The 144,179-nt window shown below is 38.9% G+C and overlaps 1 protein-coding gene across 1 annotated transcript; it reads left to right on the plus strand.

Annotated features, from left to right (window-relative positions):
* The first annotated feature begins 44,389 nt into the window (after positions 1–44,389).
* On the plus strand, positions 44,390–97,883 carry Ptchd1 (patched domain containing 1). Its single transcript, XM_046430586.2, has 3 exons — positions 44,390–44,776; positions 80,609–81,269; positions 93,363–97,883. Exons 1-3 carry the CDS (start codon positions 44,426–44,428, stop codon positions 95,015–95,017), a joined length of 2,667 nt encoding a protein of 888 aa, XP_046286542.1. The 5' UTR covers positions 44,390–44,425; the 3' UTR covers positions 95,018–97,883.
* Positions 97,884–144,179: the final 46,296 nt, after the last annotated feature.

Here is a 144,179-nt window from a genome sequence, read left to right on the forward strand (position 1 = left end):
GGTGAGGGTACGATAATATCCAGTTATCATTTAATTTAATATCTATTTTCTAAAGCTTTTTTTAAATTAATGAAACTCTCCAAAGTCTTTATCTTGGGAAGATCCTTTTTATATTTAAAAATACCTCCTTGGGATTCATAAGATCAAATGAATTCACTCTTCTACATGACCACTTTTCAAATATTTCTTTAACAAATTGTATATTCTGCCCTCGTGTCTTCCAAAAGAATCAGTAGAAATATGTGTAGAATTTCAGATTTTCAGTCTTTCCTACATTGACTTCTTTTCTCATCCATTTCTTTCTGTATTTCATGTGTGGCATTTGTAAAATTGTATTTTCCCAATTTTCTTGGACTACCACATCCCTATATTCTAATTATATACAGTAATATGAATTATAATGTATTTTTTGTGTGGTGCTGGGGATTGAACTCAGGGCCTTGTGCATATGAGGCAAGCACTCTACCAACTCAGCTATATCTCCAGCCCAATAATGTATTTTATTTATAAAATTTTACCAAAACAAAAGTATTAATTATCTCAAACAAAAAATAATAATCTGCAATGTTGTTTAAAATACACTTACCACATTTCTGCAGTTTCTTTTTCTTCCTAAAAAAAACCTTTGTTTCTTTTTCACATTGAATATGCCAATTTGCTGGCCCAGTGGCATCAGTCTCTGGTTTGAAATCCATAGCCTGAAAAATATTTCAAATAAAGGAGAATCATAGAAAAATGGGAGGGTTATATTTGGGAGTTATGATTCCTTTCTGGTTTGTGTTTATTTAATTTTTGCAATTTTTTTCCAATGAGTATCTAATTCATTTTCTATGTAGAAAAAAAAACTAAATAATTAAACAAGAAACACTTCTTTTAGTCACCTAGCTTTTGGCACCTCATTGTATCCAAGGACTGGTTTTGTTTCATTTGGTCTTAACAGTATCTTGTTCCCAACTTCATTTGAAAAGGAGTGATGTAGCAAAATGCACTATGTCAAGTAGAATCCTTCCTCCTCCTCCAAAGATGACTGTTTAGAAATGAACATCTTTTTGAGACACCTGTTTCCTTTCAACAGGGTTGACAGATAAAGTTTGATTGAGAGAAATGCCAATCATGTCATGAGGCAGATGGATTAACTTTTCTAATGTTTCTTTCCTGACAGTAAGTCTCAAGTTTTACTTCTATGCTTAGGCAAAATATTTTTAGAAATATTATTTGTTCAATAGAGATGATGCATTTTACTACTTCTTAGAGCAAACTACTGATCCCTATCACCATGGCATTAGGTAGGCCTCACAAATCATCCAGGCATCTGCCCTCAGCCTCAAATAAATCACTGACAGAGCAGTAAAGAAAAGGGAAATGCCAATCAGAACTAGAGAGTCAATAGGAAAAGACTTTGTAGTATCTCCATTTATGACATTTCCTTAAAGACATTAGTTATTCTAATTTCTTCTACAATTACTCTTGAGTACTTTAAAATTCATTTTACCATACTGTAAATTTTCCCAGCAGGTATTTTTTAATTTGAACATTCTATATGGATGTATGCTAAATCTAGGGTAGATTTTAAAAAAAACAGATCAAGAAATGATAAAGAAAATGTATACATTTTACATGATTACTGTTTTAATTTTAAAGTTATTTTCTTAAAAAATAATTAGTTCTCCAAACCCAAAATTCTTACCCACTTGTCTACATTTATTTTATTATCAGGGAGTTCTTAAAACACAGATGAACTCCCTTCATCCTCCTTAGGGTTATCTCACAACTGCTAGAAGCTTCCTTGCTAAGCAAAGCATGTTTCTCTTCTTTCTCTCCTACCTTTTTCCACAAGGTTTTCCTCCCCTGAGACCCAGGGAATACCACATTTCTGGGTCTTTTCTTATGACAAAAGAACAAAATAGGAAGCAATGCTGGCCTCCAAGCCTAGGACCTGTGATTATGTAGTCATGCAAAATTGGGCCAGTTTCTACAGTGCTCTCTATTCCTAATCATGGAGATTTTGGGCTTCCCATACTGCTATCTTACATTGAAAAAAGTTTGGCTTTAGAAAATGTATAGGTGAAATCTGATTTTAATAATTTCATTTAAAAACAGTCCTTTCCATTTATATGATCCCCCACAGAATTCCACATTTTATTTCCAGCCACAAAAAGAAAGGCTGAAATGCCAAAAGAAAGTGAAAACAATTAAATTTATTCGCAAAGCAGGAAAGAAATAAACTTCTGATTAGTAAAGGGAAATTCCTATCACAGTGGGATGTTAGCTACAGTAGAATAAACTGCTATAGTAAATACGGCCTCCTAATACATAATGGCTCAAAGAATAAAATTTTATTACTTGCTCACATTATAGTCCAAAGTGCATTTCCTGGTCAGTGGGTGACTCTTCCTCCAAGTGGCAATTGAGGGATTCAGACTCCATTCCTTTGTGGCTCTGGCATCCTCAGAGACTTGAAGTTGTCTGCATTCAGCTGACAAAGAAAGAGAATGATGGAACAGCCTTCGGGAGGAAGTGACACGTAGCTTCCACTCACACTGCATTGGTGATAACTAGTCACACAACCACACTTAACTGCAAGAGAGGCTGACAGCTGTGTGCCCTAAAAGAGAAGTAAAAAGATTTGTAGGTAGTCAGAAACTTCTGCTATATAAGTGGTGTGTACCTGTATTCATTTCCAAATCCATGACATTTTTGCTCAATACTTGGAGAAACATGTTTGATTTGACAAAACATTGGATGGATGCTACGAGTCAGGAAGTTAAATCATTGTGGAATTTTATTATATTATTTCTATTTTATATATTAGTTATCATTTTATATAATTTTATATATTTTATTAACATTAAGATAGTATAAAACAGTCTTTCCTATTTTAAAATTATAATATCAAATTTGATTCAACATCTTCCTCTGAGCCAGGCTGACTCAGAGGCTGCAGAGGCCCAGAATGGGAGTCAGATCAAGATGAAAGGGGTATTATCTCACACACTGCCCTCTTCTCCATCCAAACTCCTCCAGTAGGGAGGGAGAAAAAGATTCTTCATGCCTTCCCTCTGCTTTGTTGGTTATGATTACGGTTCCCTTAAGTGGTGGTGGTGATCCTGGTGAGGTCACTATTCCTTCTGTTGGTATCACCATTATTATGTCTAACTGCTCTGGGTTCCCTTTATGACACAGGAATTAAAATGCTGGCTCTCTCAGAAGAGAGAACATACTGCTTCTTCTTCAGATGACCACAAGGGAGGTTCTCCCCTGAATAGCACCCTACACAGGGAGATCCAGCTGAAATTCACCTCTTTCTCATGCCTCCTCAGCACCACCTACCCTTTGGAGAATTGCTGATAAGACTCCCTTGCTAAGCCATCAGCCCTCTTGGTGGGGGTTAAAAATGAGCATTTCAGCTCTAGCCACCTTCTGTGCATACACCCAGACACAGGAGACTCTTGCATCCTCACCATGCCAAAGGGTGGAAAGGCATACTGCATCTGACACACTGCCCCTTAGATTATCATACAAAAGATAATCTTGCTCCATGATTGTGGGCAAGAGGGGATTGTGTCAGTTGTGCTACCCTCATTCTTGTAGAAAGGAGGAGAAAAGTTGAATGGCCCCGGAGGGGGAAAAGGATGAAATGGGTGTCACCTCACCAGACTTTAACTTCTACAAAAATGGCTTTTTAATTCCATAGCCATAGTTAACTTGATGAAGGGGAAAGCAGACAAATTAGGGAAGGGTGTTTGTACCTGATCTGCTGAAATGGTGCCTTTGAGACTGTTCTAAGACTAACAATACTCTGAACTTAGAAAAGAGAACCTCAGAGTAGAGGAAAGGGATTGAGGAGAGGGGGGAGGGATGGGAAAAGGGTAGAATGGTGGAATGAAACTAACCAAACTATCACATACATATATGAATATATCACAGTGAATTTGCCTTTATGTATATCTATAATGCACTAATTTAAAAAAGAAACTATAAATAATTAGAAGAAAGACCAGTAGAATGGAGGAAAGGGAATAGGGGAGGAAGTAGGGGAAGAAAAGGGGAAGTAGGGGAAGTACGGGGACTAAACTGGAGTAAATTATATTACATGTTTGTATAATTATGAGAAAATGAACCCCAATATTATGTATGACTATAAGGCACTAATAAATAAAATTAACACACAAAAAAACTTGGTAACTCTTGTTATCAGATATGAGTTCTACTCAAATTTTCAGGAAAAAAGCCTACCTTGCACTTCACATCATGATTCTAAAATGATTTCTTTGTCAACTGAAGCTTCGACATTTTGGAGCGCTGAACTTGATTTCTGGCTGCCTAATATGTGGGATATTTCCAAGGGCACAATAGCAGTCCCCTTATCAAAAATACAGCTATTCTTTACAGATGGTTCCTGCCATCCCATCCAGAAAAAAAAATTGTGGATGTTTGGTTATATAGCCCTACAAAAATCAGAACTTTGAGCACTTTTCCTCTGGATTTTTAAATCCAAGGTAAATAAAGAAGCAGCTATGTATAATCCATGAGGCACATACTTATAAATACTATGGAATTGAGCAAATTATCAGTAAGAAAATAATTTCTGTATATAATTTGATTATGAGCCCTCCTTCCCCCCAGTCTCTTGTGAAGCAAATTGTTTCTTCAAAATATATACTAAATCAAAGGCAGATCAATATAGAAAGGCAGCAGGGAGTGGGGGAATGCTGGGGATTAATATTGGCCAACTTTCATTGTATTGTATGTATGTATGAATATATAACAACAAATCCCATCATTATATGCAACCATGATGCACCAATAAAAATATGAAAAGAGGAAAAGTAAATATGTTTTAATATTTTGTTTCAGAACAAAATCTAGAAAATGCCAAAATAGGTCCAAAATAAATATATAAAATACCTATTAATATATAGGCATTATATACATTATATATATACACACACACATTATTACAGTATATATATATATATATATATATATATATATATACACACACACACACACACACACATACCTCTGTTGCTTTCACTGTACTATATACATGGGCATATACATTGCCTATATATTAGCAATAATTCTTTAAGTGATAGAATTTTATAGTTTTTAATTTTCCTTTGTACCATTCTGTTTTACAAGTCTCTACAATTAATATATATTAATAATATGAATGATGACATTTATTAATTATTACATCTGCCAATCACTATGATAAATTTGTATACATATATCTGAAAACAGAACAAGAAGGTAGGAACTATGATTAGCTTCATTTTATAGATGAGAAGACCAAAAACTGGAAGTTTGTTCATTGCACAGCTGGAAACACAGAACAGCTAACAGGTGGTAAAGCCACCTTATGAGCCTATATTTACATTCTTTCTACTATACCATGTGACACAACTTACATGGAAGAACCTTAGCTATACCATAGATAGGAAGTGGCTCAGTCATTATCAACATGTTCAGGAGTTTCACTCTCATGAGATTTAAAATGGTGTTCTCCATTTGAAGGCAGAATAGGAAACAGGAAAAGGGAATGAAGATGAGATGCCTGAAAAGATGCCTTTGATCCCCCTACAAAGCACTTTTAAAATAGTGTAGAATGAAAGGTGAAGAACAATTTGGGTAAACTCAAGACTAATTCACAGCTATGGAGAGAAAGCCAACAATTCAGAAAAAAAAAAAAAACAACTCATTTACTCAGAAGTCCAACTTGCAGCAACCTCAGCCAGTTGTAACCCAGGTCACCCAAAAATTAGTTTAAAGGACTTTTCAGCAGCACAGATGCTCCATAAAGCTATGAATTTAATCATATGAGTGAGAGAGAGAGAGAGAGAGAGAGAGAGAGAAATACCCCCTATCCTCACTAGCCTCTTCCAAATCACCCAAATCACCATGCTTGTGAAAAATAGCAGCGGATTAGACACAGCAACACACTGAGAGTGAAAAAAGTCTATCGGGGTGAGGAATAAAAGACTAACAGAGCAGGCAAAATAATTACTCAAGCAGAACTGTTGAGCAAGTGGTAGATTCAGCAAAAGGGCTAAGTCCCCCATGTTTCAATAGCCCTTAAAGACATCACTGTGTGGCAGCACAGTAGAGAAACATCAGAACAAGAAAAGATAGTAGAAGTCACCAGAGGTCGCTTAGTGTCCTCCTTATTTCACAATTGAGTTGATGAAAGGACAAAACTATGGCTGCTCATAATTACAATTCTGAGTCATTAAGCTGAAGTACTGATGATATCAAATACTATACTTCAAAAGGGTACAAAAACATAAAAAATAAACGTAATAGCATTTATACACACAAACCTTCATCTTCTGAAGAATGGTCTTTTGTGAAATATCTTGTTCTCTGATGAGGTCAGATACATGAGTCACTATGGTAAAACCTGGTAATAATTATACTAAAGAACATTTAGCTTTTTCAAAGTCTACTGTCTTTCATCCTCACAGTTCCTATAAAATTGCCAGGACACTTAGTTGGTGAAATTAGTTTCACTTTACAGTGATGTCTCTTAAGGTTGGCAGAGCCACTGTTAAAACCTCCTAATGCACAACTCTGGGCATTTTCTTCTATGTTGCACTTACCTGATCACTTCTTTTGAGGGAGTTAATACTAGGAAGTGAAATGGATACCTAACAATAGCAGGCTATGCAATGCCATTTATGCATTCATTCTTTCAACAAATATTCATTAAAAATCTGAATCACTTATTGCTCCCAAAATACTGCAAAAAAAGGTACATAATTTTAAGCAACTGCCATTTTATTCTCACAGGTCTGTGTTGAACAAGGGTCAGTTGATTTAGGATAAGATCAAATGAGCAACTCTGCTGATCTCAGTTGAGGTAGGATGATCTGTTCCAGTGTGGCTGTGATGGTTTAACTCTGGTTCACAATGCTCTCATCCTCCTCCTAGGACTAGAAGATGTGTCCAGTCATGTACCTCTCATGAAAATAGCAGAAGCATCAGAGGACAAGTTCCACTTTCTAGTGCTTTCTAAGGTTGATCTGTCTTTGAAGCCTTTGGTCTACTAATATTCCACTAGCTGAAGCAAGTCACATAGATAAACACAAATCCATGAGGTAGAAACATAGATTCTGCCTCTTTAATGGGACAAACTTCAGAGTCAGATGGCAAAGGATGTTGTTAAAGGAGTGAAGAATTGTGCCCATGAATGCAATCTATAACACCTACCAGCTACTATTCCAGGCACTGAAAAAACAGTGCCAATCATGACAGAAATTGACCTCTTAGAGCTTACAGTCAAAAACTGGTGATTAAACATCCACCCATATGAATTCCACTTCAGCTTGCAATAAAAATTTAGCAATGAAGGTAAATCTGCTATCCCCATGATATTTTGCATTTCTGAAAAGAATACATGCTTTGAGGGATTGTCTATCCTTTTGAATCTCTTCACACTATTTCCCTTCTATTTCCATGTATTATTAGCAAGATGATCTTATATGACATAGTAGTCATCCAAGTGAATAATCTTGTTTTATTTAGAGAACCAATGGAATAGCACTTCACTGCTCTTCTGGCTATGTGTCAGTGTGAGAAATAGCAAGTAGGATGGAAAGACCCTAAACTTAAGAAGGAAAGATCTGCATTCCATGGCTCTACCCCTTACAAGAATCTGATAACAATCCTATTTGCATCATAGGAATTGTTACTTAATTCAAAAGCATTTACTGAGAGCCATCTATGTACCAGGATCAGATTGGGTTTTCCCATCTAATGACTCATCTAATACTCATAATAATCTTGTGAGTAAAACTACTACATGATTTATCCCATATTTAACAAATGGTTATTAAAGCACTAATTATATGCCATGTGCTGGGCCTGCCAGATGAGAAATACATATTTCTGGCCCTCCAGAAGCTCACATTCTATTATGAGAGACAGCCTGGTAAACAATACAATTAAAATATAATGAGGTAAGTGCCTTTATAGGAGACAGTATACTTTAAAATGTTATGCAAATATAAGGTATTATAATTAAGCATAGCTGTAGGTCTCAAAGACCTCATCCTGCTTTCAGAAGTGCCTAATTTATCTACAAGGAAATCTGTGGTGCTGAGACAATTTGAAGCGGATGGAGGAATACCCTGAATCCAAAACCATATGCCATCACGGTTTCAAATTTCTGAGAAAATATGATTAAAAGTGGGGGGGGGGGGATAAGATGATGCTTGCAAGCCCAGCAGATAGTGACAATCCTGGAGGATTTGAGAAAAACTAAAAAAAATATACAGGGAATAAGAAAAGAGAAGTAAAAAATTTGAAAACCCACAAGATTGAGGGGACCCATGGCATAAACTTAAAAAATAAAAGTAGAACACAGAATAACCTTCTGCAGGAGTTGGTTCTAACTTCCTTGATAGAAAATCAATGTCTATGAATTCTAGGCAAATAAGAATTTGTTTATCAGCTCTGGAACTTAATAAATAATTGTTTAAACAAACAAAAAATCTAAATCTTTATCCTTCCTCCTACAAACTTTTCCCTTCCTCCACTGTCTTTGCTTCCCAAAATAGTTCCTAAAGTAAAACATGCTAATTCCAGGAAGGTACATAGCAATATCAGTTGCCAGATCAGTTTATGTCATCAAAAACTTTCACTGACAGGGGGGATCCAACATGGCGGCGAGAGGGGAGGCAGCGCTTTCAGTACCTCCTCAACAACGGGGTCAGAGAGACGCATGGATATGCTTAGATTCGACCTGCTGATAAACTCCTAGCAAAATTCCACTAAAGAGAGATCGGCCGGGAATCGGTAGGATTTTTGGAGGTGACAGTCTGCGCTACACGAGTGAATCTCCGCCATGCAGCGCAGAGGTCCAGACCTGCCAGCCGCTGCCCGCGCCACTCGGCGACTGTCGGCTGCCTGCACGCAGCCCCCGCATCAGGGCGGATAGCCTCCGAGGCGCAGCGCAGCAGGAGCGGTGCAGGGACTCTAGGAAGAGGTCTCTCGCCAAGCCTTCATGAAATAGCGAACCGGGAGCTGAAACCAACCATTGACAGACCAGTCCCACCCCTCCCTTCGGACACTCTGGCAAGGAGCCTGGGGCCCGCCATAGCAGAGTGGTGACATCACCAGAGTTCCGCCGACAGAATTCCTTCCCAGCGGAATCCACATTAGCAGGTGTGTGACTCCCACCCCCTCCAGATACAAGCAGCCAGGAAACCACCGGGGGCGTGTCTGTAGGGAAGCAGAGGGGACTCCAGATCCCCACCTCCCCTTAACACCAGCGGCGACACCCAAGATCTTAGCCGCCAGTTTCTGGGGGCGTGCCCACCAAAGGGGTCCGGAAAAATTAAACTGTTGGTTCCCAGATCACCCCACCACAGCACTGGGGCTTAGATGAATGACAGAGAGGGTGTTCATCGTTCGGGATATAGGACACGCGGTGGGGCTGCAAGTGTAATCAGATCCTTGGGGAACCGCCTCTGGTGAACAGGACCTGGCTGGCTGGCTGGGAGGAGGAACAGGGGGAGGGGCCAGATAAGTGAAAGGGCTCTGGACTAACAGGATTGAGAGACTCCCAGGAGCCACCGTACAGGGATTTCTGTCAGCACATAGAGGGCAGAAGCTCGGCTCAGAGGGCACAGCTCTGCCTATTGGAAGAGAAGAAAATGGGATTCAGCCATAGAACAGGGAATGCCAGCATGGCAGAGATCTGATGTCACTGGAGAGCGGCCGAGGAGAGAACTTCATCCGTGCCAGCGGCGACGGAAACAGTTGGTCCCCTGGTAGGGAGGGTGAGTCACAGATACCCGAGTCTCTCTCGCTTTGTCGTCGAGCCAGAGGGGAGGAGCGGGGCCGCCGCCTGCGCCCGCAAGGTAGGCAGACCTGCGACCAACCTGCAGATGAGGCCCAGCGGTCTGCGGGCGTGGTAGGAGGGGCAGGGCAGAGCCGCCGCCCGCGCAGGCAAGGTAAGCAGACCTGCGACAGACCGGCGGATCAGGCCCAGGGGCCTGCCAGTGTGGTACACACTTCACCCCAACTGGAGTAGGGGCAGAGCAGAGCCTTCGCCGGTGCCCAGATCAGGCCCAGCGGCCCGCCTGTGTGGTGGTCAAGTGACCCCAATTGGAGTGGGGGCGGAGTGGAACTGACACCCGTGCCCGCAAGGTGGGCAGACCGGCGACCAACCTGCATATCAGGCCTAGCGGTCCCCGGGCGTGGTAGGAGGGGCAGGACAGAGCCTTCGCCCCCACCTGCAAGGTAGGCAGACCTGCGACAGAACGGCGGATCAGGCCCAGGGGTCCGCGGGCGTGGTAGACACCTCACACCAATTGGAGGAGGGGCAGAGCAGAGCCCCCACCCCCACCTGCAAGGGAGACTTTTCAACTATACAAGAGCAATATAAATATATAGGAGGGGAAAAATTTCAAAAACACAACAGTTTCACCAAGAAGAAAGAAACACAAGCAGTATGAAAAGACAAGGAAAGAAAGGACTACAAGCAATGCAGGTCAACTCAACTTTAGAAGAGGTAACAGCTGCAGCAGATGGAATGTCAGATAAAGAATTCAGGATATACATGCTTCAGATGATCTGGAGTATCAAGGAAGACATTAGACAGCAAAATCAGACAATGAAACATCACTTCAACAAGGAATTACACAAACAAATGCAGGAAGCAAAGGATCAACTATACAGGGAAATAGAGGTTATAAAAAACAAACAAACAGAAATCCTAGAAATGCAGGAAGCAATAAACCAACTTAAAAACTCAATTGAGAGTACTACCAGCAGAGTAGAACACTTAGAAGATAGAACATCAGACAATGAAGACAAAGTATTTCAACTGGAAAAGAACATAGACACCTCAGCAAGACTGTTAAGAAACCATGAGCAGAACATCCAAGAAATATGGGATAACATTAAGAGACCAAACTTAAGAGTCATTGGGATACAGGAAGGTATAGAACTCCATACCAAAGGAATGAGCAATTTATTCAATGAAATAATACGAGAAAACTTCCCAGACTTGAAGAATGAGACAGAATCCCAAATTCTAGAAGCCTACAGGATGCCGAATGTGCAAAATCATAAGAGATCCACACCTAGACACATTATAATGAAGATGCCCAACATACAGAATAAGGAGAGAATTTTAAAAGCTACAAGAGAAAGGAAGCAGATTACATTTAGGGGTAAGCCAATCAGGATAACAGCTGATCTTTCAACACAGACTCTGAAAGCTAGAAGATCCTGGAATAACATATTTCAAACACTGAAAGAAAATGGGTTCCAACCAAGAATTGTGTATCCAGCGAAATTAAGCTTCAGGATGGAAGATGAAATTAAAACCTTCCACGACAAACAAAAGTTAAAAGAATATGCAGCTAGAAAACCATCTCTTCAAAACATCCTTGGCAAAACATTACAGGAAGAGGAAATGGAAAATAACAATGAAAACCAACAGTGGGAGGTAGGACAGTAAAGGTGGGGGGGAATAATCAAAGAGGAAAACAAACAATGTTTAGTAACATAAATAAACAAATATGGCTGGAACAACAACCCATATCTCAATAATAACCCTAAATGTTAATGGCTTAAACTCACCAATTAAGAGACACAGGCTAGTAGACTGGATCTCAAAACAAGACCCAACAATATGCTGCCTACAGGAGACGCATTTGATAGGAAAAGACATACATAGGCTGAAGGTGAAAGGTTGGGAAAAATCATATCACTCATATGGACTTCGGAAACAAGCAGGAGTGTCCATACTCATATCAAATAAAATAGATTTCAAGCCAAAGTTAATCAAAAGGGATAAAGAGGGACACTACATACTGCTCAAGGGAACCATACACCAACAAGACATAACAATCATAAATATATATGCCCCAAACAATGGTGCAGCTATGTTCATCAAACAAACTCTTCTCAAGTTCAAGAGTCTAATAGACCACAATACAATAATCATGGGAGACTTCAACACACCTCTCTCGCCACTGGACAGATCTTCCAAACAAAAGTTGAATAAGGAAACTATAGAACTCAATAACACAATTAATAACCTAGACTTAATTGACATATATAGAATATACCACCCAACATCAAGCAGTTACACTTTTTTCTCAGCAGCACATGGATCCTTCTCAAAAATAGATCATATATTATGTCACAGGGCAACTCTTAGACAATATAAATGAGTAGAGATAATACCATGCATCCTATCTGATCATAATGGAATGAAACTGAAAATCAACGATAAAAGAAGGAAGGAAAAATCATGCATCACTTGGAGAATGAACAATAGGTTACTGAATGATCAATGGGTTATAGAAGACATCAAGGAGGAAATTAAAAAATTCTTAGAGATTAATGAAAACACAGACACAACATATCGGAATCTGTGGGACACATTGAAAGCAGTTCTAAGAGGAAAATTCATTGCTTGGAGTTTATTCCTTAAAAAAAGAAAAAACCAACAAATAAATGATCTCATACTTCATCTCAAAATCCTAGAAAAAGAAGAGCAAAACAACAGCAAAAGAAGTAGAAGGCAAGAAATAATTAAAATCAGAGCTGAAATTAATGAAATCGAAACAAAAGAAACAATTGAAAAAATTGACAAAACTAAAAGTTGGTTCTTTGAAAAAATAAACAAAATCGACAGACCCTTAGCCATGCTAGCGAAGAGAAGAAGAGAGAGAACTCAAATTACTAGCATACGGGATGAAAAAGGCAATATCACAACAGACACTTCAGAAATACAGAAGATAATCAAAAATTATTTTGAATCCTTATACTCCAATAAATTAGAAGATAGTGAAGGCATAGATAAATTTCTTAAGTCATATGATCTGCCCAGATTGAGTCAGGAGGATATAGACAACCTAAACAGACCAATATCAATCGAGGAAATAGAAGAAACCATCAAAAGACTACCAACTAAGAAAGCCCAGGACCGGATGGGTATACAGCACAGTTTGACAAAACCTTTAAAGAGGAACTAACACCTCTGAAGTAACTTTTCAAGCTACTTCGGGAAATAGAAAAAGAGGGAGAACTTCCAAATTCATTCTACGAGGCCAACATCACCCTGATACCTAAACCAGACAAAGACACTTCAAAGAAAGAAAACTTCAGACCAATATCTCTAATGAACCTAGATGCAAAAATCCTCAATAAAATTCTGGCGAATCGGATACAAAAACATATCAAAAAAATTGTGCACCATGATCAAGTAGGATTCATCCCTGGGATGCAAGGCTGGTTCAATATACGGAAATCAATAAATGTTATTCACCACATCAATAGACTTAAAAATAAGAACCATATGATCATCTCGATAGATGCGGAAAAAGCATTCGACAAAGTACAGCATCCCTTTATGTTCAAAACTCTAGAAAAACTAGGGATAACAGGAACATACCTCAATATTGTAAAAGCAATCTATGCTAAGCCTCAGGCTAGCATCATTCTGAATGGAGAAAAATTGAAGGCATTCCCTCTAAAATCTGGAACAAGACAGGGATGCCCTCTTTCACCACTTCTGTTCAACATAGTTCTCGAAACACTGGCCAGAGCAATTAGACAGACGAAAGAAATTAAAGGCATAAAAATAGGAAAAGAAGAACTTAAATTATCACTATTTGCAGATGATATGATTCTATACCTAGCAGACCCAAAAGGCTCTACAAAGAAACTATTAGAGCTAATAAATGAATTCAGCAAAGTGGCAGGATATAAAATCAACACGCATAAATCAAAGGCATTCCTGTATATCAGCGACAAATCCTCTGAAATGGAAATGAGGACAACCACACCATTCACAATATCTTCAAAAAAAATAAAATACTTGGGAATCAACCTAACAAAAGAGGTGAAAGACTTATACAATGAAAACTGCAGAATCCTAAAGAGAGAAATAGAAGAAGATCTTAGAAGATGGAAAAATATACCCTGTTCATGGATAGGCAGAACTAACATCATCAAAATGGCAATATTACCAAAAGTTCTCTATAGGTTTAATGCAATGCCAATCAAAATCCCAATGGCATTTCTTGTAGAAATAGAGAAAGCAATCATGAAATTCATATGGAAAAATAAAAGACCCAGAATAGCAAAAACAATGCTAAGCAGGAAGTGTGAATCAGGCGGTATAGCGAAACCAGACTTCAAACTATACTACAGAGCAATAGTAACAAAAACAGCATGGTACTGGTACCAAAACAGGCGGGTGGACCAATGGTACAGAATAGAGGACACAGAAACCAATCCACAAAACTACAACTACCTTATATTTGATAAAGGGGCTAAAAGCATGCAATGGAGGAAGGATAGCATCTTCAACAAATGGTGCTGGGAAAACTGGAAATCCATATGCAACAAAATGAAACTGAATCCCTTTCTCTCGCCATGCACAAAAGTGAATTCAAAATGGATCAAGGAGCTTGATATCAAATCAGAGACACGCCGTCTGATAGAAGAAAAAGTTGGCTACGATCTACATACTGTGTGGTCGGGCTCCAAATTCCTCAATAGAGCACCCCTAGCACAAAAGTTAATAACTAGAATCAACAAATGGGACTTACTCAAACTAAAAAGTTTTTTCTCAGCTAAAGAAACAATAAGAGAGGTAAATAGAGAGCCTACATCCTGGGAACAAATCTTTACTCCTCACACTTCAGATAGAGCCCTAATATCCAGAGTATACAAAGAACTCCAAAAATTAGACAATAAGATAACAAACAACCCAATCAACAAATGGGCCAAGGACCTGAACAGACACTTCTCAGAGGAGGACATACAATCAATCAACAAGTACATGAAGAAATGCTCACCATCTCTAGCAGTCAGAGAAATGCAAATCAAAACCACCCTAAGATACCATCTCACTCCAGTAAGATTGGCAGCCATTATGAAGTCAAACAACAACAAGTGCTGGCGAGGATGTAGGGAAAAGGGTACACTTGTACATTGCTGGTGGGACTGCAAATTGGTGCAGCCAATTTGGAAAGCAGTATGGAGATTTCTTGGAAAGCTGGGAATGGAGCCACCATTTGACCCAGCTATTCCCCTTCTTGGTCTATTCCCTAAAGACCTAAAAAGAGCATGCTACAGGGACACTGCTACATCGATGTTCATAGCAGCACAATTCACAATAGCAAGACTGTGGAACCAACTCAGATGCCCTTCAATAGACGAATGGATAAAAAAAATGTGGCATTTATACACAATGGAGTATTACTCTGCATTAAAAAATGACAAAATCATAGAATTTGCAGGGAAATGGATGGCACTAGAGCAGATTATGCTAAGTGAAGCTAGCCAATCCCTAAAAAACAAATGCCAAATGTCTTCTTTGATATAAGTAGAGTAACTAAGAACAGAGTAGGGACGAAGAGCATGAGAAGAAGATTAACATTAAACAGAGATGAGAGGTGGGAGGGAAAGGGAGAGAGAAGGGAAATTGCATGGAAATGGAAGGAGACCCTCAGGGTTATACACAAGAACATACAAGAGGAAAGGAGAGGAAAGGGAAAAATAATACAAGGGGGAGAAATGAAGGTCAGTAGAGGGGGTAGAGAGAGAAGAGGGGAGGGGGGGATAGTAGAGGATAGGAAAGGTAGCAGAACACGACAGTCACTAGTATGGCAATATGTAAATCAATGGATGTGTAATTGATGTGATTCTGCAATCTGTATATGGGCTAAAAATGGGAGTTCATAACCCACTTGAAGCAAAGTGTGAAAGATGATATATCAAGAACTATGTAATGTTTTGAACAACCAACAATAAAAAAAATAAAAAATAAACTTTCACTGACAAATATAATATGTTTTTAATAAAAACACATAGCCTCAGACATAAAAGGAGTTATTTATCATAAATTTAAAACCCCTATAAGCCCAATCACTGACAGTTAGAGATGTTAGGGTATCAGTGCCGCAATCTCAGTACTGCTTTCATTTAAATGACTTTGCCAAAGTTATGAAACCTTCCTAATTCCATGAAAAATGTGTGCCTCTAACAATACCATGTATAATTAAGCATATATTGCTGTGCAGTTGGAAAATTCCATTGTTATCTGCATCAGCCTCTGTATCAATTTGCATACATGGATCAAAGGGAATCTTTCAGCTCGCTGGTTCATTTAAAAGTGAACCAGGAGGGTTTTAAGACCTTATTAAATCCCCCAAATTAATCAGAATAAGGATGTTTTTACTTGTAAACAGTAAAATGTTTTATAAGGGATTGTGGGGGAGATGCATTCATCTATTTCCTGAGTTTAACTTTTCTGAAGTGTTCACTTTCACTCTTTGTCTCTCTCAAGCCTTAATATTCTTAAAATCTCATTCAAATTAATGACATATTTTAAAGTCAAATGAAAATTATATTATTCCATTCAATTCAACTTTCAAGGCTTCAGCGGGACCTCCAGAAGTGCAGGAGTAGAGAAAATATTGCTGACAAGAAGTAGCAACTAAAGTCCTCTCATCTGCATTTTGTTCAACATCCTCCCCCATCAGGGGTCCAAGCAAGGGACCCACCATGCCTAGTAGTGGTGTAAAGCAGAAGCCAGGGTAAAGGACAGACTCCCTGCCCTAGGGGATAGAGGACTATTGCAATGGTCTTTTTCTTATTGTCACTCAGCTCCAGGTCCTCCCTTTACAGTCTGCCCTATGATCCTAAAATTGGAGCTCTGCAAACTATCATTCTATAATTCCCTTGCTAGCTGACTTCCTGTAAGTACTACCAGTAGAAGACTGAACATGGAGGATCTTCTAGAGAATATCAGAACATAGCTGGAGGGGACAAGGGACTCCTACTTCTTTTCTAGTGTCTGTCAATATCTTCCTTATAAGGAAGCCCCACCTCACACACTAAGAGGTGCCAGCAGCAGTTTAAGGACCTGTGCTCCCTAACTCCCTGGGTTATGCCATCTGGGTTATCAGAGCACACACTGGATCACCCCCCTCATTGGCTCAAGCACCAACAGAGGGGCAAAAACCCAAGATCCTGGGTTCTAAAACACTATTTCTTCCCTCTTGGTCTCCCAGCCCAGTACTGGTAATTGCTTCCTGCAATTGTTGTTCATCTCTGACTTTCCTCAGTTTTCCCTTATGTTCTTTAGCCTTCCTATATTAAATCCCTTCCATTAAACTCCTAGTGTAGTTTCTCTTTTCTCAATTAAATTCTGACTGATATATTCACCAAAGCAGTGATTGTCAATGAAGGAAGGCAGTAGATTTTTTCCATTACTGGTAAGAGATTGGAAAAAGGATCAATATGTTATTTTTAGAAGCCAAAGAGGTGATTCTGATAATATTGCAATTCTCCACCATTATTCTTTCTTATCCTTCAACTGTAATTTGGCCTCCAAGCCATCTTCTGAAGGCATACTCTGTACTTCTAAGGGTGGCTCTAGTGGAAGAGATACACGGAGTCTGAAAAAAAATCTCTTTGTCCATTAACCCCTCAGGTAAATGCATCTATTGCACATGTGTCGACAGTGGTGATTTGTAATGATGCTAGATGAGATATGACCATATTCCCTCATCATTCTTTTGAAAGGCTGCCTGCACCTGCCACTCAAGGGAGGCAACATACAAGATATTAACCCTCACAGAATTAGAGGCCACAAATGTAGTCATACCTATACTCTGGCATGAGTAAACAATTAACCCCACAGAGGAGATAAATATCCAGAACTTTGGCCCATGGCTCAGGAAGAGATTTCCAGTCTTGCTATTTAACAACACCATCAGTTACTGTACTTTAGAAAATAGGATGGCACACCTTCTACCCCAACATAAATCATAAACCAGAAATGAATTCAAGTTAAGAAAAAAAGTAATTTAGAAAACTGGAAACTCTTTCATATTAGTTTTCACACATGAATGCCATAATTATGTTGTTATATCTGTAGGGTATCTTTATTTCTCTAGTGTGTTGGTTGTGTTGTATTTTGATTAAATATTAACCAATGAGTACTTCAAGAAATGTAGGAAGATGATTCCCTAAGTAAATAACTTTAGTTTAAAAAAATCACTTCTAAAAATTATTAATGCAATGAATTGAGGTGAGCACTTGAAAACTAAGCTAAGGCAGATGTTGACTGTAGCATTTAGCTCCCTTTCAGAGTGTCACTGAGCCTCTCATGCCCAGAGCTAATATGACCGCCAGAAAATGAAACCAGTTTTTGTCTCAGTGATTTAGAGGCAGTGGGCGGGGGGAGTTGGGAATAAATGCTAATATTGGTTTTCAGTCAAACCCAAAGCAAAATACAAACCAGTCAAAGTAAATATTGTTTTTCTTACACTTTTTGTTGACATTTGTGTGGCAAGATAAGGCCATACCATGATAAATAATTTTTTGAGTTAACAACCCCTGCTTTACTTTACCTTTTAGTGGAGGAAAAACACATAAAATCATATAAAGGAAATGGAGCATAAGACAAATGTTTCACAGTGGTTCCCTTTTATTTACCAATTCCTCAGGCTAGCTTTCTGGCTCCTCTTAAATTCTACTTTCTTCCATCCCAGCTAGCCTCCATCACATATAGCACACATACCCTTCATACATCTAAAGTTCTGAAACTTCCTGTTTGCTCTATTATTTAGCACTATTCTTCTCAACTCTTCTTTATTATATGCCTTTCAAGTAGGGTTGGTATCATAGACCCTAATTGATAGGGCAACTTGCATTTAATATAGCAGCTCTTCAGTTGTATCAAAGAGGCAGAAAAGCTATTTTTTGTAAACTTGTTTGTTTTGTTTACTTTTTGCAGTAATGATCAAATTCAGGGCTTCATGCATATTAGACAAGCACTCTGCCACTGAACTACAACTCCAACCCAGATTTATCCATTTATATCTATTCACATTTCCCTCAATTATGGGAGGGTTGTATACAAATTACATAAATGTAATGATGAACACTTTTCTGACAATTATTTAGTGATGTCTCTACTAAGTAAAGTTTGCTCTATATGCAAACTGGTGTGTTATACCAGCCAACACTAGACACTTTTTTATTCTATTCATATAAACCTGTAGGATTTTGTAGCAGGTTTAGCAAGTGTCACAGACTTATCTACTTATTTGTACTTGAAGATATGCATATGTCCTGGACATTATATATGTACTATACATCTGTCTGAATTATCATTTATTTGAACTATAAGCTTCCAACAAAGTATCAACCTTTTTTGGCCCCTCTTAGTGTTGTGGCATACACATACACATACACACACACACACACACACACACACACACACACACGCGTCTTTGGTAGAACAGATGTTATTGGTGCTCTGCTTATATGCTCTTGCCACTCATTATTCTCTTACACTCCCATGGCTTTCCAAGAAAGCCTCTGTGGCTCTCTCTAGACACAGAAGCATGTTTTGTGCACACATGGAGCATGTTAGAAGGACCAGGAGTTAACACCTCTCCCCTAGTGGCTATCAAACGATGAAAGAGGGAAGTAGGTGGATATATACCCAGATTCCTCACTCCGTATGTGAGACATAAGGACTCCTTATGAGGCAACTGGTAGACAGTCTTGCAGAAGTCTATGACAGGACTGAGAGTCAGTCACCAACAAAAGCAACCCTATCATTAAAATGCCTGTATTAGCTTCCTTCTCTTCGTTGTCTCACCTCCTGCCTCCCCTCCCAGAACTTCTGGAATCACCTCCCAAATAAACAACTGGGCCTGTATCTTGTCTCAACATTGGCTTATGAGGACCCATCCCAAAACCACACAACAAATGTTTCCAATAATGTGCATGAGTTTTTCTTCCCTACAAACTAGAACTGTGAAAGGTCTCATATTTGGGAATGAAGGAATAAAAATGACCTCAGAGTTTTGTCAAAATACACAACCAATTCCTCCATTGGAAGTGTAGGCAGGAATTAAGATCTATTTATTATATTACTACTAATAAAAATGCACTTTTTATCCACAGGCCAGTGAATCATTTTGATAAGGAAACATCTTGACTAAATCAGAGATGGGGCCACCCCTACCCCCAACACAGACAAATGCTCCCAGCTCCCCAATCCAAGTAACAATTAATATCCAGGAATTTCCACTGAAGCAGAGGAGCCTCTCAGAAGTAACAGTCCAAGATTCCAACTTTTTCTCTGTGGGATTCAATATTATTAAAGCCACTGAGTGGTCCGGACCAAAGCCAGATAACAGGAAAGTACAATAAGGCCATGAGGTGGCAGAGAGTGCCCACTTGACTAGATTTAACAGTGTGTAGTCAGCTTTTCATTGCTGTGACAAAATGGCTGAGAAAATCAACTTAAACAAGGAAGGATTTATTTTGACTCATGGTTTCAGAGATTTTTAGTCCATGGTCATCTGGCTCCATTGCTATGGGCCTAGGTTGAGGTAGAATATCATGGTGGTGGGAGGATATGGAGCAGAGCTACTCACTTCATGGTGGCCAGGAAACAGAGAGAGATACAGGAAGGGACCAGGGATAAGATATATCCTTACAGGTCATATCCCCAGTGACATATAGCCTCCAACAAAAGTCCCACTTCTGAACACTGCTGCATTAAATACCAAACCTTCAACAATGAGCCTCTGGGAGAATTTCCAAATCCAAATTATAATAAGCATCCAGAACCCAGCTTAGAAGAGGAGTTATTTGAAGTCCTCTAGGAGGCTGAAATTAGAATCTGTCTCAATCCTGATAGTCTTATACTAAGGGAACAAATACCCTGTATTATGCTGAAATATTATATGCTGAGCTAAGCACTGAGGACTCAGTGGTGAACAAAACAGACCTCTCTCAGCCTTTATGTAACTTACAGTAGAATGCAGAAGACAGATATTAAAAATAGGCAAATGGAGCGATGACAAGGGAATCTACACAATATCTAGATTCAGAAGTTTTCAGAACAAAGGGGATGTAAAACGGGAAGGCTAGAAAATAATACACGTGTGAAGGCAGGGCATGTGGGATTTTCAAGGAACATAAAAAGCCAATGTGACTAAGGTCAGAAAGGGGAGTGAGAGAGGAACTTAGAATATTGTCAGACACAAAAGTGTGCATTAAACATTAATTATTGAGGAACACTTTAGAAAAGCCTTCACTTGCTCAAATGAAAACTCTAGCTTGAGAGCCTCCAATATTTTTCTAGAAATGCTATGGTTTTCTTGATGCTCATTGATTAAATTAAAACTGACCACTAATTTAACAGGCATTCTCAAACTTAGAAAATCCTGGGAGTTTTCAAAAATACTGATTCTTGGATACCTCCTCTCAGACCAATTAAATCAGAAGTCCTGGGGCTGGGGCTGGGGCTCAACAGTAGAGCGCTCACCTAACATGTGCAAGGTGCTGGGTTTGAGTCTCAGCAACACATAAAAATAAAGGTTAAAAAAAACATCAGAAGTCCTAGGAGATGGCCTGGGCCTGAGTATTTTTTAAAGCTTCTCAGTGCTCTTTTGTGTGAACAGCTTTGAGAAGCAGGGCATATTTCAAAATGATTTACTTCATTAGTGAACTGCTAGCCAGTCTGTCACCATGTCAGGCCCTAAATGGGATACAAGAGACGTAAAATGAAATTGAAGTCCAGACAAGGTTACTGACCTGACTCTGGACTAGGCACTTGAATTCATTGTGTTATTCAGTCAAGAAAGTAAAAACAAACCTTTTATAAGATAATTCTTTCTGTCCCATTTCAGAGAAGTAAGGTGCCAGATAACACAAGTTATACCCAAGGACCCACGCACTAGCCTTGTATGTTCCAAACCCTACCCTCTGTTTATTCCTATACTGCTTTCTAAGAAAGAGGTACAGAACTGTACCTGAAAACCCAAAAAGGAAATTAGAAACTGAGAAGATGGTATAATTGAGAAAGGACACAAGGAGAAAGTAACAAAGGATACAGACAGACTTCACATAATTCACCATTTTCCCCATGGACATAGTGACCAGGCATGGCAAACGTCTAGGAAGTTTCACTCTAAAACCTCTCCCTATGTTATTATGAAGTCATCCCTGATAACCTCCCATCTCTCATACCCCATATCTAATTCATCAATAAGTCCTATTATATGTTTTTTAAAAATATCTGTAGAATCTGGTTACTTTGCTCTACCTGCACAGTTATAATCCTTGTCTTATGGATTAAATATATGTGTGTAGGGCAGGCCTAAGATGGCTATAGTTAGGCTCCCTCACTGAGACTTCCAATCAGCTATATTTTTAATGTAGTTAAGGTCATAAACATCCTGATTCAGCATATAAACTCCAGATCATAAACATCAGCTTGGCACTGCACCTTCCTTGTTTAAAAGAAGGTTTTGCTTTTAAAAAAAGGCCTATGGAAAGACTCAGAGGGCTGGTGGGTGGAGGCTCTTCCCACCTCCTAATAATAATACTATCCCAATTGCACCTTGCATCTTCTTTTACCTACAGGATCCCAAGTCTGTTTCCCAGGGTTTGAACCCCTACAAGACAAAGTGTTTCCCCAAAAGTTCATATATTGAAGCTCTAACCTCCAAGGTGATAGTATGAGGAGGTAGGGCTTTGGGGAAGTAATTAGGTTTTGTGAGGTCATGCAAGTGGGGACCCTATCATGAGAAACAGACTCCAGATCTCACTGTCTTTGCCAAGTGAAGAAACAGTGAGAAGGAAGCCAGGAAATGAATTTTTGGTACACTGATCTTAGAACCAGAATTGTGGGAAGTAAATCTATGCTATTTAAGCACCAGTCTATGGCATGTAGTTATGTTACCCCAAGATGACTAAGACATAGAGTCCAAGTTGCCACAACTCCCCACTGGAATAACCTTTGTCTCCTTTCTCCCTTGCCCCTAGACAGTCTGTCCTCACATAGCAAAGTAACTATTGGAAACAGCAATCAGAACATGTTGGTCAAGTAGACTACACTTCTTCATAGCCTCCAACAACTTCCCATTTCAACCAGACCAAAATCCTCACCCCTGATTGTAGCTTCTAAGGCCCTTTGAGCTCTGGGTCCACCTATACTTCCAGCTTCATTGCCTTCCATGGTCCCTTTTCTACATGCTGGCCTTGTCCTGTCCCTCACCATCTGTTGCCAAATTACAGCATTCCTACACTCCAGTCCTTCTACCTGGAATGCTTTTACCCAGATTTTTTTATGGTAAACTGCTTCTCATTTAGCTCTCAACTCCAACTTCACCTCCTCATAGAGGCCTTGTCTAACCATCATAGCTAAGAGAGACCCCAATCTCCACATTGCAGGTCATGAGGCAGGCATTTGGTAATTATTTGCTTACTGGTGGGCATGCTTTTTAAAAAACATAACTGCATCTGTGACCAAAAGCATTGTGATTCTTTAGTAGGAAATTCTATTCATCAACACTGGTTGACAGGCTCTTCAGCCTTGAACTCATTGCTAGTTTTCACTTCTCTGCTTGCAAAATGAGAATAATGATTAATATTATTCTTGAAGTGATCTTCTCACTGAGGGCTCGATATAGGTTAGTAATTAAACTCCCACCGCCATATTTAGAGAGAGAGAGGACCCAGAACCAAATCCTTTCCTTGCACCTTTTCCTTTACATTTAATGTTGGCTTTTCATTTGCATTTAGCACATTCAAGAAGGCGGCAAATAAACATTACTCCATGACACCTTGTGAACACTCATCAGTTCCTGACAGGGCAGGAAGGCTAGGAGTAAACTGTCACAAAAAATTCTCACAGGCTCAGACCAAACTCTAGGTCCATTAATCTCCTGCAAGATAACTAAATGCACTGCCAATAAAAAATTAACACAACTTCCAGACTTGGCATTATCTAAGAATCCAAACAGTCCCAAAAAATAGAGTGTAATTTCTACTTCAGATCCTTCATGAAAGCTTGGATATTGCTTGGACCACTGACAGAGCTGACCCCATGATTAGTGCCGGGTCTTCTGCCTGACCTCCCTAATTGAAGCATTAGCATGCCATGATGCAGTCCTCTCTTTTTCTACTCTTTGGCAAAGATTTATGGGTAGAATCCAGGGGATCTGCAATTTGGATGGGGAAATTTTACCTTTTTGTTTTCTCTAACCTCTGACTGAAACTTGGCATTTCCTTCAATTCAATATAGATGACAAACTGCAGCAGTACTAGGCAGGGCCTATGACTTCATCACCAGTAAAATTCACTGTTCCCTTCATATCACATTTCAATTGTTACAGATATCTCAAAAACCTATTAACACTCATCACTACTTCAAAATTACAGCATTTATTAGATCTGTCACTAGATCTTGTTATTTTAATGTTAATAAAGAAACACCTGTATTACTCTATCACAAACATGGTTTTTATAAATAAATGTTAATAGTGGTATTTTAATATAATTGACTTCCTTTGTTAATCCTATGTATTTTATGAATCTCAAAACATTTTCTGGGACCACAGATGTATATCTGCAGTAAAGTACTTGCCTAGAATGTGTGAAGCCCTGAGTTCAATCACCAATACCACCAAAGAAAAATCCAAGGGCTATAGTTTTAGCGCAGAGGAAGAGTGCTTGCTTAGTATGTGCAAGGTCCTAGGCACAATACGTATTAATGAAAAAAATATTCTCAGAGGGAATTCATAGACTTCACTAGACTTACAAAACTGTCCATGGCAGCAGAAAGATTCAGAATGCCTTCCCTAGCTCTTGCCTTAGGTCACAAATTAAAGTGGCAGAATCTTCTCACTGTTACATCAGAGAATCAGAGAATTTTTAAACCTAGGCAACTTTACAAAGCAGGTAAGATTTATATTACCTGTCTCCACACAATGCCCCACTCTGCCCTGTGTCACTGCCCCTAGAAGCGTTCCACTCTGTCCTGTGTCACTGCCCTTATCAGTATTGCTCAACCATTGTGGGTCAATGCTACCCTCCAACAAGCATTCATACCCATCTTTAACCTCTATGAAATACAATGTAACTTCAACACTGTGATTAAAAACTACTCAGAGGGCCATGCCCAGTGTACATGCCTGTGATCTCAGCTACTCACCAAGGCAGGAGAATTGCTAGTTACAGGCCAGTTGGGCAACTTAGCAAGACCCTGTCTCAAAATAAAAGGGCTGGATGTAGTATGGTGCCCCTGGGCTCAATTCCCAATACAAAAAGAAAAGAAAAGTACCAAAATACTCAGTAGGGCAAAACACTTCTTTCAACTCTCATTTGTCAACTTTACCTGAAATTCTGATTCTCTGATCTTACCAGCAACCATAACTAAGAATTACCTCTGTGACAGGACAGCTGAAATCACCCTTGATCTTGGCCACCCCAGGTATTTACCTGACTAATCACCCTGTTCCTACAAGAATCTCTGGCTTGATCAGATTGGTTTCTCCCATTCCTGGCCTGGGAGGTAAAAAAAAAAAAGAAGGTCTCACTTGTATGGTGTGAGCATCTCTTTTATTTCTGAGATGACAAGGGTGAGGTTTCTATAAAAAAAAATAGATTACCAAGATAGGCAGAAACCATATAGAAATGCAGAAGTGCAGAATCAAGCTTGTCTTAAGAGAACAGATTTCTCACAGAAAGATAAGAGAGAGAGAGAGAGAGAGAGAGAGAGAGAGAGAGAGAGAGAGAGAGAGAGAGAGAGAGGGGGGGGAGGTGGAGAGAGAGAGAACAGATTTCTTTCCCCAGAGTGATTCCTGTCTGGATTCACACTGACTGGTCTGACACTGATCATTGGGCACTCAAGCCCCTGTTATTTGCCTCATCTCTGACTGACTGGGATGTGAGATTTGGCAACTTCAAATCCTACCCAGAGGGAGATCATGGCTGGCACAGCTGCTGGCCTGGCAGGAGTCTAAACCCTGCCAATGTCAGCTCCCTGAATTCTCTCCAGGTGTGAGCAGAATGAGAAGTGAAGGGGCGAACAACCAAATTCAAGAGAAAAACAAATTCTGAAGGGCGGGGAGAAGATATGGATCCAGGTGAGGGGATATAGAAGGCATGATAGTAGAGAGGAGCTACCCCTAACACTCATAAAATGAGTATTATGTGGGACCCTGCCAAGTGGCCTTCTCTTTGGTTCCCCCTTGAGGCTCTTCCTGGTACTGCACCTAGTCTCCAGTCCAGACTTCCAAGTAACCCTAGCCAGCCTACAAAAGTAAATACAGCAGACACACAGAGGTGGACACTCTAGCTCCTTCCTGGTCCTCCCAACATTCATTTACCACTTCTGCCTATATTCAGAAAGACTGAAAATCTAATCTCTTTCCAAACCTCTCCTAATTTTAGGAGTGTCCATGTGCTATAAGTTTGGTCATTAAGAAATGAAAGGAAATTGGCTTGGGTGATTCTGCAAAAAATATTGCTTTCCTTACAAAAGGAATAGATGTAACCTCCCCCCTTCTTCATGTCATAAATGTCAACCTGATGTCTGGAATAGTGATGGTCATATTTTCACCATAAAGCATGATGGAAAAGGCTAAGAGAATGCCAAAATGCCAGTTCTGGCATTGCTGAGCCAGTGAACAAATACCCCAGTGGCCAACTCTAGACTAGGAAGATACAGGAAAAAAATATTTTTTTGTTAAATCCACTTAGTTGGGTTTCATTACTTGCAGACAAAACATTCTTAACTTATACATTAGAGTAACCTCTCCTCTCCCTTCTAGTATCTCTCAATCAACTCAAAATAACTATACTACTCTGTTCCCACACTCATATTCTGTGAGTTCCATCCTTCCCCTAGCAAGCATTTGGTCCACACATATACTGATATCTAAAGTGACACCCTTTGGATAGCAGCACTAGCTGTGTTCAGATTCAATGGCAAGCCATTCTCATGTGATTAATGATATCTAGCTCTGATTATACTGGATCTTGGGTTTGTCTCACCACCTCAAATCCCAACAGAAAATTCCCATTATGTGCAGGTGAAAGTGGCAAGTACATACAGTTTTTTAATTTTTTTAGTTGTAGATTGATATAATGTCTTTATTTTATTTATTTATTTTTTATGTGGTGCTGAGGATCAAACCCAGTGCTTCACATGTGCTAGGCAAGCACTCTACCACTGAACCACAACCCCAGCCCTATGTACAGTTTTTGATACCAACTTTCACAGCTTATCTGAAACCCACACCTCCATAAAGTGTCCCCTCATTGCCCACTGTGAAGTGATTTCTTCCTCCTTCTTAGAATGCCACTTATGCCAGAACTACTGCTAGCTATGAACACTTCTGGAACTGTTTTGCATTGTTCTTAGGTGTATTCCACCTCTAAAAAGCCTCCCAGACTGTCTCAATCTGAGTTTGATGCCCCTAATACTAGCTTTTTAAATGCCCTGTGCTTCCCTCCAGTGAAGTCCTCACCATAATATTGCCATCTGCTATCAACTTCTCTACATCTTCCAATGAACCTTCTTGAGAGAGTGATGATGTCTTACTTATCACATTAAGTCAGTTCTCAAATTGGGCCTGGTACATATTTGTTGCTTAATAAATATTTGTTGGTGAATGAAGACTGTTATCTCCCCATCAATAAATCAAATTCCTTGAGAACAGGATTCTCATCTTTTGCCTCCCCCAAATGATACACACAGTGCTCTTATAATGAATATTTGGTCAGTGATTTCTATATGGAGAAAATCATGTTTTACTACAATAACTTCTACTCAAAAATATTTCAATGAGCATTATTTTTTAAAACTGTTTTAGTTGTAGACATACATAATACCTTTATTTTTATTTATTTATTTTTATGTGATGCTGAGGATTGAACCCAGTGCCTCACACGTGCTAGGCAAGTGCTCTACCACTGAGCCCCAGCCCCAGCCCCAAGGAGCATTATTTTATAGGCACATATATAAACATTTAATCCTGAAATATGCATGCATAAACACATATAACATTTAGTTACAGGGTATCAAATGGAAACTTGGTCTGGCAATTTTTTCCCACCAAACTGCCCAGTGACTTGATTCAACCCTCCAATTGTTCCTGCAACATACAGACATATTCTCTATTATTTTCCTACTAAAATCTTTCAACAAAAACATAAACAATTAGTTCCAGGCAAGGTGATGCACACCTATAATCCCAGCAACTTGGAAGGCTGAGGCAGGAGGATTGTAAGTTCAAGACCAGCCTCACCAACTTGGCAAGGCCTTAAGAAACTTAGTGAGATGCTATCTCAAAATAAAAAATAAAAAGGTCTGGGGATGTAGCTAAGTGGTAAAGCACCCCTGGGTTCAATCTCTAATACAAGAAAAATCATCAGCAATTAAAAAGAGCCACTTCTGAAGAAACTGTCAAATTAAACATAGCAAGATGACAAGTTCTCATCACAAGAGAAAGATGTCTTCTAAGGCCAGTTGAACACTGATATGAATATCCTGTGACATTACTCGCAACAAGTCTATAGCCCAACAGAACATTGCTAGCAGTGATGTTCTTATGAGAAAGCCTTGCAAAAAAGCATAATCCATCTTGCTGTTAACAGCAAAAGTTGACCACTTGGACATGATGGTTCTAACCTAGGTGTTGAGTATATTTCAAAGAATGGCCTCAGTCCCTTTTCTTCCAAGTGGGAAAGTAATCCTCCCAAATCCAAATAGAAAGTCATGTAAGAGTGAGGATGGAAAATGGCTGGAGAGGGGGACACAGTACATATGCTGGGCAACTAGGGCACATGCTTCATTCAAGAATAAGGGAAGACTGAAATTCCAAGGGGGTTGAAATACCTCTTATGGGAGATAGGGAAAGAAAGAAAAGAAAATACCCATGGATTTCCTAACACAAAACTTCAAGCTTAATGGTAAACATAAAACAGCCAGTAAGACCATTTTTACATTATAATCTTTAAGCTTAGAGGAGACCTAAAACACCTTCAAAAATGTGAGTTTTACCAAAGCTCAAGTTTCTCTTGGACCCCAAACTGTAAAGCATCTTTTAACCCCAGCCTTTTGAAATGTAGAGAGGTAGCATCAGAAGGGAATTAAGTGACAAATAAAGATTTTATGGTCCTTACATCTAGTTAACTGCAGATATATGAAAAATTAGATCAGTCTTTCCACTTTGCCCTTATTGTCACCCCAAAACATCCAATCGAAAGTGACTTTTGCCACAGCTCACAGAGACTTCTGGGCCACTATGGAGTAGTATTGATTTCTTATCAGATTTCAGATTTGATTTTGTGCCCCTAAAATCCATATGTTGAAATTTTAACCCCCTGTATCTCAGAATATGACCTTATTTGAAAATTGGGTCATCACAGATATAATTAGTTAAAATTAGGTCAATCTTGGGTAGAGTGGGCTTTAATCCAATATGACTCGTGTCCTTGTAAAAAGAGGAATTTGGATAAGGACATCAAGGGAGAGATCAGGGTGATACACCTATAAGCCAATGAAAACCAAATTGCCAGAAAATCACCAGAAGCTAAGCAAGAGTCATGGAACTTGAAGCCCTGAGAATGACCAACCCTGTCTACACCTCAATCTCAGCTTTCTAGCCTCCAGAACTGTGACACAATGAATTACCTTGTTCAAGCTGTCTAGTTTGGGCATTTTGTTATGGTATCCTTAGGTTATTAATTACACCAAATTAATAGCCAAGACCTCTGGTGTTTAAATTTGTAAGCACTACCTTACAAATTTACTTACTATCTTACCATCACTAATGAATTACTGCTGCCTCAGTTTTCAGAGTTTCTTCTGTAAGTTGCCTTCTGCTTCCGGACCCTTCTTATGTATTTACTTCCATTGCACAGTTAAGAAAATCTGTGTTTACTAATTTCTAAGATGGGACTGATGCAAAGCCATCTGTTAAATGGGAAATATTCCTGTATATATGAAGTAGTCAACAAATATGGTTCCAATTAATGACTTTAAGAATTACTCTTTAAATATTGACTTGGACTGAGCCCATATGATGTCAAAATAAACAATTTGCATGTGAATATGTCAAACAATTAACTGTTTTGTCTACATAATGCCAAATAATATGGTTGATTGTTGTTCTATTACCAGATTGACTGAACTGACCACTATTTTGGCATCATAAAACATAGTGTAAGTTCCTTTATGAACTCCAGGAGAGCAAGCAAGAGAAATGAAAAGGTCTTGCTTTTCTTTAAACTCTCAGGGACTATTAATAATGAAATATTACAGTTGAGGAAATGTTTCATTTAGAAAGTATCACTTAATAATATTAGTTAATAGTCCTTCCTGTGGGATTTTGTCACTACTTTATTTCACCTTTACTGTTCTATAGGGAAGTTCATTACTGCAGCTCAGGTGATACTAACTGCTTTAAAAAGATCAAAGTGTTATTGCTCCAGATGAGGCATACTAAACATTAGGCATATCAGGCTGATAATAAATAGGGAGATCAAGAAGTGGGGGAAGTATAATAAACACATATGTTCTCATTTTCCTCTTTTCCTCATTCTCTAATTTTCCTCACCATCCCACTGGCCAGAGTGGTGGAGATTGGATGGAGAGATATAGAGCAAGACAAAAAGGAGGAAGCTGAGGAGAGTAGTTAGAACTAGAGAAGGGGAATAACATGAATTGGATGTGTTAGCTTTATGATGCTATAATGAAATGTCTCAGATAATTAACCTATAAAGACAAAAGGTTTGTTTTGGCTCACAGTATTAAAGTTTCCAGTCCAAAATCAAATAGATCCTAGTCAATATGCTACATAGTAATGTCAGGTGTGCACGGCAGAGCAAACTGATCTCCTCATGGCCAGGAAGCAAAAGAGAGTAAGGAAGAGACTAGGGTCCCATAGTCCTCTTCAGTGGCATATTCCCAATGGCCTTAAGACCTCCCAATAGGCTCTACCTCCTAAAGGTTCCAACACCTTCTAGTAGTGCTACTCTGGGACCAAGCCTTTACTCACGGACCTTTGTAGGTTATTCAACATCTAAACTATAGCATTGGGGAAGCTTCCAGGTGGGTCCAAACCAGGCACTGGCTTTATGGATACCATCAAAACTGTAAATAACAATTGTCATATTATGTCTTTGTGGCCTTATTATAATTCTGAGTCTTCCTCCTCCTTTCTTTGTGCTTCTGGGTATAAAATGAGAGTTTATCATGATGGTCCCCATATTCCATCTTCATGATGGTTCCCATATTCCACCTTTGCTGTCTCATGACCTAAAATAATCCCTCTGAATCAGAGGTTTTGTTTGGAGTATCATAGCAAGATGTGGACACCATGATCTGAAATTCAGGATCCCCAAGCAAAGATTCTTCCACAAATAAGAAAGTAATAAATTGGTACAATTCAATGCATTTTCTAGATAATTTCACTGATACTTATTATGATTTTATGAGATTTTTCAAATAATATTTTAAGATACTAAAAAATTAAACTAGAAACAAGAATTTAAAAGATAAATCAGCAATGAGATTGCAATGCTTTTTGTGAAACTAACATCTAGTAACAAGTTTAGAAAAACACTAGCATATATAATGATTAAAAACACATCAGCAGAGCCGGGGGCACAAGCCTATAATCCCAGACACTCAGGAGGATTATGAGTTTTAAAGCCAGCCTCAGCAACTTAGTGAGGTCCCAAGCAATTTAGCAATGCCTTGTATCAAAATAAAGAATAAAAAGGTCTGGGGAGGTGACTCAGTGGTTAAGTGTCCCTAGATTCAATCCCTAGTACCAAAAAAAATTTATGTAGAAACAAACAACAACATAAAAAACAAAAGATTGTTGGTGGAACTGTAAAATGGTTCAGGCACTTTGGAAAATGGTTTGGAAATTCCTCAAAATATTAAGCATAGAGTTACCATATATGACCCAGCAATTCCTCTCCTAGATATATACCCCCCAAAATGAAAACGTATTTCTGCACAAAAACTGGTGCAGAAATATTCACTAGCAGCACTATTTGTAAGAGGAATAGAAACACTTCATTAAAATTATCTCATATTTACAGTGCTCCCACACAGATGTCAATGAAATGGTGTCTAATAGTATAAAATGTTGGTCTTTTTTCTTCAGTGTGATTGCCAACTGTGTAAATTAAGGCAAGCACAAATGTGTGTATGTGTGTGTGTGTGTGTGTGTGTGTGTGTTTCCTAATAGAAGTATAAGTTTCCATCGGAGGATGAGGACCTTATGTATATAGGGTATACTCTTTGGTCACTTTCAGGAAAGGGTTCTAGCAAATGATTAAAAGGGAAATTCTGAAGTATGCATTAGAAAGATGAAGAGAATTAAGGTAAGTCAAAGAGAGAAGGTTTTCCTAAGAACCTCATGCATGAAAGTCATACATTTGTTCCTCCTCCCCTTCCCTTTGTACTCCTCCTCTGTATTTATCTCATATTCTTCTCCAAATGAAGTCATTGTGTCTAAGCAGCTGGCCCTATGATCTAATTCAATTCCCTTGAGAGCAAGGACATTTATTAATCCACATGAATCTACACATTTGACCTACTGTAAGTAGTAGTGTAGCCTCCATCTTGTGGGCTCCTCCAGGTCAAAAAGACACTCTGTTCAGCTTTAATGATCAAACCATTCCATTCAGGCCCCATTTGTTGTAGTTTAGAGCTTAACTGTGTGTTAAGCTCTAAACCCAGTAATACTTCTAGGGTTGTATATGGTTTGGCATGATACTCGATCTTCAGAAGGTACAATATAGTAGTTTAGCTCCAATTTGCAATCATTTGACTCCTGCAAATTCTACATCCCTAAAAATGCATCAAGTCTTCCCTTTATCTCCATCCCAATGGTCCCTACCTTGCTTCCAACTCTAATCCCTTTTGTCATAATTATTGTGACCTCCTAACTGGTCTCTTTGCTTTTAATCCTGTTCTTCACCAGATTTGTGGCACCACATTTGTAAAGCATAAATAAACCCAGCCATAAATTCCCCTGTGTAAAGCCCTGAAATGTCTCCCTATCACCTTTAAAACAAATACCTCATTTTTTATCTAAGCTTATAAATTCCTTTTTTTTTTTTTAATTTAGAGACAGGGTCTCACTGAGTTGCCTAGTGCCTCACTTTTTGCTGAGGCTGGCTTTGAACTCATGAGCCTCCTGCCTCAGCCTCTGGAGCCACTGGGATTACAGGAATGTGTCACCATGCCCAATATAAATTCCTTTTAAATTGCATTCCTGACTATTTTTTCCAAGCAACTGCCTATCCATTCTGAACTATTTGGAGTTTTCAAAACAAAGCTAAATTCTCCATCCCAACCTTATAATTTCAGATGTTATTACCTCTGCCTAGAATATTCTTCCCCTCCATAGTGAGTTGGCTAATTCTTTTTTAAACAGCTTTACTGTGGTATAATTAACATATCAATAAATTCACAAGTTTGACTAACTACTAACCTTTGAGATTCTATTTGGATGTCATCTCCTGTTTTGAGTTGGGTTCCCCCAAGGACAGATACCAAAGCAAAGGGATGAATTCAAGTATTTGGAGGGAGAAGGAGATTCCCAGAAAGCAGAGTAAGAGAGTGCAAAAGAGAGAAAAGCCAATAAAGGGTGTATTCTTGAGCATGAGTGTGTGTTAGTTCTGTGTTCCACTCTGCCGGGAATTCTTTGAAAGTCTGTGGGAAATGCATCTCTTAGCTATCCCACAGAGAGGCAAAGAAGCCTGAGTATTTATCTATTTTCCTTATCCCTCATTAATTGAGAGTCACTCCTAGGGGTGTTAGCGCTCTGGCATTTCTAGCACATCACTTGATTAGCAAATATCTCACTTCACAAAGAGAGGAAGGAAGCCCTCAGCAAATATGGTGAACTTCAAGGATAAGCCAAAAGGATAAGGATACAGCACCATGAAGCACATATGAATATCCTCTTTAAAGCTTTTCTAAACTTCACCTCTGCTTTACAGGTTGGGTTAGAACATTCTCACTGGTCCCATAGCACAAGAAAATCCTTTCCACATTACACAATGTTCTTGCTTTGCTTATTGTCCTCACTCCATTGGACTGTGAACGCCTTGAAGGCAAGGTCTTTATATCTCTTCACAATCCACATTTAGCCAAGTTCCTTGAACCTAGCATGCCCAATAATACATGTGGTTGTTCAAAGTTCTTTACATTTATCATCAAGTTTTATGTTTGAAACTCTCTTTAGCAGGAGACTATCACCATTATCTTTATCATTCTAATTTCAAGGACAAATATTAAATACAATGTCATAAGAGCTAGATGGAGGACCATATCTGCTCATGTCTAGACCACTTTCCAAAATACTTTAGTAACTATTGCTTAGCACACCACAGGAGGTAATGGCATTCACCTGAGGCTAAACCTTTCAACTCCTGGCAGAACAGAGTTTTCCATGTCTGGAATAATCCCCTTTACAATATTCAGAAAACGCCTTAAGGTGAAAGCAAAGCAGCCCTAAAATAATGCCAACTCCTGTACTTCATCTGAAAAAGGGAACTTATATTTCTTTTTTTCTTCCCCAGATTAAGCTCCCCTAGGACCTGCCTCCTGATATAACTTTTCTACAATTCTAATATTTTTGAATATGTAAATCATATTTTACTATTAATTAATTCACCAACACAATGCCATTCACTAGAAGTAAGTGATCAGCCATGGGGAACAGAATGCCTTGTAGCTTTGTCATTTTTAAAGTCAAAGCAAGAAGTACACAGTTCTAACAACAGAAGGGATAAAATGCTTTGTTCTAAGGTTACGCTCTGGAGTACGATTTTTAAAAAGATTAAATATATAAACATCAAAGAAAGACTGCCCTGAAGCTGAGTTGTATCAGGAAACCCCCTGCTTTCTAATGTCCCCTATGTTCAAACATAAGACAATAGATTTGCTGATTAGAATGGTCTCTGTTCACTTTATACAGTAAAGGAAAGGAAGAGAATTAAAGAAGCTTTCCCTTAGCAATATAATGACTACTGGTGAACCACTAAAAAATGGAAGCATTTCAACATGCATAAGTTCAAAGTTATTCGGTTTATTGCTTGTTTTTTCTGTTATGTATTTTGGAACTATTTGACAGTTTTCCATTTTAACATTTTGAGGGATTTTTCTTGGTAGAATCCAGACAAGGACTGCAGAAGTTTTGCCATCTGCAAAAAGAGTGGGTTGAATTAGATCAGCAAACACTTTGGGTTCCATAACAATATTTTTGTTGGTCCACAGAACTCCTCTAAGGAATACCAACATCAGAAATGAATACAAACACTGAAAAACTGATCAATGGACAGGCTACAATATTGCTACTTTATGATACTTTTAAATAATTGGCAAACACAGAAATAGCATTCAATTGTTTATAATATTCGTGACACATTATGTTATCTGATAAAGATGTTTCTGACACATTATGATATCCATCAAGGCATTTTAGAAAAGAAATCAAGTGATTTTCTTCTTAAAAGCAGAAAGACTGAAAAGAAAAACATAGGTTTTGATAACAGATAATCCTGGGTTCTATTTATACTTCCACTATAGTGTAACCCTGGACAAGATAGTTAATCTCTTTAATCCTCAAATGTCCTCTCTTTAAAATGGGTTTAACTATAGTCCAAAGAGCAATTTTACAAATTACATAGAATAAGATACTTGAAAGTGCCTAGAGCTAAACTTGGTGCATAAAATGTTATTTTCTCCCTTGTCTATCATTCTTGTACATTTTCAGCACAATTTTGCCTAAAATGTATGAGATTATATTTTTTGTAATTTCTAACATTTTGCTTTAAGTTTTCCCCTCCTCCAAACATATCACAAGTGCATAAATAATCAGGAATAATCTGAAATATGCTCATGTTGGATTAGTAGTCCATCAATTTAAATTTATCTCCATTTTAACTTGTCTGGCTTTAAGAAAAGAATATTAACTCATGGATTATATTTGTTTACATAGCCTCTTTGGCTCTAAAATGTCTCTAGAACCAACTTGAAATGTTGTAGGCTGGAAAGGGAGGGATAGTTAGTTTAATCAGATCTGTTTATGGTGCTGAAAGTGAATAATGTACTTAAACTTTCCTCATTCAGATGCAATGGAGGGAAAACTAGTTTAACTTTTAATGAAAAACCTGAATTGCACTTTGTTTGCTATTAAGAAAGTGACATTACTCAAGTATTCCCCCAAACAAGTAGCAACAATTCTCTCAAAATTTTAGGATCATTCTGAAGAAGGAAAACTCAACCAGCCTAGGCCAGTGATCAAAAGGCTATCAAAAGTCTCATTCATGCTGAAGTACAATCCCTGTCCACTCACTTGAGTTATAGATTAGTTTTTAAATCCATGTGCACTTTAGTGCTTTCAATGTACCTAGTGTCTCCAACTCTTCTTTATAAAATATGTATAAATCAATGTCCTATCCAGCCCAATTTAGAGAAAAGACACTCATTTATAATTAGCAACATTCATTTGCATATTAAAATGTGTCCCCCTCACTGTCTACTCTACAGCCCAAATTTCTCATGCAGATTCACACATATTTTGAATATGTGAAGTGAGAACTGTTACTTAATATTTTATTAACCTATCATTGGTTCAAATAAAATGATGTTTACCTTTTTTAATTGGTTATTTTTAGTTATAAATAACATTAGGATTCATTTGACATAACTATAAAAGCATAGAATATAATTTGCTCTAATTCAGTCCCCAGTATATCCCCTTTCCCTCCCCTCCTCCCTCCCCTTTCCCTTCCCTCTACTCTACTGATTCTTCTGCTATTTAGTTATAGTTTTTTTTGGTTTTTGTTTTAGTTGGTGTCTTGTGGATATACATGATGGTGAGATTCACCACGATATATTGATATATGTACATAGGAAAGTTAGGTCAGATTCATTCCATTGTCTTCCCTTGTCCCTCCCACCTCCTACTTAGTCCCCTTAATCTACTCCACTGATATGTCTTCTATTTTGATGGAATCCCTTCACCCACCCACCCCGACTCAGGTCTCTTTCTCTGTCTCTCTCTCTCCCCCTTTATTTTGGAGTAGCTTCCACATATCAGAGAAAACATTTGATCTTTGACTTTCTGAGTCTGGCTTATTTTGTGTATGGAGCATGATAGTCTCCAGTTCTACCCTTTACCAGCAAATTCCATAATTTCATTCTTCTTTATGGCTGAGGAATACTCCCATTGTACACATATACCACATTTTCTTTATCTGTTCATCTACTAAAGGACACCTAAGTTGGTTCCACAGCTTGAGTATTGTGAATTGTGCATTGATGTGACTGTAATCCTACGGTATGGTGATTTCAGTTCTTTTGGATAAATTCTGAGGAGCGGGATAGCTGGATGATATAGTGGTTCCATTCCTAGTTTTTGGAGGATCTCCACACTGCTTTCCCAAGTAGTTGCACTAATTTGCAATACCATCAACAATGTATGAGTGTACAATTTTCTCCAAATCTTTCTTTGTAAAATATGTCTGAACCAATGTCCCATTCATCCCAGTTTAATGAAAAGATGTTCATTTATAATTAGCAAAATTTATTTGCATATTAAAATGTGCACCCCCACCCATCTTTACAGGACAAATTTCTCATGCAGATTAACACATATTTTGAATATGTGAAATCAGAACTATTAGTTTCTTTCTAAATTTATCACCTACCATTAGTTAAAATAAAATGACTTTAAAAACTATTTGCCTGAATGTGGCAACCTTCTTGGGCATTCATGCATTTTACACCAATAAGCCATCAACATGTATTTACTCAGGCCTGCTCTGCACAAAATCCTGGCATTGAGAGTCTGAAGTTCTTGGTCACAGGAAATTAAAGTGTTGTTAAGAGAACAGAAAAAAATATATAATGTTACATGTGAAATTAACTCTAGATTAAAGGTGCTCTAATACCAGAGACCAAACAGATATCTTCTATTGTCTATTACTTTGTATGTGTGTGCATGCAGGCTTACAATGCTAGGAATCAAACCCAGTGCCTCATGCATGCTAGGCAAGTGCTCTACCACTGAGCTACACCTCAGCCCCATCTATGCCATTGATGAGCCTATACACACTGGTGGGATGGGACCTCTTCTCTGTTTCCCTTACACAGGTTCATGTTTTAATTCGTTTTATATTTAATTAACCCAATTGGACTTCAAATTTCTTGAGAGAAAGGAATCTTTTGTTCAATTTCTCCTAATCCTTAACCACAGTAGCAACCTGATCACTGAAATACTTCAAATAAACTGGGCACAGTGACAGATGCCTATAATCCCAACTACCTGAGAGGTCAAAACAGGAGAATGACAAGTTCAAGGCCAGCCTGGGCAACTTAGTGAGATCCCGTCTCAAAAATAAAATAAAAAGGGCTGGGGATGTAGCTCAGTGTTAGAGCACTTGCCTAGTATACAGGAGGCCTTGGGTTCAATCCCCTCTACTGCAAAAATAATTGAAATAGTTCAAATAAAATTGCTCGATAGAGTGAAATTAATCAATGTTGGTTGTGGCACTCTGAGAAGACTGATTAGATACATGAGCTGGGATTTTGTAAGAATCTTGAATGATGGAAGGATTTTATAAGATGAAAAAAAGGTAAGGTCATATTTGTTGTTAGTAGAAAGAAGCAAAGCAAAGATTTGGACTTGGCAATCTCAACCCATCAGTGGCATTGTGAGCACAGACACCCAGATAGTGTGTGTCAAAGTATTTTTCTCTGGACCAATGTATGAAATGTATAGCCCTGAGTTCTATATTCATTCAGGACAGTGACTTTGCGTAATTTTTTCCTGGTTATCATGGATCATTCTTTTAGAAGACTCGTTATGATACTGAGAGTGTGCTGAATTGGCAAAACATCCTGAAAAATGTAGAGGTACAATCAGCATGCTTTTAGGCAGGAATCATCTATATACAGCAGTATGTTTCTTCATTTTGAACAGATTATTAGGTCTTGCCACACATTTTTTTTTTCTTTCTCAACTGCAAGTTTAAGCTATCTTTAGAAGTTTTCCTTGGGGCACCATTTTGGGGAGTACAGTGTTACTCCATATAAAACACTTTCTTGGTTAAAACAAGGATGAAATGAAATAGATAGTTCATGAAGACCTTCCCATTAAAGGTAACTCCAATGTTTTCAAGGAAAGTTTCTATTCTCTGAGAAATCTTACCTAGAAATTTAAGGATGGCAGAAACACTCCATCCTCCAATAACACAATAGGTCAGTGTTATTGAGACTGGGATGGTATAAAATAATGACAAACACATCATGACTGATTATCACCCTCAATTCAGCCTCCCCAAACATGATTTGCATTATGCTGCTATGCAAAGAGATTTCATGGTTGACCTAGAACTGTTTAGATTTAAGATACATGCAGGAAAATATTTTGCTGTTTCTCAGGCAGAAAACAGTGGTATAATTGAAATCTAAGTTTGGCACATTTGCTAAATGAGAGTAGACCCTTGTTTCTAACCTTATAAGACCAAATAAACTTTTCTCCTGAATCCCTCACCATGATCAATTACTACAGTATCTCTGAGCAAGACTAAGCCAACAGACTGATTCTAAATGTAACAGATGATAGAAATCTCTGTGAAGTGGGACTAATTCAGTATTTTATCAAAGAATTTAATCCCTCTGAAGGAATGTCCCTGTCTCTTCCAATTTAACAATAATTAGAAAGGTATCTGTTAGGAGTATGCTATTCAAAATGTGAATATTTGACCCTAAAAATGATAGAGATGCAGTCAAAAATTTATGTATAGGATGTTTGGCTTATCGTTATTTATAATAGTAACATTTAAAATAAACCAAATGTTCCACAATATAGGTTAAGTTAATTAAGGTTCAGCCATACGATGGAATTCTATATAGCCATTAAAATGTTTTATAGCAATATTAACTGACATACGAAAATGTTCATGACCTTAAAAATGGTTACCAAACAGAATATTTGGCATGAGCTTCTTTTAGAAAAAAAAGTATATAAACATTATATATACATGGTTAATATAAAAGACTGTCAGAACCACATCAACAATTGGTCATGCTGGGTTTATTTTTCATTGTATTAAGGGAGAACACATCATAGAGAACTAAGGGGCACTTCAATAAGAAAGGGTTGGAAAGAATATAGGTTTGTATTAAATGATTTTGGGAAAGGTTTAAGTTGGTGGGACTTGCTTGGATTGGATGTCATCAGCAAGGAGAGATGATTTTATGATTTGGGTGTTTTAGTAAATCTTTATCTAGAAGGAGAGAAGACCATAACAAGACTAAAGCTATTATTTTTTAAAAAGACCAAAATAGTCATGGACATTAGCCAGGCTAAGTACCTGCTAGGTTATTTGGACAAGATTCATGTTTTGTCTGGGTTCAGATATGATTATGAAGTGGTCCTCATTTTGCCTTAATCCATCATAGTTACAAAATGCCCTTATCTGACATTAATGTTTTGGGAAATGGTTTATGTTCAACAAAAGAATGCCAAAGCTTAGTTTGTGAGTGCTAGCCCAAGGCCCAGGTGATAATACAAGGTCATATCCTGGATGTCAGGGACTGATTTTCTTTTCACACACACATATAAAAAGAAGACTATAATTATAATTAATATCATTTATTATATGTTTGTGATATTTTAGGTGCTCTATTCTAAGTGCTTTACATCTTCTATTCTATTTAAATCATCACAAAAACTCTGTGGGGTAGCTGCTATTGTTATTCCCATTTTCCAGAAAGGAAAAACAGCATCATAAAGAGGTGAATCTACTCACCTGATGCCTCACAGATAGTAAGTAGTAGAGCAAGGATTCAACTCAATGGCTATAGGAACAATAACTATATTATATTGCTTATATGCACAAGTAATTATCATCAGAGGTTACCCTTGAAAGGTGGTGGGTATACCAGGATACAGCTGTTTTTGTTTCCTTCTTGTTATTTTCTAAATTATCTTACATTAATATTAATTTTAATCATAAAAAGTAATAATTTATTAATGGACTGATGAAAACTCTTTTCCCAATGTTACTGTCCCAAATTCAAACCCAAGTCTTTGGTGGTGGCAATACTCCCTCCCCTGAAAGTATGAATCAAAGGAGAAGAAAAATAGTGAGTAGACAATTTCTCCCTCCCTGTCTCATTCTCATTCTTTTCCTCTCTCACCCGTCTCCTCTATACAATTTAGACAACATAAAGGGCATTGCCGGCAATAAAAGATAAAAAAGGTGGCAGAAGATCTATCCTCAAGAGATTCCCCCTGAATCAAAACAAGCAGGGTGGAAGTTCCCCCCCAATATACATAAGGACAGTTAGGAATGGAGTTGGAAGGACTAGAAGACAAAGTCTTGGTCTCAAAGGAAAGGCCCTTTATGTGTGGGAGGACAACACTCCCACCCCTGCCAGCTGAGCAATGCTGAGTGTCTCCTGCACTAAAATGCAGCCCAGGCACTGAGAGAAGGCACTTCTGCTCTTCAGCCTGTGTAAGGGCTGGCATTAAAAGGCCGGAAATTCTAGGGATGAAGTTGAACCAAGGCTGGGGGGGGAATCATTTGGAAGGACAAAGACTTCAGAATGAAAAAAGCTTCGCCAAAATGTTTAAGCATCCCAAGTAGACCTGTGAGTTGCTTTTCTTTCTCTTACTTTTGTCCCTGCGCTGGTATCAGTGCACATGAAACAGCCTGCTCATTCTATGCGCAGAGAACGATTTTAGGCCTCTTGATAGGTGCCCACCCACTAGCTGCCGCTGGCTCAGTCGCAAAGAGCTGGGCTCACATTATTTCTCACTGCTACCCCCACCCCCAGCCCTTACAAGCCCTTACACCTTTTCGTCTGCCCCTGCTGGGAGCCACGCAGAGCATTCACCCTGCCATTTAGCACCTCGGCTACTCAATGCTGGGTAGTTTCTCAAAGCGCGTGTCCTAACAGTCACTCGCGCTCGCCTCACCGCTTGCAGGGGCACAAGTCAATGAGGCTTTTCCCTCCGCGATCATCGTGAATCAGCAAAGCGCTGCAGAGCAGCGGCGTCTCAGCAAGCAGAAATTAAGATGCTGGGGGAAGGGTACCAATGGAGTGTGGCAAGGGAATTTCTAGCCCCTTTCAATGTGTCCCTTCTGAGGATGGCAATAACGGTGCGGCACAGGGGGATGTTGGCTGGAATCTGCTGGACTTTGGCCTCCTAGGGACCCTTCAAAATCAGAGAGCCCAGTGCGGAAGAGCGAGGAAAAGCAGAGAAAGTGAATGAGATTCTGGTAGAAGGACCAAGGTAGCGCAGGCCGGGTAGGGCGAGAGTGCCCCCAGAGTGGGCAGCGCAGCGGTTGCAGGTGCTGCTGAGGAAATGTAGGGAACTGGGTTTGGTATGGAGGAAGGGATAAGAGGATCAAAAAAGGAGGATTTCCCAGCCTGCGGCTTCCTGTTTCCAACGTGCAAGTTCCCAAGTTCAGTTTGAGAAGTGCAGGGCCGCTCTGCGTTGGGGAGTCTGGGATACGAGCCTTACAGACATGCCTCTCTGAGTCGCGTTCTCCCACGGTGTCTGTCAGTCTCTCTCTCTCTCTCTCTCTCTCTCTCCCTCCCTCCCTCCCTCCCTCCCTCCTTCCCAGCCTCCCTCCTTTCCTCACTCTCCTTCCTTCCTTTTCCTCCTTCCGTCCCTATTCCGACTTCCTACAGCTTTAATTAATATGCATGTCCATGCTCAGTAGTACGGGCCACACTCCAGGGGCCGCGCCTCCTGCCGCCACCACCTCCCACTGGACCCTTGGCATTGAGAGGCCAAGCAGAAGCAACCAGAGGCGTGGAATGAGAAGGCTGAGCTCAGCTTGGAGCGTGGAGCCTGAGGACCCCTCCTTGAGCCCTGGTCCCCACCCCACCCCCAGTCGGATAGGGCGCCTCAGTGACCCAGTCTCCGGGATCTGGCTCTGTTTGCTTTGCAGCGAACCGACCCAGGGGCTTGGAGCGCGCAAAGAAACGCGCTAAATTGTACCTGTGCGTGGCCGTTCCCGCCGCCGCCGCAGGTCTATCTCGGGCCGAAGCCGGAGCCCGCCTTCTTGGGGAATTCTCCCGAGGGGGAGTGCGAGGGGAACCACAGTGGCTGCCTGCTAGCTCACTGCTGGCGCGCACACGCACACGCCCAACTTTGCCAAGCCGTCCGCGCCCCCCGGGCTCCCCCGCGCCCCCTGCGGCTCGACACTCTAGGAGACCTGTATCTCTCCAGGTCTGACATGAGGCTTCCCCCCACACACATGCACACCCTCCGGTGTGGAGGAGTAGAGGGCGGGGTGAGGCTAAAAAGGGGCTCATCGCTACATACTCCCTGACCAGACCAGCATTTCTCAAACACTCTATACCCGCAGGGGCACCCGCGCCAGCCCCGCCGCACCAGGTCCCCCAGACCTGCCAGTGACGACAGAGAGAGGAGGAGGGAGAAGGCAGGGCAGAGAGCCCAGAGCCCGGGAGCCCTGGCGACAGACGGTTCAACCGACTGTCATTCAGCACTTTTATTATCGGGGAACTGGGTGGGAAGGTGTGTGTGTGGGGGGGGGGGGCGTTTGCAAGCAGAACTGCCCACTCTGGAGAGACCCTAAATTAGGGCGCTGGAGAAAGATTCTTCACGGACACATGTGGGGTGATTATGCTTCAGATGCACAGCCGGACCCTGTGGTCCCGCCGAAGCTGCAGTGTTGAGGTTTCTTACAGGGCTCTTACTTGGGAGGAGGCGTGATTTCCACGCTTGAGCGTCTTCGCTCCCCACCCCCTCTCGGCACCAGCCAGTGCGCGCCACCACCTGAGCCAGGGAGAGCCAGGGCGCACGCAGTCTTCAGCTTGCTCCCTTCTGGCTCTAGGGAGACTTGGCTCTAAGCGGGTCTGCCCGACGCACCGCCACCCCGTCCCCCGCAAAGGGAGAACTCTTTTACTTTTTGTTTGGAAAATACGGTCCATTTCTTTATTTATCTCTGGGTCTCCCAGGAGGAGGGCGAGGGAAGGGAGGGCAAGCGTGGCGGGCCGGGCCGGGGGAGGGGATCTAGAGGAGGGGAGGGGACTGGGTGTAGCCTGGAATTCTCTGTCCTCGTGTTCCTAGGCTAGCGCTCAGAGTCTCCTGGCAATAGCGCTGCCGCCGCTCCCCGCGGCTTCGGGGGTCGGGTGAGTGGGGTCATGACGCGCCGCTGGGGCTACCCAGGGCCCCGCCCGCGCTGAAAAGAAACGCGTTAGCGCCGCCCGGAGCCCCCCGGGCGGGGAGGCGGCGGGGGTTGGGGAAGGTGCACGGGGTAGGGCGGGGTGGGGGCGGCTCGGAGGCCGCCAGGCTGGGGGGCTCTCCGGGCGGGCGCGGCCGCGGGCAGGAGGGCGTGTCTCCAGCCGGAGGGGACCCTCCAGAGGCGCGGCGCGGGACTCCCCGATGGTGGTGCCGCGGCTCCCGGAGAGCTCAGGGTCTTGCCTCCGCCGCCGCCGCCGTCGCCGCCGCCGAGGGCGCCACCACCACCGCCGCCGCCGCCGCCGCCGCCGCCCGAGCCCGCGCCGAGCGTGCGCCTCGCCCTCCTCCCGCGCCCGCTCTGCTCTAGGATGCTGCGGCAGGTTCTGCACAGGGGCTTGAGGACGTGTTTCTCCCGGCTCGGCCACTTCATTGCCAGTCACCCGGTCTTCTTCGCCTCGGCGCCGGTGCTCATCTCCATCCTGCTCGGCGCCAGCTTCAGCCGCTACCAGGTCGAAGAAAGCGTGGAGCACCTGCTGGCGCCCCAGCACAGCCTAGCCAAGATCGAGCGCAACCTCGTCAACAGCCTCTTCCCGGTCAACCGCTCCAAGCACCGGCTCTACTCGGACCTGCAGACCCCTGGGCGCTACGGCCGGGTCATCGTCACCTCCTTCCAGAAAGCCAACATGCTGGACCAGCATCACACCGACCTGATCTTAAAGGTGAGAGGGGGACGGGTGCAGGCAACCTCCGCCAGCGCCGCTGTCGCGGCAAGGCTGGCACTGCGCGGGGTCCCAGCTGAGAGCGCCGCCTCTCCTATCCCAGGCGGTTGGTGCAGGGGCTCCCCTGCATTGCCTGCCCCAAGGCGGCCGCTTGGAGCCTCCCAGCCTACCCGATAGGGAACATCGGGGTCCGGGCCCGGCCCTCTGCGGCCACCCCACAGCTGCTGCAACAGTTGGGGCGGCGGCGGCGGCCACGGTGCTGTGGTCGGTGCGCTTGTTTTGGTCACAGCGGGCTTGGGGGCAGGGAGGCTTTGGAGTAACTGGGCCAAGGAGCAGCTGAACGAATGAGAAGACATTCAAAAAAGTCTTGCTACTTGACAACAAAATAGTCTGTTTGGCGACCGCGGGGGGTGGAATGGGATTTAGAGACACCTCACCCCTTTCCTCAGTTTTTTTTTTTTTCCTCCTTTCCTCTAATCCCGAAGTGTTTTGGGAAAGGCTGCTAGAGGGGGATTGGGAGGGGCAGAGAAATTTGAAGCGGGCTGGTGAGAAAATGCCTCCCACCAAGAAAAAAAAAGTACTGTCTCAGGCGAGGACGGGAGCTGCCCTGCTGCCCTCTCCTCCCGGAGCAAGGTAGCCATATCTGTATTAGGGGGTAGGAAATGATGTTTGTAATTTGCAGTTATTTCGTTTTTCACAGTAGTTCCACTCCTCTGAAATGCAAAAACTTCCTTGGGAAAAGAGGAAAACAATCGATCTACTTGTATTTGTGTGCATTTGAGCGTCGGGTCGGGGTAAGGGGCACAGGCAGAAGGCTGAGGGCAGCAGCCAGGTTGTGTGGCTCTGAGAAGAGCACAGGAAACGGAGCAGCTGGTTAGAGGGTGACACAGAAACCCGTTGTGCCATCAGCCCAACCCGAGGTGGGAATCTGATGTGAAAAGTAAGGTTAATTGTGGTAACTTTCAAGAAGTTCCTAAGAAAAGCAGAGGAGTCAGCACTATACATGGAAAAGTAGAAACCTTGAGGAACAAAAGCCAAAACAGGTGAGAATGTTCCATCTGAATCCCTGGGGATTGTGAGGTTTGTTTACTTCAAGTTCTCCTCTGGGGAGGGCAGACAGGAACCAGTCCCAGATGTGATATTTGTGCCAAAGATGGAAGATGCTGCTTTTGTGTGGGTTTCTCTGGTCCAGATCTGAGACTAGAAGCCAGTCAGATTTTTAGTCCACTTATCCCAAGGAGAGACTGCTAGTGAACCTAGGGAACACTATCTACCTCTTTTCCTCTCCAGGTAACTGCTTATCCCTAAGAGAAAAGCTAATTTTCCTCTATTATTTCCTTCCCCTGTTAACACATTATCAATCAGCAATTAGTAGAGAGAAGAATCTGGCTGGGGACTCCACAGAATTAGCACCTTCCACATTGAGTGGTTCATGATATTTTTAATGGCACAAAAATCATCACACACGTTCACTTAAAGCAGAACCTTATTAACATTAATCCTGAGATGTTTGCTTTTCTCATGATTATACTTTCAACATCAGAGTAGGGTTTTTTTCAGTACTTCAGTGAACATATTTTGACACACAGATAAATACTGCTCCAAATGCTCTCCCAAGAAATATGTAGTAGATTCATCACAGGCTAAAGGAAACTGTAATTTAGCCAGTTCTGACAGTTGGAAATGACCCATTTTTTGATCGATGATCTACTAAGTGATGTTTCTCTTTGTATTTTTTTTCCCTGAGATGCTTCCATTGGCTCCCCCCCCCCAACAAACCATCACGCCACTGTGACAGGCAGTCACCAGTCACATTCATTCTCAAGGTTAATGAGACATCAACAGGCATATCAAATCTTTTTTTCAACTGGATTCTTTCTCCCTATTTAATTTTGATCAGTTCAGGACAGAAAAGCTTATTATAAGAGAAGGTTGAGACTAGATAGAGTGAAGCTGGCTTTGCCTCCTTGTATAAAAGGCAACTTTAAAGGACAGTGGTCGAGTCAGTGGACTGTTTTAAGAAATGAGGTGCGTTTTTCATGTTCTAGATGTCTTGATAAAATCAAAATCAAGGCAAATAGCAGTCAGTACTCAATTCTAGCCAATGGCTCTGTGGTCAAATGAGTTCATACAGTTTATAAAAACCCATACTTATGAACCTAGGGAACTGCCTTCAAAATACGCATTTTTCTTTCTACATCCAACCCCTATTTTTGGTAGGTATACAACAGGGGGATAGGAAAATGGACCTTCAGTAGTCATGGTAATGTAAAGTGTGGGAGTAAGCACTTATTTTTTTTCTCTTTTATTTTCCATTTGGAAACACGATGACTTGTCCTTTACAAAAAGTGTTAGGAGTGAAAGAGTCATTGCTACTGTATTACTAGGGTTATTCTGAAACTTTGTTGCTGGCATCAAGGACAGCACCAACAATTAACACTACACAAAACCCAGCAATCTCTGACTGTTTTGTGGCATCACATTTGAAATAAAATGAAATGGTCAGAATATAAGCAGGGCTTGGGAGCTTTCTCAGGACTACCAAATCAGAGGAAGAAACTTATAGGGCTGTGTAGGGTACTTCACAGATAATGTTCCTCTCACAATGTTTTGGGGTTGAACCTATTCATCGAACCTACCCTTCTTAGGATATTAGTGTAGCTACTTGATGACCTAAAATAGACTGGGGGGGGGGGTAATGACAGAAAATGAAAAGAAAACCAAGTTGACTTTTTATAAATGTAATTGAGAATATCACAGAGAAAATATTTGAAAATCCTAGTGATCTGGTTCAAAGGTGTATTCTCAAATTTGTTCAAGTAACACAATTATACTCTGATTCTATAATCTAGAATTTGACCTTATACTATGAGGGAAGTGACTCTCCCTAGCAATGGTTTCCTCTGAAGATTTCGGAGCAAAGATGTAATTTTGGGCAAAATGGATGGAACCTAAGGGTGCCGGTAAGGGTTCAACTATTAATTTCTGAACCTCTTTCAATAAGTGTTGATCTTCAAAGTCTTCATTTCACTAGAAAATTAAGTTTGGCTCATTATATTTTTAACAGAAAATCCACAGGGTTCATGTCATAGCAAATTTCAGAGTAGGGCCTCACAAGCTTTATGGATATTTTTTCATAATCAGCTAACATGAAATACAAGATCACATTTATAATTGATCTGGGTTATAACCAAGACAATATTTGATTTATCCCAAAATCATATATGTCAAATATTGGTGTAGCTAACTCCTTATGCTTATATTATCACCTTTATGCTACTTTTTAGGTTATAAACATATAGTATGTTTAGATGTAATATACTTGGGAAAGTGTCATTATCTCATTTTATAGATGAGAAAAGCATTCCTTAGAAGTTAACTGACTTATTCATGGAAAAAACACAAGGACAGAACCAGGACAGTGATACAGGGTTTTGGACTCCAAGCCTAGTGCTTTTTTTCACTATAATTCTCTGCCTTTCATATGATAAACTACTTGAATGAATTAAAATGTACATTTTTGTTACCCAAGTTAAATATATTTGACCCAAGTCTTGTATCCCATCCCACACTACCGTTCTTTCAGTGATCATTGGATGATAAGTATATTTTCATGATTTTGTCTGATGTCAATAAATTCTACATATAGAAATTTCAGATGCTCAAAGTAAAGCATTAGATATTTGTATTTAGCTATATACAAGATAGAAAGAATATTTACTGGAAAAAAATCACTGGGTATTTGAACATAGCTGTTTCCTATAGGCATGTTTTTCTTTAGCAGGGTCCAGGTGGATTCAAGTCCAGTGCATCAAAAAGTCCCTGGCAGATGGTCAATAAATACTTGTTGAATGGACCTTCCCTAGTTTGCTAAAACATTTATGTGATTATTAAATAAAATTATCCATAAACTACTTTAAAATATATTTTCAAAATGACATTTTTATTTTTACAGTTTTACTGGCAACTTTTAGGCTTTTTTTTTACCAAGACACCATTTTCCATTCCTTGATAATATCTATAGGCATATCAAAACATAATTTGGTTTTAAAATTGGGTAGGAACATTTCCTTTGTTCAATGCCTTCTTCAGAGGATGTTTACTCCCAAACCAAGGGAAGGACACATCCTTACTAAGCAGATGTTCTTCCACGTCTGTTCAAATATCAAGTCTGTTTTATTTGTCCTTTACATTTAAATACATTAAATAGAATTAAATTATAAGCAAGATTAATAGAATTTAACTTGGAGTTACTTAAATCAGGCTTTCCAAGTAGGACAGCATAACTGCTAGCTAAGGGTCACGAAGACCTGGTAGCTACATTAAGATCCTAATATTTCCAAAAACTATCTGAACACTTTCAATTATTATGACAATTCATCATTTCTTACTTTACAATCTAAGTTAAGCACCTAAGCAACCTACCAAGACCCTGCCTCAAAATAAAATAAAAAGGGCTGAGGATGATGCTCAGTGGTAAAGAGCCCCTGGGTTCAATTCTCAGTACCAAAAACAAAAACAAAAAACAACTAAGTTCAGCAAATTCAAGCCTAGTTTTGAACTTAAATGCTTTTACATTTTTAAAAGATTTTAAAAATATAAAACAAAGAAGGCTATGCAGCAGGGTCTGTAGGTGGCTCACAAAGCCTAAAATATTTACTATCTGCTTCTTTGCATACAAACTTCCCATGCTGAGTTCCAAAATTCCATTACTGGAGCCATTTTAGGACGTCAGTACTGATGAATTAACCTGGAAGGCAGTAATTCTCAGCGGGGGGAGGTCATTTTGCAATGCCTGAAGACAATTTTTGGTTGTCACAATGGTGGTGATGGGCAGGCTGTACTTTTGGCATCTAGTGGGAAGAGTTCAAAGATGCTGTATGCTGTAGTGTACAGCATAGCCCCCAGAACAGATAATTGTCTTTCCTCAAATGTCAGTAGTGCCAAAGTAGAGAAATCCTTCTTATGTTTTTGTTTTTATTAGGATTTTTTCAGCTACATTGATTATGTAAAATTTAAAAATGCCAAAGAAAAATTAAATCTTATAGAACTTTGGGGACAAATATATTACAATCTCTAAGGTGATGCTATCTTTGGCAATTAGGCAGACACCATATTTTCCAATGTAATCTTCCCCAATATGCAGTAATCTTGCTCCCTCTATAACTCTGTCCCTTTTGGTTTAAATCCTGCCTGCTATAGAAGAACCCAAGAAACTGAATGCAATCTAACTTATTGAATGGCAAAGCTGCTGAACTGACACAGGCCTTTAAGACATCTCAGTTAGCAGAGTGCCCATTATTAGCACACCTAAAGGCTCAATCTGTAGCAGTTGCCCACTTAAGACAGGATTCTTCTAAGAGTTTAGAAGACTACTGTGAGTGGTGACCTGTCAAGGGGGCAGGAGGCAACACTTTGTTGCCTAATCCAGCTGCTTTGCTTTTCTGAGTGTAAAAGGACAAAAGAAGAGCTTGCATCCAAGGAGCATGTTATCAAAGATCCTTGGGTTCTTAAAGGTCATCTCTGCAGACATTGATGCAGGAATCTGCTCTTAACATCTCAGGGTTCTTTGTCTGATGACAGGTGCTATGATGCCTTGGGCAGTCCAGTCTCTTCTGTGAGTTATTCAAGTGGCAGATACTCTTTTTAAAAAGATTGAGCCCAGACCTGAAAGGGCAGCATTTGTGCATTTGCCCAGCCAGTCAATTGCTTTTTACACTTTATTTTTGCACTTAGGGGAAAATTAAGAAGAGATTGAGGTCACTTTTCAGTCTCCTTTCATTTTATAGGAAGTATGTCCAAATAACATAAGTACAATTTCATTCTAGTGTTGCCTGACATTTAAGTACATTTCATTTATGTGACTAAGTATCTCAAATGCCCACCCCACTTAACTCATTTAGATTTGAGGATCAATCTTTTTCTTTATCCATGCAGGTAAACATTTTGGGCAAACACTGGTTATTCATTTAAACTGAAATTTCAGTATAAAGCCACAAGAGGAAGCCCAATTTTTTAATGACTCATGGTATCTTCATAGATGTCATATTAGAGTTAGGAAAGGATGATTATTTTTCTAAGTGGACACAAACTCTAAACCTCTCAGGATTCAACAGACCTATAAATCTCACAGAACAGTTGAGAATTAACTGGCAACACCTTATGATAAATAAGAGGAGAAGTAAGCTAACAGGATTTATTTGTTTTCTTCCTGAGAGTTTGCAGCATCCCATGGCACAGGAGCTAGGGCACTGTGAGATGCGGGTGAGCTGATCAACATTGAATTGTGGGATGTGCCATCTGGTATGTGACTTTGGGGCTCAGTATGAGCCCCAAGTGATACTTGAGATAGGCTTAAAACAGACTTTTGAAGTCACCTGCTTGGTAGCACATCACAGCAAGCAGGCCTGTCTGCAGCACTGCCTGTGTCTCCACCACATACCCAGAAGGCCACAGAACTACTGAGGAATCCTGCCAGACTGATTTAATGACCAGCAGGGGAGGTGAGTAATCTCTAACCTTTAAAAGACAAGGGGGAAAAAGGAAATCAACACCAGTTGTTATTTCATATGGGAAGCCCTGAATAATATGTCATAACATGTCATGCCTTCAACTTCAGAATTCATTTTTTTTAACAAAAGAAGGCAACAAGGGAATAGATAAGCTATTTTTATCTTCTTGCTGTCTAAGAAAGTCTCTTGAGAATATTGTTTCTGGTATTTTAGAAGATCCCCATTGTTAGGACTTCCACTTTAGGTTTAACTCGCACCGAGTCAAGATGATTTATTTGAGTGTAAAGCAGTTATCTTGGGAGGTGATATCAGAAAATGCCAATAAAGAAGTGGGGAAATAAAAGTAGGGAGTAGCAATTAGCCCAACAGGAATGAAATACCAAACAAACATCCACTGTGGGCATCCAGGGCTCATTCTCACTGGGACTCTGGGAAACACTGTAGAATAGTGTCTGAGAAATCCCAACTTATGGGTAAAGAAGCTGGTTATTCCCCAACTCCAGTCTATGTGTCTGCCTGTGATGGCAATAAATCATTGGCATTTCCATACACTGAATTAGTCCTTATGACTGGATTTTTTTCAATATTCAGACAGAGCACTACAAGTGCTTGCAGTAAATAAGTCTGGCATGTAGAAGTGAGCGTGAACTGAGAGGATATGGGTGGAACCCTAAGAACATCTGTCTTAAGGGTCTCAAACCCAACCAGAGTTATACCTTTAGGAATTTAGGGCCAAGTTTCCAAAGGATATCCATCCTTCACTCTACTAGATGTCCACAATCCCATCTCCATGAAGCTAATAAGCATAGCTGTTATTTTTTTTAGTTTGACAGAAACAACTGGATGCTGGTTAAGATTATTCTAAACACATGGTTTTAGATGCCAAACCTCCACATTTGAGAGGCATATCCATTCTTTATGAATACAGAAGTCCGCACGTCCCCATCTCTTAGCCCCCATCTTCACACGTATACTGTTTTTGTTCTCCCTAGAAATAGACCCCCTCCATTTAAAGTCCAACTCACATGCTTACTACTTATGAGGCTTTCTCAGATTCATGTCTTTCCTAAATATACCTGGTTTACACTTATATTCACATTCTTTAATGCTTAACTGCAGACCAATATATAATTTGCTATATGGTCATGCTATAGTTTCTCTTGCGCAAGATCACAAATTTTTCTAAGATAGGAACAATGTCTGATACTGCCAAATCTCTCCTAGACCCTAGCATAATGTGGAGTGTGCAGCAGGTGCTTAATAAATTGTTGCTGCTTGATGGCTTAGAGGATGGGAAATGTGTTCTCCTTCGCTATTGATTTTTTGGGGGTCAAATAAATGTTTTGCCTGGTAGCATGAACACATGATTTCTTCAGATATATCTTCATCTTTCATCCTTGACAAATCTTGGTTTCAAACTTGTTGATAAGCATCCATTCTGGGCTTCCCTGCTGGCATTTACTTTATGAGGAGAAATTCTTAGAAAACCAAACACCTAACATCCTCCCTTCCTCTGGTTCAAGTTAAACTTGACCTTAGTCCCCATGTAAGAAGGGGGACCACTCTGCAGTTCACATAAGTATCCTGGAAGTCTGCTATTCACACTACAGAAGGATTTATTTGCTTGAAGCAAAATCTCAAAACATTGGGCCACACTCACACTCAAAAGTAAACATGATACACACTTTAAAATCAAGGACAGATGGTTTTTCCAGCCATACCAATCAATGTTAAAGTGATCAGCATTCTGATGTTATTTAGCCCTGCTCTTCTTTAGAGTGAGCCCAGGATAACAAAAAGTATTGTCTATGAGGAGAACTTAAAAAATGATACTGGTACAAAGCCAGCATATGTCTGAGCTTAATGAACATACTAGAACTATCAATTTTTCAGCTTTGAAGGTGAATATTCTTTTGCCTATTTGTCTGTGAAGCTCTCCCACTGTCACTAATACCATGACTTTGTCAATTCCAACTGTCAGAAGAAAAAACACATCTCTGCTATAGAGCTATCAATATAAGTGCTCAAAATATTTTTATGATATTTAATACCTAACTTTTGTGAGATCTGAGTTGTTGGATTTTGTTTTTATTCTTGTTGTGGTATAACATCTAGGCAAGTGGTCACACTGAAAGAAGTTTGATTGAACTCAGACTTTTTAACATGCACACACATCCCTTGTTAAAATACTGATTCTGATTCTGTGGGCTTGGGGTGGGAACTTCCAGTCTGCATTTGTGTCAAGTTCTCAAAAGAGATGCTGATGCTACTGGTCAGCAGACCACACATGGAGTAGTAAGGCTTAAATTAGCTGTTGTGAATAGAACACTGGATTTGGAATTAAAACAACAAAGTTCAGGTCTCAGTTCTCCTAAGTATGTAACTTTGGACAATTCACCTCAACTTCCTGAGAAACAGGTTCCTCATTTGCACTGGTGTCACAGTATCTTCTTCACCCACTTAAGGTAAGGATACAATGAGATAAGGTATGTGAAGGCCCTGTGTAACCATAGCCTTGTGTAGGTTGTGTTATCATTATTACTCTTTGCTTTGAAAATGACAGTTATTTTCTCATGTACTAGCTCTTTCAGAATGTTTTTTGCCTGTTGAGTAAATACACACATTTTTTCTTTGATCCAACAGGCAATAATGGGTGCTCAATCTACATTCTCAGTACTCAGATTGGCAATTTGCTGGTCTTTTAATGACTCCATCTGAGGCATTACAAATGACTGGATTCATCCTACTGCTGAGCACACAGCTCCTCCTCCTTTATAAAGTTCTTAGGCAGGCCTAGATGTCAGTAGAGCCTAGCCCTTTGCATTCCAACTCCAGATAGTTTCTCTGTGCTCAGAAACTTGCATTCATGCTTGAAGGCACCTTGCATACAAAAAAGCCTTCAGTCCCTGCCCAGGGAAGTGCCTTTGGAATTAAAAGCTCTAAGAGGCTATATAGGCTGTGGTTTCAAGGTTCTCTTCACCACTATCTATAGCACAGCATGCCAGAAAAAGGGATTCTCTAGCAATTTAGGTGGGAGAGTTGATAATTCTCCTCTCTCACTTAATTTACATGACTACAGTGTTTCCCTGGGAAATCTTGCCCACATGAGTAGATCTACAAGCACTTCAAAGGGAAGAGTGTTGTCAGAATTGCCAGAGATTAGGAAAACCAGGCAAAGTGATAATTGTAAAGCCCTTTGAAACTAAAATGTTGTAAAAATTTGCTGACTGAGGATTCTGATCATTTAGGTCAGTGTGCTTCCCCCCACCCAACACTTCTCAAATTTTCTTTTTATAGGGTTCTAAAAGAAATCAATAATTAGGCTCAAAATTAAATCCATCAAAGAATATTCCTCTGTCTACCTAGTTCTCTAAGCCTAATCTCCTCAAATACAATTAGCCTTAGTGTGAAGGTTACTACTGCTTCTCAAGTTTGAATGAGCTTCTGAATTTCCTGAGAATTTCTATCAACATGCAAATTCTGACTTAGTAGATCTGGAGCAGCAGGCCCAAGATTCTGCACTTTTAACATACACCCAGGAATGCTGTTTCCAAACCACACTTTGACTATTGTAGTGGCTTGGTGGACCTGAAGAACTTTTCTGAAACTTTGTGTATCCTGCCTAAATAAATACTCAGTGCTATTCAGTTGCCTCCATAAACTAAAGCAGTGAGTCTCCAACTTGAGTGGCTAGCCCCTGAAAGGCCTATTTAAACATACACTGTGGGCTCCACCTTCACAGTTTCTGAGTTAGTAGGTCTGGTATGGATCCTAATAATTTTCATTTCTACCAGTTCCCTAAGGTGATGCTGTTCCTCCTGGTTGGTACAGGGACCACACTTTGAGAGCACTGCTGTAAAGCATCCTAGTAATTAGCTGCCAGGACTAATTCCAAAAATGCAGTCTCTCCCTGTAGAAGCTGGCCAACAAATACAAGCAGGGTGAAAAAGTTATTTGTTCAGTAGTTAATTCTGAACAGTGCTATAATAGCTAGTGTACAAAGGGTACTACATAAATCTGAATATTTGAAGTTTACAGAGTAAGGCAGGTATATTGCACAGAGGGATCTGCTCCATTGCATATCTCCAGGAGCTGGAGTTTGGGAGAAAGGGGCTAAGTAGAGGAAAGGACATGCTGAGATGGAAGAAATCACATCCCCTACTCACACACATATAGTAGATGTTGCTACTGTACCCACATACATGATTGCCAAAGTTTCCTTTCTTCCAGAGATTTCCCACAAAGTCACCTGCCATTTGCCTTTGCAAAAACTTCCTTTGAAGCAAACCAGAAGTCACAGCAGACACAAATCAGAACTATGTGTTGTGTTTCTGACACAGTGCCCCAGTTGTGTTAGAGAAAAAAAAATTACTCATAGCACTTGTTAAAGAATGATAAGGCAGACTTTATAGAGAGAAATGAGGAACTTTGGCAGATACCCAGAGTAATCAGATGAGGAGTTAGGGGATTCTGGCTAAATGGAGTTAATTGCATTCTTGATAAAATCGGGAATTCTAAAAGCCAAGGCCTAAGTGGGAAGAGAGTTCAGGAGCTTGACTGGAGTTTGGTCAAAGACAGAGCCTTTGTCAGTTGTCAGAGGTGAGGTGTCCACAGGGACAGACCTGGTAGCTAATATTCAGTCTAAACAACTGTTAAGTGCTATTGGAGATGAAGAAATTCAGTAAGTACTGGTTTGGGCCTAATAGAGTAAGCATTGCTTAGAACCACAAAATTCTCTGTTTTAAGGCAATAAACTATTAAAGTGTCCTTGATCAAGTCACTTAACCTCTCTGAAAGTCTCAATTTCCCTGCCTATAAAATGAGACGAGCAATAGATGTTATGAAATCCACCTAGTCTTCTCCATAACAAAGGTCTGCTCTCCAGGGCAGGGGACCTACCAGAGCACAATTCTGAAACTTTATCTTATAGATTCTTCCTAGGGCAGTTCCTTCAATCCCCCTGTCCTACCTAATGAGGTTTCAGGGATTCAAGGAAGTAGATTTAAAGCACTGCAGCCAGGAAAGAGAGTAGAGGACAGGATAAAACATCTATGCCACTGGAGAAATACTTGTTAAGGTCATATCCCCAAGGTACAGGCCCACTAAAAGAATGAGATTACTTTGGAAGATTTTATAACATTTATTTGACTTCTTACACTTTACCACCATATCAATAGGACTGAAAGAGCAATAGGATACAAATTCTCTAAGGAGGAACATGTAAGGAAGCCCAAAGACAAAAACAGGACAATATAGGAATTTGAATCATCTGGTACCTATAGCTACAACAAATACTAACTGCATCCTTATTCCTAGATTAGCAAAAGTCCACACTCTAAAGGCCTACTTATCTTTGTTCCTATTTACATATATGTCCAGCTTTGGAAAAAAATACTTATTTTAGTTTATACAGCAGTGGGGATTGAACCCAGGGCTGCTCTGACCCTGAGATAGATCCCCAGCTCTTTTTTTTATTTTTGAGACAGGATCTAAGATGTCCAGGCTAGCCTAGAACTTGCAATCTTCCTGAGTAGCTGGAATCACAGGAGTGTACCACCACACCCAGTTTAGAAAAATGATTTCTTTATAGGCATGCAAAAAATAATTTATATAGTCTGAAATACAAAGCATCAGAACCAAACTCAGATATGACACAGATGTTATAATTACCAGACAAAGAATTTGAAATAACTATGATTAATACATTAAGGGCTTTAGTGGAAAAAGTAGACAACATCAAGGACAGGTAATGTAAGCACAAAGATGGAAACTCTCAGGGTGAATGAAAAGGAAATATGAAGTTTAAAAAAAACATGGTAATATAAATGTGAAATGGTTTTGATAGACTCAACAGTAGATACAACAACCAAGGGAAGCATCAGTGAACTTGAATATAGGACAATATAAACTTCACAAACTGAAACACAGAGTGTTAAAAGAGTAAACAGAACTCAAGCAGTATCCAAGAAATGCAGGATAATATCAAAAGGTGTAACAAATAAATTATTGTAATACTAAAAGAAGAGAATGAAGCAATACACATATTTTAAGAAATAATGACCAAAACCTTTAAGATTAATGGCATACACTAAACCACTGGTGGAGACAACTCAGAGAACACCAAGAAATGTAAATACTCAAAAAAACCACACAAAGCATATCATATTTCAAACTACAGAAAACCAAAGTCAAAAAGAGAAAACCTTGAAAGAAGCCAGGGGGTGGGGAGAACAAGTTACATAGAGAGGAACAAAAACAAGAACAGCATTAGCCTTGTCAGAAAAAAATATATGCAAGAAGAGAATGGAGTGAAATATTTGAAGTTCTGGGGAAAAAAACCCACCAAGTTAAAATTCGATGTCTATCAATGTCCTGCTTAAAAGTTAAGGATATATGGAACTTTCTGAGACAAAACTGAGAGAATTCCTGCAAAAAAAAATGTGTAAAGAAGTCATTCAGGCAGAAGGAAAATTATATAGAAACTCAGAACAAAGAGTATTGGAGAAGTAAATAAATGAAGATTAAAATAATTTTCTTAATGAATCTTAAAGCAAGAGTAGTAAGAATTTATTGAGTGATTATAACATGGACAGGTGCAATAAATGACAGTCATGGGCTGAGGCTGTAGCTCAGAAGCAGAGCGCTTGCCTAGCATGCGTGAGGCACTGGGTTCAAACCTCAGCACCACATAAAAATAAACAAAATAAAGGAATTCTGTCCATTTATAACTACAAAATTTTTTTAAATAAATGACAGTCATGTCACAAGGGATGTGAGGGAGGAATTGGAACCTCTGTTATAAGAGCAGTACATGTGAAGCATATAGTATCATTTGAAGGTAAATTTAGATTAGGTATAAATGTGTGTTGCAAGTGCTAGGGCAACCATTAATTCTTTTAAAAAGAAGTATAAAATAAGTATAATGGGGCTGGGGTTATAGCTCAGCAGTAGAGCACTTGCCTTGCACGTGCAAGGCCCTGGGTTCAATCCTCACACCACATAAAAATAAATAAGATAAAAATATTATGTCCAACTAAAAAATATTTTAAAAAAGAAGTATGACTGATAAACTAAATGAGGAGATAATTGCTCAATTAAAATCAGAGAAGGCAGAAAAGGGGAGACAAATGTAACAGAACAATTATAATCACAGTAGATATGAATCCAATTATATCAAGAATTGGCTTAAAAGTGGATGGTATAAATGCACCAAGCAAAAGACAATGACTATTAGAGTGAATTATGAGAAAACAAGACCCAACCCTGTTGTCTTCAGGAAACCCAGTTTATAAACATGAGAACTCGCATAGGTTAAATGTAAAAGGACTGGGCACAGTGGTGCATGCCTATAATCCCAGTGGCTCAGGAGGATAAGGCAGGAGGATTGTGAGTTCAAAACCAGCCTCAGCAACTTAGCAAGGTCCTAAGCAATTTAGCAAGATCCTGTCTCTAAATAAAATATAAAAAGAGCTGGGGATGTGGCTCAGTGGTTAAGCAGCCCTGGGTTCAATCCCTAGTACAAAAAAAAGTAAAAGGAAGCAGAAAGAGATACCACATCAATGCTAATTAAAAAAACTCAAGTTGCTATATTAATTTCAGACAAAACTAATTTCAGAACTAGGGAAATCATCAGGAATAAAGAAAAAGCATTACATAATGATAAAGGAATCAATTCTCCAAAAAGATACAACAATTCTAAACATGTATGCACCAAAATACATCTATGCATCAAAATACATGAGGCAAAAGCCTACAGAAATGAAAGGAAAAATATATAAATCCACCATTATGATCCAACATACCTGTCAGTAATTGATAGAATAAGTAGGCAGAAAATAAAGTATACAGATGACCTGGGCAAGTAAAGGGCAGGGTGTCTACTACTCTGGGAGGTGTCATGATCAAACTTTTATAAGGATAGCACTTATAGAAGTATACAGATTAAATTGGAGAAACAAGTCATTGGAGATGAGGAGACCCCTCCTCCACCCAGGGAGCTGTTGTAAGCCTGTAAACAAGAGGCATGAAATAGGGTAGGTATAAAAAGAGAATGAAGATTAGACCACCCTTTTCCAAAACATGTTCTACGAAAGTTCCATTTGGTGCTACAATAAAATTGAGCTCTGGAGTAACTTTGGCAACAGTGCATGTTGTATCCTATTACATGTTAGCATATTAACAACTTTAGAAAATTCTTCTGTAAAGAAACCTATTTAACTCTTTCCTGTTTAGCATTTCACAAATTTATTTGATGTGGACATTTTTTAACTTTCTTGGTGACCCTTTTTAACATTTCTGAGAACTTACAAATTTCAGAACATACACTAAAAATACTAGCCACAAAATAGGAAGATGGAATCAACAGTGAGGATTACCAGATCTGGGAGTAAACTAAGAGAAAGGGTGATTTTAGCTTAAAAGTTTCCCACTTGGGTGAGTACAAAGAGGGTGATGCTGTTAACCATAACAGGAAACAGGTGGAAGAACAAATTTGGAGGAAAAGATTCAGCTGTTGGATATATACCAGTTGAAATACTGCCATAGCTTGTATTTGCAAATCTTCAGGAGGCAGATGGAAATTCAGATCTGGAGTTTGGAAGAAAGGTGAGGTATTGATATGAACTGGAGATTGATCAACATGAAGGAAAAGTCAAAGCATGGAAGTGGAATTCATTGCCCATGAAAAATTTATTTTAATGTGACAAGATGAGAAGTGCCAGAGTTGGAGCCTTGAGTAAAACCAAATGTATAAATAGGCAAATGAGAAGAATCAAAAGGACACAGAGAAAGCTAGGTGGAGAGACAGGAGGAAAGACTTGAGCCATGAACCTCATCACAGGAGAGAGGGAGGTTTCCAATCAAACCACAGATATTTACTGAACACCTTTGTTAAGCACATAATAGACATCTAGACTATATCCCAAAACGCAACCAAAACTCAACAGTGACTTCTGATAAATCTAATAACTACTTTTCCATCTTCATCTTCTTAAACTTTCAGCAGATATACATAGTTATTAATATAAAGTTAAAGGAGTACATAAAAATATTTGAGACAGTTAATCATGGAAGATTTCTGGGGGATTCCAGTAGGCTCCATTGAGGCCTGAGCATAGTTTCTACACTACTATACCTCAGAGAACTGTTATATCCTCCAAAGATCACACAGTCTTCAAATTCCATCATATAACTCAGTGGTTCTCAAGAGGGGCTACATGTTAGAATTACCAGAGGAATTCAAAAATATCATGCCAGACCTCACACTCATTGATTCCTATCCCATTGGCCTAAAACCAGGGTAATCTACTCCAAATGTAGTCCATCTACTGGCGGCATCAGCAGTATGTGTATCCCTAGGACACTGTTAGAACTGAAGTCTCTCAGGCTCCATCCAGACCTACTAAATTAGAATCTACTTTGTAATAAGACCCCCAGTTGATTTGTGTACACACAAAAGTCTGAGAAATGCTGAACTACAGCATGGTGTGGAGTGGAGTCCAACCATGGGCATGATTTTGAAGTTCCTGTAGGAGATTCTAATGTACAGAGTTCGGACTGACTCCTGGATAGAGAAGGAGATAATTTCACAACTTCATTAAGCTCTTATGATAAAATTTCATAGCATTCTACATGCAAAAAACATACATAAAAGCTGATGAAATCCAAATAAGGTCTGTTGTTGATAGTATTTTATTGAAATCAGTTTCCTGATTTTGATAATGTACTATGGTTATGCAAGATATTATCATTAGGGGAAGATGGGTGAGAGACACATAGGATCTCTGAACTATATTTGCAACTTCTTGTTTTCAAATTAAAATAGAGCATTTTAAGCCAAGAAAAAATCTTGCCTAAAATGAGGAGCAGCTGGTCATCATCATCTAAGAAATAAACAGGCTCCATCATTCATTGGGGGTGGGAGGCATTGGATTTAAAGCAGAGGAAAGAGAACTTTGGATTCGTATCATAGAAAAAGAACTCTGATGACAGTATGGAGAGTAGACTTAAAGTAAAAATGATGACTTATGAAGCTGTTTCTGTCATTCATATAGGTTATAAAGGCTAGAACCAAATCAGCAACATGGAAATGGAGTAGGATAGGATGGATTTGAGATTTGGGAGACAAAATTGATAAGATTTCAGAAAGGATGCGAGCATGAGCCCTTGCCATGATTTAATGGTGTGAGAGTGGGCCCAGGCATCAGAGTTTGAGTAGTCCTACAGGTAGTTCAAATGGGCAGGACTTAGAGGGGATAGATCAGAGGCTCAGACTGAGGAAGCAAAAAGTGTAGATTAAGCCTCACGGGTTTCAAAGCACCCACCCAGAATGGGAGGGGAGGGAGTCACAAAAATATAGCCAGGAAAAATTAGGGTAGCAGTCTTTCCTCTTAAACATTTTTTTTTTATTTATAGACACAATATCTTTGTCTTATTTTTATGTGGTGCTAGTGCCAGGCAAGTGCTCTACCACTGAGCCAAAACTATAGCCCCCCTCTTACACTTTTTTATGTGGAAAAATTGTAAAGTTTTGAGTTAAAAACGTGTAAAACTTCCTCTTCCAGGAAAGTCTTCTTTGGAGGTGGTTTGTGTTTGCTCCTGTGCAGCTTTCTTTGGAATCCAGCCATATGCTGCAACAGATATAGTGTATGGCTGTTCCTGTCCCCACCCACTGGGACAGCAAGACAGCAGGCTCTGCAAATCCCCCTCAGCACTCACTGCTGAGAATCCCTAAGGTGTTTTGAGAGTATACACCCTGCCCTCAGACTAACAAGTGGAAAGTGTCAGCTCATGGTTGATGGACTGTCATCTACTGGGTGATCTGCCAAATCTACCAGTCTCTACCTCATAAAAAAAACAGTATGAGATTTCCTCACTGAGAGGTGCTTGCTGCCTATTGGCATCTTCCTTTATGCAGCCGTATGCAAAGCACTATGAAAATATTGCCAATTCAAAATGACCTGTTCTTGAGCATTTCAGTTTTCCCCATATGGACATTTTTGTCCCTTTGTTGCTTAAAAGGAGAAGTCACAAAATTTGCTACTGCCATTATAATAATGCATAAGAACCTCATAATACATAATAAGCACATTACAGATTATAACAATTATTTGAACTGATTAAGTGAAAAAACATTAAGGTATAATTTCAGGGATACTATGGTGTTCCAGGTTCCTCTGACACAATGTCTCAGCTTTCTATAGTTAAGTTATTTTCAGGGTAATAGAGTAACACCTAAGCTCATCCATTTCTTAAATGAACCCAAACTTAGTTCTGAGATCTATAGGATCTATAGGTTGGTTTATGTTGATTCTGGTAAAGCTTCTTCAGTTTGGAGAGAAGAAATGCTAAACTGAGAATTAAAAATCTCTTGACTCCTAATTCCAATGTGCTGTTCTTCTATTCTTTCTAGAAATGCTTACATTAATATCTTTCTGTGTATTCCCTTGAGAGCTGGGCTGGAAAAGCATTGCTATACTTTTTGTTGTTGTTTTTAAATTGCCACAGTATCTTTACTTTTACAGTCATAAAAGTATACGTACTCACTTTAACAATTAGCTATTCCCACATGTTTTGATTCCTCATTTGTTTGCTTTTGTGTTTGCTGTGCTTTGTTTCCTGAGTGTTTGAGAACTAGCTAGTACTTTCACTTCATAGCTTCTCAGTATTTAACTAGGTTTCAGGACTTGCAAATGGAAGCTGTTTGATGCATACTGATGTTGCCAAAGAAATAAGTATATTGGCTTATCAAGAACGTTTGTCTTGAGTGTTGTATGCCTATTCTTTGTATGAACTGTGCTGGGAGTGGAGATAGAACAAAGAATAAGATTCAGTTCCTCCTGTTAAAGAGCTGAATGAAGATGCCATTATAATATGGCAAGTGATGAACTATGTGTGTCCATACATAGGGCACCAGGGAGAACTTTATCTGCATTTACATGGAAGGCTTCCTGGAGGATGTGATGTCTCCACTGAGCCCATCACTCCTCATAAATACAAAATCCTAGAGGGAGGGGAGGGGACTATGACTTGGCTACTCACTCTGCAGCCTTTTCAGAAACAGTCCCAGTTTCTTATTTGTGCTGATTTGTAGCAGCTTCTCCCTCAAATAGAGGACAGGGCTCTAAAAAGTGCAATGTAGATTCTTTCTGCCTCGCATCAAATAACTCACTGCAGAATATCATGTTTATTAAATATTGCCAGTGTACCTCCCACAAAAAGAGAAGTGCTACTTCTCAGAAATAATGTAACCCTTATATCATGACAGAGGCAGTTACTCAATAGCAATGACACCACCAGACAGTGAGGAAGAATAGGTGATTTCTAGGTATTAAATTAAAACCATCATGGGCTTCATGAACAGCAACTCATGGATGAACATGCCAGCTCCATTTTGTGATAAAGATGAGGAAAATGTTCTTGGTACACAAAAGAGTACTGACCACCTGTGGTGGGCTTTTCTGCCAGATATTTTCTCTCTATTGTCTCACTCAAGGATCAATAGCACTACGAGATAGTAATTCAATTTTGATGATAGGGAAATTGAGGCTCGGGATGGATAAATTTCTCAAGGTCCACAGGAAGTGTCCTAGTTGGATATGAACACAAATCTGTATAACTCCAGCGTCAGGCTGTTTCTAGCATGCTGGGCTGCCTCTGGAACTCTTCTTTCGGTATTTCCAGTCAGTCTAGTCTTGAACTTAGATATTCTCTTACAAATCAATAAGGTAAAGACAAAACAATCCAATAACCAAAGGAGAAAAAGGCTTGAATGGACACTTTGAAAAAGAGGATAGCCACAGAGCTAAGGAGCATGCAGAAGGGTGCTTAGCTTTAGTTACCATGGAAATGCAAATTAAAACCATAATGAGATACCAATGTATACCCACCAGAATGATAAAATTTAACAAGACTGATAATACCAAGTATTGATGAGGGTGTAGGGCAACTGAAACTCTCATATATTCCTGGTGGCAATGTAAAAGAATGTAATCACTTTAGAAAACTTAATCTAATTATATGCCCATTCTGTGATCCTGAAATTTCACCCCTAGATCTATATACCCAGTGGTGTGCTAGGGCTGCCCTCCTAAAATCTGATTGGGCACATCTCTTCCTAACTCATATCCCCTTGGTAACCTGAAATTTGACCATGGAGAGAGTATTTAAAAACACCCGAGATATTTTTATTAAATAACTGATGGTTAAACATTTACCAGCACACCACTATATATACCTGAGAGAAATTAGGAAGTATATCCAGGAGTGTCCACAACAATTTTATTTATAACAACCCAAACCAGAAATAACACAAAAGGTCCACCAACAGGAAAATGGAAAAATAAATTGTATCTGCTCACAAAAGAATACTATACAGCAAAAATAACTAATTACTGATAAACAACATAGATGGATCTTATAGGTCATCACTTGAGTAAAAGATGACAGTTACAAAAAAATACATACTGCCTGATTCCAAGTACAGGAAGCTCAAGAAAAAGCAAAACAATGTTGATAGAAGTCAGAACATTTTTCCTCTCGAAGTGGTGGAGGTATTAACTGGGCAAGGACATGAGGGGGCTTTCTGGGTGCTATGGATATTCTGTCTCTTGATCTGAGCAATGTTTATATGGGTGTGTACATATAAAAATGCATTGTACTGTACACTTTAGATCTGTAAACTTTATAAATTACACCTCAGTAATGAAAAATGTACACACACGCACACACACAAATTCAGTGAACCCTGTGAGTAAGGCAGAAAAGTTGTAATACCATCCCAGAGTACAGAGCATCCAACAATAGTGAGTACCAACAAGAAGAAAAGCAGCCTGAATTTTGGCAGACAAACCAGCTCAGTTTTACTGACATCCGACACACTGCCATCATGGAGACTTTCAACACCTGTACTGGCAACAGTGCCGATGCCTAGAGAATTTGTCTCCACCAGCACATAATCCCCAGGCACATCACTGCCTGGGAAGGAATCCAGTGAACACATCAGCTGTCTCTCCCACACACCTACTGCCATAACAGCAGAAATACAGAAATGTAAAGATAGGGACTCTCGTCCAACTTGGGCAATATGCCAGCATTTGCTGTCAACAGAGAACACTGAAGCTTGAGACCTTACCTACTGAGATTTCCCAGAAGGACGCACAGAGGCTTCCAACTATATTGCTAAGCTTTTTTCAAATAAGTAAAGTCAAAACCATGCCTGTTTCCTTTATTACCAGCAGGAGGAAAAAATGAGAGATGGTATCATTTCTCAGTTCTCCATTCTTGGCAGGATGCAGGCCTGAACCCTTCTTGAGGAGTTATGGTATATTCTTGTAATTAATATACCCATGATCCATCATGTCATCAGCTTTAAGCCTTATGAAAAGATTGGGCTATGCCTATCTATGAGGGAGAAGTATAGTTGATAACATCTGGCCATATATACTTATGAACTTGTTCAGGGTTATTTGGAAAAATATGGATTGTATACTGTTTTAGTCAGCTTTTTTTGCTGCTGTGACTAAAGGACCCAACCAGCACAATTGTAGAGGAGAGATTTATTTGAGGGCTCATGGTTTCAGAGGTCTTAGTCCATAGAAGGCCAGCTCCGTTCCTCAGGGCTTAAGGTGAGGCTGAACATCATGGTGGGAGAGAGTGGCAGAGGGAAGCAGCTCACATCATGGTGATCAAGAAGCAAAGCTTCCACTCGCCAAATACAAATATATATTCCAAAGCCACACCCTAATTCCCACCTCCTCCAGCCACACCCTACCATTTCAGTTACCACTGAATTAATACCCATCAGGGGATTAATTCACTAATTGGGTTAAGACTCTCACAACCCAGTTGTTTTTCCTCTGAACTGTCTTGCATTGTCTCACACATGAGCTTTTTGGGGACATCACATCTAAACCATAACACATACCTACTATGTACATCATCAGAAAAAAATGTGTCCACTGTCAAAAGATGCAGTATGAATCTCACAAGACCCTAACTTTACTCCCTAAGGGTTGGGTTTTATTTCCACATTAGTAGCTTAGAATATACAGGACATTGAGGAGTTGGTTTTAGACTGCTTTTGTATTTGAGGACACCTGGAAACTCAAATTCCACAGGCTTTGCACATTATTAGACATTGTCTTAGTTTGGGTTTCCCTAGAAGAAAACCCTGGAACAAGAAATCAAGTATAATCATTTTATTTGGGAGGTAAAAGGCAAGAAGGGGAACAGAGGATGAGCCACTGGGGAAGAAGCCTAAAAAGGTATATAATTAAGTAGTCCACTTCCATGAGCAACTAGAGCACAATTTCATTGGGGAAGGTCTGGGAACCAGTTTAAAACACACTCACCTCAGAATGATACTATCCGTGGGAAGGAAGTTGGTGTTTTCATATACCAACTCCCACCTGTCATTGGTTGAGGGCTGCTCCCAAGGAGTGTTAATTCCCTAGCACTCTGGCCTGCCAAGCAGATGGCGAAGTCGGCTCTCTGACAAAGAAGTGTGGGTGCTGGCATTTGAAGTCAGGCAGGTGTGTTCTCAAGAGATAAGAGCTAGAGGATATGAACAAGGTGCCAACTGCATCTGCTACTGAATAACTTGAAACAACTGGCCAGAAATTCCTGTGTTTGTATGGTCTCTAGCTGCACTTTAGAAATGTACACTTTAAGAAATGAAAGGCCACACATCAGCTAAATTTGCACATCGATAAATCTGTAATTGATAGGTGGCACATTAAGATCCAAGCCTGGAAAATGCAACCCAAATGTTTAGCAAGTACCATGGAGCTGAAAGTTATCATCCAGTTTTACTCCCTGGTTTACTTCCTGGGTCAAGCTATCCAGATATATAAAAAGGTAGAGACATAAATCTGCATCCTTTAAGCGAGTATGACCACTATGAATCAGACCTTCATTTCACCAGTGAACTAGTTTTTGCATTAGAGATTTATTCCATCTCTCTGCCTCACTCTCCAGCCTTCCCAATGTAGTTATCACACTATAGGCAGAGTGATCTTCACAAGACAGATCTCATCCCCCTTTTAAAACCTTTCATTGGCTCCCAGTTGCCCACAAGACCAAATCTCTCTTCCAATTCAATACACAAGGCCTTGTGTGGTTTGAACCTTTCTTGCCTCTAACTTTCAAATTTCCTATCAGCCTAAATTACTTCCATTTACCCTGACATCTTTTTTCTGCCTCTGAGACTCTGTCGGTGCTAAAGCTTCCACATGAAACATTCTCCCCACCAGTTCCTCACATATGGATAAGCTTCTGCCCATGATTAACTCTTCATTCTTTGGTCCTAATTTACAAGTCACTTCCTCCAAGAAGTCTTCCCTGATGCCCACAAGTCTAGCATGGATGTTGGTAAACTGTACACCTTAGTAAACTGTACATCTTACATGTTAGTAAATTGTACATCTCCCATCTTAGAAATCCACACATTTTGTAATTGCCTCATGGTGTGTCTTTATCTCAAATCATCTGCATTTTCTGTGAGGACAGAGACATATTTGTCTTGTTCACATGGCTTAAGCTGTGATTTACTCATAGATTCTAAAAAATTTCATTGAATGGATGAACGAGAAAATCCTCCCTCATTTGACCCATTTCCTCTCCGATTTTTACTTCATTGCACTCCCATCCACTACTATTATGTATGATTATGTGTGCACATGTACACAGTAACAGATACCCACACTTACACAACACACCAACATACTAGACTCCCTGTACCCTATACCCATTAAGCTTCTACTATCATAGTACTATGACACTTCACTTTGTGGTTTGCCTGTGCTAACCAATTCTGACAATATACCTATAGTCTTTCCCCAGACTTAAGTTTCTTGAGGGTAAGATTATGTGTTAAATTCCTTTATATCCCCAGGGCTTACATAATTCCCAGCATAGGGCATACATCTAATACATGTAGAGTAAATGAATTGTTATTATAAATTGGTGATGAGGTACAGAAGACTTTCTCTAATTCTCAACAAGATTTATGTCTCTACCTCTCTGCCCTCCCACCTGCCCAAGGTCTGAGATCCAGCACAGACTTCACATCTATAAGCCTGAAATTTTTCAACAACCAAATCAGCAAGCCACTGTCAGCATTAGAGCAAGATAGACTCACCCAGAGTGACATCTTTGGACATTAAAGCAATCTTTGTTCCTGGCTGTGTAAACCACTTCCAGAAGTCTCTGTCAGCGAAATAGCTGAATGGATGCCACCTGTTGATTCCAGCAGGGTTGGTGTACTCAGGGAAGGTAGATGAAATGTTTTGAGAGTTCTAAAGATGCACTTCACCTCTGCAATAGGAAGCAAAACTGGGCTGCAGAATAGCTGGATTTTGCAAAATATCAGAGCCTTGTCATGGAAGAAAATTGCAATGGTGAAAGAGTAGGTATTGTTGGAAGTGATTAGATACAGAAGGTTTTCTTTTCTTTTTTGAATGTGTTCTCTTTTTATTATAATTACCAAATCATATTAATTATACAAATTAGCGTGTTTCACTGTGACATTTTCATACATACACATACCATGCTTTGATCATATCCACTTTCCCTACTACCCTCTTTCACCCTGCTGTCTCTCCCTATCCCCCTAGTCCTCCTCCCTTTCCCTAATAGTTCATCCAGAAGGTAGAAGTTTTTCCAAATTCCTTTCCTGGGGTCCTTCATGATGATAGGGTAGTTTCATGAGCAATATTCTAGGTTGCATTAGCAAATTAAAAGATTATCATCCAAGGTCCACGTGAGGCATTGAAGAGACAAAGTCGCATCCGTTCTTATATCCTCTAAAACATCCACAGTTAGAACTCACATTCTATTTGCCTGTGTTGGTACCACTTTATGCTTGATATAACTGAAATTAATGGTGCCCTGTTGCACTCTCATAATTATTCCAGTTTGATAAATTAGATGGCAACACCACCTATTGACAGCAGTACCAGTAGTGGCAGAATCTTCAAATGGACATGGCTTTTAATGGTAGGTACAGAGGAGTTTTTGTATTAGTCTCTAGATTTGTGTATTTTTTAAACTTCTAAAAAAATACAATACACATGAAAAATTCAGACTGCCCTATAATTAAGCATAGCACATAATTATTTTAGTCCCCAATCTCCTACCTAAATTGTTTCTCTGCTCATGTACTTTTTTAGAGCATAGTCTAACAATATCCATTTGTCTAAAGAGATTAGCCATTTGTCTGCAGCATGGAAGCAACAGGACCAAATTCAATGTCATCCATTTATTTAAGATGTAAATGATATGCATGTAGCACAGTAGCCTTTGGGTACAAACGAAACATCATTCAATGTCACCAGTGAAAATATAAATCAGCAATAAGGAACAAACCTTTTAGATTCCTTCTTTTCCAGTACATCTTTGTTGAGTTCCTTCTGTATGCCAAGTATTATTGTAGGTGCCTGGAATACAGGACTAAATGAAACAGACAAAGCCCCTGCCCTCATGGAGCATATATATTCTAGTGTTAATCTGCCTTTGTGGAGGGATGGATACTCAAGTCCTTTAACCCCCCTCCCAACTTCAGTCTGATGTTTTGCAATAAGTCCCCAAGCTGAGAGCCCTTTTTACCAAAACATCTGCAATTTTTTTTGTTCTTTTTCTTGTGTTTGTGGCTGTGGGGGAGGGGTAAAATAGGAAACATACATGATACAAAGGATACTATTTGGACTTGTGTCAGTCTTGTATATTTTTCACATCTGTTTTCATCTCCAGCTGGTTAAGCATGGCTGTCACTGGGGATTGTGGCTTTCTCTGTGGTTTTTATTATAAATATCTGAAATTCACTGGGCTTCTATGTGCAGTACAGGTCAGAATGTTGTTGCTTTTCCTAGGCTGCTTTGTCATATTTGACCCCTTGACTTTTCTATGGCAGTACCATATCATGCTATGATGGATCATGCTTAAACCTAATACCAGAAAGCAAATTTGCCAATATCCAAATGTCCAAAGCAGAGAGATTAAGAAGTAAAGTCTTTGCCAAAGAAACTCCCATTATGGAACAACCTTCTAAGTCTAGCATTTAAGTCTGGGCTGATTGACTTATTAAATTTGTGACTGTGGGCAGGATTATTTAGGCTCCTTGAGGCTCAGTTTCCTCACCTGCAAATGAGGGTATAATATCTACCTCCCTCAGTTGCTGTGATGATTAAATAATAGTTGTAGCATTTTTTGCACAATGTCCAACACTTAGTAGGGACTAAATACCTTTTCAGTTTCCTCTTTTTTACCTACCATATTTCCCTGACTGTCTGAATTCCTTTAGTTGATGTGCACAACAATATAACTAGGGAACTAAGCTGAAGAACATGGATGGTTTGCAGACTGGAAACTTATGTTGGAATTAGGGAGTACCAACTTTTAAATGCTATTCACTTAAAATATTTATACTAATGCATGCTGCTAACTCTGTTTACCCCTCAATCATATGGCAAAATCTGTCACCTTTACATTTCATTGAATATACTTTTCAAAACAACTGAATAAGTTTCATTACTCAAAGGAAAAAAATGGGAGGGAGCACGGCAAAACAGAAGATCGAAATGGGACATTCTGTTTGTTAATTTTGATTTTGTTATCAAACATTTACTGGGTACCACTTGTGTGTCAGAGGCTACACTGAGCAGTTTACATTGAATTGCTTATTTATCCTCCAACAATCTTAATGAGGTAGGCACCATTATTGTCACCATTTTACAGATGAGGAAACTGAGGTGCACATCCACAAATGCCAAAGCCAAGATCTGAGCTCAGGAAGTGTGTCCATCAAGCCAATCCATTTCACTAATATTAGCACCTCCTGAAAGAGTCAAGGCCTTAGATTTGAGGCTCAGTTTGCTCTCTCAGACCTCTTTTCAGATCAGGAAAAGGAGAACAGCAGCTATGATACTCTTGTGATTTTTTTTTAAGGGTGTTGACTTTGTATAAGAACCTTGAGAACAGAGGGAAATTATTTCCAAGAAAATGCACTATCAGGCAATATACTCTTTTATGAATTGCATCAAGTACTCATTCTTGTAAGGCTCATGGTCCATCACTCAAGATAGCAGTTAGTACATCATTAGGTGGATCTTTTTTCTTGTTTCTTCTTTCATCAGCTATAATTTTCATTGTTCTCAAGCTCGGTGCCCATTGAAACTTAGTCCTTTCAAGGAAAGAAAATGCCAAAGAGCTCATCCAGTGGAGACATTTATTCATATTTTTTCAATTTAATGTTGTTACTAATTCAGTTTTAAATATTTCGGAGAGATGGCCTATATGGATCTTTAAAAATATTTTCCATAGGCTTAAAAGTGTGCATTCAAATTATATAGGGGCTTATGCCCAGTGTGTACAACCTTGTTTACACTTGTGGAAAATGGAATAAATGATGGATAAGTAAGACTTTCCTAGCCCAGAACCATTGTCTTTTTCCTGAAAGCCTCCCCTGGTACACTAAACTGTCTCTTGAAAACCAAACAGAATTGTTTGATACACCTCTTAGGGAAGCTCAGTTTCTGACAAGACTCTTAGGGATACAGAGGGGGTAAGAAAGGGAAAGAACAAATACTCACTGAAGGTCAATTAGATGAACCACATAAAATTGCCATTCCTGACCCACTTTAAAAAAAATTAGATGTTGGTGAACCTTTATTTTATTCATTTATTTATATGCGCTGAGAATCAAACCTGGTGTCTCACACATGCTAGGCAAGTGCTCTACCACTGAGCTACAACCCCAGCCCCTGACCTACTTTTGAACCTATAGAAAGGCCAATTTCATATGGTTTAATCCAATGCTAAACGCCAGACCAGACACCTTTTTTATGTTATCATAGGGACTCTATGGGGTAAGGATTATCTCCATTTTACAGATAATGAAACTGAATTAAATGTATAAAGTCATTGTCTTACTTTGGTTTACCCTAGCAGCTTATCTGGAGTTAAGGACTCTATGCAAGTAGTGTATTTGGAAGACAATCTAAGGAAGCACTGGGAAGAGAATGGCCACGTGAGACAGGGAAGGGAAGCAACTGGTTATGAGGACTCTGTGGAAAACTGGAGCTTAATCATCCTAGGGAACTCTGGGAAACAGTAAGGAAACATGCTGCAGGGTTATTCAGCTTGGGGGGACATGTGAGCTGGGTTGTTTATATACACACTGTCTTTAGAAATAGGTCCAAGCTGCTAAGTATTGTGGTACTATGTTAATTTTCTAGTGTTTCCACATTAGGCTGGAAGTAGGGCTGATGTGCACTGAAGTAGAAGTGGGGGGATATTGAGAAGGCCCAGCCACAGTCCCAAAGCTAGTACTAACAAAGGAACGGGTTGCACTTGTGACATTCTGACATTTTTAACCCATGTCCTTTTCATGAAATACAAGATGCTATCAAACTGAAAAAGAACGGGGGGGGGGGCTCCAGAACAATCAGGAATCAACACTAGATTATGTCTGAACAGATCTAAGACCACTAGCCAGAGGAAATACCATCCATGCTTCCTAGTGTGTAATAATAGTAATTACATTTACGTAGCCCTCTAGAGTTTACAAAATCCATTATATCCATCACCTCACTTGGCCTTCATCATGCCCCTAAGATAGACTTTAGTTCATTTCCGAGATTATTATACCCATGTGTTTACTTCACAACTATGGAGTAAGTGTTCCAGGCACTATTCTAAGTAATGAAGACAGAGAGATGGGCCAGACAGACACACAATTTAGCATGGCAGAACTCATATTCCAATGGAGGCATCAGAATAAAGAAACAAAGACACATAAAATGTAATGATATATCATGATTGGTTTGTGAAAAAATTAAAATGAAATGGTGATGAATGGTGTGTGTGTGTGTGTGTGTGTGTGTGTGTGCATGCATGCATGCATGTGCACATGCTCTTGTGTGTAATTGGGGATGGCATCAAGGAAGATGATTCATTTATGCAGGGAAGTGAAGGAAGTGAAGACAAAAGTTTTGTAGGTTCTAGAGGAAGGACTTTCTAGGCAGAATCAAGAGCAAGAAGAGAAATGGGAACATGGTGAGATATGAGTCTGGAGAGGTCAGCGAGGAATATCCCACATTGGCCATAATCAGCACTTGGGTTTGGTTCTGAAAATAATGAGGAATTTTGGGGGGGTTTACAGAAGAGAAGTACTATGTTTTCATAGACTCACTTTTTGTTTATCTCTGTGTATATGGCCAGCAAAACTCAGAACCAGGCCTAAAATGAAAGACTTCTGACTCCTGATGCAGTACTTCTATCAGATTCACAGTCATCTTGAATGTCTTTGGCATCCTGTTTTTCCTGCCCCTTACATGGTTGGTTTTGGTCTCTTGATCAAATCTTAAAACAGCTCTCAAGTGTTCCCCCTGCGCACTTAGCTCCTTTGATGTTTGACCAATCAATCTAACGTTCTCCCATTTCTATGAACATCTGGTTCTCTTAAAGCTATTCAGCAAAACTCATCACCCACAAACTTGCCCAACTACAGTTTAAGCTTGATCATAAAAGTCCAGTGAGGACATAGGGAGTTAAAAATTAACCATTCTAATCAGAAAACTTAACTTTACAGATATCCAGGCATCTTCATAATATCAAGAATTTTTTTTAAATTAATCAAGTTTCTTCTAGACTATGGAAATTAAAAAAAAATATCAGATCTGTGATGATTAACTGGATTGTCTTTCTCATTCAGACCAATGTGGAATCATTGTAAAAGTTGTAGTGAGATATTGCAATTGTATTTTTTCTTCACCATTACTGTTTTTTGTTTCTAAAATCTCAGGTTTATTTCTTTCAAATCCAAAGCTGCTTTCTTATTCCAGCCAAGGCTGCAAAGACAAACTCAGCATGTTTGAGGGAATTACAAATTGGGACTGTCTTAGATGCTTTGCAGTGTCAACACCCACAATAAGCATGTTTAACCCCACCCCCTGAAAAGTAAGGATCAAACCAGAAGTGCTCCACTTTTCCCAGACCTGTACTAGAATTGCAGTATTGACAGAGGTAATGATTTGGCACTCAGGACACACGTGCAAAGGAAGAGTGTGGCTAGATAGTCACTTGTTTGGCTTTGTCCACAGCTTAAATTTGGTGTCCTCTGAAAATGTAATGTTTCAAAGGCAGAATGATTATTTCTGTTCACTTATTAAGGGATGACTAACTTGCTTTTGGCTGCACTACAAATGAATCACGGTAACAATCCCCAACTTGCGACTTCTGGTGTTCTGATGTAATGCATTTCTATTAAAAGAAGAGGAAAGAGAGTGGGTGAGAGTGAGATCATGCAAAGACAGAACATAACACCAAGGGAGCTAGCGTAATTTATGAACTGCAGAGACCAGATCCATCCACTTCAAGGTGTTTTCTTGTGTCCTAGGTGAGGATACCTTGCCAATTGGTACCTACCTGTATATAGTTACAGAATCTAGAGCTAGATCAAGATCTGAAAGGATTCAGTGAAGAAACTATTGATTTATAGGTGAAACACAGATATTCCTTGAAAGCATTTTGAAGCAATTTTGGTTTGGTATCGATTGGAAGGTAATATTTGGGGATAAATGATGTAGGCTTAGGAAGGCAAACCAACAATCTTCCTTTTTGTATTTTTTGAAATGCATGCAGCTTATTTGGAAGGAATAGAAGAAGGAGGGTAAGAAATGAGACAAGGAAAAGAAGGCAGGTGATGAATGCGATGTCATCAGGCTAACTCCCATTGGAGATGACCAGAGCTCCATCATGCTGGAGACCAATGGAACCCATACCTCCTCCAAGTCTTGCCCCAAAGTTGAGATTGCTAGGGTGCTTGAGACTGCTCCAGAGCATGCTAATTGCCCCCAGATGGGCAGAGTGGCCTTCCTGTCTCCCTTCTTCCCTTTTTAACAAGAAACAAATAAAAGAAAGCAGAAATATATTGTATAAGATCCTCTAACCTCACAGGTATTTTTCCTATGTTAATCGCCACTCAGGAGCAGACACTTCCTTTCTCCCAGATCCCTTCTGTACTCTCCTATACAAGGTGTCCCTGCTGTCTTCTGAGGAAGATCTGAGTGTGCCAAGGAGAGGCAGAGAGGAAATTAGACTCTGGCCTGTCGTGACCAGCAGCCCATACTGGCTTTGTCCCAGGCTCTGCCAGAAGGGGATTAGAAGAGCCAGTGCCTCCCCAGAATGGGAAATCACTCAGGGAAGGGAATCTTTTTCTTTTTTAAAAAGTAAATCTTTTTTCTTTCTGGGTTTTATCTACTATCAGATCTGTCATTGCCCCCAAAAGAACTTCAGTATGTCAGAAAAGCATACCTCAAGCAGCTGTAATGAGTATCAAATTGATATTTATGAAGTTAACTTTCTCTCACCCAGTAACTGATTGTATAGTTTGTGAATGTCATTCATCTTAGAATTATGTAGTGTTAGAACTAGGAGGGTTTTTCCTTAAAGATGACATAGACCAACCACACCTTTTATTTTTTTTTTCACTGAGAAATCTGAGACTTGAAGTCTCAGTCCTGAAAAAGTAGAAGTCCTAAGGTCTAAGGTCTCCAACACACCCAAGGTAAAGACAGAAACCATATTGGAAGCCAAAACCTCTTATGACTGGATTCCACTATGTCCCATGGCCTTTTTTTCTTAGCAAGTCTGTCTAAAAAGTTTTATTTGGCAACGCCAGAGATTGGAAGGGAATGGGTTTTGAGTTTACTGACTTTTCTTATTTTCCTTCCAATCTCTGGAGTTGCCAATAAAACTACTATGTAATACTGCTGTCTAAAGATGAGGCTTGGCTGTTTGTATTATCTCTAGCCCTTATTAGACCTCAGATTAGCAGTATGGTTGGCTTACATACCAGATATTTTCACTACCAGTCATTTGAACCACGTGGACTGACAATTCTTCATTATTCTTTAATTTCTCTTCATCCTCACTGCTGATTCTGTGTTGGTCTGGGGCTAACTTTTCTTCCGTGAAGTAAGGCTTAATTTAGAATCCTGTACCTATAATTTTGTTGATTATTTTGGCTTCCAATGTGGTTTCTGCTCTTTACTTTGGGTATGTTGGAGACCCTCTGTGGATTATCTGAAGAATAGCTTCCCTTTACTTACTGGGTCCTTTTAGGTGACTTATTGAAATTCTTTAAGCCACCGTTGTTCCAACTGCAAAATAGAGATTACAATTTAACCATTGCCATAGTGTCTTTGTATTGAAAAAGTTTTTTATAACATTATTGTATTTTCTATACCTTCATTTTATTTATTTTTATGTGGTGCTGAGGATTGAACCCAGTGCCTCACACATGTTAGGCAAGTACTCTACCACTGAGCCCCAACTTCAGCCCCAGTATTGAATAAGTTTTTAAAACTACATAGAAAATACTTAGTAGACTAGTTGGTATTACAATCATCATTCTTGAAGAATGAGAGAACAAAGAAGCTAACAAGCAGACTATGAACTCCCATTTTACCCCGTATACATATTGCAGAATCACATGCTTGAATCAAATGTATGAAATATGATATGTCAAGAAAAATAAATAAATAAATAATAAAAAATAAAAACAAACAAAAAAAGAAGCTAACAATATAAATGGTATGTTTAGAACCTTAGAATGGAATGCCAATTTAACCTGCAGTTCTGGCTTCTTTGGCAGTAAATACAAAAATAATAAAAAATATAATGATCAGTAAAAATTAAAAAAAAAAATATCATAATAAGAATTGACACTGATTGGACTTTACTGGTACAAAGTGCTTAGTGTTGTTTATTATTAGAATCTTCCCATTCTTTTGGACATCGTATCTCATGATTTTTAGTGCACAAGTGCAAGCACACTAAATTCAGGGAACTTATCCTATTATATTAACAACACAGATTTTATGAGTACTTATTGAATGTGTATTGAGTGAATACTAGAATCTAAACAGACAAACATAGATTATACACTGATTCACATGACAGATTCAAACCCTATTAATGGTCAGGACTATTTCCTTTGTGTCATTTTCCCTTTTTTTTCTGAAAGTCTCTTACTCAATTTAATAATAAGCTTATGTGAATTGTGGTTGTATATTTTGTGGATTATCTGAAGCATAGCTTTGATCTCTGACTTGCTTTTTCCCCTGTGAATATATCTGGTATATATTCACAGTTTAGAATGTCTACTAATGTTTCTGCTGTCCTGATCAGGGCTCCTTTCGGAAAGTAAATCAGGGCATTCTAAAACCATGTACAGGCAAATGTTTAGGTAGTACATGCAGCATGTATGACTACAACTATACAGAGATGCAAGAGTGAATTGTATGCTTGATATGTATTCATGAGAACCAAAGATCAGAACTGAGTTGTTTGAGAAATCATAGAAAGGAGTCTGAACTCTCACTTCCCATTCCTTATCATCTCCTCACCTTTTATCCCACTGAAGAATACCACAGACTCCCCTTGCCCAATGAGAAGCTTCAGCCAACACCCCCTGTCTGTCTGCTTTGTCACTCTGCATCACTCTGCCACACAGAAGCAAGAATGACACACATCCTACCCACCACTCCATTGGAAATTCAAGGCAGCTGCATCTCACAGCAGCTCTGATGCTGAGAGTTAAGAAACCTTCCCTCTTAAATTTCAGTAAGGTTCTCATTTTCCAAGACTCCCTTCTATTGTATGATGGTACAGAGGTGAACATGATGTGCACTTCAGAGTATGGCCCCAAGGGTCTGTAGCAGTAGATCTGCAGAGTTGGCAGATCACCGAATAGTTTATAACTCCCCACTCAGCAGGGCATGGTCACCTTAGAGAATGGATGGAAAATATCCCCTTGCTATAATTGGGTTTAGCCCTGTGGCTTTACACCATCTTATTTGGCAATCTTTTTACTCTTGACATATTTAGTAATCACTCTAAGGGAGATTTATTACACTGCTCATGGGAACAAACAATGCACTAAATATTACACATATGCATGCTTTCAATACCACTCCTTTTCTAGTCTATTATGAATCTTTCCCCAAAGTCTTTCTTTTAATGCTAATCAAAACTCCCTCATATTTAAATTTAAATTCTTCTTCATTCTTCCTTCTTCCAAAATAACCATGTACATCTTGAAAATTTTTGTAATTAGCCTTTTTTTCCAGTACTGTGGATCAAATCCAGGATCTTGTTCGCTAGGCAAGTTCTCTATCCTATGTATGTACATATCTAGATAGATAGATAGATAGATAGATAGATAGATAGATAGATAGATAGATAGATAGATATGTGCATACATACACACATACATATCTATCCTCAATCCCAGGAACTTTTCAATCAAAATTTGTTGGGACATGCTTAAAGAAGAATAGATGAAAACACATTTTTTTCAGTCCAAAACCACCGAAAGACATATTGCTGACTATTAATCCCAAAAACAAAACCAGAAATTTACCATATAATTAGGGTTGTGAAAATAGCCTCTTAGGTATCTCTGGGAAGTTGGGGGGGCAGACAGAGATAGACATATCAAAATATTTCAGCTAAACATAATTCAATAAAGTATTTTCTAAACCTCAAATTTGGCACTCTTACAGAGATATGGGGGAAGGGGACAGTGAGAATTTGGATTAACAGCTCATTGCCTGTGCTAACTAAAGGACTTCAACAGCTGGTGCCCCTCAGACATTTTCAAAAAAGCATAATATCCCACTCACCCAGACATATGCACAGCAAAATATCTTAAGTTAATCAATCTAAAACATATTTGAGAGAAAATATATCCAAGTCATGGAGACACTAAGGGGAGAGTCTACTCAGTGCTAGGCACAGTCCTAGATGTACTCATTTACTTAACACTCAACTACATATCTGCCACTGACCTAATTTTGCAGACTGGCCCACATTTTACACAGAAAAGGCAAAGCTACCATAAGAATGACTAGCTGGCTGGTCAAAACAGCTAAATTGGGGACCCAAGTAGGTAGCTACAGCTTAAACAGTTACATGATGACATTTTAAAAGACAGCAATTAACCCTACCACCTCTATCTTCAGGGTTTTCTCAAGCCCCAGTTTTCTCAACTGTAAAATTAATTGTTGAGAGAATTTAAGGTATATAGCCCTAACACATGGTAGTAGTTCATTTAAGTCACTTACTCCCCCTCCACCACCACACCCATATTTTCTCATCTTTCAGTTAGATTACACATATTCCTACATATCTGAACTTTTAGGGGCAATACATTAAAAGCACAAATGCAGGAATTAATGGTGGCAAGAACCCTTATTCAGCTGCTGGCTTTGCTAACCTAGAGGTGTGTGCTAAGGGGCTAGAAAAGCACAGATTCTGGAGCCAGACTGCCTGATTTAGCCTAGCCCTGCCTCTTATTACATGTGTGACCTTAGCAAGTGACTTGGCTTCTCTTTGTCTCAATCTCCTCATCTGAAACATGAGGCTAGTATTCACACTACATTATAGTTATCTATAAGAATCCAGTAAGCTAATCTGCATAAAGACCTAGCACTGCAGTAGGGGCTATTCAGCTAATGTTTGTATTCTCATATGTACTTTGATGGTAGACATATACATTATCTGGGCATAGTAAATTTGACAGGAAGCAATGGGTAGAGTAAATCCTACTGGGCTCTTTTAGTATGATTCCCATGATCCCAGCCAGCCTCTTTCAATTTTGTCTCCTTTCCCATATATGCAGACAAGGAGTACCAAAGAATACAAGGGCTCTCAAGGTGAAATTCTTATCTATTATGGTATAGAGTGATTAGATGAGGAGATTATTTAGTTCCCAGCAGTGGCCTGGACTGCAGAGGAACTCTGCATTCAGAATTGTACCTTATTTTCTTTTTAAATCATGTTTTCCAGAGGAAGACAGAACAGGGGACCTATAATATTGTCAAACATTATAGACCAACTGGGTCACAAATAATAACGTGGAAATAATGCTGGTGCTTCGATGTAACACTTGTTGAACTTTAACTGCATCAGAACCCCTGGAGGCCTTGTGAAAACCCAAATCCTAGGATCTACCCTAAGATATTCTGATTTACTAGGTCTGGAATAGGGCCTGAGAATCTTCATAAGCTCTAAGGTTATGCTGATGCTGCTGGTCCAGGGGCCACACTGTGAAAACCACTGGTCAAACATGTGTTTTGCATCCCTTCTACTCATTTCAGATCTAAGGTTTCAACATTTCATTTGTACATTTTGGCTTACAGATGGAATACATGATCCCCTCCTTCAAAAACACAAGGGAAATATTTGAACTCAGAGTAATGTTACTTCTTAATGTCTAATTTTATTTAATAAATACTGATTGTTATTTTTTTCCCCATAGTTGCATGCTGCTGTGACCAAGATCCAGGTTCCAAGGCCTGGTTTTAATTACACGTTTGCCCACATATGTATCCTGAATAATGATAAGACTTGCATCGTGGATGACATAGTACATGTCCTGGAAGAGTTAAAGAATGCTCGGGCTACAAATCGGACCAATTTTGCTATCACATACCCGATCACCCACTTAAAGGACGGTAGGGCCGTATACAATGGGCACCAGCTTGGGGGCGTCACTGTGCACAGCAAGGATCGGGTGAAATCTGCAGAGGCCATTCAGCTCACCTATTACCTGCAGTCAATCAACAGTCTCAATGACATGGTGGCTGAGAGGTGGGAGTCCAGCTTCTGCGACACTGTCAAACTGTTCCAGAAATACAACAGTAAAGTCAAAATGTACCCTTACACATCCTCGTCACTGAGGGAAGATTTCCAGAAGACCAGCCGTGTGTCAGAACGTTACCTGGTCACCAGCCTGATCCTGGTAGTCACCATGGCCATCCTCTGCTGCTCTATGCAGGACTGCGTCCGCAGCAAACCCTGGCTAGGCCTGCTTGGGTTGGTAACCATAAGCCTAGCCACTCTCACTGCAGCTGGGATCATCAATCTTACTGGTGGGAAATACAATTCCACCTTCCTGGGAGTCCCTTTCGTCATGCTAGGTAATTACTGCCCTTCATTTTTCTTTTTTCTCCTGTTGATGGTGTTAACTGGGTCCCTAAAAGGTCAAAAATAGCCATATAACAATTTTGTTTCATTTATGCATCTTCATTGTGCTCAGAAGTCCTAGGATCCATTCTAAAAGGTGCTGGTCATCAGCAAGAAGCAACCCAATCTGATACATGTGCCAGAAACAGAAAGACTTGGGTTCTAGCCCTGATTTTCCATTAAATAGCTATGTGTATTTAGCAGACATTAATCTTCTCTGTGCCCCAGTGTTTTAAGTTGGGTTTCCTCAGAAGCAGACCCTGAAACAAGGATTCAGATACAAGGCATTTATTTGGGAAGAAAGCCCAGGAAGCACCAGTATGGCAGTGACAAAGTGAGACAGGGAAGGCAGACAGCTCAGATTGATGATCAGGTTACTGTTCTAGGCATCTGTGGCTCAGTCCTGCTGGAGACCTTTGGGAGAAATGGAAGAACACATCTCAATACAGGTCCTCCCCTGAGGGATGAGGAAGCTGTAATTTTTTTTAAAGAGAGAGAGAGAGAGAGAGAGAGAGAGAGAGAGAGAGAGAATTTTTAATATTAATTTTTTTTAGTTTTCGGCGGACACAACATCTTTGTTTGTGTGTGGTGTTGAGGACCGAATCTGGGCCGCATGCATGCCAGTCGAGCACGTTACCACTTGAGCCACATCCCTAGCCCAGGAAGCTGTAATATTTACCCAGAAATCCTGTGTGTGATTGATTCATTGAGGGATACTACTCAGGGTAGTTAAGTCCTCAGCACTTCCCCCAGAAAAAGTAAGCACACTCCTGCAGCCAAAGAAAGCCCTCAGGTAACTCTGTAGCAAGAAGCTTTCATTAAGTGCACGAATGGTGAATGGGAGGACACATGGGTTAGGCACTGATAATGTATTCAACCCACAGTTTCCCCACCTTATGGATAGGGTGGATGTGAGCAGCAAACAGAGGACAGCAACATGTGACATCAATAGGAAGTTTTCTTCTCCCTGCTTTTACTACAAACTCAAGAAAATATTTTAAAAGTGATGGTGATGGTGTGTTTTCAGTATATTCGCTCTAGGGGGCCTCAGGAATTCCCTGACAGAGATAATGGTGAAAACAAAGTCACTGTGGTCATAACATCAGTTGCTTTGTCCATTCAGTAAAAGAGATGAAATGTCCACCCAGCCTGATAGCAGAGCTCCTTACAGGCCAAGGATTCAAGCAGCTAGCATTCTCCCTTTTTTGTGTCAACTTCTCATCAATTCCTTTAGCAAAATTAAAATGTCATTCGGAATTAGATACTAACATTACAAATGAAGAGGCATTTTTTGTTGACTAGGAAATAACCATGATTGAGTTCATTAGTATGCCTTCTGTGCTATTTTGGAGTAGTAGAAAAACAAAGAATTTTCTCAGGAAATCTCAACTGCTTTATGGTTAAGTGATAGGCAGGGCTGGTGGAGCTGCAAGGCCACAAAATTACATTCTGCCCTCTATGCTCTGTGGCCTGAGGGAATTAAGACCTCGTCAATAAACATATACTAGTAGCTTTTGTGGAAAGTGGGGCACTGTGTGAAGACTAAGCAGTCTGAGAATTTGCTAGAGCAGTTTACTTGTCACTGCCAAAAACAACAGAGAACAGGATTGCAGTACTTCTTCCTGAGTTCAGTCTGTTAAGAGGGCAGTATAACTTGCTTCTTTAAAATAATCCCAAGACTATGTGGGTCGATTCTGGAATACAAGGAGGTGCCTTGAAGAGTGAGTAGGACTGAGTATTAGTAGCTTCCACAGAGACTTGAGTCAAGGTTTAAATTAAGATGTTTTGTTCATGATTAGTCACATGCTTAAGTGGTTGGGGGGTGGGTGGAAGGATTTTAGCTTTTCATTTTAAAAATAGCGTTTTTTGTTGTTGCTTTTGCAGGAGGAAGATAAACAGGAATAAGAAAAGGGTGGGGGACTGAAGGGAGATAGTAAGGTTCTTAAGGTGAGGGGAAAAGAATGTCAGAGCTAGAAAAAGGACTATTGCTGCTGGCTTTATGACACTCTAGGTTGTTACCAGTGAGCTTAAAGCACATTACAATATTTAAAGCTTCTTAAAAATTAATTGTACTAAGTAAAATAAAACTATGATTAAAGTTTCTTAGAATTAATTTTAAATAAAATAGCTGTATTCCAAATTCTGAAAATGAATTTTATTATATAAAATAAATTGCAGTATTTAATCCTTCTTAAAACTTATCTTTGTACTTTTTGAAGTAGTTTGAAATATTTTAAGTAAAAAGCAACACAAAAAAATAATATGAGGGGCTGGGGTTGTGGCTCTGTGGTGGAGCACTTGCCTAGCATGTGTGAGGCATTGGGTTCAATACTCAGCACCACGTATAAAGAAATAAAGATCCATTGACAACTAAAAAAAATATATTTTTTTAAAAGAATATGCAACACATGAGACATCATTGGGATTGCTGGGGCTGCAAGGCCACAGATTTTTTTTTCCTATTCCTGTTAGGAACTCAGGGGAAGGTTATAATGTGGTGGTGATGGTATATTCACTCTGAGGGGCTATAGGAAATCCTTGAAACAGAAAATGGTCAAAACAAAGCCACAGTGATCATAGCATCAGTTGCTCTCTCTGGTAGTACTAGATCTGGAAAGGAGGTAAGAGACGGTGGAATAGAATGATGCTGTAAGCACAGAAGTGTCTTTTAAAAACAAGTCCAGAAATAGTACATAGCTCCACAATTCAACAGAGACCAAGTATCGCTGAACTTTACATCAGAGTTCAATTCAGAAAAATCAGGCATTTTTAGTGAAAGAGAACAAGCACTGCAGGTGCCTAATATTCCCTTGTTTGCAATTTGTGAGGAATGTTACATGCATTGATTGTGATGGCAGTTTTCCCTGCTGACAATCAGTGTGCAACCTTTCTGTACATTTTCAGCCCAAAGAGTTCTCAAATTACCCAGTCACAACATAAAAGGAAGCTATGCATTTTAGTAGCTAAGGCCCATTTGCAATAAATACTTTGTGTGATATAATGAGTGCTTAATATGTTCATAAAGCTAACAGTGCCTGGATTTAGGACGGTTGCCCTTCTAGATTTCTCAGATAAACTCTTCATTCTTAGAGTATGATTGTAAAATGAAGTATAAGTGAGAGCAGATTCATAAATGTTGTATTCAAGACCAATGTTTAGTTGTGCTTTTTTTTGATGATGATCTGTCCTAAAATACCAATAAAAAATTCAAATGACCAAGAATTAATGCAGTGGTAAGGGTTTTGTACAAGTCAATTAACTGTCCAATTTGCCTGCCCATAACATCATAAGTGCTATGCTTAATCTAAGCAGATTTAAGCAAAATTTCTTGATTTTTAGTACATTTTATAAATAAAATATCAAATCAAATTTATTTATGATCTCATTTAGGGGGAAAACTATCTTAGAAAAAGTCTCAAATGCAGATATTTTCCTGGCTGTCAATAGGTCTATAATAGATAAACATTATAGACTTAAAATTCCACAAACATTCTCAGTGTGATGCCGGTCACATAAGGCCAGATCCAGCCACATGCCAAAATGGCAATAGATTTAGAATGGAAAATTTTAAGACCACGTGTGTTATGCAGTATTAAGCTGACAAAATTCCAGAAGAAGAAAGAATTTGGATAAACTCTGAGAGTTCACCATAATGGGATATGATTGTGTGTTTCTAGCCAAGATGATACGTGACATCTCTGGCAATAAGAATATATCCTACACTGATGAATCATTTTGGCAATGATGTAAGCATAGATACATCATGATTTAGAATGTTTTTAATCAGTGTCATGCATATTAGACCATCCCACTTCTGCCAAAACCTCTGTCCAGATGAGTCACATCAGTTTATTTAGAGCTGAAATCCTAAAAGGTCTATAGTATTATAAATGCTCATTGATATTTTTTAGTTACTGTAATTTGGAGAAGAGTTTATTTTGTCTATGTTTAATATCATGCATAAAATAACATTCCTTTTTTCCAAACTATATTGATATCAGGTAGTGAGGTACTTAGAATTTGTAAATATATCACACATCATTTTAATTCATTATCAAATTTCCTTTAAATGATGAGAATTCACACCGTTGTTCTCCAGTTGAGTATGCTTTAAGAAATTGGCATAGGTTTTGTATGTGCAAGCTCTCCTTATAGGCATACTATTTCCATAGCTTTGCTGATCAGACACAAATCAGGAAAGGAATGGAATGTTAGAGAATATAGAAGAAACAGAAGGAAGATTTTTCTTCCTTGTGCATATGGAAAGTTTGTTGCTTCATGTACATTCTGTGTTGCTAAAAGGAGAGAACTGAAGTCATGGTGAAAGATAGTTTAGGTATTAGTTCCTAAGTGGTAATCTATTTGTAAGGGTCACTTTGCCTTTATTGAGATACAAGACCCTGGAGATCAGATAAAATAAAAAATACTACTCAAGCCCCATTTCAAATGTTTAGAAATTTCAAAGAACACAAATATCCAGGGGTGCCCTCTTCCTTCTTTATTATCTAACCAGTCCATACAGATTCAAGGATGTGAAAGGAAGAAAATGTGGATTAAGTGCTAGGAGAAGAATAATAGCAGGGAAATCTGGCTTCTTCCAGCTATTATACCAAGATTTGCTGTATTTTTAGCAGAAATCAAGTTGGATTCAGTTCTTTAAGGCTTTGTTCTCATATTATGCCACTTGAAATATGATGCAGCATATGGAAAACATAAAAGTGGTTTGAGACTGGGTGTGGTGGTGCATGCCTGTAATCCAGTGATTCAGGAAGCTAAGGCAAGGCAGGATCACAAGTTCGAGGCTGCCCTCAGCAATTTAGTGAGGCCTGGCCTCAAAATAAAACACAAAAAAGGATTGGAGAAATAGCTCAGTGGCAAAGCAACCTGGGTTCAATCCCAAATACCAAAAACGGGGAGGGGTAAAAGTTCTTGTGTAAGAATTTAGGTCCACCTGAAAAACTGTATCTCTCAATTATTTTTACTCTAAACATAAGCAAATTTGAAAGTTTTTTTGTATTCTTATATATTCCTACAGTCAAGAAAAAGATTAAAAGAAGGGAGGGCAGATAATAATAAAGTTGGAACCATATGAAATTAACAGTATCCAACCGTTTTTGACCTAGAAAATTGGTACCAATAGGCAACCATTTTTGAACTGCAAAGATGATAATTTCATATGGTTCAACCTAATATATTATCATAAAAATCATTTTTGCAACAATGTTACTATCTGCATGACAGAAAAGTCCTCAATTAGAGTGCCATGGAAATACATCAATATAAATCAGTAGTGTCTAGGGAAAAAAAAAAAACATTTATAAAGGTTTTGTTGTTCACTTTTTTGGTGTACATGTGGTTTAAAATAAGAGTAAATCCATACAATAATTTCAAGGTTTGTTTCCTATCTTTTTTAATAATGATCCATGGTTCTATGGGGTTAATTTACATGGAGATTGTGTGATCTAGTTTTGTGATTAGTTCTCACCCATTTATTCTTGTGCTCTACAAATCATATTATGGTGAGGGGGTGGTGGAGAGAAATGGATTTGGGGAAATAGAACAAAAAAAGGTTTATTGTTCCATTCCTAAACATAAACTAAGATGGAACCAGGATTGGAACACAGATCCAAGAAGGCAGAACTCAATTACGTACAAGAATGCCAAGGTATTTCGTCTTTGACCCAGGTCTCCTAGGTATTCTCTGGGTGGTCTGTGTACTTGGTCTTGCCCAGGGAATGGGGAAGTGGAAAACCTGATGGAGGCTATGCAGCAGAAAGCAATATCAGGGCACTAAGCTGATAAAAATAGACCATGAGGCAAAATACCTACTGTCTACATTTGGACCAGAATCTCAGAAATTCACAGTTGGTCAGTTTTCATCAGATGTGTCTACACGAGCTAACAACCCAAGAAAATTCAGTCATTATCAAGGAAAGCCTGAATTTCACCTAGTTATTACTCACCAAGAAACAAAATGTAGACAGATGGAATCAAAGAGAGGGATTCTAGTCCTTTCTCTGCATTGATTTGTGTAGCAGCATTAACATGCTCTGCCTCACCAGTAAAATAAATTTCACACCAGCCTCCTATTCATCTTGTGTATGTGTGTGCATGTGTGTGTAATCTGTGCATAATATATATTGTATTTCATATTGCTATATTAGATGTCCTATGTAATAAGATATGTAATTATCTCACATTATGCACTTATATTTACAATGAATTTATAATATATATTATGCAGAACATAGTTTGAATGTTCAAATATAAATACTGTATATTTTTCTGTATATAGTATATGGTATACATTCAAGCATTTTATATGTAAATATATAGATTGTGCTTGAATAACACATGCCATATATTCATACATTTATATATTTTATTTCTCCTATATGAAAAGTTATTACACAATGGCCACAGCATATATTATGGGCCATGTTTATACACACTAGTTTTGTATAGTATATATACATACAGAATCTAAATACTTCATCTTTAAACAAGGAAGAGCTATTAGCAAGTTTGTTTTTTGGACTTTTATTTGCAGCAATATAGTGAAGGAAAATCATTTTTCAGATTCAAACCCAATGCCATGAGGAGAATTATCAAAATGTGTCAAGTCTCAAGTAGAAAGAATAAGATGCATATATTCCCTCTGATGTGAGCATCTGTCTTTACTTAAGCAGAGTACACCTTTACTCTTACTCTTAACTGTGAGACAAAGCAGGCTACGATAAACCAAACAATTCAGCTTATAAAGTAAATGTTTATAACTGGCAAAGTGTAAATGTAACCCAATTAATGAACTTCTCACTGAAAACAGATGTTACTCAATGTAGACATATATACACTTTAAATTTCTTCTTGAAAAAACAAAATCATTAATTTATGTAGATGTCATTGAAAGAAAAGAATTTTATAAACATGAACTACTCAGTGAAGCTTGTCTCAGAATAAAATATGTTTTAAGCAGAGTTTGCTCCTGCATGATATTCTGTGGATTTTTTTAGAAAAAAAAATGTAGTCATTTCATTTCCATGTGTGAAAATTTGGTACCCCCCAGGCATGCTATAAATAGCTTCATTGTCTCATGATATTAAATGTTTTTGAACTGAAACTGAGAGATCATCCATCAGCAAGCCATCTCACTTCACCTCCTCATCTTCTCAGCCATTCAAGCTGAGGAAATCCTGCGAGTAGGAAAGGGATTAAAATGTGCAGAGCACCAAAAGGCATCAATCAGCCTCTGTGCTATGTCTGTGTGAACTGGGGAAGGTGGGAGAATCTGAGCCTGAAGAAAAATCATACCTGCAAAATCCAGATATACAAACTAGATCAATTTGCTTATGGATATTCATTGACAAAACAAATTACCCAAACTGCCTCTCATAGCAAAACCATTAAATAAATTTAAAACGCAATTCACTTTATGAACAACTTTCCACAATCGTGTCTACTGGGTAAAGTTAGGTTAACTCTCGACTATTTGTTAGTGGATTCCTGCCTTAGTGGATTAATAAACAACCCTGAAGGTTTTGGCCAGACCCCAGAAGAGAGTCTGGGTGAAGAGAGATTTAATCTGTGAGTCTGCTGGAGAGTTTCCCTAAGTGACTGGAGGATTAGCTAGTTGAGTTTCTTCCACCAGCAATGTTAATTATCATCTGTGCTGTTTTTTTTTCTTTTCATTAGCTCCAAAGCCTCAAAGTTCACTGCACATACAGATACAAAAAGTATCTTTGAAAAGAAGAAAAATTATAGCTTGAATTCTTTAGCATTTGATTTTACTAGATGGCAGTCCCAAAGTCTACCTCTAATAAAATTAATAAAAGCAGTTTCCTTTTTAAAATCGTATTTCTGACCCAAGTTGTATCTGAACATTAGTGAAGAGCTCTATGATCCTTACCCCAGGGCCTGGCTAAAAGCCCATGATGCGTCAAAGCAATCACCCATGAATAACTAGAACTTGAATCTGTGAGTGTGTGTGTCTTAACGCATAGTGATATGCATGTGTTCCAATGTACATAACAATACAGACATTCCATGTAATAAAAATAGAAACATCCTGAATGTGCTTTTAAAAGACAAGCAAGTCTCTATCTTCAAAATTTGATAGATTACATATGTTTTGTTTAACAGTTCCCTTTGGCAACATATCAGCTTTTACTATGACTGTAAGAGGAGGAATATCTTGGGATATGATGGGTCCTGAAATCCTCACTATAATATAGTCTTTTACTCCCAATCTCTAGCTGTGACCTACCCCCTTGATAATGAGCTATGATTTCCATTACTACCATAGAGCCTCTGGTCACCAACATAAAAATCTACTTGGAACTTTGTGTTTAGGCAGCTTCCCATGCCTATCTCTGTAAACTCAGTTACTAGGAAATCCTTGTGAACAGACTTGGGACAGATGTCACAACTGATGCCTTGTGCCAATGATACAGGACCCTTAGTCAGATTTAACAGAGAATCTTATAGAGCTCCTACTTCATAGAAATCTACTAGAGTACAAAACAAACAGTAATACTTTTAAAAGTGCCTTTTTAAAGTGAGGGAAACAATAGTCAAACCTCAGAAAAGTATCTTCAGTCCACATGCAGTATGTTTGCCTACATCTATAATATTTGGCCTCAAAGTCCTGCCTGCTGGATTCCAGCTCCAAGGTTAAGAGTACTGTGGATAATGGAAATGCTGAAGGAGGGACCCACCATCTGAGAGAAGAAAGTAGAAAGGAACAGAAACTATCAAAATTTTCTTCTCTGTCTTGCCTTGACTGATTTGCCCAGTTTCTGGGATGGATGTTAAAGTAAGGGCAAGACTGACCAGAGGAAAAACTGTGAAGAGGCTATTCTGTGAAATTCTCTCACCTGCCATTTCCTTTTTCCCCCAGTGCTGGGGATTGAACCCAGGGTCTTACACATGCTAGTCAAGCATTTTACCACTGAGCTATATACCCATCACCACCATTTTGTCTTCACTCCTTCCCCATCCCCATTCTCTGTCTCATTTTTCAGACCTACAGGGAAGTTGCTTCAGTAGACCATTTCCAAGAGAAGTTTGTATTTAAAAGGATAGCTTTGAAGGCCAAAGGGAATTCAGCTATAATTCCCAGAAGAGCAGGTATTGGTGTGTGGGTGGAGGCAGTGAATAGTATGGAGGATAAGGAGGGTATTTCTCATGTCCTAGGGTTCTTGGAATGTGTCTCTCTTTGAGTTCAAGCCAAGAAACAGGGTCTTTACAGTTTAGTTTTCCTTTAGGGTGGTAGACTGAACTCTTCAGCATAAATACTCAGTTGTGAGCCAGGTTTAGTGCCAGCAAGGCACTCCAGGCTGTTAATCCCTAAGAGGTACCTGCAGCTGTTGGCACTCATCCCTCACATGACTGACTGAGCTACAGGATGAAGGTTCAGTTATGGCATCAGCAATTGTCCTAGAAATCCAAAGGGCTCTACTAAGACACTGCACATCTCCAGTTTGGGGTTTAGGGTGTATATATATATATATATATATATATATATATATATATATATATATACATACATATATATATACACCAGAGAGGTGTGCTTGAGAAAAAATATCTGTACTATCAGGAATGGGCAGGGGGTCTTTGGTGGCAAGGCCAAGGATAAGCAGCAAATGCTGAGTGATCAGATAGAAGATTCTTTCTCAGGGCCTGTTCTTGGCTCTGTGAGGATCTGCACACATATACCTAGCAAGAGGAATGAAGGAAAGGCATTTTACCAAAAGTCCCTAGAAATAAAATTAGAATCCTCTTTGAAGCTACCCTAGAACTAAAAACATGCAGAAAGAGTCAGGACTCAATTAAAAAAAAAGATCAAACTATAGAAGGACCAGCATTTGAAATGCAGCAACTCAAGAGACAAATTAATAGCCTATTTCTAACTTTCCTTGAGTTTGAGTATTTTCATTCTGGACCCTCACTCTTGTCATCTAATAGCTGTGTTAATTCAAATTTATGTTTTCAATTAACTTCTAAGATTATTCAACAGTGAGGTCAGAAAGGGATTCTTAGTGTGTTTTCCAACAAGACTCGGAGTCAGATAATGTCATCATAAAACATCATACTGATTTTAAAAAGGACTACAAAACAGATTTAGTTTAAATTCTACTATATGATTATTTTTAATTCTTCTGTGTGTATCTTATCGTATTTAATGAGTAAGTATTACAGCCTTGTTTTAAACTACTCTTTTGTTTCTAGCAAGTAAAAACTACAAAAAGTATTTGCCATTTCAGCAGCTTCTTGAAGTGTGTTTTACCTTTCAAAGCTTACTTGTTCTACATGTCTCCATATTAAATGGTCAATATCATTCCCCCAGAGTGCTATGCCTCAGAAGTATTTTTAACTCTTTTTATCAACTCATTGCCAAGGAATGGTCTACTTGTAATGAAAAGTTAGTTGGTCCATCCTGCAGTGGAAACAGATTTAATAGTTTTCTCTCCTGAGAATAGACATTAACTACCTAAAACATAATTAACAACAGGTTGCCAGTCAACAAGTGCACTTTTTCCTTCATGTCTGACAGTTTATATGCCTCCAATTTAATAGAGGCCATGGTGCTAGTTATGAAATTGATAGTCTTGACCTGAACTCCAAAAGTGGCTGTAAATTAAGATAAATGCCAAATCCCACTGAGGAAACAAGTCTTCATTACTATGAAATAGGCATTCAGGTTTGAGGTTAGGACTTCACAATAAGAATATAAATACCAGGCAGAGCACAAGAGAAGATGTGTGCTTGATTATTGTACACACAAGATAACAGTGACTCACTTCACTCATATTATGCTTGGCTGAATATTTTAAATTCCTTCTTAAAAACAAGACTATTGTACCACAGTGTAAAGGTTTTATTATCCTCAATAATGGGAGTGAATATGCCAAGGCATGGAAGCAGAAAATTAGATCTGCTGATTCCAGTGCCAAGACAGGAGTTATTGAAAGCTGCAACAGGTCAGTCTGGTGGGTTTTCCAGTGCTGCAGTGGCCTGGAAACCCAGAGAGGTACAGCATGGAAGTGTTTGGCTCCAGCTAGGAAAGGTGGCAGAAGTCATGTTAGATCTCTCAGGGAGAAGAATTGAGTCAGAACATGGACCCTTACTGTACCTCTGCTATTTCAGTGTTGCTGGAATACTAATCAGGGAGGCAGAGGCACTAAGCAGTTAAGGAAAGAGGTTACTGACCTGGCTCTCTCCCACAGAGGCCACTGCCAAACAGTACAGAAAAGCCAGCAGAGTCACTGCGTGCTTGATGTGTCATCTATGAACAACCAAAATTGATCAAACAAATCCCTAAAGACAAAATGCAAGTCATAAACCTTCAGTCTGAACTCTAATTTTTAACAATAGGAGGGAGAGTTCATATGAATCTTGTTCCTTCTATATATTCTTCCCTCTTTCCTCTTCATTCAAACTTGTTCCTACTTATTTTGCTTCCCTCTGTTTCTCAGATTTATTGCTTCCTGCCCTGATATTTGGGGAAGGATAAAAAAAGAGGTTATGATTTAGTTTCCTGTCAAGACTCAAACTAAATACAGAGTCTCTTTCTCACTAAAACCCCCTATTTGGCCAATTTTAAAAGAAGTGATGGGACATTAACTCAAAATCCTCTGACCACTGCCTTCTTCTGTGCTGATGCCTAGCCAGACCTATGGGAGTAGAAAAGAATGATTAGTGTCCAGCCAAACTGTGCCAACAACCCTAAGCTATTAATGTATATAGTTCCCAAGAGACATACGGATAAGTCTATTCAGATTTCTATAGGCAAAGGTTCATCCAGCTTTATTAAGCCAGAAGGGAACATGAAGGAAGATTCTTGCTCCTCCTGCTGCCTGTTCACATCCATTGATGCTTATGATTCATCAAAGCACAGATCTCTCTCCCAATAGGACAAATCATTGGCATTTACATACCTGCCACCACCTGGGCATAGTTATATTTCTCATGATCAACTTGGTTCCCCTTTTAAAAGAGATTAGTTCTTTAAACTTTTTGCTCTGGTCTCTTTCTGCCCCCCTCAGGTCATGGACTATATGGGACTTTTGAAATGTTATCCTCCTGGAGGAAAACTAGAGAAGACCAACATGTTAAGGAGCGAACTGCAGCAGTCTATGCAGACTCCATGCTCTCCTTTTCTCTCACCACTGCCATGTACCTGGTCACCTTTGGCATAGGGGCCAGTCCTTTCACAAACATTGAGGCAGCCAGGATTTTCTGCTGCAATTCCTGTATTGCAATCTTCTTCAACTACCTCTATGTACTCTCGTTTTATGGTTCCAGCCTGGTGTTCACTGGCTACATAGAAAACAATTACCAGCATAGTATCTTCTGTAGAAAAGTCCCAAAGCCTGAGGTATTGCAGGAGAAGCCGGCATGGTACAGGTTTCTCCTGACAGCCAGATTCAGTGAAGAAACAGCTGAAGGAGAGGAAGCGAACACTTACGAGAGTCACCTATTGGTATGTTTCCTCAAACGCTATTACTGTGACTGGATAACCAACACCTATGTCAAGCCTTTTGTAGTTCTCTTTTACCTTATTTATATTTCCTTTGCCTTAATGGGCTATCTGCAGGTCAGCGAAGGGTCAGACCTTAGTAACATCGTAGCAACTGCGACACAAACCATTGAGTATACTACTGCCCAGCAAAAGTACTTTAGCAACTACAGTCCTGTGATTGGGTTTTACATATATGAGTCCATAGAATACTGGAACACTAGTGTCCAGGAAGACGTTCTAGAATATACCAAGGGGTTTGTGCGGATATCCTGGTTTGAAAGCTACTTAAATTACCTTCGGAAACTCAATGTATCCACTGGCTTGACTAAGAAAAATTTCACAGACATGTTGAGGAATTCCTTCTTGAAAGCCCCCCAATTTTCGCATTTTCAAGAGGACATCATCTTCTCTAAAAAGTACAATGATGAAGTTGATGTTGTGGCCTCCAGAATGTTTTTGGTGGCCAAGACCATGGAAACAAACAGAGAAGAACTCTATGATCTCTTGGAGACCCTGAGGAGACTTTCAGTCACCTCCAAAGTGAAGTTCATCGTCTTTAATCCATCTTTTGTGTACATGGATCGATATGCCTCCTCTCTGGGAGCCCCCCTGCACAACTCCTGCATCAGTGCTTTGTTCCTGCTCTTCTTCTCGGCATTCCTGGTGGCAGATTCTCTGATTAATGTCTGGATAACTCTAACAGTTGTGTCTGTGGAGTTTGGAGTGATAGGTTTCATGACATTATGGAAGGTAGAACTGGACTGCATTTCCGTGCTATGCTTAATCTATGGAATTAACTACACAATTGACAATTGTGCTCCACTGTTATCCACATTTGTTCTGGGCAAGGATTTCACAAGAACTAAATGGGTAAAAAATGCCCTAGAAATACATGGGGTAGCTATTTTACAGAGTTACCTCTGCTATATTGTTGGTCTGATTCCTCTTGCAGCTGTGCCTTCAAATCTGACCTGTACACTGTTCAGGTGCTTGTTTTTAATAGCATTTGTCACCTTCTTTCACTGCTTTGCCATTTTACCTGTGATACTGACTTTCCTGCCACCCTCTAAGAAAAAAAGGAAAGAGAAGAAAAATCCTGAAAACCGGGAGGAAATTGAGTGTGTAGAAATGGTGGATATCGATAGTACCCGAGTGGTTGACCAAATTACAACAGTGTGATAGTGTCTGTTTGGTATATTTTCACCCTAGGTCTTATCAAGAGCAAAGAGATTGTGTTAATGAAACAATTAAATTCAAAGTTGTTCCCATTTTTAAGGACAAGAAACAGGCATTGCAAAAAAAAGTATAAAGGACAAGGGGGGTAATGGGTATGGCATATTTTCAATCTTTAAAACAAAAGGGTTGTAATAAGAAAGAATTTAAACACACATATTCTCTCTCTCTCTCTCTCTCTCTCTCTCTCTCACACACACACACACACACACACACACACACACACACACATACACACACACCCTCAGAGACTTAGAGATTCTTAAGCTAAGATGAAATAGAAGAAAGCTTATTAATGAGCAGGATCCTGTTTTATCCACTCTGCAGATGTCGCTAGTATTGTGATAAAAGCAACTGATTGAAAGGTCAGCTGCCAAGGCAGAAATAGCTTCAAGCATTATCTAAACAATGCTTCCAAAAACTTGTGCAGAGCAGTACTTCTCACCAGGGTCTATGGTTTGAGGTCTTGGCTGTCTCAACTGGATCCCCAGCACCTAAGGAGATGCTTGTGAAAGTTCTGACCAGCAAAAGCAAGCCAGAGCCTTGGAAGCAGACATGGTAGTGACCATCACTCATAAACTGAAATTGAATCACACTTAAAAATCATCTGGATGAGGCACTTTGGTTGTCTAGAATTAATTTATCATATTACCCCAATGATACACTTTTAATATTTGTATATTTTGTTTAATACACCTGAAAACCAATGATAACTCCAGCATCATAGAATTGGGACAATTCTATTTTGGAATATTTTGTCACTTGTCACCAAATGGGTCTGCTCTATTAGTTACAGATTTTGGCAGGGGGGCTATGGGGACATAAAACCACAGAGCCAAACTCAAATACCTGGCATGATGAGAAAAAGTGGGTGGCTACTGGAACCTAGAGACAGTATCTTCATTTTAATAACAAAAATATATAGCCATCTGGTACAGCTGTTTGTAGTTTGGCCCTATATGCATTTTTGCATGGATACCCAGAAACAACATCTGCCCACATATAGCTAAGGAAAGAAAAACAAACACAGGAATGGTTATCTACCATAGCTTCCAATTTACAGTAACAGTCTGCCTTTGCTATGAGACACGACTTCTCAGAGACATAGAGGGGAGGGAAGATCTTCCGTAATCCTAAAGTCTAACACTGAAAAACTTTGTAGAAGTGCAGGGAGATAAAGGGACAAAAGGAAAACAGATGGAAATTACTGGAAAAGCGATCATTGATACAAGTCTATCAGTGACAGCAGTCAAATTTGTCTACTAACTGGCCATACCTCACCTCTCTGGTTCCCCCAACACACCATTTTTACTGCACCTCTACTTCATCATCAGGCCCTTCTATGCATTTACAAGCCCAGATATTTACATGGTTAACTTATAGTATCTATAAGAGAAACGGTTCATAGATTTAAACAGAAATGGTTTGACCTGAAGAGGATGTGTATGCTGCCCCAGACCCCTAAATTTTTTCAATCTATAAAACTGAAGCTAAAACCAAGTTACATTTGAGGCAAACTTCCACAGTATTTTTCCCTTTTAGAGATGTAGCTTCTTCAGATATTTATAGTGGTAAGTATTTCCCCAAAGCATCTTACCTTTCTGAACTTTAGCAGACATGCTGTGCAAATTCCTCATCCTCCACAGAGGGGGAAACTGAGACTTAGAAGAACAAAGTAACTCACCCAGGTCATACCCTAGAGGATTTCCTCATTTCAGCATGCTGAAGACAGGAAGATCAATTTTAGGTTTACTCCTAAGACAGCTTTATCCCCCCGCCCCCTTGAAATACATTTCTAAGATAGAACATAGGACTTTGTTGGCCATAAGGCAGATATTTTTTAATGTTTTAGATTTAGGTTTACCATTGTCTCTCTAAATAGCCAAAAAAGAAAAAAAAAAGCAAGCCCAAATGATTCACATGTAACAATACCACGTTGAAACCTGTGCTTTCTGTTTCATGTACTGTTCTCCATACAGTTCCAAATACTGTGCAAGGGATCGTAGCTAGTGTATTACACACTTGTTCAGTCTCCCCTGCAGACACACTAAGTGATCATACCAATGTGTTATACACTCAACAAGAAGATAATGAGCTTTAATCTGAGGACAAGTACAGTCCTCACAAAGGGCAAGTTTGCATTTGCATAACAGATCTTCAATCAATTCTCTCTCCTAGGGGCCTGCAACTGGGCTATTATTTATAAAACACAACTGAAGAGGGAATTGGTTTTATTCTTAAATCACATGTTGCTAAATCATTTTCTGAACAGTGTGTTCTAAATCAGCCATTGATTTAGTGTCAGCCACATGGAGCACCACAGCTTAAAGTGACTCCACAAAACTGACACAACACACACAACAATTAAGTGGATTTTGTTCAGAATTTAATCATTCAATTTGGTCAACCAGAACGACTTACTATGGAACTTTGGTTTATGACAGATAGTAGTTTTCCAACTTGATTGAGTCTCTGTATACCCTAGAATATTGTATTTTTTAATGAAGGGCATTTTCAAACTTGTCAACTTCTCTTTTCAGCACTTGAAATCAAGGCTTATGAAATTCTGACTGTGAAATGAATTTTTTCTATTGGGGGACTATGCATGCCAAGATTTGTTATTTATTATTAGATAATTATTATTTGTTAATATTGACTACTGATTATTGCTCTGACAGCATTGGTTTAGCCTCACCATGGAGAAGACACTTTAGAAGTATCTCAAAATCACATTTCCATAAAATTTAAGTCTTTACATCATGAAGTTTTATTTTTGAATTGCTACAAAGAGAGAAGGAATTATTCCAGCAAACACTTGAAGTTTTTTTTTCCTTTATTTAATTCCAACCAAGACATTAATGTCCACTTTACCAAAGAAACTTATTTGGTTGGTTTTGAGTTGGTGTTTGTTGTTTGTTTACCAAAGAAAATATTCCACTCATCAGAAATATTTCTCCTGGTCAACTAAAAACTGTGATACTTGGGATTTCTTGGCCTTCGTAAGGAAAATAAGAAAAGCCAAGGTAAGAGTTATGATACTCTCTCACTTCATGAAATTCATCAGAAGATGTAAATTCACAAGGAACTTGGGGTTTGCAAGAAAGAAAATGATACTTGAAACAGGGCATTGTTTAGTCCTCCAGCAATGTTCCAACAAGTAGCACTAGGACTCCTCAGGCTAAAAGAAGTACAGTTTATTCCAGAGAAAATATAGGAAAGCATCATGAAAAATTCCTCTCCATTGTTCCAGTCCATAAGTTTTGAGGTTTTTTGGTGTTTGTGGTTTAGTTTGTGAATTTTGTTTGTTTCTCTGTTTGTGTTTGCTTGTTTAGCACCTGTCTTTCCTACCACTTTTACCCCCTCAATCTTCAGTTAGAAATGAGATCATCAGATGCCATCCTCCATGGCCACAGTTATTTATACAACATACTGCTATCAACAAGACCCTTGAGAACCATTTTGAATAACCACCACCCAGTTGTAAGTGGCATTCTGGGACCATGACACTACTTTCTTCCAGCCTTAGAAGCAGATTTTGGAAATATCCCTCATAGGAACAGATGAGATGGAGCACTGCCTTAGGGATGTGGTCTGAGGCAGAACCTCTTGGACACAAATGGTATTCTCATAGTATCTTTATTCCTTTAAATTCCATTAAAGTATCCCTGCAGCTTTCATAGTGCTTGTTCTCTATGAATCTCTGTTTTCTCATCTGTAAAATGGGGGTAATAATAGTAAATGTCTTTAAATTCAGAAAATATTTATTGAGTCCCTAATATCACCCATGTACTGTTTGAGAGATTGGAGACACAAGAGTGAACAAATCAGATAAAAAATAATCTGCCCTCTTTGAGTTGACATTTGAGTGATGTTTGCTGTGAGGATTAAGTGAGATGACACATGGAAAACACTTGTAGCAAAGCCTGGCAAAGAGAACTCAAGATGTTATTATTTTTAACTTGTCAATCTCACACAGTAGCACCAGGATGTAAAGCTAGAGAGATATAGATTTGGGACCACAATTAGGGCTATTTAAGGATGCAATAGGTTGCCACAAAAAAAAAAATTAGTTAATTCCTGGTCGTTTTAGGACATTCAAAATTAGGCTGGATCACCATTTAGTGGAGCAACTGTAAAGGAGGTGCAAGCCCTGGATGTTGGGGTTAGACTCTAAACCTAGAAAAATGGGATATAGGCACTTGGGGTAGGCAGTGGGAATGGGACAGTACTAATTATTAACTATGCCTGGCTTGTCTGAAGATATTTGAATATTCTTTTTGGGTGATTTGCTTTTAAATTTTTGCTCAATAAAAAGTATCAGGTATTTGAAGACAAAGTTCTTACTTTTAAAAAGCATGGTAAAGTTGTAATACAAAGGAAAATATTAAATTAGTACCATACTGGATTAGTTGGCAAAGAACTGAGAATAGATAAAGCCAACACATTGCAGAGTTCCTCCCTGTGGTGGTTACAACTGTTTATTTCTGTTTCATGCCAGTTCAGGATAAAGGAAAGAGGAAAGTGAATGAGCTAGAATCTGTTCACCTGAATAGGCAGTCTCAGGATGTCCTCCCCAGCCTGCCTCACAGCTGCCCCACTCCCATCTGCCCAGGTGATCTGTTTGAAGTGCTCTTTGATATCTATGAGGGAGCCATGCAAGGAAGAGGAAGTGAGATGACCAGAGAGCTGTGGTCTCTACAGATTTTTTAGTTATATTAAAATTAGTACCACAAGAGTTCAGAGGAGGCTGCCTGGTAGGGAAAGAAGGCTTTTTTTCAGAGTACAAAGAAAGCAATGTGTACCAAGGAGGCAACCTGCAGAAGAACCTTGGTGGAAGGAATGATGTTCATGTGGAATCTGCCAGCTTCTTCTCCCTCCAGAATGTTGACCCCAGATGAATTTTTGGATAGAAATAAGCCTAATCCCCCCCCTTTTTCACATGAGAAAACTGAAACCTAGAGAAGTAAAATTGTGTTCAGAGCTAATTAGAAACAGATGCAGGACTGTAACTGAAGTCTAGTTCCTAGTCTGTTCTTTCTCCATTCTGCCACTTTACTGCCAAATTCTGTGTATCTAAATTTGGAAGTTTAACCTAGGAGTCATGAATGAGTTGTGGGAGGGAGGAACTCAGAGCTCCCTAAAATTAAATATATACAAAAAAGTGTGTATATGTTCAATATGTGCATTTTCCTAAAGAAAGGGTTCATAGATTCCAAAAGAGGTCTGTGACCCAAAAAGGGTAAAGACCACTGTCCTAAATTAATAAAGACCTCATTGGGAGTGTGATCCTGGTGTCCTCATTTTGGATAATAGGCAATTAAGAACTTCTCAACCATCTTTTCTCCAAGGAGCCAAAAATGCTTCCAAATATAGGTTTCTTAATGCCAAGCCCAGTACCTACTTCTGTTCATTTATCTTTTACTCATTTTTTCACTCATTCATTTGTTTATTCTGCAAACATTTTCAGTGCCAGTTTATGTTCCAGCACCAACTAAACATGCTCTCCAGGGTAGGATCAGGATAGGACCCCTCTTGCACTGTGCCCTGTTGATAGGAAGAATACCAGGCTTCATTCTCACTGTTATAGGAACCCCTGCCACAAACACAGAGTGGGTCAGCCAACAAAATCAACATATAAAAGTGTGACCTGTCAAAAAAAAAAAAACAGGAATAAAGAATTTCCAGGTTATACAGTTACATTCTACTTGGCAGAAGCATACCACTCCTTGGAAAGCTGCTCTCAAGCAAGTTCTATTCTGAAATGTGTACACCAGGCATACTTACTTGCACACACTGGTAGTGTGTGCACAAACAAGAAGAGAATAAATCACATTTATCTTGATAATACTGTAGTGAGAAAGTAAAAAATCATGGCCATAGACAGATGGATACACTTAAACACAGATGTGTCTTGGACACAGATAAGCAAATAGAATCCCAGTTCTCTTGATTACTAGTCAGAAGCTAGATATAGTATAGGTTATAGCAGAAGCTGGAGAACAAATGGCTCTACCTTTACCAGTTGGCTCTGCTTCTGGTATAACTTTAGGCACAATGGCATCCACTTGAGTTTGACCTATGGCAAGCCAGAGAGAATCATTGCCTGGCCTTCCCTGAAATACAAAGGACTCATAAGTGCCACTTAAACCACCCTCTGCCCATCTATGATAAGGGAAGACTTCTACTGAGATGAAGGAATATTAGTCCCACTTTGTAGCATCTGATATGAGGTTTGAGAGCTTTATTCATTGGGATCTACTAAGTACTTTGTCTAATTCCTAGAAAATGACAAATATAACCCATTTCCATTATCTATTCCAGGATTATTCTTGAGGAAAAAATATAAATTTCTCTGTCAAAACAATATCCTTGATTTTCCAGGATAAATCCTGAACATGTTTGGCTCAGTCTTTCAAATATTTATTCTTTAAATTAACATCTTGCCAAAATTACCTTTGCTTGCTGTCCCAGAATCAACATGGCAGTTGACATGATACCTCCCAGGACTATGGATGACAATGTGAAACTGGTAATGACCAACTGGTTCTACTTCACATACACAAACATGCACAACACATACACACAAGCACGAATATACAGATATGCAAATATGCACACATACATGTGTGTAGAACACACCTATAGCACACATATACACATACACATATGTACATAGACATATGTATGCACATTTAGCACACGTGTCTGTACACATGCATACCACCTTTTACAATCTGCCTGACACATATGAGACACATTAAAATGCCTTGGCAGACCCTGTGCTGTGGTTTTTTTGGGGTTTAGTAGGCCAAGGGCTCTTATAGCTGTCAGCAAGAAACCCTAAAAATTATCTTACCCTACTATTTACTCCCTGTGCATGAACATACCTGAGAATAGCCAAACAATATACTCTAAAGGAAAGAAACCTGAGAAAGTAAATGTGCCTTGCAATTTACAAATTGTTAACGAATAGTTTCATAGTGGAAAAACTGCATTTGATGGAATTTTCCAAGTCAAAAGTAAAAAAAAGCAGAGACTCAAAACCACAGAGATCTCGCCCAAGGTCTAGAATTACAGAAATGTATCTGGAATTTTTGCTTGGTGATACAGAGAAAGGGAAAAGGAGTGGGGAGGTAGGAGGAAAGACATGTGGGGGTAGTCACTCCATCTTGGCAACTCTGGCATAGAAAGGAATGTGTATTTGCCATTTATCCCTAGTATCAGATTGTTGAGAAAATGAAGGAGATGCCATCAAGGGAAGCCTGCTGATTTTACATCAGTTTAGGAGAAAAAATCATTCAAGCAACAGAAGAACTATCCAAGACCAGAAATCTGTAACATACACACAAAGTTGGGGAAATGGACGTCCAAAGGAGCCCTAGTGCAGTTCCTAAAAGTTTTAGGCATAGAGTGTGGCAGGAAAAATGTAATTAGTGGGAAGCTGAAACCAATCAAATCTGTAGGAAATGCTTAAGTATATGAGCTGAGAATAATGGAGTTGTTTGGTATTCACTATCGGATAAAGATATAAAACCTGAATCTGTATTTTTGTGAATAAACCAAAAGGAATCCACATTTTCTTTTGAATTATTTATTGACACATAATTCCTCCTCAGTAACTTTGTCAGAATACACTCAGGTTCTCTTCCTATTGTGTTTATGATCCCATAATTTAACAACCCTACTATTTGTTGTACATTTATACTCCAGCATAAAGCCATGAACAGAATTATTGAATGCCAGGCCTGAACAAGGAAAAATTCAGTTTGGTTTTAGTGATTCCTTCGTCAAATTTCTCTCACTTATCTAAATGTGCAAATGTTTCAAAGCTGTAAAAAGTGCATTTACATAGCCAATGCATTTACTTATTTTATCAAAACTAACTTCCACCAAAAAATTAACAACAAAATAATCCTAACAGTTCCTTTAGCAGTACAATGCTAATAGGTGAGAAAGCAAAATGGAAAGAGCTTATACCAAATATTTAGTAATGCTGGGAAAAACTTCATCCTAGTCATAAAATAATTTAAATAACAAAATGTGACTCTTATTGTCAACAACATCGAAAGAAGTTCCTGACATGGCATATTATTTGGTAAAATTTTGGACTAAATCATAATAAAATGTTAATTTGCCATCCATAAGACCATAAGATCATAAGACCACATCTTGTTAATTAGAGTAATGATTAATATAGTATTCAGGAATCTTACTATCTATTTCTCCATAAAAGACCACAGTTACATTTTCCAGTTTTCAGTTAGGTTTCTTCACACCAGGCAAATAGGTGATTCTGTAGTAATAAATTATTTTTAAACTAGGAAGCAGTATTTAAATGCTAGAGCACATAATTAATTCAACTTGGTCAGTTCTGAAGCAGGTAAGCATAAAACCATACTGGGAAAAATAATGCAGTTGCACCCCAAGATTGACAAATTGATTCACATGACTTTCATCCATGGCAAGCAGCACCTACTGAGATGGAATTTAATAGAAAACTTATCCAGAACAATTTCCCACAAAAGTTAAAATACTTCCTAATAAGGAGCATTAATAAACTATAATTTTTATCTAAGGTCAAGAGATGGCTGGGTGCAGTGATGCACACCTATAATCCCAGCAGCTCTGAAGGATGAGGCAAGAGGATTGCCAGTTCATAACCTGCCTCAGCAACTTAGAGAGGCATGAAGCAAATTAGCAAAACCTTGTCTCAATATAAAGTAGTAGGGATGTGGCTCAGTGGTAAAACACCTCTGGGTTCAAGGCCTGGTACCAAAGAGAGAGAGAGAGAGACAGACAGACAGACAACATTTTTGGTGACCCTCTACTTCATCATGGCAATGCTCTTCTTTCTGTACATTAACAAGCCAAGATTATATCCTGACGTGCAGTATCTGCAGGGGGAATGATTCATGGATTTAAAAGAAATGTTTTATCTGAAGGCTGTATATGCTGCCCCAGATCCCTGCATTACTTTAAATCTATAAAAATGAAACTAAAACCTGATTACATTTGAAGCAAACATCTACAGTATTTTTCCTTTTAAAGATATTTAAGAAAAATCAATGTAATAAAAATGGCTAACGCTTCCAGAAAAAAAATCCCATATTTTGTATTACTTGAGCTTTTCTGCTGCCTGAAATATTTATTTACATCATTCCACACCTACACAGAAACAAAATCAGCAGGGAAAATCATCCCACTGATTATTGGCAATCCCAGTTTCTCTCCATCTGACCAGCTTTAACCAGAGGGCAATATTTCATGCTTACACATGGACTGTATACAGACTGTGATAGCCCATGCTACTTAGCACACTAAACCTGGGAAATGGCTCATGCAAATACAGTAGTCCTTCATTGACTATCTTTTCATATTAAAATCTCTCCACCAAAGCATCCAATTTTCAATCTTGGTATTAAATTCCCAATATAAAGGTTTCAAACGTACTGCTTCTGCCTTTTCTTTTGAACCTATTTATTTTTAATTGACATATTAAAAATTGTATATATTTGTGGGATACAATGTGATGTTTTGATATATGTATGCATTGTGAAATAATTAAATCAAACTAATTTGCATATCTGCCACTTCACATACTTATCCTTTTCTTTGCTTTCACTTTTTCATGCATGCTTCAAATCTTCTCACAGACACACACCAAAGAGTGAAATGGCAGTGAGCTAGGGGAATATCTCCTGTTGGATTTTTTCCATTTCTTTCTTTCCTTATGTACAGAGAGTTCAGTGCTCTTTAACAGCAATTAGTATGTGTTCCTGTTGTTTTGTTTTGTTTTGTTTTGTGTTTTCCAGATGAGCAATCAAAAAAAAATGTGTATATGACTAAATGTCCTACAGATTGAGGTTTGGGGGTTTTTTGTTTAGCAGCAGATGTCTTTTTATAAACCCTGCATATGGTGCCTAAAGATAAGCTAAAGATAGCTTAATGGTCACACTTCTGTCTCTGGAGAAAGAAAAGAAAAACCCATTTCCTGGCCTTAGTTTAATACATAATCTCAAATGAAGCAATAAAATTATAGCAGGAAGCAAGCACCATATGTGCCTATATGCCTGGGCTTACAGAAAGTCAGTAGAGGCCTAAGAAAGAATCTGACCTCTGTTTTCTACAGATTCTGCTTTTCTGTGAGCATTTAGATTGTGGGGGAGAGGAAATGCTGAGTGTGCATTAGTTTATAGGTTAAAACCTATATGGAGAGGGAGAAGAAAAATATAGGAAAGGAATAGCAAAGCAGTATATATTCATGGGTGTCAAAGCAATTGTTGAGGGCTGGTGAATGTATTTTCTTTTTTAGCTCATTTCACGGGGCTAACTGAATGGATGAGTGATTATCACATCACAAAGAAAGACTGACTCCAAAATTGTATGTTACAGGTCCCAAATTATCATATTGATCTAGTAATATAAAGGATTGGGATGATTTCAGATTTTGTCTCAGTAGTACTGAGCTAGAACTCAGCAGCTGGGAATTGCAACGAAGTCGCACTCATACTCCTGTCTGTTAAAGTCCTTATTTAGCCCATTTCCATGGAAACTGAAATCAGATATCTCCCTCCCCCTCTCTCTCACATACATACCCCTTCTAGACAGGATAAAATTGTCTAGAGTTTGGGGGCATGTACATATGTAAGCATAATGTGTAAGAATAATTTCTTGGTGGACACTTTCTCATCAGTGATATCTTTCCAACAAATGGAATAAAGGGCAATCCAGGCTGACTTCCTTTTTCAGAAGCCAAAACTGAAATGCAGATGAAAGACCCAGGTTATAAAAGTAAGTATATCACACTAGGCCTTCATTACCAATTCCTTGGGGCTTTTCATAACTACATGTTCAATTAATTGAGCTAAACGAAATATTTCATGGTGAGAAGACATCCACAAAAACTAAATTTAATCTCTTGAATTTTTGCCTATTTAGCTTTACTCTGAAGCATCGGCATTTCCCTAAATAGCCCAGAAAATAAGGGATAAGAGAAAAGAGAAAGTGATTGAATTCATTTTAATTTTAACCTATACTTGGTTACATTTCCATCCTAATGGAAAAATAATATGTGCACAATCCAGATTTATATTGTTATTTTATAATATATGATTCCATATAGTTCACATCTCCCTTGAAGACAGGCCAACATTCATGTTACTATAAAAGGACACTGATAAAAACTATAGTAAGGTTGAAAGAAGAATGAATACTCTCCTTTTCCATCTATCTCCAATGAGGTCTTTAGGAAACCTGGAAGCTTTCTATAAATGGACAGTTTTTGATAAGTGTTAGATTTTATTTCCCATTTTGCCTCTTTTTTTCCAGGAGAAAAGATTAAATACAGGGTATTTTAAAAGAATTTTTCATGTTAAAATGGACTGTAGGTAATGATTTTGGTCTTGAATTAGGTTCTTTTTACCAACCCCTCTTCAAAGTTTGTGAGGGTTGCAACTTAAGATGTATTTAGCTTTTGCTGGAACCAAACCAAGAAGAAGAGCTATAGGCTTCAGCTGGCAAAGATCAAGAAAATAACAAGATTTTATCTTAAATATAAGTATTTTTTAAAAACCTCACTGCAGCATATTCTCATTTAGGCTTCATTTTGAATGGATAGTCTCATAAAAAGGTCAGGGTGCTGATAATCTATATTCAAAACTGGAGCAAAGACAACCAATAACTATATTTTTAAAAGAAAAAGTGATTTAGAATTAGAAAATTGATAAATGGTAAAGTCTATATTCAAAGCTACCACAGGAGACAGTGATTTTATTTTGTCAACTGAAAAAGTTAGGAAAGTGGAAAAATTAAAATTTCTCATTCTAAAGCACAGTTCAAAATGCCAGGCCCTGCCCTCTTTGCAACAAATGATATCTCCCTCTAGGGGCTTACAATGAGACAACATTTCACCATCTACATGAAAAAGCTTCATTTCTGCAGAGAGCATCTGACTCACAAAAAATATAAAACAAAACCAAAAATTTCCTTGAGTCACAGCACTTAAATCTCCAAGTTTAAAACATTCATTAAACAGGAGCTGTAAAAGAATGTGCAATAAGGACCTATCATTACAGCTTATGCAGGAACATAGATGTTGAATCTGGAATATGTAGAGTGCCTTGAACTTGAGACCATCAAATAAAGGATCCCAAGCTGTGATATCTGTCTGCATTATATGAATTAAGAAATAAAGAGTTATTAGCACAAGGGGTACACAATTCTTCACTTGACCTTGAACTACAGGAAAAATTATTTTTAAAATGACCCAAGAAACCCCAAAACTTGGAAATAGTACTGAATGTGGTTAACAGGCATTGGCAATTGATGTTCCATGACTAAAAAGTAAATTTTAGAAAAGACCTCGTACTACCAAATAATTTATGTTCATATATACTCTAGTCAAATGCTTAAACCTTAAATAACTATAGTTGTAGTTCTCTGAGATTCACACCCCAGCATTCCGTTTATGAAAGGAAAAGTAAATCTGGAAATTCAGCAACTTATGAAATATAAATTCATAATCTATCTTTATGTTCAATCATTTAAGGGTCTGAGGATTTCCATTATTAAAGCAATAGGATATCTTTACAATGAAAATATTTTGATCATCATAATTTGAATGTTATTCCCTATCTCTAGAAGTACTCCTCCCTATCCCTTATTCTTTTACTACTTCAGATGGCAAAAAAAAAAAAAAAAAAAAAAAAAAAAATCCTTAGGCTTCAATTAATTTGGATCAAACACTCCCCATACAAGCTTTTGATTATAAGAATTCCTGGGTTCTATTCAAGCTGGCTGATGCCCCTTCCATATTAATTCTATTCTATGTAACAGCAGCTACAGGACACAATTATAAGCTGAAGTATTGTGACACTGTGTAATGTCACACAATCAAATTCAATGTTCAGTAAATAGATACCTGCCATTTTGCATTTATTAATATGGATTTAAAAATAAAGCAAACAATTAAAAAAAACAAGTAATGTGTGTCCCTTTTGCATTACTTTCAATCTGGCAAAGGGAAGATAACAAACCATTTCAAAATGTCTGGCCATCACACATCATTAAAGACAAAGCAGAGACTGAGTTGAAGAGTTAAAAATGTGTAATCTGCCAGCCAAGAATCTTCTTATGCAGGTATAATAATATAAGCATTTTTCAGAATTTGGTTCATAAATGTCTTGCAATCTGTTATTGGCATAATAATGTGAGCAATGAGTGTCTCAGAATGAGTCTTTCCCAGAAGCAGACTCAGAGACAAGATGTGTATTCAAGCAGTTTATTTAAGTTGATCCCAGAAATATCTTCAGGGATGAGGGAAAGTGATACTTTGGGAAGGGAAGGAAGACAATAAGGGATATGTTAACCAACAGGTTACTTCTGTGGGGCCCAATCCCATTGGCAACTTTTTGGAATAGTCGTGGAACATGCTTCAGAGTAGTTTCACCTGAGGACGGAGAAAGCTCAACTGCTAACAGACACTGGATGAGAACTCCTTATTAATGCACCTTATTAATTCTTCTTATTAGTTCTCTGAGACACCATGAGTGTTGGAGCTGTAGGGACTTAAGGCAGGTAACCAGTCTGATTAGGGGCTCCAACATAATAAGACTACTAACAAAAGACTAAAAACTGGTTAATATTAAAGAACTAAGGCTATAACCATGGTCAACACAAATGATGATCTTGACCCATCAGGTACTCAGGAATGCCGCAGTCTGGCTGGGCACAATTCAGGAGCCACTTGTCAAAAGAAATGAACTTTATTTTTAGAACCACACACGCCAAACAAAACTGCTCCTCAGGAAAAACCCTCAGAGCCCAACTGCCACCACCGGCTTCCCACAAGCCTCTCTCTCAACCACCAGCCTCCCCACCTCCCACAATCCTCCTGCTCTTGAGGCCGATTGGCTGGGTCGCATGGGCGGAGCCAAAAAAGTCCCCCAATGAGCAGCTCCGGGGTCTGAAAGGGCAGGGAAACAGCCCAATGAGCATCACTGCAGAGGAGCCAATCAGCTAGATGTTGCTGGGGCCGCTGTGAGCCAATCATCAGCTGGCAGTCTGAAAGGGTGGGGAAACAGCCCAATGAGCATCACCGCAGAGGAGCCAATCAGCTAGATGTTGCTGGGGGCTGTGAGCCATTCATCAGCTGGCAGTCTGAAAGTTTCCTGGGGCCCCTTCGGCTGTGGCTCTCAACACAGGAAGCGGAATCATTCTGAGGTATGAACAAGACTAAGAAACCAGGTGCCTGGAGAAAAGCCAGGTCTAGGACCAAGAAGACCTCTAATTTTAGGTTTATCTTTCTATGTACAAGAAACTTCAAATCCAGAGCTGTACTGATAAACTTTGTCAATTGGCTGTCTGGGGAAAAGGGTGCAAAACCTGTTCCAAGCTACTCATAGTTTAGTATCTGACTTGTTAAATTCCTAAAAATTTAACAGTTGGCTCTCACAGACATAAGCTGGCTTCAGCACACCGTGACTGCCTATATCTCTCTACCCAAAACAAAGCCAGTATTTCAGGTTTGAAGGTTCATCTGATTAGACAAAGAAGAATGAAGGGAATGGAGAGGGGATGGGAATAGGAAAGGCAGTAGAATGAATCAGACATAACTTCCCTATGTTCACATATAAAAATACAACCAGTGTAACTCCACATCATGTACAACACAAGAATGGGAAGTTATACTGCATGTTAGTATGTTAAAATATATTCTACTGTCATGTATGACTAAAAAGACGAAACAATTTTTAAAAAAGAAAGAAATTGGCAGTTTGAATAACAAAGGACTCAGGACTGTCATAGGACTGACTGTTCTACACCACCAAGGGTAGACAAGAAAACCCTTCAAACATAGTTCTCTAAATGCACTGCTTGTCTGGGAACCACCACTTCCATTCGTGGCCATCATCTATTCTCTAACTCTTTGCCATCCATCCTTCTTCCTGCTTCTTGGGATTTACCTCTTAGCATCTAGGAGGCCAAGATCCCCCAGAACAACAGAGCAGGCACTATTCTACTGCTTCTTCTCTCTCGTCAGGCATGGCACTACTTTATTCATCTTAATTTTTGCACTTATTTTTTCAAGTAAAAACTAGAAGACATACAGGTGTACCATTTAATGAAGAGGTGACTGCAAAGCAAGAAGCTGTAAAATAAATCATAGGAGTATCTTATTGTCAAGAAGGGCAAATCCAGTTCCTCTGTGGCTTCTGCCCCTTACTGTCATTTCTCCAGTACCCACAATGCAGACCAGTCCTTGCTTTTGAGATACTTCTCAATAAAAAAGTAAGTTAGCTGTTAGTGAATGTCCAAGTCATAATATATGCCTGTAATTCTATACCCCAGTACTGGAAAAACTACTCAAATGGCCTGTACTATGGCAGCGAGTGGGTCATCAACAGTATTTATCTATATGAAGGCCAATATATTATAAGGCCATAAAAGATTTCTTCCTTTAGGGGATTCTTTTTCTATGTTTTTTTGTGTGTTTCACTTCAGATCCTCACTTGCCTTTCAAGTTTGATAAATGGAGTGGCTTGTGGTCAGAATTGTTATTGGCCATCAGCAAAATTTAATAGCACTCAATTAATTTGTAGGAAACAACAGCTTCATTAAATGCTGAAGTCTGCCTGAATCATTCACCTGTACAACAGAGGTGTGCCTGGAAGCTGATGGTTTGTTTTTGTTTTACTACAGTACAGCAGGCTGCCCTGACATGACATATTCCACCAAAGGAGAGAAAGCTAATTCAAGAAAGACCTGCACCATGGAAGTACTGTATGTTGTGTATTTATTTGATCTCATTCAGATTTATTTATCATTTCTAATGTATGAGGAAACCTTTATTCTATTTTAGCAGTTTTACTATATTACAATTGGCATCAATTAACTGTACATATTTTAAGTGTTAGATTTGATATATTTTGGCATATGTACACACCCATGAAATATCACCAAAATCAAGAAATGAACATATTCATTACCCCAAAAGTTGAGGAAATATTTTTATATCAAGAACTATAATTCTACAGATTTCAATTGAATGTTGGTTTAAAGAGAAGACAATAGTACAAGTCATGTCTAAATATAAAATTAGTGACAAGATAGCAATTCATCTGGCCAGTATCAAAGACAGTGATTCTTAGAGTTACAAAGTTATAGCATACTTTTGTTTATTTAGTTTTCAATGGCTTCATATTCTGCCCCAGAATAGCATAGTTTTTTCTTTTTTAAAAAAAATCAAATTTTATTTTTAACTATTTTACAAAACTCTCCTTACATATCACATAGTGTTTGAAGTTTCAAGCACGTCCAAATATCTATGGTGTATAATTTAGGCTGTTAGTTGTGTTTATTATACATGAACTCTGTCTCCATCCTTTGCATTAACTGGATCCCCTGCCTCAAATACTTTTTGGTGTCTCTGAGACTTTAGTTTTTTTCTTAACTACATTAAAATTTATTTTACTTTGAGAGGTTTATCTTTTTAAAATTCTATAACATACTTCAAGGTCAGTGAAAGCTTCAAGATCATAATAAAGTCTAGAGTGAAGAATTGGTGATTCAAAACGTTAATAATTAAATAATACAAATTGAAACTAGGTCAACATTTTTAAATTTTCTATGCCTAAAAGTAGAGTTTGCCTCTTCTTTTTTTTAAATATTTATTTATTTATTGTTGTAGTTGGACACAATACCTATTTATTTTTGCATGGTGCTGAGGATCAAATCCAGGGCCTCACATGTGCTAGGTGAGCACTCTACTGCTGAGCCACAACCCCAGCCCAAGTTTGCCTCTTCTTTAGAGCATTTTTTAAAATAAATCACCCAAAATTTAGCAAGAGCTGTGCTTCTCAAACTTTGGCACAAGAATCACTTGAAGGGGTTGTTAAAACACAGATGACCACAAATAGGTGAGTCTACATTTTGTGACAATACAAAAAAAAAATCCAAACTCCTCACCTTTTCTCATGGAGCATAATAAGGGCCCCCCTAAAATATCAATCTCAATCTTTCATATCATTGTTATCATTGTCATGAGAGCCATAAGCATGCATCTAGAGACAATATTCACATCCACTTAGGATTGGAAAGTATGACAAAACTAAATTCAGGTTCCAGAATCAGCCATTTAGGTTAATGCTATAATCCCAGGTAGCAACTGACCATTTGTTTCTCGTCAATTCTGACTATCCACTTTGTTGTCACCAATTAACAAACACCTATTCCTTAATTTAGGGCAGAAAATGCTGTGGACACAAGAATATTACCTAGGAGTATGGATACTCCTTAGGAAGAAGTAAACAAACCTAGATAATAATGCAAGCAGTGTGAATCCAGGTTGCAGAGTGAAAAAAAAAAGTCAACCAGTTATGCATTCACTCTCTAATTTGTACAACTTGATTAATTTTTCCTTTACCACAGTTCCACTTAATTAACTGATTAGCATGGGTAGGGAGTTGATGAGGAAATAAAATGGCAATAAGCAATAGTTGAGTTTCTTATTGACAAGGCAGGGAATAGGAAACAAATATTTGCCAGCACCTCCAAGTACCAGTCTTGTGTTCATTCCATAAACAGTTCAGCCCAAAACTTGGTATATTTGTTATTTTCTCCATTTACATACAAGGAAATTAAGGCTCAGGAAGCTTAAGTAACATGCCAAGATTACTGTGCTATGAAGCTTCAGATAAAATCATGCTATTTCAATAATCAATAAAATCATGCTATTCCTCTACAAAACCCCTTCTAGGGCAGCTTTTCTTACTAAAAACTAACATTTACTGAGTGATTTCTGAGCATTTGTATAGGTTGTATTTCAATGCTCACAGCCCTATAAGATGGGCACTAATATTATCCTCATTTTACAAATTAGAAATGTGAGATTCTGAGAAGTTAAGCAATATGCCCAAAATCACATAGCTAATGAATGGTTGTGCTGGGATTTGATCCTCTGCAGTTAAGATATAGACCCATGATCCCAATTACTACTACATGTTACATTGGGTAACAGAACAGACAATCTGGGAATTATTAAAAACAATAAGTTGTCTGTAATACACCACAAATTATAAGAACTTGAGGCTTAAGAGTACTCTGAGTGTGGCACTGAATGAAGAGAAATGGGGTTAATCTTGGAAGATTTTTGAATAAGTAAGTTTTTGAATGGGGTGGGACAAGGCCCAAAGACAGAGGAAGGAGAACATGATATTTGGAGGAATATTAAGAAGATAAGGAATCTTGGTTAAAAAGGTAAGACAAATTTGGCTTCATGAGAAATATTAACTGAAGTAGAATACACTATTGTGGCATCTAAGGAGGAGCTATTTTAAGACTACAAACTATCCTGAAAAACAAAACATTCACCACTATTCCACCAAAATGTACCCCAGTCAGTTTATACACTGTGAAGTGACTTTTCAATATGAACAATGGTTTATAAGGAAAGGAACCACTCAAATTGTCTTTTTAGACTTTCTCTCTTCTCTATGGGGCTATTTAGAGGAGTCTGCCTAGGTTAAGAATATGCTGCACTCTTCACTGGAAGAATCACGATAAATGTTCAAAGCTGTAAGGCAATTCATCAGAAAGAGCATGTATCTTTGGGACCTCTGATATGACTATTAAGAAGCAGGAATTTCTAACTTCCCTGTCATTCTTCTCCATTGTTTGTAATCCCAATTTACACCTCAGGAATGTAGTCTCCAATTTCATTTGAGTCCTCATGAGGCAATTACCTTCCTCTTAACCTGAAATATTTGCATCTGTAGTGCCCAGCTTCAAGAGATATAACTACCATAGTTCCAGTGGCTGAGACAGAAAATCAAACTCAATGAGGAAGAAAAAAGAATGAAAACATTATGCAATGTACACATGAAATAAGGGAGTATGGAAGGCCAAATACCTAAAGGAGATGTTTTGTTTAATAACAAACTATAAACATAAGAATTCAGCCCAATTCTAGACCCACTACAATCCGTGGTTAGGATTTGAAATACCCTCAAGGCTCATTTCAAGGTTTGGACCCTAGCTGGTGACACTATTGGGAGGTACTGAAAACTTCAGAACAAGAGGCCTAGTTGGAAGAATTAGGTTACTGGGGGCATGTTCTTGAAGAATAAGCCTTGTGCTTGTGAGAAGTTTCATTCTCCCATACCCTCTCTGCCATGATGTTCTGACTCACCATAGGCCCAGAAACAATGAAGCCCAGTGATCATGGAATGAAATTTCAGAAACCATGAACCAAAATAAATATTTCCTCCTTTTAAGCTGTTTCACTTAGATATTTCGCCACAGCAACAGAAAGCTGACTAACACAAAAAAAGTTGGTATTGAGAAGTGGAATTGTTGCTATGACTACATGTGATCATGTAGTTCAGAAGCCTCTGCAACTGGTTTGCAGGAGGAATCTAGAAATGTTTGGAGAAGCAGATCAGGGAAAGTTTAAATGGTTATAAACAGAGCTTAGGTGATTCTGGTGAGATGTTAGAAAACCAAGAATGCTGACAGGAATGTGGACAGAAAAGTCTATGCTGATAAGGTTTCAGATTGAAATGAGGACTCTTTTGGAAACTGGATTAGAGGACATTCATGTTACATTCTGGCAAAGAACTTGTATACATTTTTCCATATCCTGAGGCTTTGTGTGAGGCTGAGTTTAAAGGCCATGGATTCATTAATCTGACCAAGGAAATTTCAAGGCAGCATAACATTCTGTATGTGGCATGGGTACTGCTGGCAGCTTTTTAGCCATATTTATAGTGAGAATCAGGAGCAAAAAGCAGAGCAGAAAGATTTGAAAAACTTGCAGTTTAGCCAGAAAAGAAGCATGAAAGTTGCAGTCAAGGGGGGTATGGTGACTAAAAAGATAAGTGCCATTAAAAAAAAAAAAAAGTCAAGTACCTTGCGCCAGAACAATAGGAAAGATGCCTTGAGGGCATTTCAGAAATCAGCAAGATCCAACTCTCAGGCCCACCCACCCCCCCAGGGTCACCTAGGAAGTTGTTTCCCCAGGATGTTTCACTGTTTCCCCAGGATAAGTTTCACTATGTTCATCATTCTGGTACTCTGAGGCCACTGCATTCATGTTCCAAGGGGGCCCATCTACTGCTAGAGCTGGTAGCAGGCTTTGGCACCATCCATGTGATATTGGTTTTGTGAGCATGTAAAATGCAAGAGTTGTTGGGTCACAGAGGTTTCCACCCAGATTTCAAAGGATGGCTTGGGAGGCCAAGCACTGTATGGCAGAGTTAGAATCCCTGTGGGAAACTCCTGAGAGGGCTATAGGAGAAGCTATGAGAGTGATGCTATAGCTGCAATGGATATCTCAGGAAGTTAGAGGTGCCAGGAATGTGGAAAATCTGACAAGGAAAGCTGCAGGCAATGTGGACAGAGCCAGCTCCAGGGAGTTGCCATGTGGACTACAGCCAGAAAGGATTTGGGGTTGGGGCCAGCACTTACCAAGCCCTTTGGAGCTCATATCATGCCACCCACTATATGGCTCAGATGCCAGACATAGAGAAACAGGACTTAGTGTTTGTTCTGCTGGGTTTTGATCTTGCTTTGGTCAGCTCCTTCCCTAGTAATCCCTTTTAGAATGGGAATTGTACCCTGTGTCATTGTATGTTGGAAAGATGTAATATGGTTTTTGGATTTTACAGGGACTCACAGCTCAGAATTTGTCTTGAGACTGAGAAGAGATTTTGGATTATACTTTTGAGTAATGCTGGAACTGCTAAAAACTTTGAGAACTCTCCATGATGATCTGAAAGCATTTTTCATTTTGAGATGGGCATGAACTTTCAGGAACCAAGGGCAGAATTTTATAGTTTGGATTTAGAATATCCCCCAGAGGTTCATGTATTGAAGACTTAGTCCTAGATGGTGGCACTATTTGGAGGTGGCAAAAACACTATTAGGAGGTGGAGCCTAGTTCAAGGAAGTAGGCCATTGGGGGCATGTCCTTAAAGGATATATCTTGTCCCCAGCCCCTTCTTCACTCTTTCTCTTTTTACTTCTAGCTGCCATGAGGAGAGCAATTTCACTTCTCCATGTCCTCTCTGCCTCACCACAGTCCCAGAAATAATAGAGCCAAGTGACCATGGATTGAAATCTCTGAAACTATGGGCCAAAATAAATTTTTCTTCCTTTTAAGTTGTTTTTCTCAGAATTTTTTATCATAACAATTGAAAACTAACACACATACTGTTCTGTTTTCTCCTATAGAACCTAATTTGTCCTGCCCTGAAACTGCTTTTGCCCTTAAGAAAATACATATACTTTTTTGGCTGGGACAAAAGTTGCTTTAGTGGCAAGATCTCCTTTTCACAGACTGATCTGCCATTTTGACACATCACCTCCATTTCTGGATACTGTTTGCTCCCTACTCCATGACTGCTAGACTAAACCAGTTTACAATTTGTCTTTACTTTTCATTAAGAATCCTTTATGTTTTAAAGTCTTGTGTTTTAAATATTTTCCCCTCTTAGTCATAAGTTTTGGCTCATGTTTCACAAACCTCTTATATGGTTATTGGTCTATTAATATTTTCTTCTCTCTAACCTTTTAAAGCTATTTTATAGCTCATTTTAATTACAATATCTAACTGTGAATTTGAGTTTTTAACCAAGCTTTCTCACTACACATGAGTATTTTGCCATTGTAGTGGTTTTTAAATATGTCAAAAAATTATTTTATACCCTTCCATTTGAAGGGCAGATGGGATGGGGTTTAGCTCAGCGGTAGAGTGCTTACCTGGCATGTGAAAGGCCCTGAATTCCATCCCCAGCACTGCAAAACTGCCCCTCTTCCTAGAGTGTGGGCTATATTTAGTGACTTGCTTCCAAAGAGTAGAATAGAGCAATAGTAAGATACATGACTTTTCAGACTACTTCATAAAAGGAATCGTGGCTTCTACTTTGCTCATTTTTTCACATCTCTTGTTCTGGAGGAAGTCAGTTGCTATGTTACAAGAGTATTCAAGTCTCCTGACTACAACCAACACTGACATACCAGGCACATATGTGAGCTATGATGGAAATGTATTTTCTAGCATCATTGAAATGTTCAGATGATTGGAGCCTGAGCCAACATCTTGACTTCAACTTCAAGTGAAACCCCATGGTTGACAGACTCTTCTCTTAAACTCCCTTACAGCTATATTTCCATCATGCCTCTTCTTAGCATAAAATTTTGAGTGATTCAGCACTGTCCGTAAAATCAAACTTAACATGGTATACAGACACTTGATGATCTATTTTGCCTGCCTGTTCAATCTCAACTCCTAACATCTTCTCTCATATCTGCCATTAATTAGCCATGCCAAATATCATCACTGACCATGAACACATCATTCATTCTCCCCTCAAAAATAACAGCATAAGCTAGTATTCATTGAGTGAGCATTAACAAAATGCCAAGGAAGGTAGTACACACTGGAAATATAAACATGAATAGACACAATCCCTGATCTCAGAAACAGTGGGATGGGCAGACGGAAATGTAAATTCTTTACTATAATGTTTTGAGATAAACACAGTACCCAAATGGAAGGGTACACTACAGAATAAGGAATGGTAATAGCCAGTGAGTCCTGTAATAAAGTCTGGCATGTGGCAGGTGCCTAGTAGGTATTTATGAAATATAGGAATTAATTAATTAATCAATGTTTACAGTAATTCTTGTGAGTGCAACCATACTCAAATGGTACTTCTTTTTTAAAAAAATATTTTGTTAGTTGTAGTTGGACACAAAACCTTTACTTTATTTATTTATTTATTTTTATATGGTGCTGAGGATCGAACCCAGGGTCTTGCACGCACTAGGTGAGCGCTCTACTGCTGAGCCACAACCCCAGCCCTCAAATGGTACTTCTTATATGAAGCATTCTCTGATCCAGGCCCCCCAAAAAAGCTATGTATCCTAGCCTTGTGGCATCTTTGTTATAAGCTTTTTAACCTCATTTTTAGTGCTGTCATATCAATTTATTATTATTATTATTATTATTATTATTATTTCTGTGTGGTCAAACTGATCCATATTTTTCCTTAATGTAGTAGGATTTTAGGGGAAAACTAAGGAAATACTTTATCCTTTCCAAAATTTCAAAATTATTTCCTTCTGATAATTACATGGTTGTTTATTTTTCACATTTTAATTTTGAATGCATCTGGAACTTATTTTTCTGAATGGTATGAGGAAAAAACCTAGCTTCTTTGTTTATTTTTTGAATATCTGTTCTCAAGTGAGGTAAAGTACAGAATCCAGGTTGAGCTTTAGCAATCCTAAGAGAGTTGTGCTCAAAGAAGAGTGAACCATAATATGAAGAGGAAGAGAAGAAAGAGGATGAAGATGATGTGGAAGAGGAAGAAGACAAAGAATAAATGGCTGTCCTGTAATGATACATGTGTGAGTTTTCATGCAACTGTTTGGCTAAGAATGTGAATTCAAGTGCAGCTCAAATTAGCTCCAGTATAAAAACTGTACAGCAAGGCATGGTGGTGCATGCTTATAATACCAGCAGCAACAGAGGCTAAGGCAGGAGGATTGCAAGTTCAAAGCCAGTCTTAGCAACTCAGCAATGTCCTAAGCAACTTAGGGAGACCTTGTCACAAAATAAATCATAAAAAAGGGCTGGGAATGTGGCTCAGTAGTTAAGTGCCCCTGGGTTCAATCCCTGGTACCCAAAAATGAAAATAAATAAATAAATAAACAAACAAACAAACAAATAAATAAAAGCTATACAGGTTTTCATATAGTTGATATGATTCTTTGTGGAGAAAATACTTTTTCAAAATGCATACTGTAGCTTTTTGAATGGCTACAATATGCACTTATCTTCTAATGTTGAATGTTCCTAAATATTTAATCATTTCTTTAATTTGTGTATGGTAGCACAGCAAATGAGTAGGCATTAGTATTAGTAGTAAATTTTAGGTTTCCTAGGGGATTGCATCTGTGTTATTTCAAAATTATAATAAAATTATGTGTATCATTTCTAAAAAAGAAAGTTGATTTCACATAAAAAATTAATTAGCAGAGTATCATTCATAATTTGCAATTATTTCTCCTTCAGAAATTAAATTACTAAAGGAAAAACAAATTTTTTTTTCCAAAAGGGCAGTCAAATCTCCTAACATTATTTAGTGAGCTATCTCATTTTTATTTTCAGATCAGTTCACGTGTTTAGCTACATGCATTTATAGGTAAGTGTTCAACATCAGCAGATTTAGTTTTAGATATTGCCTTTTTTTTTCCTCTCTTTAAGCTCACATCCTTTGGGTTATGGGAAGCCCAGAATAAATTTAGCAAGTTTATCCATTACACACTGCATTCCATATAGGTAGATGGTCTTATTATATAATCCATTTGTACCAGGTAATACTCAGTAGAAAGAGCACTTACATAGTGTTCTCAATTGCTTTTCAAACTGCTCTGAAAATATACCAAACACATAATATAGAGTAATGAAAAAGAAATTACATTGATATTGGAAGCAACTACAATGTTGAACTACTTTAAAGTCACACTCTTATCTTTAAGAAAAAAATCCTAAAGGTTTTCTTTATTTAACTATCCAGAGAAAGCTTCCTATTCTCTAATAAAAGTCTTCGTTTTTTAAAACTTAAAAGTCTTTAATGTGCCTAGAATTATATATCCCTAGCTAGTTCATTCTTCCCTTCTTTTCTAAAGAATATCATTATGTTTTCTCTCCTCACAGCTCAAAATTTTTTTCTCCAGTCACACTTTCATTTAGAAATTTGCTTCTTACACTGAAACAATAAAAACAACAACAAAATCAGATGCAATTAGTATAGTACATCATCAAACTTATCAAATTCCACATACAATTTCTCTCTACCTCCCTCTTGCAAAGCCTGTGTTGTCCTTGTTGCCCATCTCCACCTTCAGGTAGGATTCTGTAAGCACTTAAATTCTTTTCCTTCTCTTCTTTTTTTTAAGTTATGTGTTTTTAATTCTGGTTCGACACAATACCTTTATTTTATTTATTTATTTTTATGTGGTGCTGAGGCTCAATCCCAGTGCCTCACACTTGCTAGGGGAGCACCGTACTGCTGAGCCACAACCCCAGCTCCTCCTTCTCTTCTCATTTTTAAATCTCTACCGATTCATTCCTGTAGGTTTACTAATGCAAAATAATATTTCTTATTCATTCTTAAAAAGAATGACTTTGGGTCGGGGCTGTGGTTCAGTGGTAGAGCACTTGCCTCACATGCATAAGGCATTGGGTTCGATCCTCAGCACCACATACAAACAAAGATGTTGTGTCCGCCAAAAACTAAAAAATAAATATTAAAATTCTCTGTCTCTCTCTCTCTAAAAAAATAAAATAAAAAGAAAAGAATGATTTCATATTGTTTTATAGCTACTTCCCCAATTTTCTATTTTACTTGATAAGAAAAGTTGCTAAGTGAAATGCCTCTATCAATTATCTCCTTTCTCCTCTGATTCTATAATTTTTTATTTGTTCTTTTTAGTTATACATGACAGTAGAATGTATTTTGACATATCATTCATACATGGAGTATAACTTGCCATTCTTGTGGTTGTACATGATGTGGAGTTACAATGGTCATGTATTCATATTTGAATATAGGAAAGTTATGTCCAGTTCATTCTACTGTCTTTCCTATTCCCATTTTCCCTCCTTCCCTTCATTGCCCTTTGTCTAATTCACTGAACTTCTATTCTCCCCTCCCTGCCTTATTGTACGTTAGCATCTGCATATCAGATAAAAGTCTTCTTGAAGGAAGACTTGTCCAAAGCAAATGTCCATGAAATTATGAGAATTTATAAGTTCCTATAATGTATTCGGTGTGTTAATTATTATATTCAGAAAATAGTTCCTGGAAATATACAAAGATAAAAATAATCACAGGACTAATTTTTGAACATGAAGAAATATGTATTAAGATAAATATATGCAATTTTTTACCCAATGCCTAAATGCCAAGATTTTTACAATCAATTAATGAACACAAGCCAACAGAAAAAAATCATTCAATGATAAATAATCAACAGACTTCAATGGGCTGGTTCCACTAGATCCTGAATCATACCCAGTTTCTTTACATCTATTAAGACAACTAAAATTAGTTTGGTCTCTAGGACAAAAAGGACATAATTCTTTGGGATTCTAAGTATAAAAAGAGTATAAGGCTCCACAAATCCAAACATTTTCACATGTCTGATACATATGGGTACTACTATTTTTCATATGTGTATATATGCTGTTTGTTTAATAAAATACTCATTTAAAAGTAATTGTGAAGCCAGGTAGGCATGATGGTACATACCTATAATCCCAGTGATTCAGGAGACTGAGGCAGGAGGATCACCATTTCAAAGTCAGCCTCAGCAACTTAGTGAGACGTTATCTCAAAATAAAATAAATAAGGGGCTAGCATTGTGGCTCAGTAGTAAAGTGCTTGCCTAGCACACGTGAGGCCCTGGGTTCAATCCTCAGCACCACATTAAAATAAAAAATAAATTAGAAGTATCTATCCAACTACAACTAAAAAGTAAATATAAAAAAATAAAACAAATAATAAAATAAAAAGGGCTGGGGATGTATCTCAGTGGTAAAGCACCCCTAGGTTCAATCCCCAGTACCAAAAAAAATTAACTGTGAAATTGCAGTAGTTCAGTAATTAAGTATTTTTTTAATTAGCCGATTAAGATTTCTTTAAGTTTGAAATTGTCAATTTAAAGTTTACTGAAAAAATAGTTTCTATCATTAATAATAATGTATAACATATTAGAAATTGCTAAGAGAGTAGATTTTAAATGTTCTCATTACCAAAATGATATGAGAGATAATGGATATGTTAATTAGCTTCATTTACACATTCCACAATATATAGTATATATCAAAGCAACATATAATAAATATGGTGGTATTCACTCAGCAAATGGGCTGGTCTGGAGGGTCAAAGATGATTTTACCCACATATTGGGCACCTTGGCAAGTATACCTTAAGGTTGGATTTCAAAGGAATCATCAAACAAAGTGCCTACATGTAATCTTTTCATCATTTTGGTCTTGGAGTATTGTACCTCACGTATAGTGGCTCAGAGCTCCCAAGAGAGTGTTTCAAGAAGCAATAAGAGGAAACTTCCAGGTTCTTATGCCTGAGTCTGGAACTGAGAGTGTCACTTTCATCATATTCCAGTGGTCAATTAGTCCACAGGAATGTCCCACATTTAATTATGTCATCTCATTACCTTCTAGCCGCCACAATTCTGAGGAGAAACTAGCTTTTAATCTTATTGAGGATTCCTTGTACATGACAAATTGCTTCTTTCCTGCTGCTTTCAAAATTCTCTATTTGCCTTTAGACAGTTTGAGGATAATGTGTCTCAATATGGATCTGTGAGCTACACTGCTTGCTCACTGTGCTTTTGGGATGTCTTTCATCAAACTTGTTAAGTTTGGGGCCATTATTTCTTCAAATATTCTTTCTGATCAGTTATCCCTCTCCTCTCCCCTTAGGACTCCCTTGATGCCTACATTGGTTCATTTTGTGTCTCAGTATCTTAGGCTCTGTTCATTTTTCTTCATTCTTTTTTCTTTCTGTTTCTCAGACTGGATTTTATCAATTGACTTATGTTTAAGTTTACCAATTCTTTCTTTTGCCTGCTCAAATCTGCTGCTGAATTGCCCTAGTGAATCTTCATTTTAGTTATGTTACTTTTCAGATCCAAAATTTGTTTGGTCCTTTGTACATTTTCTATCTCTGATGCTAACATTTTTGTGAGATATTGTTCTTCAAGATTCCTTTAGTTCTTCATATATGGTTTCCTTTAGCACTTTATGTTTAAACCGGTTGATTGTAAAGGTTTTTTTTTTTTCTAGTAAAATCAATGCTTAGGTTCCTTCATGGAAACTTTTTATTAGCTTCCTTTTCTTGGGAATGAGCCCCTTTCCCCATATTTCTTTGTGAATATAATATATTCTTATTAAAAACAGATACATTTTTATTGAAAACAGTTTCAAATGTCATAATGTCTCAACTCTAAACAAGACTCTCCTCCCAACATAGCATTCATTATTTCTCTTATTGTGGCTTGTTTGGTTGGTGACTTTTCTAACCTTTTTAAAAATATATATTCTGTATTCTTTTTCATTTTCAACCACTAAAATCTGTGTTATATAAGTTAGTGTTCAGCTTTGGTTTGAAGGAGTGTCCCCTAAATGGCTGTAGCCAAAACAAAGAGAGGGAAAGAAAAAAAAAAGAAAGGAAATTCTCCCAGACATTGTGGATTGGTTCAGGATTGGTACATTCATTTAACACTTAGACAGACTTAGCTGGGCACTTCCACTTTGGACAGAACCCAAAGGCCATTGAAAAGTGAATTTTTTTTTAATTAGAGTATTATTAGTCATACATAGTAGTTGGGTTCATTTTAAGAAAATCATGTATGCACAGAATTTTATTTACTCCATTTCAGTCCCTATTCCTCCCATAACTCAGAGGTGGAATCTTAAGAATATGCAGGTCTTATCTGAGAATGCTAAGTATATGTGGAAGTATTTAAGTATTTTATTCTTCCTTATATCCTCTTTCACAACTTGCTTCTTCCTGGACATTTCTTTATCTGTCTTTTGTCTCAACTGTTATCCCTTGCCAGAGGAGGCTAGATTTGGTACTTTTGCCTTTAAATGCTATGAATAGTAACATGTGGTAAGCTACCCAGCCTTGAGAATTATGAATCTGGGGGAAAAAAATAAGCCATTCTTCCAGTCCATTGGATTGCTCAAAACCCTCAACCAAAATTCCTTTGAAAATAAGTCCATACAACTCCCTTTAGCACTGGTAACCTGTACCAAGAGTACAAGTGGCCATCTTCATGGACACAGGAAATATGGGGGTGGAGAATGGCAAGTAGGAAACAAAATGTCTCAGTAAAATCTTACAATTTAGCAGCTTTTTCTTCCTAAAGATTCCCCAGGTTGTTTTAATTTTTTACTTGTGAATTCTCTTAAAGTTGATTCTGACCATTTCTACTGACTAATATATTGCTTTTATAGAAACTTTTTATTAGCTTCCTTTTCTTGGGAATGAGCCCTTTTCCCCATATTTCTTTGTGAATATAATATATTCTTATTAAAAACAGATACATTTTTATTGAAAACAGTTTCAAATGTCATAATGTCTCAACTCTAAACAAGACTCTCCTCCCAACATAGCATTCATTATTTCTCTTATTGTGGCTTGTTTAGTTGGTGACTTTTCTAACCTTTTTAAAAATATATATTCTGTATTCTTTTTCATTTTCAACCACTAAAATCTGTGTTATATAAGTTAGTGTTCAGCTTTGGTTTGAAGGAGTGTCCCCTAAATGGCTGTAGCCAAAACAAAGAGAGGGAAAGAAAAAAAAAAGAAAGCCCTGAGCCCCGAAATTCTCTACTCTGCCATTTTTGGTGCTATCTCTTGAGTTATTTTTTTTTAATACTGGTTATAATTTTAGAATCAATTCTTAGCATTTGAAGGAGCTAATCATCAACCTAATCACCAACCTAATCATCCCACCTTTAGATTACATAAAAAATGTTCTTTAGAGTATCCTAGCAGCCAGGTGTGGTGACACATGCTTATTATCCCAGAAGCTCAGGAGGCTGAGGCAGGAGGATCATGAGTTGAAAGCCAGCTTTAGCAAAAGCAAGATGCTAAGCAACTCAGTGAGATCCTGTCTCTAAATAGAATACAAAATAGAGCTGGGGATGGGGCTCAGTGATTGAGTGCCTCTGAGTTTAATCCCTGGTACCAAAATAAATAAATAGATAGACAGATAGATTGATCGATTGATCGAACATCCTAGCTAATACTAACATCCATAATTACTGGGGGACTTCTATGTGCCAGTAACTTTTCACTTTAGTCATCCTTATAATAATGTGGTAAGATAAATACTGTTATCACTTTTTTATTTTTGCAGCATAGAAAACCAAGCTCCAAAAAGGTGCAGCAAATTTCACTAGTTCATAACAGGTATCAATAATTGGCTGACCAAGAATTTCAACCCATTACTTGACCTTAAAGACCATAAAGTCTTTTCTTCTGCCATACTAGATTTAAATTTTTTATGGACCACTTATGCAAGAGACAGCTCATTCTAATCATTACACCTCAACTGGATACATTTTCCTTATGAAAATGTATACCTCTGGTATAATTTGTTTTTCTTAATATTTTTAGTTGTCAATAGATCTTCTATTTTTTTATTTATTTACATGCGGCACTGAGGATCGAACCCAGGGTCTTATTCATGCCAAGCAAGCACTCTACCACTGAGCCACAACTCCACCCTATTTGCTGGAGTGAAAAGGATGATTTCCAGTAACAAATGATGAAAATAATTAAGAGCCATAAGGTCCAAAAGATACCATAAGGTTATTTTACCAAAAATTCATTTTCCCAAGACACAAACCACTTTAAATAGGGTAGGATTTTTTTTCAATGTCCCAACTGGATTCAAGCCAAAACAATTTTCATTTACTCTTTTTAAATATTTATTTTTTTAGTTGTAGTTGATACAATATCTTTAATTAATTTGTTTATTTTTATGTGGTGCTGAGGATCGAACCCAGGGCCTCGCCCATGGTAGGTAAACACTCTACCGCTGAGCCACAACCCCAGCCTTCATTTACTTTTTTATCCAGTAGGTGGACAAATAAATATTAAACAGTTCTTATGGGCCTTGGTGGTGCAGTAGATACTATAGAGATAAACAGGTAAGTAAAATGCATGTTCTTACCTTAAGAAATTCATAGACTGATAAGATAGACAAATAATAGCAGTATATAATAAGTACAATAGTGACACTGACAAAGTGTTGTAGGGAATTGCTAGTTTGATTGTATTAACAACATTCAAAATGCCATTTTTTCTTCTCTGGATAGGTATTATACTTCCTTATCCCATTGATGAGTGGCATGATTTCTTGGGGTCAATAAAATATGAGCAGAATTAACATACATTTCTGCTTGAACAGTCATTGTTTGGTTTCACTATACTTTCTTTTCCCTATGTCAACTGAACCACAATATTCCAAATAAAAGCTGCTCTACCACCCTGGTCTCAGTAAAGATGATTTGGAGAGTAAGCACAACAGACCTGAAATGGACATGTAACATAAATGAGAATTAAACTTAAGTAATTGAGATGTGGAAGCCATTTGTTACCGCAGTATAACCTGAGCTATCCTGACTGAAACAGTTACTAAGAAGAAATAATTTCCAGGGGGAGAGGGAAATACAAGTGAAAATTATAAAGAATGTGACATACTGAGTTGGACATTAAAGATCTGAGTAACAGTAGGCAAGGAAAAGGTTTTCAGAGCAGATACTCTGGTGTAAGCAAAAACTTAGTGATATGGCTATATATACTGTGGTCCTCCATAACCATGAGTTATGAATCCATGGTTTCAACCAACTGTGAACTGAAAATATTTGAGGAGAAATTGCATCTTTACTGAATACATACACACTTGCTTTTCTTGTCATCATTCCCTAAGTAATATGTATGATTATTTACATAGCATTTCTATTATATTAGGTATTAGAAGTAATCTAGAGATTAATTAATGTATAAAAAAGGATTTACACAGGTAATACACAGATACTACATCACTTTATATAAAGAACTTGAGAAAAACACACGTGGAAGATGGCCGCTGCGTACGGGGGTTGCTGAAGTGCTGAGCGTGGTGCTCAAAGCAGCGGCTTTAATAGAGATTTCGCACAGTCTGTTAAAGCTCCTTTCACCGTTAATCTGTAGTGGACCACTTTGCCAAGGAGCAGGAAGAACAAAGAAATCGAAAAAGAGACGCTTGGCTGCTCAGAGCCGCGGGCGCTTTGCTCCCATCTGCTTCCTCTTTCGCTTCGCTCCGGGCGGAGAAGCTGAATGTGCAATCAGCAGTGGATTGTAAGTACCCGAGGCAAAGAAAGCTCAGTGCGCCCCGCCTTTTTTTTTTTTTTTTTTTTTGAATATTTTTTATACAGGGAGAGTTTGTGGATTGGGATTGCTGGCGGGGCTGTGGTTTCTGTGCCGAAAATCCACTCCGCGGGAGCCGCCATTTGCTTTCTGCTTGCTGTCTTGATGGCTCCGTATACACTGTCCGGCAGCCGCACCTAGAGGTTGCAGGCAGCTGGGCTGCGTGCCGAGCCCTGTCCTCCGAAGGCTGGACTGCAGCCTCGAGCGTCTCTGTGGCCTGTTCGCCGCTGCACCTTCGGGCAGAGCCTGCTCTGGGGTCGTTCTGCACCCCCCTGCCAGGGGACCCGTGCTCCGGAGGAGGGGGACGGAGAGCCGCGGCGGCAGCCGCTTGGGCCCCTGGGGCCTGGCACCGGGCTGAAGAGCTGCGGAGGCCAGGGCGGCTCTGCTACGGTCGCAGACAAGCGCGGACGCTTGCCAGGGCGGCTCTGCTACGGTCGCAGACAAGCGCGGACGCTTGTCAGCGCGGCCCAGAGTTTCATTTCTAGAAATCTGGACTGGAAACAGAAGCAGCAGTTTGTATAATCCCAAGAACTTGCTTATACCAGGAAGCTGTAAGGGCAACATGAATATTACTGAGGAGATGTAACATGGTGGCAGGCGCAGAGAGATCAAGTCTCTGACATCTTCAACTGTGAGGGCATAGGGAGCCGTAAACTGTCTAAATGCTGTTTGCTCAGGATCACTAGGCAATGCTGAGCTGACGTGGATCTGGGGTGTACAGGCTGGGCCCCTCAGAACACACACACAGAGCCCGAATCGGAGGCAATTAAGCTCCGGTTCGCCTGCTTCATGTGACTCAGCACTAACGATCCCGCTGAAATAATTGGCCGGCCCTTAGGAACTTACAGAGGTAAAAGCCAACCGAGCCTTCATAGGCAGTGGCCACAGGACTGAAACGGGGATTGGGAGAGACAGTCAGGACCCACCCGTTGCATTGGTCATCCGGCAAAGGGAACAAACGGTCACCATTTGCATGGGATATCACCATGGCAGAGAAATGGCGTCATGGGCGGAGGAGATAACTGCAGTGAAACCAGCGCGACAGGTGTGTAATCCCCTAGCCATCTCTCTCCACACAGCGGGGGAAACCTTAAGGGCCACTCCCAGCTCTCCTGTGAACGCAATAACCAGACCGAGGGAACCAGGAGTGGCGCAGGACTCGCGGCGCGGAACTCCCGGCTACCGCTCCCACCAGTGCTGACAACTGAGGTCTCTTGCACCAGCTACCGGGGGCGTGGCTACAGGAGGGCAAGCAAATTCGCTGGGGGATCTCAGCCCCAAGCTCTACAAACTTAGGGTCTGAGGGAGGCAAACAGGGAGAGTGAGCCCAGGTGTTCATGAAAACAGGGCTCCCAGGAGCAGCAGACCTGGCGTGTAGACAGTATTGTGGTGAGCGCCACAGGTGAGCACGGCCTGGCTTGAGGAAACACAAGACAAGGCCCTAGACACTCAGGATTGGAGACCCGCCCAGTCTAGGAGAAAGAGCTGCTGCACAGTGAATGGTTCCCACCTATTGACAGGAGAAGCTTGGCCCAGTGGGCACAGCTCCACCTACTGGAAGAGAAGTTAATAGAACTCTAGGACTGCATTTATTATTATTATTATTATCATTTTTTTTTCTTTTCTTTTTCTTTTTTTTTTCTTTCTTCTTTTTCTTTCATTTTCAATTTTTATTTGTTGTTGTTCTTTAATTTTTTTTCAATGTTTCTATTTTTTTTAATTCTTTTAATTTTATTATTATTATTTTTTTAATTTTAATTTTCATTTTTTATTATCACTATTATTTTTGTTAAAATTTTTTTTCCGTCTTTTCTTTCTTTCTTTATTATCTAATCTTTGTTATTCTTGTTTCTTTTGTCTTTTCATTTCTTTTCAATCTTCTTATTCCCCCTTCCTTGAATTCTACCTCCCTACTCTCATTCTCTTTAGTGACTTCTTCCCTTCCCTTCTAATATCTTTCCTCTCAAGCATCAAATAAATCTATAAGAGTAAACAGTAACTCAGCAGTCAAACAGAACAAGAAGTAACATGAGCAGCATAAAAAAGCAAGGAAGAAAAGGAGTACAAACAATGAAGGACAGCCTAAATATTCAGGAGGACCTAGAGTCAGCAGAAAAATGGTCATATAAAGAACTCAAGGAACACCTTAGACAGATGGAATGGAACCTTAAAGAAGATACGAGACAGCAAATCCAAACAGTGAAAGAACACTTTGAAAATGAATTACATAGACAGATAAAAGAAGAAGTTAAGCATCTTTATCAGGAGATTGAGATTATAAAAAAAAACCAAACAATAATTCTAGAAATGAAGGAAACGATAAACCAAATTAAAAACTCAATTGAGAGTATCACTAACAGAGTGGAGCAAGTAGAAGCCAGAACATCAGATAATGAAGACAAAATATATCATCTTGAAAAGAGCCTAGCCAACTCAGAAAGGCTGGTTAAAAACCACGAGAAAAACATCCAAGAGATATGGGATAACATAAAGAAACCAAACCTACGAGTCATCGGGATAGAAGAAGGTACAGAGATTCAAACCAAGGGAATGAGTAACCTGCTGAAAGAAATAATTACAGAAAACTTTCCAGAAATAAAAAAGGAAACGGATATACAAATTGTAGATGCATACAGGACACCGAGCACACAAAATCACAGTAGACCAACGCCAAGACACATTGTTATGAAGATATCCAATATACAGAACAAAGAGAAAATACTAAAAGCTACAAGAGAAAGGAGGCAGATTACATTCAGGGGTAAACCAATAAGGTTAACAACGGATTTTTCATCACAGACGCTGAAAGCGAGAAGATCCTGGAACAACGTATTTCAAACACTGAAAGACAACGGATGCCAACCAAGAATTCTGTATCCAGCAAAATTAAGCTTCAGGTACGATAACGAAATAAAAATCTTTCATGATAAACAAAAGCTAAAAGAATTTGCAGCCAGAAAACCAGCATTGCAAAGCATCTTGAGCAAAACACTACACGAGGAAGAAATGAAAAACAATAACCAAAACCATCAGTGGGAAGTGCCTCTATAAAGACAGAGGGCGGGGGGAAAGCTAACCATGGAGAAACAAACTAAATTAAAAAAAAAAAAAAGAAGATAAATAATCAAACATGGCTGGAAGTACAAACCATATATCAATAGTAACTCTAAACATTAATGGCTTAAACTCTCCAATAAAGCGACATAGGCTGGTAACATGGATTAAAAAAACAAATCCAACAATATGCTGCCTCCAGGAGACACATCTGATTGGAAAAGACATACACAGGCTGAAGGTGAAAGGTTGGGAAAAAATATACCATGCACACGGTCCTCGTAAGCAAGCAGGGGTGGCCATCCTCATATCGAATAAAATTGACTTCAAGACTAAATTAATCAAAAGGGATAAGGAAGGACATTATATACTGTTAAAAGGAACCATTTACCAACAAGACATAACAATTATCAATATTTATGCACCAAATAATGGTGCTGCGACGTTCATAAAACAAATTCTCCTCAAGTTCAAGAATCAAATAGACCACAACACAATAATTATGGGTGACTTCAACACACCTCTCTCACAATTGGACAGATCCTCCAAACAAAAGCTGAATAAAGAAACTATAGAACTCAATATCACAATCAACAACCTAGACTTAACTGACATATATAGAATATATCAACCATCATCAAGTGGATATACTTTTTTCTCAGCAGCACATGGATCCTCCTCAAAAATAGACCATATATTATGCCATAGGGCAACCCTCAGTAAATATACAGGGGTGGAGATAATACCATGCATTTTATCTGATCATAATGGAATGAAACTGGAAATCAATGATAAAAGACGGAAGGAAAAATCCTACATCACATGGAAAATGAACAATATGTTACTGAATGATCAATGGGTTACAGAAGACATAAAGGAAGAAATCAAAAAATTCTTAGAGATAAATGAAAATACAGACACAACATATCGGAATCTATGGGACACAATGAAAGCAGTTTTAAGAGGGAAATTCATCGCTTGGAGGTCATTCCTCAAAAAAAGGAAAAACCAACAAATAAATGAGCTCACACTTCATCTCAAAGCCCTAGAAAAGGAAGAGCAAAACAACAGCAAATGTAGCAGAAGGCAAGAAATAATTAAAATCAGAGCGGAAATCAATGAAATTGAAACAAAAGAAACTATTGAAAAAATTAACAAAACTAAAAGTTGGTTCTTTGAAAAAATAAATAAGATCGACAGACCCTTAGCCATGCTAACGAAGAGAAGAAGAGAGAGAACTCAAATCACTAACATACGGGATGAAAAAGGCAATATCACAACAGACACTACAGAAATACAGAAGACAATTAGAAATTATTTTGAAAACCTATATTCCAATAAAATAGAAGATAGTGAAGACATTGATAAATTCCTTAAGTCATATGATTTGCCCAGACTGAGTCAGGAGGATACTCACAACTTAAACAGACCAATAACAATAGATGAAATAGAAGAAGCAATCAAAAGACTTCCAACCAAGAAAAGCCCAGGACCGGATGGGTATACAGCGGAGTTTTACAAAACCTTTAAGGAAGAATTAATACCAATACTTTTCAAGTTATTTCAGGAAATAGAAAAAGAAGGAGCTCTGCCAAATTCATTCTATGAGGCCAACATCACCCTGATTCCGAAACCAGACAAAGACACCTCAAAGAAAGAAAACTACAGACCAATATCTCTGATGAACATAGATGCAAAAATCCTCAATAAAATTCTGGCGAACCGGATACAAAGGCACATCAAAAAAATTGTGCACCATGATCAAGTTGGATTCATCCCTGGGATGCAAGGATGGTTCAATATACGGAAATCAATAAATGTTATTCACCACATCAATAGACTTAAAAATAAGAACCATATGATCATCTCAATAGACGCAGAAAAAGCATTCGACAAAGTACAGCATCCCTTTATGTTCAAAACATTAGAAAAACTAGGGATAACAGGAACTTACCTCGACATTGTAAAAGCTATCTACGCTAAGCCTCAGGCTAGCATCATTCTCAATGGAGAAAAATTGAAGGCATTCCCCCTAAAATCTGGAACAAGACAGGGATGCCCTCTATCACCACTTCTATTCAATATAGTTCTCGAAACACTGGCCAGAGCAATTAGACAGACGAAAGAAATTAAAGGCATAAAAATAGGAAAGGAAGAACTTAAATTATCACTATTTGCAGATGACATGATTCTATACCTAGAAGACCCAAAAGGGTCTACAAAAAAACTACTAGAACTAATAAATGAATTCAGCAAAGTGGCAGGATATAAAATCAACACGCATAAATCAAAGGCATTTCTGTATATCAGCGACAAAACTTCTGAAACGGAAATGAGGAAAAACACTCCATTCACAATATCCTCAAAAAAAATAAAATACTTGGGAATCAACCTAACAAGAGAGGTGAAAGATTTATATAATGAAAACTACAAAACCCTAAAAAGAGAAGTAGAAGAAGATCTTAGAAGATGGAAAAATATACCCTGTTCATGGATAGGCAGAACTAACATCATCAAAATGGCGATATTACCAAAAGTTCTCTATAGGTTTAATGCAATGCCAATCAAAATCCCAACGGCATTTCTTGTAGAAATGGATAAAGCAATCATGAAATTCATATGGAAAAATAAAAGACCCAGAATAGCAAAAGCAATTCTAAGCAGGAAGTGTGAATCAGGCGGTATAGCGATACCAGACTTAAAACTATATTACAGAGCAATAGTAACAAAAACAGCATGGTACTGGTACCAAAACAGGAGGGTGGACCAATGGTACAGAATAGAGGACACAGAGACTAATCCACAAAGCTACAACTATCTTATATTTGATAAAGGAGCTAAAAGCATGCAATGGAGGGAGGATAGCATCTTCAACAAATGGTGCTGGGAAAACTGGAAATCCATATGCAACAAAATGAAACTGAATCCCCTCCTCTCGCCATGCACAAAAGTTAACTCAAAGTGGATCAAGGAGCTAGATATCAAATCAGAGACTCTGCGTCTGATAGAAGAAAAAGTTGGCTCCGATCTACATATTGTAGGGTCGGGCTCCAAATTCCTTAATAGGACACCCATAGCACAAAAGTTGATAACAAAAATCAACAAATGGGACTTACTTAAACTGAAAAGTTTTCTCTCAGCAAGAGAAACAATAAAAGAGGTAAATAGGGAGCCTACATCATGGGAACAAATTTTTACTCCTCACACTTCAGATAGAGCCCTAATATCCAGAGTATACAAAGAACTCAAAAAATTAAACAATAAGAAAACAAATAACCCAATCAACAAATGGGCCAAAGACCTGAACAGACACTTCTCAGAGGAGGACATACAATCAATCAACAAGTACATGAAAAAATGCTCACCATCTCTAGCAGTCAGAGAAATGCAAATCAAAACCACCCTAAGATACCATCTCACTCCAGTAAGATTGGCAGCCATTATGAAGTCAAACAACAACAAGTGCTGGAGAGGATGTGGGGAAAAGGGTACTCTTGTACATTGCTGGTGGGACTGCAAACTGGTGCGGCCAATCTGGAAAACAGTATGGAGACTCCTGGGAAAGCTGGGAATGGAACCACCATTTGACCCAGCTATTGCCCTTCTTGGACTTTTCCCTGAAGACCTTAAAAGAGCGTACTACAGGGATACTGCTACATCGATGTTCATAGCAGCACAATTCACAATTGCTAGACTGTGGAACCAACCCAGATGCCCTTCAATAGATGAATGGATAAAAAAAATGTGGCATTTATACACCATGGAGTATTACGCAGCACTAAAAAATGACAAAATCATAGAATTTGCAGGGAAATGGATGGCACTAGAGCAGATTATGCTTAGTGAAGCTAGCCAATCCCTAAAAAACAAATACCAAATGTCTTCTTTGATATAAGGAGAGCAACTAAGAACAGAGCAGGGAGGAAGAGCAGGAAGAAAAGATTAACATTAAACAGATACATGAGGTGGGATGGAAAGGGAGAGAAAAGGGAAATTGCATGGTAATGGAGGGAGACCCTCATTGTTATACAAAATTACATATAAGAGGTTGTGAGGGGAATGGGAAAATAAACAAGGAGAGATATGAATTACAGTGGATGGGGTAGAGAGAGAAGATGGGAGGGGAGGGAGGGGGGATGGTAGAGGATAGGAAAGGTAGCAGAATACAACAGTTACTAATAGGGCATTATGTAAAAATGTGGATGTGTAACCGATGTGATTCTGCAATCTGTATTTGGGGTAAAATTGGGAGTTCATAACCAACTTGAATCTAATGTATGAAATATGATATGTGAAGAGCTTTATAATGTTTTGAACAACCAATAAAAAAAATTAAAAAATAAAAAATAAAAAAAAATAAAAAAAAAAAAAAAAAAAAAAAAAAAAGAACTTGAGCATCTGAAGATTGATATCTGCAGAGAGTCCTGAAACCTAGCCCCCATGGATATCAGGGGACAACTTTATATTATGTAAACAAGTTACCCACCACAATAACTTGCAGAAAGTATGCTAGAACCATATATTAAAGACCCACTTGCCATGTCAAGAATATAAATGTTATCCTGCTGCTACTGAGGAGCCACAAAAAGGTTTTAAAAATGTCAAGTATAAAGCTTTAGCTATCTTTTGATGTTTATGATAAGCTCACCTGCAATGCTATACACAAGGACTGGCACAAAAAAAAGGTAACTCTGTGGGGTCCTAGGACTAGAGGTAGGACAAGAGGGAAAGCAATGGAGAAGACCAACTCTAATGATGCTTGAATTATTTAGTCTGTAGTCAAAATCAGTTTGAAGGTAACCGAAAGTAGAAAGGCTTTTTGTTGCTTAAAGCTTAGAACCCCTTAAACTGAATAGAGGCTAAATGATACACCACTGAGTAATGGAGGTTGAAATGGAGTCCAAACAGGACTGTAAGACACTTGACTCAGCTCAAAAGAGAACAGTAGTAGAGGGGAACAATATTAAGTGGCCAGTACTGTACTATTTCCAGGAAAAAAAAGGCCTCAGGGCACATGGTGAGCTTTAAAAACACTCCAGATTTGGCTCTGAATGCAGAACATGTGAAGAAAATAAAAACAGGGCAGAGTGGGAAGAAGACACAGTAACTGACGGGCATACTAAAAGAAATGTGTGCTGCATGCCAGGCTTTAGGCTTGGTAATAATTTTTTCTTTTCTTGTTCTATTTTATTTCTTGATTAAAAACTAAATCTAAAATAGCCCTTAAATCTGCCTGCTTCTTACCAAGTTTTGCTCACTGAATTGAGACAGCTTGTTGGTTTCTCTTGGCATATTAGACAATGATTATGTATACAAAGCTATCTGAGATTTTTTTTCAAAAACCTATTCATCATATTAAGGACTTAATATTTCAGTGAAACAAAGATACTACAACCAATTTTAGAAGGAACGCTACATAGGTTACTCACGTAAATGCAAAATAAAAATTCAACATGGATGCCAAATGTCAACCCAGTCTATTAATGAAGTTCAGTCAAAGTCAAGTTACCATTTTCCTAGAAAAATATATCCTCTTTGGAGCAACGTTTACTATGCATCAACTGTATAGTCAGTTTTTTCACATTCTTTAAAATATCTTACTGACTGTGTTTTGGACTATCCAAAACAATTAAGTGTGCTCCTATGATTTTTCAAAACTACTAATTGATACTGAAATGAGACTTTCACAATATAGTTTTGGAGGCCACTCAGCATAGAGCTGGGTACATGGTGCATGCCTGTAATTCAAGTGACTAAGAAGCTTAAGGAAGGAGGATCACAAGTTCAGAGCCAGTCTTGGCATCTTAGTGAGGCCCTAAGCAATTCAGCAAGACCCTGTCTCAAGATAAAAAATTTAAAAAGGGCTGTGGATGTTGCTCAGTGGTTAAGTGACCCTAGGTTCAATCCTTAGTACCAAAAAAAGTGTTGGTGTTTAGCTCAGTAATAATAGTATCCCTGGGTTCAATCCCCAGTATCAAAACAAGAAGAAGAAGAAAGAAGCTATTTAGCCATAGAATCTTCAGAGTCCAGGCATTCTCTGAAAAAACAAACATAGTAACCTACAAGATAGGAAAACCCTACCTCATTCTCTTCTCTTTACCTAACTTTTACTTTTTTAAAAGATAAAATTATGATAAGAATACGTAATATGAGATCTAACCTCTAAACAGATTTTAAAGAATGCAATCCAGACATAATATTGTACTCCAGGTCCCTAAAACTTACTCATCCTGCATAACTGAAATTTTATACCTATTTATTAGAAACTTTTCATTGCCCCTTCCTCTCAGCCCTAGCAAACAACAATCTATCTTCTGTTTCTTATAAGTTAAGACTATTTTAGAAACTTCATATAAGTGGAATGACGTAGTAATTATTTTTTGTGCATGATTTATTTTGCTTAGCATAATGTCCTTAAGCTTTATCCATGGTGTCACATACTGCTGAATTTCTTTCTGTATAAATTTGAATAATAGTCCACTGAATATATATATGTCACATTTTTATCCAATCATTTATCAGTGGACATTCAGGTTGTTTCCATGATTAATCTATAATGAATAGTGCTGCAATGAACACAGCAGTGCTGATATCTATTCAAGGTCCTACTTTCAATTATTTTTGATACTCAGAAGTGAGATGACTGAATCATATGGTAGTTCTATTTTCTAAAATTCTGTAGAACGTCTATACTATTTTCCATACCCACCAACAGTTAGAAGGGTTCCAATTTCCTCACTCCCTCACTAGCACGTTATTTGCTGTTTTCACAATAGCCATTCTAACAGGTGTGAGGCAATATCTCATTGTGGTTTTGATTTGCATTTCCCCAATGACTAGTGATACTGAGCATATTTTCATATACCTGAACTCATCTGAATGTCTTTTTTGGAGAAATGTTGATTCAAGAGCTTAGCCCATTTTTAATTGGTTTATTAGTTGTTTCGGTTTGGTTATTTTCTGATTTTGCTATTGAGTTGTAAAAGTTCCTTATACATTTTGGAAATTAAAATTATCCCTGTTTGGATATGGTATGATCTTATAAATAGAAAACCCTAGTAACTATAAAAATCTTAGAACTAATAAGTAAATTCAGTAAAGTTGCAGGATATAAAACCAACCCACAAAAATCAGCTACCAAAAAATCAGCTGTATTTATATATACTAATAACAAAATTAGGAAAACAATCCCATCTCTAACACCATTAAAAATACAATGTTTTAATAAGCATAATGAGGGAAATAAAAGACTTGCACATTAAAAACTATAAAACATTTATAAAAGAAATTAAAGGCACAAAACAAATGGAAAGACATCCTGTGTTCATGGGTTCGAAGACTTAATATTTTTAAAATATATATACAGTCCCAAATAATCTACAAATTCAATGGAATTGCAATCAAAATCCCACTAGTAGGACTTAGGATATAACTAACTCAATGGTGGAACACTCGCCTAGCATATGTGAAGCCATGAGTTCCATACCCAGAATTATAAAAAATGAATTTTTAAAATTCCAATTCTATTTTTTGCAGAAATAGAAAAAAAATCTTAAAATTCATATGAAACTACATAGAACCAAAATCCAAACAATCTTGATAAAGAAGAGAAAGGCTGAACCCTCACGCTTCCTAACTATGAAATGTATGACAAAGCTACAGTAATCAAAACAATATGATACTGGCATAAGACAATGGAAAAAAAATAAAGAATACAGAAACAAACCCAACTGATCTTTGATAAGGGTGTTAAGACTATACAATGAAGAAAGAATAATGTCTTCAAAAATGTGTTAAATGGGCTGGGGTTGTGGCTCAGCCATAGAGCACTTGCCTAGCATGTGTGAGGCCCTGGGTTTGATCCTCAGCACCACATAAAAATAAATTTAAAAAAAATAAAAGCATTGTGTCCAACTACAACTAAAAAATAAATACTTGGGGCTGGGGGCTGGGTCTCAGTGGTAGAGTGCTTGCCTAACATGTGAGAGGCACTGGGTTCAATTCTCAGCACCACATACAAATAAATAAAAATGAAGGCCCATCAACAACTTAAAAAAATTTAAATAAATACTTAAAAAATGTGTTAGATATCCACTGGATATTCACATGCAAAAGTATACTACTGGATCCTTATACCATGCATTTAAAAATCACTAAATATCTAAAGATTTAAATTTAAGATCTGAAACTGTGAAACTTCTAAAAGAAAATATAAGGGGAAAGCTTCATGATATCATATAACAGGGACTTGGAGAGGCTGCCTTTGCTAAAAAGCACTGATTCTTCTCTTGGTCCTGCAGATGCCCAATGGGTAACTAAAAGCAGGATAAAGCTTGGCATTTCTGCCCTCATTTTTTATCTGTCTCTTTTATTACCTTAAACATTGGGTTAGATTCCTGCTCATCTCTGCATGTAGGTATGTTAATCACTTACAGAGTGTTAAGCTAAAGCTTGATAATTTGCCCCTTCCAAGGCTGAAGATACTAAGATAAGTGTAACTAAGGTATCTTCAATAGATTGTCAACTGCCAGAATTTACTATATCCTTCTCCATACCCCTGAAGTGGTCCCCTGAAATCTTTTTAAAACCTTTATTTTATTTATTTATTTTTATGTGGTACTGAGGATCAAACCCAGTGCCTCACATGTGCTATGCAAGCGCTCTACCACTCAGCCACAGCCACAGCCTGCCTAGAATTCTTTATTCATTGTCCTACCCCTTCAGGAAGATCACCCCCATGGTAAGGTCCCATGATCAGACTGCCCCTCACCAAGCAGAAGCACTCATCTAATGGGAACCAAATTCCCCATGCTTCCAAGATCATAAGTCTAATTGATAAACATCCTGTAAAGCAAATGAAGACCACCCCCTGAGCAGCTGGCAATTTCCTTGACATCAATAAGACTTTGTGTGAACGGAACTGATATAATGATCAACCAGACCACAGTTTGACCAAGGCTGCTTAATTATGCATAAATCTTGCCCCGCTTTTGTCACTGTGACCAAATGACCCGACAAGAATAAATTTAAAGGAGGAAAAGTTTATTTAGTGCTCACATCTCAGTAAATAGATAGCCAACTCCATTCTTTGGGACCCAAGGTGAGGCAGTACTTCATGGCAGAAGAGTGTGGCAGAGGAAAGCAGCTTAGAACATGGCACCAGGAAGCAGAGAAAAAGAGAGCTCTCCTTCCCCATGGAAAAATATATATACACCTAAAAGACGTGCCCCCCAAATGACCTACCTTCTTCAGCCATACTCTACCTGCATACAGTTACCATCCAGTTAATCCCTGTCAGGGGATTAATATACTGATTAGGTTAGGACTTTCAAAATCTGATCATTTTACCTCTAAACTTTCTTGCATTGTCTCACACATCACCTTTTGGGGGATACCTAATATCTAAGCTATAACAACCCCTGCCCCAATTCTTCCTCTAATTATGCCTAAAGTTATGTATGTATACCCAAAGATAGAGCTTAAGACAGGACTGTGACTTCACTATTTTCTCAATATGGCTATATTGATTAAAGTTCTTTCCTGCTTTTCACCATTACTTCTTTCACTTGGTTTCTGGGGAAAGTAGCCATATCTGATTTGTTTTCCCCCCTAGAGTTAGGCCCCAATTAGTAACAGTTAGTCTTGGCAATGATTTTATGGATATCACATCAAAAACGTAGTCAAGGAAGGAAGATGGCGGCGAGGGGAGTGCATTACCCCCGTGTGCTGCTTCACTGTGTGGGAGTATGACAAGTCAGGACGGCTAAAGGATATCTTGTTAGGAATTTCCAGCAATAGTGGGGTGCGCCGGAACCTGGAGGAAGGATTTCCATCGCACGAGGATCGGATACGGGGACTCAAACGCGAGAGGTTTGTCGCACGGAGGGTAACACTGCTTATTCAGCAAATCGCCCCGCAGCTAGAGTCTGCAACGCACACTGGGATAGAGACGCAGGGTTACAGTGCTGCAGTTTCTGCCAGCCGCGCAAGCACCGCACTCAGGGCTGAATTCTGGGTTCGAGACGGGGGAAGGAAGCGGTCCATCTCGGTTCTCCACACCGGTCAGACCACAGAGGAGGCCAGCAGCCACCATGTTGGTAAACTGACGTCACCTTCCCTGTTTTCGACTGACCGCAGCTCATTCAGCCATAGAACAGGTAATTTCAGGCTGCAATTCGCCTGCGGCTTGCAGACAGATTGCTAGGGTTCAGCGCCTGGGTGCTTCTTAGAATCTGATCTTATCGGAGTGAACACCGAGCGCGGGGCGGCCAGTTCTGGCTCCCGGAACCATCCCGGAACCGCCCTGGCTCAGGGCTGCGGAGCCTGCGGAGGCTGCTTCTTGGACCCTGCTACTATCAGAGCATACACCAAGCACTAAGCAGCCGAATTCCGGCTCCCGGAACTGAGCCCGCGGGGACTGCTTCTTGGAGCTTACACTTATAGGAGCTTACACCGAGCACGGAGCGGCCGAGTTCCGGCTCCCGGAACTTCCCTGGAACGGGGCTAGGAGCCCGCAGAAACTGCGTCTCAGTCCGGGTCCTGCTGAGGGCCGGTCAGGACTCACCCGTTGCTTTGGTTGCCCGGCAAGGGGAACGAAATGCTGCCATTCTCATAGGATACCAACATGGCAGAGATCTGATGTCAGCAGAAAGCGGTGGAGGAGAGATCTTCATCAATACCAGCGGTGACATAAGCAGTTGGTCTCTTGGTAGGGGGGGTGAGGCACAGTCACCCGAGTCTCCTCAATTTGTCCTCGAGCCAGAGGGGAGGAGCCGGGCCGCCGCCAGCCCCCGGAGCAGGCCCAGCGGCTCGCCAGCATGGTGACCGCGTGACCCCAATTGGAGAGGGGGCGGAGTGGAGCCGCCACCCACACCCGCCAGGTGGGCAGACCCGCGACCCAGTAGTACATGGGCGTGGTAGGAGGGGCAGGGCAGAGCCGCCCTTCGCGCTTGCAAGGTAAACAGACCTGTGACAGCCTGGCGGGTCAGGCCCAGTGGCCTGCCAGTGTGGTACACACGTCACCCCAACTGGAGTAGGGGCAGAGCAGATCCTTCTCCCACGCCCGGATCAGGCCCTGCCGGTGTGGTGGTCACGTGACCCCAATTGGAGTGGGGGCGGAGCGGAACCGCCACCCGTGCCCGCAGGGTGAGCAGACCAGTGATCAACCTGTAGATCAGGCCCAGGGGTCCGCAGGCGTGGTAGGAGGGGCAGGGCAGATCCGCCGCCCGCACCTCCAAGGTAGGCAGACCTACAACAGACCAGCAGATCAGGCCCAGGAGCCTGCCCGCGTGGTACAAACACCACCCTAATTGGAGTAGTGACAGAGCAGAGTCGCCTCCCGTGCCAGGAACAGGCCCAGCGTCCTGCAGGCTGGGTAGTCACGACACCCCAATTGGAGTAGGGGCAGAGCAGAGCCTCCACCCGTGCCCGAAAGGTGGGCAGATCTGCGACCGACCAGCGGGACAGGCCCAGTGGCCTGCCGGTACGACAGACACGTCACCCCATTTGGAGTAGGGGCAGAGTAGAGCTGCCGCCCGCGCCTGCAGGGTAGGCAAACCTGCAACCGACCGGCGGAACAGGCCCGGTGGCCTGCCGGCGTGGTACACTCGTCACCCCAATTGGAGTAGGGACAGAACAGAGCCGCCGCCAGCTCCCAGAACAGGCCCAGTGACCTGCCGGCGTGGTAGCCACGACACCCCAATTGGAATAAGGAGAGAGCAGAGCCGCCGCCCGCACCTGCAGGAAAGATACGCAAGCAGTAGGAAAAGACAAGGAAAGAAAGGACCACAAGCAATGCAGGTCAACGCAACTTTAGAAGAGGTAACAGCTGCAGCAGATGGAATGTCAGATAAAGAATTCAGGATATACATGCTTCAGATGATCTGGAGTATCAAGGAAGACATTAAACAGCAAAATCAGACAATGAAAGATCACTTCGACAACGAATTACGCAAACAAATCCAGGAAGCAAAGGATCAACTATACAGGGAGATAGAGGTTATAAAAAACAAGCTATCAGAAGTCCTAGAAATGCAGGAAGCAACAAACCAACTTAAAAACTCAATGGAGAATACTACCAGCAGAGTAGAACACTTAGAAGATAGAACATCAGACAATGAAGACAAAGTATTTCAACTGGAAAAGAACATAGACAGCTCAGCAAGACTGTTAAGAAACCATGAGCAGAACATCCAAGAAATATGGGATAACATTAAGAGACCAAACTTAAGAGTCATTGGGATACAGGAAGGTACAGAGCTCCAAACCAAAGGAATGAGCAGTCTATTCAATGAAATAATACAAGAAAACTTCCCACACTTGAAGAATGAGACAGAATCCCAAATCCTAGAAGCCTACAGGACGCCGAATGTGCAAAATCATAAGAGATCCACACCTAGACACATTATAATGAAGATGCCCAACATACAGAATAAGGAGAGAATTTTAAAAGCTACAAGAGAAAGGAAGCAGATTACATTTAGGGGTAAGCCAATCAGGATAACAGCTGATCTTTCAACACAGACTCTGAAAGCTAGAAGATCCTGGAATAACATATTTCAAACACTGAAAGAAAATGGGTTCCAACCAAGAATTGTGTATCCAGCGAAATTAAGCTTCAGGATGGAGGATGAAATTAAAACCTTCCACGATAAACAAAAGTTTAAAGAATTCGCAGCTAGAAAACCATCTCTTCAAAACATCCTCGCCAAAACATTACAGGAAGAGGAAATGGAAAATAACAATGAAAACCAACAGTGGGAGGTAGGACAGTAAAGGGGGGGGGGAATAATCAAAGAGGAAAACAAACAATGTTTAGTAACAGAAATAAACAAATATGGCTGGAAGAACAACCCATATCTCAATAATAACCCTAAATGTTAATGGCTTAAACTCACCAATTAAGAGACACAGGCTAGTAGAATGGATCACAAAACAAGACCCAACAATATGCTGCCTACAGGAGACGCATTTGATAGGAAAAGACATACATAGGCTGAAGGTGAAAGGTTGGGAAAAATCATATCACTCATATGGACTTCGGAAACAAGCAGGCGTGTCCATACTCATATCAAATAAAATAGATTTCAAGCCAAAGTTAATCAAAAGAGATAAAGAGTGACACTACATACTGCTTAAGGGAACCATACACCAACAAGACATAACAATCATAAATATTTATGCCCCAAACAATGGTGCAGCTATGTTCGTCAAACAAACTCTTCTCAAGTTCAAGAGTCTAATAGACCACCACACCATAATCATGGGAGACTTCAACACACCTCTCTCGCCACTGGACAGATCTTCCAAACAAAAGTTGAATAAGGAAACTATAGAACTCAATAACACTATTAATAACCTAGACCTAATTGACATATATAGAGTATACCACCCAACATCAAGCAGTTACACTTTTTTCTCAGCAGCACATGGATCCTTCTCAAAAATAGATCATATATTATGTCACAGGGCAACTCTTAGACAATATAAAGGAGTAGAGATAATACCATGCATCTTATCTGATCATAATGGAATGAAACTGAAAATCAACGATAAAAGAAGGAAGGAAAAAGCATACATCACTTGGAGAATGAACAATAGGTTACTGAATGATCAATGGGTTATAGAAGACATCAAGGAGGAAATTAAAAAATTCTTAGAGATAAATGAAAACACAGACACAACATATCGGAATCTATGGGACACATTGAAAGCAGTTCTAAGAGGAAAATTCATTGCTTGGAGTTCATTCCTTAAAAAAAGAAAAAACCAACAAATAAATGATCTCATACTTCATCTCAAAATCCTTGAAAAAGAAGAGCAAAACAACAGCAAAAGAAGTAGAAGGCAAGAAATAATTAAAATCAGAGCTGAAATTAATGAAATCGAAACAAAAGAAACAATTGAAAAAATTGACAAAACTAAAAGTTGGTTCTTTGAAAAAATAAACAAAATCGACAGACCCTTAGTGATGCTAGCGAAGAGAAGAAGAGAGAGAACTCAAATTACTAGCATACGGGATGAAAAAGGCAATATCA

This window comes from Marmota monax, unplaced genomic scaffold (assembly GCF_021218885.2).
Source record: "Marmota monax isolate L192 unplaced genomic scaffold, Marmota_monax_Labrador192_F-V1.1 WCK01_AAM20220418_F8-fsc00307, whole genome shotgun sequence".
Taxonomy (NCBI): domain Eukaryota; kingdom Metazoa; phylum Chordata; class Mammalia; order Rodentia; family Sciuridae; genus Marmota; species Marmota monax.

Bases quoted from the DNA above. Each gene is read 5' to 3' on its own strand.
- Ptchd1 (XM_046430586.2), top strand. From the start codon at position 44,426: ATGCTGCGGCAGGTTCTGCACAGGGGCTTGAGGACGTGTTTCTCCCGG. The intron at 44,777-80,608 runs GTGAGAGGGGGA...TTTTCCCCATAG, and splicing joins ACACCGACCTGATCTTAAAG to TTGCATGCTGCTGTGACCAA. The intron at 81,270-93,362 runs GTAATTACTGCC...TGCCCCCCTCAG, and splicing joins AGTCCCTTTCGTCATGCTAG to GTCATGGACTATATGGGACT.